The sequence below is a fragment of the Geotrypetes seraphini genome, chromosome 12, assembly GCF_902459505.1.
Source record: "Geotrypetes seraphini chromosome 12, aGeoSer1.1, whole genome shotgun sequence".
Lineage (NCBI taxonomy): Eukaryota > Metazoa > Chordata > Amphibia > Gymnophiona > Dermophiidae > Geotrypetes > Geotrypetes seraphini.
The window spans coordinates 31,378,944-31,523,122 of NC_047095.1; the positions used below are offsets into that span (position 1 = coordinate 31,378,944).

Consider the following 144,179-nt stretch of genomic DNA (forward strand, 5'->3'; position numbering starts at 1 on the left):
ATGAAGTTACAGGGAAATACTTTTAAAACCAATAGGAGGAAATATTTTTTCACTCAGAGAATAGTTAAGGTCTGGAACGCATTGCCAGAGGTTGTGGTAAGAGCGGATATCATAGCTGGTTTTAAGAAAGGTTTGGACAACTTCCTGGAGGAAAAGTCCATAGTCTGTTATTGAGAAAACCATGGAGGAAGCCACTGTTTGCCCTAGGTGAGTGGCCTGGAATGTTGCTACTCTTTGGGTTTTTGACTGGTGCTAGTGACTTGGATTGGCCACCTTGAGAATGGGTAAGAGACAGTTCTGCCTTCAGAAGAGATCTTCAGTTGGGGATCTTCTACTTTAATATTTTGAGATGGATCATGGGAGACACCAGGGCAAGGGGTAGAGAGTGGTAGCAGAGAGAAATTTTTGTGCCCGCCCAAAACTAACTAGCTATGCCAATGATATATATCCATACAATTTTATAAATGCCATATTTCCACATGTAGAGGACATGCCACATATATAGAAAATGATTTATGAAATTATATGCAGAGCGGTTAGAAGAGAAAATTATTCCTCAAAAATAAGGTTCTGCATTTCTAGATTCAAAAGGCCCTTCACAGCAAAGTGTGGGAACGGGCCGTGCACTGGGTGCGTAAACTTGAGCGCAATGCGGGAGCGTAGGAGACGCTTCTCAGGCTCGCGCGATGCCCTTTCCTGGACACACGCATGGCCCGTTGGAAAACCGAGAGCTCTCTCCTTAGGGATCGCCACTGACGGTGCCCTGCGCCCTTCCTCCAGGCGTCAACGAGGTCGAAATCAGCCGTAAGCATCGGTGTCTCCATAAGAGATGAGAGGCCAGCAGATGCTCAGCAACCAACAAGTGACACCCCGCCCCCTCCTTTCTCTAACCCAATCCCCCTCCATCCCTCCCCTACCTTCAAACTTGCCTTTGAGGTCTCCGACCATTCACGCGGGTTGCCTAGAGCCAGCCCCGAAGCTATCCTTCTCCTATGCCCCGCCCCCTCTGACGTAACTTCTGTCCCTCTGCCGCGTCCCGCCCTGCCTCAAACAGTGAGCCGCGTCAGAGGGGGCGGGGCTCTCGAGAAGGAAAGCTTCGGGGCCGGTCCTAGGCAACCTGTATGAATTGCTGCTGCCGCCTCCACCGCCGCCCTGGAAGACAAAGTTTGAAGGTAGGAGAGGGCGGGGGGAGTGTCGAATGCGGGCGAGATGCCGAACCGCGAGAGAAGTAGGCAGAGATTCCGGACCGCTGCAGGGAGAGGAGGAGAGGGGGTGTCACGAGTCCTCGAACGCTTTGGAAGAGGGGTGCTTGGTGGGGGAGGGCAGTGAAGCGCGTGCGACTCGGTGTTTTTTTTTTTTGCAGGGATGAGGCCCTGTCCGCGTGGGAAAAGCCTACCTGCCCTGCTCTCTTCCGCTCACCTGTTAAAACTGCTCTCGGCTCAGACGCCCTATTTGGCAGATTTAACGTTGAAAACGACTATGCACGCTAAGGATAATCTTGTTTTAAAACAAATAATATATTTAAAAAAATCAGTCAGTCGAGCCTGTCTTGCCCCCAAAAATCGATTATGCATGGCGAGAAGTGCTGGTGTGCAATAAACCTGTGATTTAGGTGCACCAAAGTCTAGTTGACTCTTACATTTCCTATATAGTTCATGGTCCTATGCTTCCTCCACGAAGATTTTTTTTCCCCAGCTTTAATACGTATACTGCACCTTTAAAATATATGCTGCATTGTATGCACTCCGTTTTGAGTCTGGACTGGTAGCTTCCTTTTCAGTCCTAGGAGCGGATATCTTAATAATAGGTAAGTTTTTATTTAGAGAGCGCCAGCCGAGATGATGTGATGAAGGAGTTAAGGGTCAACCTTATGAGGAATTTTCAGTCTCGTTACCTTGCTAACTGGTTGTTTGATGTAGCTAAATGTAAAAGGCAAGTTGCAGACATGGAAGAAATTGATATGAAATGGAGAAAAAAATTATTTCTAGGTAGATAACATTTTTCTGATATAATTTAGTGATTTTCATAGGATTGATTGAACAATTGTATTTAACTCATTCATTGTATGTATATATTTGGTCTTTTTCTTCTGTAATGCTATTAACAAATTTGTAAGTTTTATGTTTGGGGTTTTTTTTTTTTTCTTTTTAGCACATGGGTTACAAATCAGGTACTCAATTACCTGATCTGTCCTAGCAGCTGGGGCAATGGAGGATTAAGTGATTTGCCCAGGGTCATAAGGAGCAGCACAGGGTTTAAACCCACAACTTGAAGGTGCTTAGGCTGTAGCTCTAACCGCTATGCCACACTCTTAGGTGTATCTCTTCACAAAGATACTTAATACAACTCAATAAATAATATGACTTGAAGTACTGTGCCTTTAAGGATTTGATTCCTGGATCTGGTTCCTGCTCAAACAAAATAGGGTTGGGGGTCAGACACAACATTTGTAGCTGAATTCCTCCTCCCCATGGCACAACTAATACCTGTTGATAGTGGTTGCACATGTGGGATCTACTTCAGTTAGATAGGGCAGATGTACTAAAAAAAAAAAAAAATCCTGTATATATAGAATGGAAGTAATTGTGGACCAGTAAAAAGACTTTTCCTTATAATGACTTAACACAATGGCAGAGGGCTTAAAACCAGTGTGGTGGGACTCCTTATTCATTTGCCCTGAGCACCAACCAGGCCAAATTGTGACTAAATTGAGGAAAAGAATATGATGAAGCTGCTGGATTTACAAAAATCATTTAGATTCTTTTTCTCTTTCTTCTGAAAATAACACAATGCTAAGTTTCAGTGCTATGGGTCTTAGTCACCTTGGACACCTGCCATAGCAACACATGGTAGGAAAAGCTGCTTGGGAACAGGAGAGTTCTGGAAAGTGGCACTCACCATCTGTTACAGGCAGATCAGGGTTTATGTTGCTAGTGCCCAACTTAACATTTCCTTTCCTCCCTCCCCCAAATCCCCAAAGGAGGGAAGGGGGGAGGATTGCATCAACATATGAAGCATAGGCCACAGTAAACACTGCAGGCGTTTTTAGTGCATCTGGCCCCAGGAGCATATATTTACCTAAGAGAATGAGACCGTGTGGGTCTGCACCAATTCAGAAAGAGCTATTGATGCACTAAAATGTTTGCATGCAAAAAGCAGGAGGGATGCCGACTCCCTCCTTCCTCCCTTGCTTTGCTATTGTAGCTCACTCCATTTTGTCTAAACCATCTTGCCATTTGTGTTACCCAGACTGCAAGTCTGCCCAGTACTGCCCTCGTGTTCTAAACTAATTGGAGTTTCTGTTGAAGTCTTCTCCAGCCTATTCTAAACTGAAATTCCATGTACGGGACACAGACCGTGCAAGTCTACCCATTACCAGCAAATGAATGGTATAAAGTAGTATAAAATCAGTGTTCTCCCCAGCGCTTTTCAGCCGAGCGCTCCGCCCAGCAAATTTTGATTACCGCCCTGCAGTCATCTGCCGAATCCTGCTGCCACCACTGCGTAACGCGCAGCCTGAAGAGCCGCCGAAAGACTCCCGCCGGACTTTAAGCAAAAAAAAACCCAGCAAGCGACTTGAACCCAGCTTCCCTCCGAAACCGGAAGTTACGTGGGGGGGGGGGAGGGAAGAGAAGCCGGCACGGACCATTAGAGCCCCGGAGCATGCGGGAGATAGGCCAGCCACGGAGGGAAGCTTACTTGCTCTTGCTTACGTCGGGCCTTTCTCGCTGTCGGGTCCTGCCTACTTTCTGTTTCCGCGAAGGCAGGACCCGGCAACGAGAAAGGCCTGACGTAAGCAAGAGCAGCAAGTTGTAAGCTTACCTCTGTCGCTGACCTTTGGGAGATAGGTCAGCGACGAAGGGAAACTTGCAACTTGCCTTTGTCTGTAGCAAATCTGCCGGGTGTGTGAGACGGGGGGGGGGGGGGGGGAATGGGAGGAGAAATGCTGCTGTACCCAATTAGAGGGGGAGGGGGAAGAGAAATGCGTGCTTCTGCTGTACCCAATTGGGGGGGGGGTTAAGAGAAATGCTGATGATGCTGCTGTACCCAATAGGGGGAGGGGGAAGAGTCATGCTGCTGCACCCAATTAGGGGGGAGGGTGAAGAGAAATGCCGCTTCTGCTGTACCAAATTGGGGGAAGGAAAGAAATGCTGATAATACTGCTGTACCCAATGGGGGGAGGGGAAGATAAATGCTGCACCCAATTGGGGAGAGAGAGAGAAGGAGGGAGAAGGAAGATCAGGAAAAGGAGGAAAGAGATGCAAAGACCATGGGAGGGAGGGAAAGGAGATACCATACCATGGAGTGGAAGAGAGAGATGTCAGTGCATATGGGGGGGGGGGGGAAGCAGGGCCGGATTAAATGATAGGCCCAGTAGGCACTGGCCTAGGGCCTGAAATGGTCATGGGGGGCCCGCCAGTGCTGTGCTTTGGGGCCTCACCCTTGCTGGATTCGCTGGCAGCAGCCTCATCATCATCCCAGGCGCCCCCCACAAACCCGATCCGACCCTCCTATCTCTCCCTCCTTCCCTCATCAGTGACTTGCCAGAGGGCATCACGGCAGGAGAAAGCCCTGAAGCAGCCTGCTTAGAGTAGAGCAGTGCTGTTTAGAGTCTCATGATGGGAGGGAGGGAGAGATAGGAGGGTCGTGGGGTGGGGAGAGTAGCAGTCTGCCCCGGGTGCTCGGCCTGGCATCATGAACTTCTTCGGCTTGCAACAGCATTTACAATTCACTGCTGTTGCCAGCTTCAGGCCTTCCTCTCTGCCAGGTCCTGCCTACTTCTGTTTCTATGAAGGCAGGACCCGACATAGAAGAAGGCTCGAAGCTGGCAACAGCAGAGAATTGTGAATGCTGCTGCCTGAAGAAGTTCATGACGCCAGGCCTTGGGTGATAGAAGGAGGAAAGGGAGCAGAGGGGGAGATACTTGCTGCACTCAACTGGAGGGAGAAAGAAGATGAGGGAGGGAATGAAACGAGATGCCAGAGATTGGAGGGAAGGAGGAAAGTATGCCAGACCAAGGGGAAAGGAAGGAGAAGATGTCAGAGCATGGAGGGGGAGGAAGAGATGGAAGAAAAGGAAAGAAGTGAGATGCCAGAGAATCAGGGAAGGAAAGATACCAGACTGTGGGGTGTGAACGAAAGAAAGGAGAAGAGAGAGTTGCCAGAGCATAGGGGACGGGGTGTTGATAGAGAGAGAAAAATGGAGAGGTGGCAGAGCTGAAATCAATCAAAGGAGAAGAGAAGGGGCACAGGATAGACAGTTTATTGAAGGAGCATAAAAAGAGGGAAGATGCCATATGGAACGGGGAGAGGGCGGACAGTGGATGGAAGGGGCTGATGCTGCATGGAAGACAGAGCAGACATGTTGGCTAGAAAGAAGAGTGAAGACAAGATGATTAAAGCAGAAACGACAAAAGGTAGAAAAAAAATTTTGTTGCTTTACGTAGAATCAAGTAGTATTGTATCTATTGATTAAAGTTTATAAATAGGAAATGGAAATAAGGCAGTTTTTTTTGGACTAAACCCCTTTCCTCAGGTCAGGACAGGATACCATAACAGCAGGGGTGCCCAAATGGTCGAGCGCGATCGACCAGTAGATCGCAAAGGCAATGTGAGTCAATCGCATTGCCTTGGCAATCCTTTTCTTCCTGCCTCCCTGAGCCAGGCCAGGCGCGTACAAGCGCTGGACTCACAAGACTTCACTTCCGACGTCAATTCTGACGTCAGAGAGGAAGTTCTGGGCCAGCCAATCGCTGCCTGGCTGGCCTGGAACTTCCTCTCCAACGTAAGAATTGACATCAGAGGTGAAGTCTTGTGAGTCCGGCGCTTGTACATTCCTGGTCTGGCTCGTGGAAGCAGGGAGAAATTGGCATGGTAGCTTAGGGGGTAGGGAAAGAATCGGGGAAGTGGAGAAATTGGCGCGCTGGCTTGGGGGGGGCAGGGGGAGAGAGAAAGAAAGAGAGACAGAAAGAAAAGGGGATGGGCAGAAAGAAAAAATATTGGATTTATAATCAGAAGAAGGAAGTGCAAACAGAGACTCATGAAATCACCAGACAAAAAGGTAGGAAAAATGATTTTATTTTCAGTTTAGTGATCAAAATGTGTCTGTTTTAAGAATTTATATCTGCTGTCTATATTTTGCACTATTTTACTAAACTGTAATAGTGTTTTTTACTAAACTGTAATAGCGTTTTTTAGCGCAGGGAGCCTATGAGCATTGAGAGCAGCGCAGGGCATTCAGTGCATCTCCCTGCTCTAAAAACCAGTATTGCGATTTAGTAAAAAGGGAGGGGGTATATTTGTCTATTTTTGTATAGTTGTTCCTGAGGTGACATTGCATAGAATCGTCTGCCTTGACCTCTTTGAAAACCCACAGAATATAAATGATAATTAATATTTTCTCTGCATACATTGTGCTTTGTGTTTTCAAAATTTTTTTATTGTTGGTAGATCATTTTGACTAGGTCATTTTAAAAGTAGCTCGCAAGCCCAAAAAGTGTGGGCACCCGTGCTGTAGAGCCATTTCTTGTATGACTGGATGAGCTATATTTATCTTTTTTTTTTAGTTGTTTAAATTCATGCAGAAATAAATGGCTAGATTGAACCTAATGACTTCATTAATGCCTTTCCCTTTTTTAAACCTCTATACCATTTGAAAGAGGGCAAATACTTCTTAAATTTAATAAAAATATTCTGGCACAAGTGTCAAACCTTAAAAAAGGAAGTCATATTGAGCATTGGAAAATAATAATAATAATTAACTAATAAAAATAGTATACATTTAGGGCTCCTTTTACTAAGTTACGATAGTGGTTTTAGTGTGCGCTTAGCGCACGGAGGAATTGCCATGCGCGCTAGATGCTGACGCCAGCATTGAGTTGGCGCTAGTTTCCCATGTAGTGCAGGGGTTTGCGCGCGCTAAAAATGCTAGGGCACCTTAGTAAAAGAGGGGGTTAATTTTCCCCACCACCAAATTTCCCCATTCCGCCCCACCGGCTACGTTTTCATGCCACCCGGCTGGAAAAAATTTCTGGGGAGAACACTGTAAAATACACTGAAACGGGGGTGGAAAGCCATTTTTGTGTCACCCTTTGACAACCTATAGCGATGCCTATGCTCTTCTGTTAGCAGGGTTTGGCTAGTGACTCTTACCTATAAGTTCAGTGGTACCTCAGAATCCGAACGCCCCAGAACTCGAACGCTTTGGAATCCAAACTTTTTTTGGTAGTAAATTTTGCCTCAGAATCCGAACTCTGCTTTGGAATCCAAACACCCTGCACATTGTATGTGTGTGTTTCTGCTTCAGAATGCTGCTTTGGAATATTTGTTAATATTTTATCTTAAAATCCAGTGTATTTACTGTTAAAATTTGAGTTTGTGGGACCCAGGAACGGATTAATCCAGTTTCTATTATTTTCAATGGGAAAAATTGTCTTGGAACGCGAATGCTTTGGAACTAGAATGGGGTTCTGGAACAGATTAAGTTTGGATTCCAAGGTATCACTGTACATTACTTCTAAAACACTCTAGGGCCCTACAGTAGTGTGATGAACACAGGTTCATCACACTGTGCTTTAGCTGTATCTCTGATGCACAATAGCACAAAAAATAGGAAGTGGAATGAAAAGCATGTATTAGTATTTTTTTCCAGAGAAACCTCCACAGGGCTCTTTTTGAGAGGGTACTCGGGATGGGGTATTAACACCTTTTTCCTTTGTTCAATAAAAATGACCTATGATCCACAAGTGTTAATAAAAGAAGTATTAATAAGAGCTTGGTTTCTGCACAATCAGTGCTCCCTTTTCATGTATTCTGTGGCTGGTTGCAGTTGACTCAGGCTCCTCAGTGATCACCTCACTCCTAAATAATGGCCTGGTATTTCAGTACCAGCACCTTTTTTTGCTAGAAATATGCACTGATTGTCCATCATACAATGCATGGAAAAAATTTATGTACAGTATATCAAATTTATGTATTTATTTGATTCATTTATATTTCACCTAAAAAACAAGCAGATTTTGTGCACTTTTCAAAATACATGAGGGCACATAGTGATTCCTATAATATGAATTTCTGGATGGTTAAAAAATTCTGACAAGCAGATGTGGATGTCATTTCACAGTACTAGGATACAACTACTACCATGTTTCCCCAAAAATAAGATGGTGTCTTATATTTATTTGGGACCCAAAAAAGGCACTAGGTCTTATTTTCGGGGTATGCACGTGATCATCTCTTCCTCCTTCTCTTTCACCCCAATTCTTCCTCTTTCCTTTCTCTCCCCCACACGTGCAGAATCTTTCCTCCCCTCCTCCTCCTCCCCCTGTGCAGCAGATGTTTGCCCAGTTTCTATCCTTCCTTCCCTCCCTACCATCCCTCATGCAGCCTTGCCCAGCTTCTATCCTTCCCTCCCTCCCATCCGTTGTGCAGCAGAACCCTTGAGCACCCACGGCGCAGCCAAACCCCTGCTGACCATCCATCGTTCCTGCTGACCGCAAGCAAGCCCTACCTTCAACTGAAGCAGCATCGGGCCAGCAGCACTCTAAACAGGCTGTTTGACCTTGTCCATTGGAGATTTTGTCTGCTGCATTACTGAGTTACTGAGTAACGCGGTGGAGTGAAATCCCCGATGTACAAGGCCAAGCAGCCTGTTTAGAGTGCTGCTGACCCAACGCTGCTTTGGTTGAAGGTAGGGCTCACTCGCGGTTGGCGGGGAGGGAAGGATGGAGGGTCAGCAGAGGTTCGACTGTGCGGTGAGGTGGGGGGGTTGAAGAGTTGCCGGTGAATCCTGGGGCTGGGGCTTATTTTTGGGGTAGGGCTTATATTAAGACCAGGGCCGGATTTTCCTATAGGTTAACTATGCTTCAGCCTAGGGCCTCAAGATCAAGAGGGGCCTACATTCAAATTGTTAGCAAAATTAAAATTACACTATTCTAAAAGCAGTGAACACTGAACCGAAAATAAGGAGAAATTCTACACATATGACTAATAAACAAACATAAAAATGTATTGGTTAAGATCAACGCGTTCGGCTCATTGGGTCTGTTCGTTTGTATATACTAGATTACCAAAGTATAGTTCATACGTTCACTGATTGCTATGGCAAATATTGACGTGCCTTATGCTACTAAGCTCTGGTTTGTTCTTGCATAAATAAAGTGCAGATTGGTGTAGATGGGAACAGACAAACAAACAGACCTATTGATATAAACACATGTTAATGTTATTAGAAAAGATTCTTATTTTAGGATTGCGTACACGATCGTTTGATTCTCGCCTTTTGAGTTCAGTAGGTTCAATACTTTAGTGAAGTGTTTATAGACTATTGAAAAATTTTTTTGTGACAATATCTTCATTTCACGGAATTCTAAGTAAGTTCTTAACATATATTTTAATTTGCATATTTTAAAATGTATATTACGTGCTTTATTTTATATTTTCATGATTATATCATAATAAAATCCTAGAGCGCGCATGCGCTGTTGAAATATTGTGAGTCCTGGTGGCGTGAGGTGTGCTTCTGTGCCTGCGCCAGCGATTCATCAAAATTCAGCCGGGGGTGGGGAATCCGAATTGCACATGTGCTCCAGCTCCGGATCGGATCCCGCTGCTCCTCTCTCCCCCCCTCCCCATCCCTTTCCCGGTCCGGAGGGGAATCGAATTATTATGAAATAAATTTATCTGAATTGAATTTGGTTTAATCTTCAATGTATTGAATATATTTAATTTAATTTGATAGAAAATATGATAATTTTTATTGCATATTTTATTTTTGTAGTCAAAGATTTTCATTATTTGAATTTTGTTTCTTTGTAAATGTTGTGTTATGTTTGATTAGTTATTGTTACAAGTACTATATATGGCGCTGAGAATAAATGTCCAAATAAGTGTTCTCGATTTTTTTTTTTTTTTATTATTATTATACGTGTCACATTTTTTATAAAGGTTAGTACCAATAACAACATGTTTCATTTAACATATTGATATATATCACAGTAATGATGTATTTTATTATCTCTCATGTAATTTACAAACTTAAAAATGGGAGGTGAAAGGGCCTCATAAGTGGAATAGCCTAGGGCCTCTTTTCATCTAAATCCGGCCCTGATTAAGACCTACCCCGAAAATGATGCTAGGCTTATTTTTGGTGTAGGTCTTATTTTCAGGGAAACACGGTATTGTTAGGAAGTTCCGAGTTTGCATACTTCTTCTGTTCACAGTGATATAGCTTATCTTGTTTTTATTCTTTCCAACTCAATAAAGTCCCTTCTTTTTCTATGGTAAAATGAGTTCCCAGATTTTCTAGCATAGAAGCTTACTTAGTGAAACAGTAGCTAGGGAATTCCATCTTGTTGCTCATTCTCTACTCTAAAACCGTCAAACTACCACCACAAGCCCAAAACTACCTCTTTCAAATGCCCCACCACCCAACAAACTATCACACTGCAAATAAGAGAAAAGTTTGAACAAATTAATCATGCAGTGACTAGGTATACAAATAAAACTCAGCAGATGTCAAGTTAGCTACCCTGGGGGAAGAGAGCGAATAAAACTCAAATATGCATAATTATCAGAATAATGAAAAGATGGCATAACTTTATTTAGTACTACAAATGCAGCCATCTTGCTTGATCAATTGAGGCAGCCCATGACCAGTAGTGCATCTCTTAGTCCCCAAAGTGATGATAGTTTTGGTCTTGGCATTCCTTGGCAAATCAGTGGATGGTGGAATAGGGAAGGAAGATGGGATTTCTACACAGAATCTAATGATGGGTTAATCTAAATTTTATTGCAGATCCTCATACATATGCAAATGGGACTGACATGCCCCATGTTTCAATGGAAAAACTGCTTGTCTTAAGAGTCAAAAACTTTATCTAAAAAAAATAAAATGTATGAGAAATACCTTAAACCAAAAGTGGAACTCGGATCCATGTGAACCACAAGGATTTTTTTTTAAAACAAAATTGAAAAAAGCATATCGTATATCTACTATAGAGCCACATCAAAAGAATTAACATAAAATTAATTAAAAGACACACACTTCCTCTTTTACAATTCCGCAGTACTGGCTGCCGTGCGTCAACAGCCCCGAAGCCCTTTAAATCTCTATGGGCTTCAGGGCCACTAGTGTGGCTTTGTAAAAAAGGCAGACAATAATGCAAACATATGAAATTAATAAAACCTAGACTGCACTTGACTATACAAAAATTTTATATATAAAAATTAATGAAACATGTTTACAAATTGCTAAACCATGCAGAAAAAAGGACATCCATATAATTTGTCAAAATTGCATAATAAAACAATAAGTACAAAAATGTATGTGAATCAAAAAAATACACTGCTCACATGAAAATAAAATAATATATTATCAATCTGATAATATGAACATACACATGACAAAATATTAAAAATAATATCTACCGATGGTCTTTTATACACAGTCTGGTTATGCCTTCTTAGACTAGAAATTACAAGTCCCTTTATGAGGATTCATATTGTATTCCTTTCATTGCCATGAGATTAAACAGAATTGGGTAGGCATTGTGGATTCACTCTTTTTAAAAAAAAAAAAAAGTGTTCATCAACACACTTGTATAACATTTTAAATAGTGCTGCCCGATTTACGATTCAAATCGATTCACCAACTCTTTTTGGGTGAATCGATTTGAATCGATTCAAAACCTCCCAAAAATTGGCCTCCCAATTCACCATCTGACCCTCGCCCCCTAAAGCAGGATTGGCAACGCTGCCTCTTGCTGGCCGGCGCTGCCACTCCTGCTTTAAAGGGCGAGGGGGTATGGTCAGTCGGGAAGTGCTGCAGTGGACCGCTTCCCCCCTGGCCTCCCATGCCTCCCTTTACCTGATTGCAGCAGAAAGCAGCCTGCAGAAAGGATCGCGGGTACTTTAGCGATATACTTTAGCGATATTTGCAGGTTGCCATAGGCCTCTGGAGCTGTCGTCCCTCTGCCGCGATCCTGCTTCTGACGTCAGAGGAGGGGCAGGACTGCGGCAGAAGGATGACAGCTCCTGAGGCCTATGGCAACCTGCAAGGATCGCTAAAGTACCCGCGATCCTTTCTGCAGGATGCTTTCTGCTGCAATCAGGTAAAGGGAGGCCAGAGGGGAACACACAGGCCTTCAGGGTGGGGGGAGGTGCAGGCCTTCAGGGTGGGGGGAGGTGCTAGCCTTCAGGGTGGGGGAAGGTGCAGGCCTTCGGGGGAGGGGGGAAGTGCAGGCCTTCGGGGCGGGGACAGACCTTCGAGGGGGGGAGGTGCAGTCCTTCGGGGGGGGACAGACCTTCAGGGGAGGGGGTTCTGGTGTAGAAGTACTTCAGAGGGAGAGAGGGAAGGGGGGTTCAAAGATACATGCATATGCCGGACTTTGAGGGGAAGAAATAATGGGTCTAAAAACAGAGGAGTGGGAGAGAAATGGTGGATAATGGGATTTAGGGAGGGAAGAAACGGAAAGGGAGAGAAGTTGGACACAAGAGATGGTGTGGAGGGGGGATAGAGATACTGGATAGGAGGGTAGTTGGGAAGAGAAAGGGAGATATGTGGGACTGATCTAGCATGATTCGAGGAAAGAAAAGGAAAGTATCAAGCAAGAATAAATTTCACCTTCTCTTGCAAGCCAAAGCTGTAGAAAATGCTTTTCCAAATATTTGGTTTGGTTGTAGAATGGATCCTGGGGTTGATGTCTATATATACTGCTGTATATGTAAAAGTCAATATTTTAATGTTAGATGCATAGGAGCTATTTTATTTCCAGACCTTCCATAACATCCAATTATTTGTATGCCTGCTAGTGTAATGCTAAATCTGCAATGTTTTTCTATTTTAGGAGATGCTTACGTAGGAGGCTTATTCTCTAGCTAGCAGCAGCAGTTCAGAGCTTTAGACTGCTGGTCAGATATTCTGGCTTGTTGCTATGGGAGATTGGAAGACTATTATAGTTCCAGAGCTGTCATCAGGTAATAATTGTTTCTTCACGTTAATAGATGTTAACATAATTCCCATTGAATTGTATAACAAAATAGCAATAGAATTGTGAACATCATCTAACCTGCCCTTTTCTAATGCAGTACTATAAAGCCCACCCAGTCTCGGGTTTTACCTTAACATTTTCCTATATAAGGATCTGTTTATCAAAGGCTGTCTTCCATTAATCAAGTAATATTGCATGGCACTAAGATGGAACAGATCTCCTGATCCCAGAAGTTCTGAACCCTTGTGTGTTCAATGATCTTCAGTCCTCCATTAGTTCCTTTTTAGTGAAAGGACTTGAATATCAAGGGACCCCATTTAGGATGTGGGCAGCCACTGAGCCATGGTCCTTTTAGGAAAAAACACAACCCACAGAACTATGTTACAGCAAGTTTTATTTAACACAAGGCTAAGAGCAAGTTAAGTGATGTATTGACCCCAGCAAAAATCCAAAATAAGAATCCCAATGGGACAAATACAAAGGCAATAGATAGATAAAACCTGCAGCAAGAATCTGACACCAGAATAGGAGCTGGACTAGAGGCTAGTATGTCATTGCTTATTTGCAAATTGGTCTCTGCCAGACCCTCCAATTCAGTAGCATAATTAAATCAAATAACTACTTCTGAAGTTTATGGGGAGACAGAAGAGATTACTTGGGGGGATGGATTTGAGTCCAGTGGGACGGGTTTGATTTCTGTCCCCACACAAGTCTCTAGATTGTATACCTTGTCATTGCTAATAACTTCCCTGAGACTTGCCTTTTCTTAAGCTATAGAGCCAATGAAGAATGCTTTTGAGCATATGAAGGCAGGGCTGTGTGTACTCAGAACTTTACTGAAATTTAGGAGAGTTGTTCTGTCCTGATGTGATGCGACATCGCCTACTCAGTAACTGTGTGAATAGAATTACCTCTATTACAGGTGAGCAACTCTGCTTACTGGAATACAGATGCAGTTTTGCAAACTGGCAGAATATGCATTCTAGACATTTTGATATTTACAGACTTTTCAACTAAGTCTTGTTCTGTTGATATAGTGTAAAAATAGATTTGTTTCTTTTGTAAAGAGTTTCTAAATAGAAAATCAGTATTTTTCATAGTGCTTTTAATAAAAAGCAGGTTTCAAGCAGTGTGTATCAAAAGAAATGACATCTTTTATAGAAAATGAGATGAGGCAGCAAATACAATCAATGTAAATAAATCCAGTAGGCATTGAAAATCCTTACTAACATGTACGTAGGTGCTTTGAAAAGATATCTTTCTTGTTCATAAGGCAACAATCGCTTCCCTTAATGGGAAATGATACACTAAGAAAAAATAAACGAGCTTTAATGTTTAAAGTAGCTTTTATGCTGCCTGAAATGTAGCAGATATTTTTAAATTAAAGAAATTTCTAGGGCAATGTGTCTAGTAGTCCTGAATGCTAGGGTTATGCATCTGACCCCACAAGTTGCTTGCAGAATTTGCCTCCTTCCCAGCAGACATGTCCTGCCCCCTCAGTTTTTCTTCTGCAAGCAAGTTGCTCAGATGTGCTTCTGATCTGCTCTGCTGTTTTATTCTTTTCAGGTTTTATCCTGTCTTTTTAAGTTGGAGGCTCGGTTTTTAAGCCCAAGCCCAGATGTTTCCTCTTGTTAGGACCTCTGTCTGGGAGAAGATTCAGAGTTGTGTGGCGGATGTCTGCTGCTAGCAGGATCAGCCCTTAGGATCACCTAAGCTAGCCTGCTATAATAATTCTGGAGTTTGGGGCTGTCCCTGAGTAGCTGCTTGCATACCTGATTTTATCAGGAGCTTGAGTACAGGCTGCATGGCTCCTTCCCGGCTTGGCTGAGATTAATAGCACGCTGGCTGCATGGTCCTCCCCACTCCCCAAATCACACAGTTTCAGGTAGTTGAGGTTCAGTTTGACATTGGTTTGACTGGCAGCCCAAAGACCAAGTTCATACAGCGAATTGGTGAAGCAGAGTTCTTCTCATTTGTTCCAGCTGCACTTCTGAGCTGAGGCAGGCAGACACCACATGGCATAATGAGTAAAGCTATTATAGCCTATGGGGAAATTCAGGGGGGTCTGGAAAAATGAAATTTGAAAGTTTTCTGGGGCCAAAGCCAGGGTTCCCCTCCTCCAAAACCCTGTAGTTTTAGAACTTCAGGAAAGCCTCCCCAGGCCATTTTTGGTGCAAATTCGCATTCAAGTAGCCAGGCAGTGCTCTCACACACAGGAAGGCCACAGAGCTGGGGACTAACAGGAAGCTTACAATGCCTGTCCTCACTGGAAGGATCAAACACCATAATGTGGTCTTGCTACAGCTCTATTCACTTCTCCTGTCCTAGCTGTCCTTCTCCTCTCCACCACCTCAAAAACTGATGAGTCCTCATTTTGTCATCTGAAGAGGAAAGGTTCTAGGAAACTCCTTTTTTTTTTTTTCCCCTTAGGAACATTCTCACCTGACTTGTAGTAATTATACATCAAGCCTTCTTTAATAGTGATGTAGCCATGGGCATAACTAATGGTCAGACTGGATGGACCGTTCAGGTTTTTATCTGCCATCATTTCCTATGTTACTATGAGTTTACGAGACATGGTGGATTTTAGGCATTGTGGCTATTGATACTGTTTTTCAATTTCCCTCATTGGACTGTGCCACAATAGAACTATATCGGCCCCTGTCCTACAAGTTGAAGATCCCTGGTAGAGCAAGGGAAAGCTGATATTCCCTGGACCATAATTCTCCCAGGTGTTGCTTCTTAGGTGAAATCTGCTCAAGGCAGCCTGTATAGTTCAGGGCAGGATTGAACTAGTCGGAGTTTCCTTATGAGAGTTTTCCTTTGGGATCCTTGGAAGAGGAGGCATAGGCTAGTAAGCCTCTTAGCGAGTCTGGATAGAGAGCAGTTTTCCTTCTTTAAAAAGAACGATTCTTAAACTATTCAGAAAGATGAACTTTGTTTTGGGTATTCTTTCTGGGTCTGACCCAAAAGAAGGTTTTGATGATCTGCAAAGCTCAAAATTTTAGTTCTGAGGTTTTTTAAAAAAATTTTATGTTCAACAGTTTTTATTGATGACTTCACAAAATATTACAAGGAGCAGAATATAACAAGATAGCCCTTGTCATCCTTTTGTACATTATTCTGCATGAACTCCCCCCCCCCCCCAAACCAAAGAACAGTGAGCAATTATGTTGATGATAGCAGAAATATACATCAAGACAAAAATGTAACTGTGAAATCTGTGTATAAGAGCACCAACCAGAAATACCACCAAAGAGCTTGACAGGACATTACAAAATACAGAACCCAATCCAACCCAGACAGGGAGGTTTGTGATTCATACCGAACCCCCCACCCCCCAACTCAGTACTGTCACATATCAAAATCAACATCAGTCTGAGTTTTTAACCTAGGTTTTTAGCGTTGACATAGGGACACTGGAAAACAGAAGACAGCATCAGTACCCTATATGAGGAATGAAGATAGCTTTAAGGATGTCTTTATTTTTAATTTCCCAGCAAAGGGACAGCAGTGCTCTTGTCTGAGGTGGCAAAATTTAAAGGAAAGTAACAGATAAGTTTACATTTCTCTATCTCCCTCAGGCCAGATTTGGTGATGGTTTTTGACAAGGAGGCATTCATAAGTAAAGATTTTGTTAAATACTGATCAGTTTCTCCAGTTTGTAATATGATGAAGGCAGCATGTGGGTATTTAATCAACAAGAAAATTAAATTTCTTCCTATTGATTTGGCACAGCATTGTTCTTCTAGCAAGAATATTCCTACTCTAGCTTTTCATAAAGGAGAACATGGCTTGGCCTAGAGAAAAGGATTTGTTTTTGATTAACACATTCAAACCACTTTTTAAATCATACTTACCTAATTGAAGACCTGATTTAGTAAGACTTTATTTTCCCATGTCGTGTCTACTGGTGGCATAGGAGGAGGAAATTCAATAAATCCCATTCTAAGGGCTCCTTTTACTAAGCTGTGCTAGCCATTGAGCTGGCGTTAGTTTTTCCGCGTAGCGCGAGGGTTAGCGCGTGCTAATCTGCAGCTAAAAACGCTACCGCTGCTTAGTAAAAGGAGCCCTAAATGTCCTAATTTTTTTTTTTTTTTTTTTATTATGGCCTATCTTAACTACTTTTTCCACTTTAGATATCAAGCATCACTCGGAGCCAAGAATGTCTCCTTCCAGTTTACTTATGCGACAAGGGCTGCATTCTGTGCTGCTGTCCTATTCCCAGAACACTTGTAACCTTTTCAGTGCCTTCTGCACAGAGGAGAACATTGAGCAGTGCATAATGTATCTTAACCAGGTGAGCTCTCAAATTCTGTACCGAACAAAATATGACAACCATACTCTTCTTTCTCTCCTGTCCTGTTTGAAAGGGTCCAGAGAAGGGCGACTAAAATGGTTAAGGGGCTGGAGGAGTTGCCATATAGTGAAAGATTAGAGAAACTAGGCCATTTATCCCTCGAACAGAGGAGATTGAGAGGGGACATGGTCAAAATGTTCAAAGTACTGAAGGGAATAGACTTAGTAGATAAGGACAGGTTGTTCACCCTCTCCAAGGTAGGGAGAACAAGAGGGCACTCTCTAAAGTTAAAAGGGCATAGATTCCGTACAAACATAAGGAAGTTCTTCTTCACCCAGAGAGTGGTGGAGAGCTGGAACGCTCTTCCGGAGGCTGTTGTAGGGGAAAACACCCTCCAGGGATTCAGGACAAAGTTAGACAAGTTCCTGCTGAACCAGAACGTACGCAGGTAGGGCTAGTCTCAATTAGGGCGCTGGTCTTTGACCAAGGGCCACCGTGTGAGCGGACTGCTGGGCACGATGGACCACTGGTCTGACCCAACAGTGGCAATTCTTATGTTCTTATGACTTTCAAAATTCAACTCTAATCTGGTGAAAGGAAGCAATATTCTTGCTCCCTAAATGAAAACTATTTTAAATACTATGGTTTTTAAATACTCAATAACATTTAGTAGCCATGTACAGTATTATAGATTTTATAATACATTGGTGCGAATAAATTTCTTGGGTGCATTTGTACCTAGAGATATCTCTGTTATGAAGACTACTTTTCCTCTTGTCCTAAGGCCAGGTAGTATGTACAAGCTTTTGATCTTTCTAATATGCTCTATATTGGTAGACATTTCTGTGCTGGTTGCTTCATTTATACTTTTTTCAATGGAGCCCAACAGTCTTGTTTATGGGTTATCTATTAGAATGTCTCTTCCACTATTTACTGCCTTTGTTTGGCTTCAGAGACTTTTTCATAAAGCCTTTTGGAGAGTTTTTTTTGAACGAACTGAACTGGTGCCAGTTTCTGAAGTGGCAGTTTATTTTTAAAATACCATCAACTTATTTAGATTTTGATGTTGATATTTGTAACAGGATTGGAAAACAAATGGCAGTGTCTTTAGGTGTGCAACTGTATAACTGCACCATGTTGGGCAGATTTTTGACTACTGTAATACCTTTATTATTGGGCCTTCCATGTAAGGTAATGCACTATAGAAGGCGCAAAATGCAGTCACAAGGGTTCTAACTAGTTCCCCTCGCTCTTATCACTCCTATTTTAAAAGATTTACATTGACTTCCTGTGTTTTATTGAATACAGTTAAGTTCTTTTGATTTTTAAAGCATTGAATGATGTACATTTAGCATTTGCCTTTGCTTTAAAAATCTATTAACCAACTCATGCACCAATAAACTGTTGCTCAATGTGCCTATCTCTAGACAGATTTGTTTGGAGACCTACTGCTCAACAATGTGTTTTGGTTGAATGAGCTTGGCTTTGGAATAGATTACCCTTTACTTTGAAAATCACGACTGCTATTCTACAGTTTAGAAAACAGTTAAAGCTTCACCTTTTTGCTCAAGCCTATAACATTGGGACTTAATGTACATTGATGATACCTGTTTATCCTTAACTCCTGCAGTGTGTTGTTTTTTGTCGGTATGCTTTTTATGTATGTGTCTATTGTACGCCGCCTAGAGCCATGGGATAATGTGCTTAAGAATTTTTTTAAAAATAAATAAAATAATGTGTTTCTGCTCTGTTGATTGGAGTATAGATAAGATCCTCCTTGAACCGCTATGTAATGGCAGAATAGAAATCACTAATGTAATGTAATAAATGATTCTCCCTAAAGAACAAACAGAAAAACTTAGATGCCCCTAATTCCAACATAGGCCCATCTGTATTGGTGGTATCGATTGCCACAGGCTATGAAGTTGCTTCAAACATTGAAAATGTAACCAGAACACATTGCTGTACTTCTGAAATTTGAGCACCGGTAGAGGCCATGGATGCAAAGCACCGTCTGAAAACATCACTTGGTGCCTGTAGTGTTTCCTTTTAATTAGTACCGTATTTCCCCATATATAGGCTGCAGGAAATGCCGATTTAGGTTTTAAAACTCTTAGATAATCAGCCCCATGTTACTAGCTGCGGCTTATCTAAGAATTTTAAAACCTAAATCGATCTATACATCCTGCTCCTCCCCCCTCGGTAAATACCACTACCAGCTGCCTCCTGCCATGTCGCAGCTGTGGTGCAGGGCAAGAGCAATCTTTTCAGCATCCAGCCAGCCCCACGCTGCTTCCTCAATGCCAGCTTCAGTTCTCATGGGACTTGCCGTTCAGTGGGTCACATGGCATTTACAGTTCATGTAACTTCATTTGCCCGTTACATATTGGGGGAACCTCAGTGAACACTTTCAACCCAATGGTCTCAAGCTACCAACTCCCTAGCCCCAAAAATTCAAGTGACCTCAGATATTTGACAGTCCCTTCAGTGGTGGTTATCCCCAGCCAACCTTTCCAGAGGCCTTCTATTCCACATTCCACCACATAAAAAAATATTAAAATATGCTTCCATACTTGGTTGGGGAGCCCACCTCGATAGCTTTTGCACTCAAGGCAGCTGGAGTCCTCACGAGAAAACTTTCTACATCAATCTCGTTGAGCGAGCAATCCACAATGCTCTACGCACATTCCAAGATCACCTCCTTAATCAAGTAGTACTCATTTGGTCAGACAACCAAGTAGCCATGTACTAAATCAACAAACAAGGGGGAACAATGCAGATTTGGTCTTGGACACACAACATATTTCTGAAAACAGCCTTCCTAGCAGGAGTTCAAAATTCTTTAGCGGGCAGGTTGAGCAGATTTCTACAACCTCACGAGTAGTCTCTCAGTTCAACTGTTGTATGTCAGATCTTCAAGCTTTGGGGGATTCCAGTGGCAGACCTCGTTGCTTTACCCCCCACAATTGCAAAATTCCAGTTTTCTGTTTCAGAATCTATTTTCCTAGTTGTTTAGAGACTGATGCATTACTCCTCAAATGGCGAAACATGTTCCTTTATGCTTTCCCTCCAATACCTCTACTTGGGAAGACTCTACTTAAACTTTGCCATGAGCTGGCCACTATGATTCTTATAACACTCAGTGGCCATGACCACCATGGTTCCCTCTCTTCCTCCACATTTTCTTTTTCCTCATCACTCTCTACATAGTGGTTCATACCTTCTTTTTGTCATCCTCATTTCACTAATATATCTGAAAAAAAATTTGTCTCCCTTTTTTTCTATTTCTGATCATTTGCTCTTCCGCTTGCGTTTACACCAGACATATCTCTCTTGTCTTCTTTAAGTTTCATCTGATATTCCTTTCTGTACTCCTTGAGTTGTGTGGTTTTTTTTTTTTTTTTAATATTTCACGAACGCCAACTCTTTTGCCTTTATTTTTCTACCACTAGTTTGGAGAACCACATTGGTTTCCTTTTTCTTATTTTTATTTTCCTTGCATAAATGTCGGTTACTCTTTTTATTGCACCTTTCAGCTTGGACCAGTTTTTCTACTTCCTTTATGTTTTCACATTCAATCAGCTCTATCTTCAGCTACAGCTCTTAAGTACTCCCCCCATGCTACTAAAGTCTGCATGTTTGAAATCCAGGACTTTAAGGTTTGTGTGACCATCCTCCATTTTGGCTGTTATGTCAAACCAAATAGTATGATGATCGCTACTTCCCAAGTGGGCCCACAGTCAGATATTAGAGACACTTTCCCCATTTGTAGCATCAGATCCAGTATCGCTTTTTCTCTCATCTGTTCTGTCATCATTTGTCTGAGCAAAGCTGTTTGATGGGCATCCGCTATCTCTTTTTTACGATTCTGCAGATATAATTTTGCAATCATCATTCAGCAGGTTTAGAAGGATTGGTACATATTCAACTGATGGAATATCTTGATCAGTTTTCTCTTCTGCATGAAACTCAATCTGGCTTTAGACCTTTGTTTAACACTGAGACAGTAATTGCAGCCATTTTGGATAATTTACGTCTCCTACTCAGTAAGGGCCTTAATGCCCTGATTTAAATTTGATACGAGTTCTGCCTTTGATTTAGTGGACCACGGGAAATTGTTACATTGCTTAGATGCAATTGGTATCAGAGGAGAGGTGTTGGACTGGTTTCGAAGTTTTCTTATGTCTCGCACCTATCAAGTACGTTTTAACTATGATCTTTCTGGTACTTGGAGTAATCCATCTGGTGTTCTGCAGGGGTCACCATTATCCCCATTGCTTTTTAATGTCTATATGTCATCATTAGGTGAGCAACTGCCCCAATTGAGGATAAAAGTATTTAGTTACGCAGATGATTTTACGATCATTATTCTATTCGCTACCTCTCTCTGAAGTCATCCCTAAAGCAATAGATATATTAAATTTGATGGAGCAATGGATGACTGATTTTATTTAGACTGAAACTTAATTCAGAAAAACCCCAAAATATTTTGTAGCTTCATCACACCCATTTGATACTAAAACATCATTGTGTATCAAACTTAGTTATCCTAGTCAGTCTACTATGAAGGTTTTAGGTGTAATATTGGACCAGGGTTTAACTATGAAGAACCAGGTGGACTCTTTGAAAGCTTCGGTCCATTAGAGCATATTTTGACGTTTCATCATTTAGAATTTTGGTACAATCCCTTATATTAAGTCAACTAGATTACTGTAATATTGCCTATTTAGCAATTTCTCAGAAGAATATGCAGCGATTACGATTGGTGCAAAACACGGCAGTCAGGTTGATTTTGGGGCTGAAGAAATTCGATCATGTAACACCTTCTTATTGACTTCTGCATTGGCTGCCAATGGAGGCGCATGTGAAATTTAAGTTTGGCTGTTTTGTTTTAAGGTTTTATTTGGGTTAGCTCCAAAATATATAACTGACCTTATTTTATTTTATTTTTTTCAACCAATAGAAGCTCACAGTTGAATTTTGTTTCCCCACCAGTTAGAGGATGTAAACTTAAAAAATATTATCAACATCTTTTTTCGTATCAGGCAGCATTATGGGTTAAAGATTTGGAAAAATAGTTTTTGCTTACTAATACTTATGAGGCATTTAGGAGACACCTAAAAACATATTTGTTCTTGAAGCACTCAGTAGGTAATTTGCAAAATCTTATACAATAACTGATCTTTAAGGTTTTTAGTACTAGGTTTTAACTTTAAGTTTTACTCAATTTGTAGTATTTTTAACTATTGTAAACCGCATAGAACTTTACAGTCCTGCGGTATATAAACTTTTTTTTATTTTTTTATTATTATAATATGCCCCAGCAACAGTACCTCTCCTTCCCCAGCTTTTAGATATCTGCAACAAGATCTTCATCAATTTGCTGCTCTTGAGTTGGAGGTCTGTAGACAATCACCTACATAGAAGTTCATCTTCTCTTTTCAGAGCTATCCATATTACCGCTTCATTTGCCTTCTGCCACATTTCGACAGTGATATAAATGGATATAAATGTTGAAAACTTTTGATTTGAAGAAAATATGGGAGTTTTATAACCAGTAATTATAATCTGAGTATTTTGGGTTGCACCACAGAATAATGAAAGGAGTACACCAGACCCGCTGAGGTCTTTCTCCTGTATGTAATTTAAAAATGTTGGATTGTGATTTTTGAATATTTATATTGCATTTTTTGGGCTTGTATGGTGGAGACTTGTATATTGCTTACAGTACCTTTTTATAAAGCTTCATGGTGACAAATATGATAGTCTAAGCTGCTTTTTTTCTCTCGCTCTCTCCTAGGAGATGACTACTCTAGGTTTTCCTCCATTATATGATGAACTCAAAAGTAAAAACTGTAGGCAAGAATTGAATGTAGTATCAGTTATGAACTGTATGAATGAATTGCTTCAACTTCACCATAAGAATCTTCAAGCACGGGAAAATGCAGAGCTACAGAGCTTAAAACAAAGCAGTGACATGGAGCACCTGCAGACCAGCAATTGTAAACTAAAGGTAGATAAGAGCAACCTATTATTTCATATTTAAAAGTTTTGACCCAGTCCTGCGGTGCAGCTCCTTCATCTGATTTTTTTTTTTTTTTTTTTTTGCCTCCCCCACAATTTCTCAGGCAAGGCAATATATTCAAGAGTTATGCCAGTGTTTCTGATGTGGAGAATGGAAGAACTGAAACTTAGCATGCCCCATCTTGAATTTCAAAGGGGGGGGGTGCAGAATTGTAAGATGCAACAAGAGCCTAAGGGACTTATGTTCTGTAAATTTGGCTGTTAAGTTTTATGCTATGTCTGAAGTTTTACTAAACAGCAATACATACTAATTGCCTGCAGCATAACTGCAAAATAAATTCTAAGAAACATGGTTGGTGGTGTAAACTGCCAAGAGATATTGATATTTGAATTTTGAGCTAGCCTAAAAGTTTAGTGGAAAAATAATGGAATTTTCTGCTGCAATGTGTCCTGAGTCCTATCTATAGGTAATATTTCCCTGCTCGCTGTAGTGCCCCTTTCAGTTTTTTCTTTTGTATGAGAGAGAGAGAAGCGTCTTTCTTTCTCCTTGTCTTAGTCCGACTTTGGTCTCTCTTAGAAAATGACACAGGGACCGTTTACTGTGGTAAACCGTGGTCACCGCAGTAAATCCGTAGGAATGGGGACATTTGCAACTGTTTTACTGCAGGAATGGGGACAAGTCCTTTCACCGCCTTGCAGGAACGGGAACAAGACCTTTTACCGCCCCGTGGGAGCGGTGAAAAGTCTTGCTCCTGTGGTAAAAAAAAATTGCACCCGTGTCAGATTCGGCATCTCCTCCCCAGCTTCTCTTGCGCCTATTTTACCTTCAGGAGCCAGCCATGCCATGATGAAGACACAAGGCCTAAGACCAATGTGATTTGAAGAATAAAAATACCAGATGATAAAAGGTAGAAAAAAAAATTATTTTATATTTTGTGATTAGAATATTTCAGTTTTGAAATATGTATCCTGTTAGAGCTGGTATTAGATATAACTGGGGACCGCAAAGCCCAGGCTGTGCTTCTTTAGCTTCCAGCTGGCTTAGAGCTCTCTCTCTCTGACCAGGAGGCAGTTGCTCTCCCCTAACACTATTCCTGCCATGTGTGACTGAAGTATTCTGTTAGCTTAATTTTTCTATGTAGCATTCTGTAGTAATTTGTTTTGTTCAGTTTTCACAATAGTGGAGGGGATATTTGTGAAAGGAAGGGAAGACAGGGGTTTTGTTAATTCTTGCTTTGTATTATTTGTGTTTATAAAATTACAATTACAGTATACAGAATATTGTCTCTCTTTATACTTTAATAAAATAAGTTCAGTATAAAATTATAACTATTCGAGGTTTGTGCGGATGGGATCTGACAGTTTGCAAGGCAGGAATGGGGACTGAGCTCACGGGGATGAGGCGGGAACGGTGATAAATTTTTTCCCCATGTCATTCTCTAGTCTCTCCCTCTTGGGAGCAACCAGGTTTTCATTGGTTTCTCAAAACAGATAAGGCTGGAACAAAATTATCTAAATGAACAATTTATGCCATAATAATGGTTCATTGAATAACATGTCTTTCTACTTCTCCTTAGGATCAACTTGAAACCTCTAAAAGGGAGTTTGCTACCCTCCAGGAAAGAGACAGACAACTGCAATGCAAGAGCAAAAATTTGCAACAGTTGCTCAAGAATGAGAAGGATGAGGTATGTCTGTCCTCTTGTTCTCTTCGGTAAGGCCTTTAAAAACCGTTGCTTATGCCTAAAAAGTATAGAAAATACCTATTATTTCTATAAAACTTTGCTTTTGTGACCCAGGATAGTCAAATTTTGCAATTTACCTATTTAAAATGTAAAAACGCCAAATTTTCATCTTTTCGTTCTTATAAAGTCATAAAAAGCAACATATAAATCACATTTAATCTGTGTTTATATTGAAGTTATACAAGGTTTAGAAGTGAGTAGGTTTTTTAGATTTGTGATTGTTGTAACTCGCTTTCACAAATCAGCCCTCAGATGTAGTCTCCCATCATGTTCTCATTATATTGTCCTTGGTAACAGCGTTCAAAAGTCCAGTATAGCCTGATGGAAGCACTCACCTTTCATCTTTTGAGTATGCTCCCAAGTTATTCTTGAAAGTCTCAAGATGAGATTCAAGGACATGGACTTTGTGAGACATCCTACAGCCCATTTTATGTTAATTCTTCACCAGATTATCAACGAATTCCATATAGTTTTCGGCCTTGTGATTGCCCAGGAAGTCCTTAACTACTGCAACAAAGCTGTTCAAGCTGCTTTCTCCTTCCTAGTTAGCCTCTTAGGAAATTCCTTGCACTCCAGGATCATCTTTATCTATGGTCCAGAGAAGACACCAGCTTTGACCTTTGCCTCAGGCAGATTTAGGGAAGATGTCTTGAAGGTACTTGAAAGCTGCCGACTCCTTATCTAGAGCTCTGACAAATTGTTTCTTTAGGTCCAATTTGATGCACAGTTGTAGCATCTGCATCTTCTGGGGGTCCACTAGTGGTTCCCATTTGACATTGTTTCTCCCCACAGAACTTGGTCTACTGTGGCCAGCCTCATTGGAAATGCACCTTTGTGTCCCTGCTGTTTCAAAGGCAGAGATAGCAGGGAAACTTGGCAAAATCACCTTGGAGACCCATTAGGAATGCCACCATTTTGAAGTCTCCAATGACCTCCCAGCCGTACTCATCATACTTCAAGGCGCCTAGTAAGGTATTAATGCTGTTGTAATCCTCTTTGAGGTGCACTGAGTGAGCCAGTGGAAGAGACAGGTACTTGTTCCCATTATGGAGCAACACAGTGTTGATGCTCCTGGATGAGCTGTCAACGAAGAGATGCTACTCTCTTTCAAGTTATAGGCGATTCCAGTTGCCTCAAACAGACTGGTCACATTGTGGCAGAAGCAGAGCCCATCTTGATAGGTGAAGGTGGAAAAAGCTTGGTGATGCTTCCTCTGATCTGTGGCTTGCACACTTTCATCCATCAAATTCCACTGCTTTAGCTTAGACATCAAAAGGGCCCCTAAGTTCATTCAACTTGGAATCAATCTAGAATGTTCTGCTAAAAAAGGTGCATTTCAAAATATCAGTGTCCTGGTCACAAAAGCAAAGTTTGAGTGGAATAATGGCCATTTTCTCTACTTTTGTGGAATAGGCAATTAAGAAATAGTACCCAGGGAACAAAAAAAGTAAAATAAAATTTTGTTACATAGTGCTTTTTGTAAGTAACACTACTGCCTGTAGAAGTGAGACATGGGTGGAACTGTGGTGATAATTGTTTCATTTAAGATATTGCATTTCTATGAACCATTTTCCTAATTAGAATAGTAAAGAATGAGAGCCAGGGTATATGTGTCTTTCTTTTATTTCCATCAGTTAATTAAAATAGTAGCCCTTTAGCACAGTGAGCTCTTTTAACATACCAGTCCAGTGGAATTATACCACACTTATTTGTGCAGATTTCTCTTCCTTTGAAATATTCTAAATATGTAGAAATTCAAGGAAGCGACACGCGATTGTTTTATTAGTGTATGCCTGATTTCTAATGTCAGATTTTTGCTTTGTTAATCCGTTAGTATGTTATGTATATAATACCACAGCTTCTATACTAGTTAAAATAGAAGAATCCATTGCAAATAAAGTATAGCCATGTAAATTTGCTTTTTTTAGGTTCAAAAACTGCAAAATATCATAGCAAGTCGTACTATTCAGTATACTCATGATATGAAGAGAAAAGAACGAGAATATAATAAACTGAAGGAGCGTTTACATCAACTTGTGATGGACAAGAAGGATAAAAGAATAAGTAAGGACATTGGCAGAAACATTGAGACGCTACAGTTATCTGAAAATAGATACTGAGGCTGCTTAAAAATCAGTTGTGTTGTAGTACAGACTAGGGATGGGCACCTAGAAATTTGTTTTTTTTGTTTCAAACAAATGTTGATTGCATGTTCTTTTCCTGATGGTGTGTGCATGCACAAACTATTCTGCATAAACAACTCAACAGGAAAAAATGCACACTGAGTGGAAGAGATTCTATAAATAGTGATCAAAATTATGCACTGGGAAAAAAAAATCAGCACTATTCTATAAAGGGTGCATGGCTAATTCCCACGTCTGAGTTTAGGCACCAGACATAACACCTGCAGGGATCTGGTTTAAATACTGGTGCATAAGTTAGGCACGGACTTCTGGTGGAGCCACGATGCTGAAAGGAGGTAAGTGAACTCACTCTGTTCCTCTCATGCTGAGCCCTTGTGCTAAGTGCTGCTAGCAGGAAACAAAAAGCAGTGGTGGTAGAGGAAAACTTCGGGGATAGCCTCCAGTTCATTCACGTATTGAAAGGAAAAGAGGACTCCGTCCCCTAGAGAGATGTATTCCACCAAGGTTGTGAAGCAGGGTTCTGGAATGGAAGTGAACTGGGCCTTTGATGGGGGTGGAATCTGCTCAACCTCTGACAGACAAAAGTGGCCCTACAGTGCAAGGGGGAGAAGATGCCTGTGAAGATGTTCTGAACTCAGGAACACTAAACTAGACAGTGGACCTGGTGGTTACCAAAGTAGAAAGCAAATTAGAGGTGCTACAAGATAGAATAGAGCAGATAGAAGACTGGCTGCATCTGGTGGAAGTGCAACAGGAGAAGATATGCAGCACTTTACATTTTGACATTTATAGATAGATTGTAAGCTCTTCTGAGATGGGACCAACTTGGACAGACAGACATGAAATACAGTATAGGCTTTTTTCACTACGAGAAAAATTCTGGGTGGGCATATAAACATGACATTGGGCAAAGCTGATTAGATAAAAAGGAATGGGGAAGAAATCAGGGAAGTTAAAATGTTATGAAGCTCTTTGTGCCCAAATGCATAAGATTTATGGAACGTGCTATGCCCAAATGAAAAAATTTACATTCTGTTCAAGTAGACATCAGTCCTATTTGAGAATTAACTATATTTCCATAGAATGGAAAAATATTGGGCTATGGAAAGATGTTACCATACATCCTATCTGCCGTCATTTACTATGTTTCTATTATATTAGACGAAGCACCTATTACAGGGATGCTGGGTTGCTGGGAGGTAGAGGGTTAAGAATATCCTGGTGGGCAGTTTTGTACATTGGCCAAAAATTCAGCAAAGTTTGGTGGACAAATGGCGAGAGTATTTCTCTAAATGACACTGGAGGTGTGTCCACAGGAACATGGGTTCTTTCCCTGTATAGGGCCCCCAAGAAGTGTGATATTGGTAAACTGTTAGCAGACCATTAGCAAGAGGGACAGGGATGTCCAATGCCCCCTCTTCTAGTTGCTATTGCTATTGAGGCCCTGGCTATGAGGATCAGGAACTCGGAGCATATTACCCCAATAGAGGTAAAGGGGGGTAAAACAACATTCTTCTCTATGCAGATAGATTGGACATAATTATTAATGTATCGACATGTTCTCTTCTGCAATTGCTCTCCGAACTCAATTACTTTGGGAGAGTCTCTGGCTTTAAAGTAAACATAGAGAAGCCCAAAGCCCTCCTGTTTCAGGTCAAACCATCAGACATCTCTGACTTCCCATTTAAAGTTATGGAAAAATGATTACAATATTTAGGGAATATGTGTAACTCATGAATTAGAAGACCTTCATAATCTAAAAAGTGATTACCTTACTGCCCAGATCTGAAAAATATTTAGATGTCTGGAAGCTTCTGGTGATGACTTAGTGGGGAGGGTGGCTACCATTCAGATGATAAGTTCTGTCTAAATTTGTATTCCTATTTGCACAGCTACCCATAAAAATCACAAAACAGCAGTTTCTTAATTGGGAAAAAATGCTTAGAGATGGCTGGGGAGGAGACCTAAAATTTGGTGGGCTAGACTTCAGTGTGCTAGGGACCAAGTTGGGATGGGGGTCCCTAATTTAAAGAAAGATAACACAGCAGTACTTGGAGCAATAATGGAGCACTATTTGGATCATAGTTAGGTGCACTGAGTTAGGATTGAGAGAGAATGTCTGTCCCCTTTGTCAGTGCTTGAAATGGAAACATAAATTAGACAGTATTCTGAAATGGAATAGTAAATCCTTCAGGCATATGTTTTAACCCCCTTACTCCTGTTATGGGAGGGGGTTATAGACTCCTCCATTCAGCCAAATTGAGGACTTTCATCCATGGTGCACAGGGTATTTTTTACTTCTTGGCATAATAGACTAAATTAAATTGGATTCTCTTTCTGTATATATTTCTTCACAAAAGAGTTATTAGCTCAGGCTCAACTGCAAGACTTAACTGGAAAATTCTGTTTTTCCGGTATTTTTAGGGCAGATACTTCCTTTTGAAATTGGACTCTAAAATAAATTTTCATAGGGATCCCACTAAAATTGAAGTCGTCCTTTTTAAATTGCCAGAGAGGGAAGAAGTTTCTTTTTAAAATATACATGGAGTTGGGCTCTATGCATTCCCCTCTAGAAGTTTGAGGAGGATCTGCTTGGGAGGCATCATCGGAGCTGAAAATTGGAAAGGGTATATGTGAGTATATTAATAAAGGGATCCCCCCCACTAATTACAAACAAGTGCAATTCCAGCTGTTGGATAGATCCTATTGGACACCTGTTAGGAGTCTCAGGATGGGGAGCTGTAATACAGGCAGTAATAGAAGAACTGTGATATAACGGTTGCTTTGGAACACACACGGTGAAGCTGTCCTTATCGAGGAAAATATTGGGTCAGAGTTTGAGCTAGGGTACATCAGTGGACAGATGAAGCTTAAAGTAATAGTAAAAACAACTTGTATCCTTTGATTAATTCCAGGCTGGGTTTCCTCGGCTGTACCCCCTAAGAGTTCAGGTCACCTCTTGGTTTTGGTTTCAAAAATGGATACAGGGAAAAGGGGGGAGGCAGAATTGTGAGAAGCTGTTCCATAAGATGGTTGAACTGCCCTTGTCAATGGTATTGGCATCAGATTGGTTGAAGGAGGATTGGTACATCCTACAAGGGGAAAGCACACCTACTTGGTAAATAGAAATGTTGTTTATTAGATTGTATATGGAAACCTTCACTTTGCAATTGTTTTTCAACGTTCCCATTCTTGCTTCTATATTGGGGATTTTTATTTTTATTTTTTTTAAATAACAGCTTTCATTGAGATACACCTCAAGCATAACATATACATATAGAATACAGCAGCAAGAAAATAAAGTGCAAGCAACCGCACTCCAAATAACACCCAAAGTGTAATCAAGAACAAATACAAATGTAATCCCCCCAATCTAACAATAACAAACTACAAAACCCACCTATACGCAGTCAAATTCCCCCCCTCACCCACCCCCCAGGGACAAAACACCATCCTCACAACACCCAATTAGGTCGAGAAGCATCCAAAACCAGAAAAGAAAAACCCAGAAATGGAATAGGGATATAAATAGAGGTTCCCCCTAGTCGCCGCCATCCCAGGCCAGCCCCATGGTCGACTCAGTGCCCCAATCCGCCCCTGCCACTGATCCCCACAGAAGCCCGAAATCTGCGCCAAATGTGTGCATAGCTATGAAGTTTACCATGGCGTAGGGCTGTTAAGTGGTAAAGAAGTTGCCAATTAAGCAAGCGATGCTCTACCATGGCCCACGTGGGAGGGAGCACCTGGTTCCAAAGGGAGGCAATAGCTAATCTAGCAGCAGTGAAGGCCAACTTATAAAACATAGAATCACCTCAAGCTAAATCCAATTGATGCCAGAACAACAAGGCATGTCGCCAATCCACCGGAATGGGGATATCCAGAATCCGAGACACCCGAGCAAAAATCCCAATCCAGAACCCAGACACCCGCCCACACTGCCACCACATATGGAAATAGGTACCCACCTCTCCACAGCCCCTCCAGCAAAGAGCACTTGCACCTCCCTGCCAGCGAGCCACTACCTGAGGGGTATAGTACCAACGAAAGAGAACCTTGTACCCATTTTCAATCAACAAGGCCGCTATACCCGCCGAAGAAATCTCTGACCAGATATCCCCCCAGGTGTCCCAGGATACATCAGAGCCCCAATCACCCTCCCAAGCCCTCATGTAGGAATGTGGGGTCCCCCGACAATTGAGGCATCTATATATAGCAGAAAGAGCTCCCTTCCTGAGCACCGGTCCTAACAACAGTTCAAAGGGAGTCTTACCCCCCCCCCCTCAGATCCCTCAAAATACCCGAGGCTCTGATATAGGAAACAAATCTCTGACCCCAAAGCCAAACCTGCCCCGGAGCTCTGTAAAGGGTCGAATACGGCCCAGAACCGGATACCACAATTGACCCACACACACTAAGCCCCTAGTTTCCCAATCAGCAAATACTCCACCACCTCGTCCCGGTGGGAAATCTGGATTATATCTTAACGGGGCCTACTCAGCAATAAACTACCCCGGGTCTGATTCCAAACCCTCAAAGAAGTTCCCACTGAGGACAGACCACCCTCCAGCCGCACCCTGCCAGGTAACCAAGGCCGATGTAACAAAGGCACCCCACCACTTAAACTTTGCTCTATCTCCACCCACCGTTTCGCCTGTCACTCTAAAAGGGCGCGCAGCTGAGCAGCCTGATAGTATTTTACTACGTTGGGGACCCCCAACCCGCCATCACTCCTACCCATACATAAAACCGTCCTACTCACCCGAGGTCTCCTACCAGCCCAAATAAAGTGAGAGATTTGCCGTTGAACTCCCTCCAACGTATTCCTATCTACCCAGAGCGGCAGCACTTGAAACAAAAATAAAAGACGAGGCATAATCATCATTTTCACAACTGCCACCCTACCCAACCACGAGAAATACTGATCTTTCCAACTAAGCAAATCCTGTCGAATATGTCGAAAGAGCGGGGGAAAATTAAGATCATAGATATCCACTCCCGGAGGTCCGAAATAGACCCCGAGGTAGCGGAGAGAATGCTGAACCCACCGGAACGAAAACCGGTTTCGGAGATAAGTCACTCGATCATCGGACATGTTAATGTTAAGGAGCTCAGATTTTCCAACATTGACACGAAATCCCGACACCTTACCATAAGCATCCAACTCCCGTAAGATAGCCTGCAGGAAACCCTCAGGGTCCTCCACCGTAAACAAGAGATCATACGCAAACAAAGCCAACTTATAATCCCCCCCCCGGCACCGCAACCCCCTTGATATCCCGATTCAGCCGCACCCTCTGTGCCAGGGGTTCTATCGTCAAGGCGAAGAGAAGAGGTGAGAGAGGACACCCCTGACGCGTCCCCCTTGCGAGCGAAAAAGTCTCCGAGTAACCCCCATTTACCTTTATACATCCAATAGGGCAAGTATAAAGGATCTGGATCCAATCCCGCATGCGCGGACCCAAGCCTACAGCTTCTAGAACCCTGAACAAGAAAGGCCAGGAGACTCTATCGAACGCCTTCTCAGCGTCGACAGACAGGAACACCGTTTCCCTCACTCCCCCCCTTGCCCTTTCAAACAAGTTGTAAACCCGACGAGTATTGTCACCCACCTGTCTTCCCGTCACAAAACCCGACTGATCCGGGTGTATCAGCCGAGGAATCCAACTCATCAATCTGTCAGCCAAGATCCGCGTAAACCCCCAACAACGAGATCGGCCTATATGAAGCACACTGCAGGGGATCCTTCCCCTCCTTGGCCAACACCGTCACACCCGCTAATCTCATAAAGTAGGGGAGGGCACTATTCTCCTGCAGGGAATTAAGAAAACGCAACAAAGGAGGCAGCAAAAGATCCTGAAAGCGTTTATAATATCGAACAGTAAAACCATCCAACCCTGGCGACTTGCCAAGGGGCATAGAACGCAGCGCTCCACGAGCCTCAACCAACGTGAGAGGACGGTCCAACTGTGCCACATCATCAAGCGCAATCCGGGTCAACTCCGCTGAAGCCAAATAAGCGTCCAGGTCAGGTAAGGACCCAGAAGTTTCCGGTGCATAGAGATGGGAGTAATACTCCACGAAACGTGCCCGAATAGCATCCTCATTCCGCAACAACTCACCAGAGGCTGCCCTTAGTGAAAGAATCTGATTGCGCGTCTGCCGTACTTTCAGACGATGGGCAACCAGTCGACTAGCTTTATTAGAAAATTTAAAATAGCGTTGTTTGAGAAGCTGTAAATTATGGTGTAAACGCTCCAGGTCAAGAGCCTGAAGATCCCGGCGTGCTTGAAACAAACGTTCCCGTAATGCAACATCCCAAGGGCTACGCTTGTGCAAGCCCTCCAATCTACCAATCAAAATCAGCAAAGCCGCCGCCTCTTCCCATCGTTTACGTTGCCGGGCTGAGGCCAGGGCTATCACTCTGCCCCTAAGGGTAGCCTTTAACCCCTCCCAAACCGCTTCCAACGAAGCACCACAATCTACATTCACATCTAAATAGTCCTGTATCCACCCTTCAATCTGCACTCCCACCTCCGGATCATCCAGAAGACTATCGTTAAAACGCCAGAATTTGCGTCCCGAGCTACCACCCTCACCCAGAAACCGCAACCAAACTGGGGCATGATCCGACCATGTCAAAGACTCAATCCCCGCTGATTCCACCCTCCGAAGCAGTTCCCGCTCCACAAAAACATAATCAATTCTAGAATACGAGGAATGGATACCCGAAAAATAAGTATAATCTTTCACCGATGGATGGAGCCTCCGCCAACAATCCACCACATTCAGAGTAGCTAAGGCCTCCCTCAACAGTTTACGATCCCGCCTCCTATATTGATCCGCCCTCCCTGAGTTATCTAGATGAGGGGTTACTGTGAGATTGAAATCCCCACCTAGAACTAGGGCACCCCCCTTAAACTTGAGAATTCTAGGCACTAACTCTCGAAAGAAGACCCCCCTGACCCTCATTGGGAGCATAAACATTAACCAGGGAGTACAAGACCCCCTCAATCATAGCCTCCAACATTATATATCTACCTTGAGGATCCCGCGCCACCCTCTGCACTTCACAACGAATCCCCTTACGAATAAGAATACCCACCCCACCCCTCTTAGAAGTGCCTACCCTGGAAGCCCAGAAGACCTGCGGAAACCTAGAATCCCTAACTAGAGATTCATGGGACTGGAGTAGATGTGTCTCCTGGACGAAACATACATCAGCCCGCAAGCGAAGCAGCTCCCTATAGAAAGCTCGTCTCTTAGTGGGGGAATTCAGATCCCTGATATTATAAGAGACCAACCGGAATCCCTCCATAATCCAAATATAGGAATGGCAATGCAACCCCACCCCCTGTCAACTTGTCCCCACATCTCCCGCAACCCCCTCCCCCAAAGTGAGAGTCCACAGATCTCCCACCAGCATACAAGGAAGTGATCCATCTCCATGGCCCCTTTCACAAACCCCACAACACAACACTAACTGTCAAATACAGTTCCCACAACAAACCCCAGAATTCAATCCGCCACCCCCCAGGCCCCCCCGCACCACACTTCTCACCCCCCCTCCCCCATAGTACAGCAGTCCCCCACAGAACACCAATACATCACTCCAACTACCCCCTTCCCACCCTCCCCCAGAACCAGTCCATGGGCAACCCCCACACAGTTCCTTTCCAAAACTCAAACCCAGGTACCCAGCTCCAAGGAGGGGTCCATACACACCCCCCCTGCAGGTAGGGAAGTATTGAAAAAAAACCCAAAAAAACTGGAACAATACAAGCACAGTCAGTCAGCCCTCAGGGGGGGGTACTGGATGTAGAAGCAGTAGCTGGAAGAGGGTGTCCCCCTCCACGACCGCCCCTCCTGGGGATTTTTATTTATTTATTTGTTAGTATATTGAACTACTCTATTTCCAGATTCTGTTGTAATATGGAATTCTTTTTTTTTTTTTTTTTGGGGGGGGGGGGCAGGAATGGAAGAGAGGGTGATGGGAGATGTGCCAGGTATAGAAGTGTAAGCAGAAAGTTATGATTTTGTATACTACTCTCAGGATTATTATATTATAGAGAGGTGGGGCTAAATTTGTATTGATTATTGTGAGCTTGCCAGGACAGATAGGGACATAAGAAATGCCTCTGCTGGGTCAGACCAGAGGTCCATCGCGCCCTGCAGTCCGCTCACGCGGCAGCCCATCAGGTCCAGGACCTGTACAGTAATTCTCTAGCTATACTCTTCAATCCCCTTTTCCTTCAGGAAATCATCTAATCCCTTTTTGAAACCCAATAGCGTACTTTGTCCTATCACACCCTCTGGAAGTGCATTCCAGGTGTCCACCACCCTTTGGGTGAAGAAGAACTTCCTAGTATTGGTTCTGAATCTGTCCTCTTAATATTTCCGAATGCCCTCTCGTTCTTGTAGTTTTAGAGAGTTTGAAGAATCTGTCCCTATCCACTTTCTCTATGCCCTTCATGATCTTGTACGTCTCTCATGTCCCCTCTAAGCCTTCGCTTCTCCAGGGAAAAGAGCCCCAGTTTCTCTAACCTTTCAGCATATGAAAGGTTTTCAATACCTTTTATCAATCGCGTCGCTCTTTTCTGAACCCTCTCGAGTATTGCCATATCCTTCTTAAGGTACGGCGACCAATACTGGACGTAGTACTCCAGATGCGGGCGCACCATCGCCCGATATAACGGCACGATAACATCCTTCATTCTGGTTGTAATACCTTTCTTGATAATACCTAGCATTCTGTTTGCCTTCTTTGAGGCCGCTGCGCACTGTGCTGACAGCTTCATCGTCTTATCCACCAGTACCCCTAAGTCCTTCTCTAGGCTACTTTCACCCATTACCAGCCCTCCCATCGTATAGCTGCACATCGGGTTTCTGTTTCCTATATGCAAGACTTTACATTTCTCTACATTAAAGTTCATCTGCCATTTATTCCCCCACTCTCCCAGTTTGTTCAGGTCCCTTTGTAAATCTTCACAGTCCTCTTTAGTCCTAACCCCACTAAGCGAATTTTATAGTCTCATACTTCATCCCTGTTTCTAGGTCATTAATAAATACATTGAACAGCAGCGGTCCAAGTACCGACCTCTGCGGAACACCACTCGTGACCCTTTTCCAGTCTGAGTAGTGGCCCTTCACGCCTACCCTTTGCTTCCTACCCGCCAACCAATTTTTGATCTATCTATGTACATGGTTCTTCAGCTTTCGTAGTAGGCGTTCATGGGGGTACCATGTCTAAGGCTTTTTGGAAATCCAAGTATACGATGTCTATGGGGGCTCCTATATCCATTTGTTTGTTAATTCCTTTGAAGAAGTGCAATAAGTTCATTAGGCATGATCTTCCCTTGCAGAAGCCATGTTGGCTTGTTTTCATCAGTTTATTTCTTTCTAGATGCTCTTCGATGCTGTCTTATCAGTGCTTCTGCCATCTTCCCCAGGACCAATGTCAGACTTACCAGTCTGTAGTTCCCCGAATCACCTCTCGATCCTTTTTTTAAAGATGGGTGTAACATTTGCTATCTTCAAATCCACCCCTGTTTTCAGGGATAGATTGCAAACCTGCTGTAGTGATTCCGCTATTTCTTCTTTTAGTTCTTTCAAAACCCTAGGGTGGATTCCGGCCGGGCCCGGAGATTTGTTTTTAATCTATCTATCTGCTTGAGTATGTCTTCGAGGCTTACCTCTATGGATGTTAATTTTTCTGAATGTAACCCGCTTTGACAATTAATAGGCGTTATATAAATAAATCAGTCTATACCATTGTTTGCTTAAGATTGTTGATAGGGAATTGTTTTGGTGTTTTTCCCTTTGGAAAAACTCAATAAAAATGTGAATGCTTAAAAAAAAAAAAATTAGGCACACTGAAGCAATATTCTATAACTACACGTGCAGCTTTTCAGAATGCCCCTGACACACCCATTGCCATGTTGCTGTTTGAGTTACACACTAGTAGAGTTAGGCCACCATGTCTTATAGTGCACAACTAAATGTGTTCACAAATTTTAATGTTTGTTTATTAAACCTCTTTATATGCTGCTTAAACTACAAATACACTTCTCCCTCCGGATTTGCGGGGGATAGGGGCAAAGCCGGACCGCGAATGGCAAAAAAACCGCGAATATCTGGCTCTGACCCACCCCCGTCTCCCTCCCACCTTCCCGAGCTTTCGGGGCAGGAGCGATCTTCCTATGCTCCTACCCCGTGCAGATCGCCATTAGGAAATGGCTGCTGTGAGTTCCCGTAGTCTCTCGAAACTACGACAGGAACTCCCTACAGCTATTTCCTAATGGCGATCTGCACGGGGCAGGAGCGTAGGAAGATCGCTCCTGCCCGGAAAGCCCGCTAGACTACCAGGTAAGGCCGGGATGCCAGGGGGAAGACTTAACGATGGGTTTTCTTTTTTTCTTTTTTCCCCCTCCCTAAAAAATCGCGAATATGTGAACCACGATTACCGAAACTGCGAATGGGGAGGGGGAAGTGTAAGATCAAAGTGCCAATTCAGTATAGGTAGAAGATCATTTTATCTGAAAGCTTAGGGACCAGGCCTTTTTTGATTTTTGGAATGGTAATAATGTTAATCTAAAAAAGACAGACTATAAGATCATAAAATTGCAAGCAAATATTAAGCACTTCAAGCACTTCAAAGAGCCTTCAGTTGGTCATATGCCTACACAGGCTGACATGTTCCTGCCTCAAATTTTCATGTACGACAGATATAAAATATAATATAGGAGTGCACATCCCAACAATCTTCATAGTCTTTTATTTTACATATTGTGTTTGGAAAGAATGAACACAACTGAGGAAAGAGTCACACTATTCACAAAAAGCTCCTTTTACAAAGCTGCTACCACAGCTTTGAAAAAGGGTTGAAAGAGTGCCATGGTGATCTGTCACCTGCTATTCAGAGCGGAATTACTATTTACAATTCATTGCTCATATTAGTGTTTATCAAGGCTTGCATATTTAATAAAGCCTATGATACTTAGCTTTTGAAATCCGGCTGTTATTGTATTGCTGGCAGCACACAGCTATATTGGAAAGCTGTAAAAATGGCTGAGCTGATGTTCACAAATCGTGGCCGAGTCGCAAATCTCTTGTTTCGCTTGACAGAGTGTCTCCGTTTCACTCTGTTAAGAGCTTCATCAGGAGATTTACTGTTGTTCAACCTTAATGCTGTTTCCTTTTAGCGATCACTATTTAAAAAATCACTGCCAACTTTAATTTATGTGTGCCCGCAACATTGGTACATGCAAGACCAGTTACCCTGTCCTTTGTGTTCTTAAAACTAGATGGTGTTTGTTCGAACATCAGCTGTTGTCAGTGTTTTTCTTATGAATATAGCGCCAGTAGAGAGCTGTATCATCAGCATTGTAAATTTGTTCAGGACCAAGGTTTCCATCATGTATCCTCTTTGAAAATTCACCAACCTCATAATAGGCAGAAGCTTTTTCACCACAAATGTTGAGCAATTTAACACTATGGTGGTGCTTAAATTTCTGCAGCCAACCTTCTGAATAGTCACACTCACCATCAACGTTCAGTTCTTGATAGTATTTTTTGGCTTGCTTCATTAGCATCAAATAAGCACATGATCTAAATCTTCGGGTTTTTTGCCCTGTGCAATGTTTTTCTGGTTTTCATTCATTTCTGTTCATCATTCTCACTGTAAAAACTTTTATCTTTCTTTAAGTCATATATTGTTGTTGTTCCATACCGTATTGTTCAGACACACCTTGATCAAGCTTCTTCAATACCTCAACTCTGCTATTGGCAAGAGATAAACACTTCTTTTTCTGCTTCTCACTGCCACCCTGAGTGGAATCTGCAGCTCTTTTTTGCCACCTTCCCACCCTCTGACCTGAATTGTGCAGGTATCATGAGAAAAGCATGCACCTGCGTTAGTTTCAGCGTGTGTCACATCGGGGAAATTGACTAACATAGTAACATAGTAGATGACGGCAGATAAAGACCCGAATGGTCCATCCAGTCTGCCCAATTTTTTTTTCTTCTTAGCTATTTCTGGGCAAGAATCCAAAGCTCTACCCAGTACTGTGCTTGGGTTCCAACTGCCGAAATCTCCATTAAAACCTACTCCAGCCCATCTACACTCTTCCAGCCATTGAAGCCCTCCCCAGCCCATCCGCCACCAAACGGCCCTATACAGACACAGACCGTGCAAGTCTGCCCAGTACTGGTCTTAGTTCAATTTTTAATATTATTTTCTGATTCTAGATCCTCTGTGTTCATCCCACTCTTCTTTGAACTTAGTCACAGTTTTACTCTCCACCACCTCTCTCGGGAGCGCATTCCAGGCATCCACCACCCTCTCCGTAAAATAGAATTTCCTAACATTACCTTTGAATCTACCACTCCTCAACCTCAAATTATGTCCTCTGGTTTTATCATTTTCCTTTCTCTGGAGAAGATTTTGTTCTATGTTAATACCCTTCAAGTATTTGAATGTCTGAATCATATCTCCCCTGTCCCTCCTTTCCTCTAGGGTATACATATTCAGTGCTTCCAGTCTCTCCTCATACGTCTTCTGGCGCAAGCCTCCTATCATTTTCGTCGCCCTCCTCTGGACCGCTTCAAGTCTTCTTACGTCTTTCGCCAGATACGGTCTCCAAAACTGAACACAATACTCCAAGTGGGGCCTTACCAATGACCTGTACAGGGACATCAATACCTTCTTCCTTCTACTGGCTACCCCTCTCTTTATACAGCCCAGCATCCTTCTGGCAGCAGCAATCATTTGTCACACCTTTAGATCTTTGGACACTATCATCCCAAGGTTCCTCTCCCCGTCCGTGCGTATCAGCTTCTCTCCTCCCAGCATATACGGTTCCTTACGATTATTAATCCCCCAGATGCATTACTCTGCATTTCTTTGCATTAAATTTTAGTTGCCAGGCATTAGACCATTCCTCTAACTTTTGCAGATCCTTTGACTACTTCCGGTTTGTGTCGAATTTTGGTTTTGGGGTTTTCTGAACTTCAGATAAAGGATCTTGTACCTGTAATTAGTTGGTTAGCATTCAGTTTTTGATAGCTAAGGTCTTGTTACTAATTTGCCCGTGCATCTTGAGCACATGCACAAATTTGGACTCGTATCTGGGTGCCATATGTAGAATCCAGGGGCTAATGTGCACTGTCACTGTCAAGCAACATTTATTGAAATGAATGCCCATCTCTAGTACAGAAATTTAGCGTTTCTTTAGCTTGATAAGTTTATCTAGTATTTCTGACTATTCCCAATTCTGAAATCGCTATCAATCTGTTTTCCTGTTGGACTATAAAGAAAATGAGAAATAGGAACTCTTCATAAGAATAGAAATAAAATGGTCTTAAAAGAGGAATTAATAGTGGGTTCAACTATACTTTTACATTCATTAAAATCCCCATGTTGAAGGGGATGATTGATTGTGGTATAATCTGAGAAAACATTAACTCTGTAACACCTTTACAGAAGCTCATGTAAACTGCTCTGAATTGATTCCCCAGTCATTTGCAGTGGTATAGAAGCTTTCAATAAACAAGAGTGACATGCCATCGTTTTTTTTCCTTTCTCACACCTCATCTCCATTTAAATATGGAAGGCATTAAATGCTTGGATCGGGTTAGTAATATGCCCTAAAAGAACTTATGTGAAACTTTTCCTCTGATTGAGAAGTGTGCTATACTTGGTAAACTAAGGGCTCCTTTTACAAAGCTGCGCTAGGGCCTTAACGCGCGGAATAGCACGTGCTAAATTGCTGCATACGCTAGCGGCTCCTTTTGAGCGGGCAGTAGATTTTCAGCTAGTGCGCGCTAAAGCCGCTAGCGCACCTTCGTAAAAGGAGCCCTAAAAGTAGAAGCGTTGCAACACTATGGAGCTTTTTTTTCTTCCAGAATATGTTTTTGCCTCTTTAGATCTGTTAGTCACTCTAAACCAGGGGTCTCAAAGTCCCTCCTCGAGGGCCACAATCCATTCGGGTTTTCAAGATTTCCCCAATGAACATGCATGAGATCTATGTGCATACACTGCTTTCAATGCATATTCATTGAGGAAATCCTGAAAACCCAACTGGATTGCGGCCCTCGAGGAGGGACTTTGAGATCCCTGCTCTAAAAGGAATTTCTTTTTTTTTTTTTTTTTGTACTAGCAAATATTTACTAAGGAGAGAGGAACAAAGCTGATTCTGTAATAGTGAGCACTCTTTTGTAATTCATTTGGTGAAATCTTTCTAAATATGTTTTCATCTAGCCATCGACATTCTGAACTATGTCAGCAGAGCTGATGGGAAGAGGGGTGGCTGGAGAACTGGTAAAACAGATGCCAAGTAAGAGTACAAAATTTCTAAAACCAATTCAAGAATCTTTTGAATTTGAAAATAACTATTGATGGATTTTCTTTTAGGAATGAAGAGGCGATGTATAAGGCTTTGCTGGGTGACTATGAGCAACGCCAAAAAGAGTTAATACTGGAGAATGCTGAGCTCAAGAAAGTCCTCCAACAGATGAAGAAAGAAATGATGTCCATCTTGACACCCCAGAAAACTAACCAGAAAGGCAAAGATGAATCTGACACAGTAAATGGGGAGACTGCAGAAAATCTAGTTAGTCATCAAGTTGTGGGTAATATCCAAAACAAACAAAAAAAAGGATTGTATTGACTGCCAGTTGTATGAAAACATAAACTACTTTTAAAGCTATTGCTGTAGTCATTTAAATTAAATAATTTAAGCAGTGTTGGAACCAATTTTGCATAACTTCAGTCTACAATAGGACATTGCCTCCTATTCCATAACTTTTTTTTATTTTTAACTCATTAAGGAATGTCATGAGGAACTTGGAGCCAAAAGATATCCTTTAAAGAATGAAAAAGGATCCAAATGAAGAGAAAAAAATAAGAAGCAATATAAGCACTGGCAGGTTACATGCAAAACATTGATAACGAAGGCTAAAAGATAATATGAAGAGAAACTTGCCAAAGGGGCAAAAACTCACAGTAACTACTTTTTAAGGTAAAATCAGAAGCAGAAAGCCTGTGAGGGAATCTGTGTCACAATTATATCATCAAAGAACGAAAGGGGCACTCAGGGAAAATAAGGCCATATCGGAGAGATTGATTGAATTCTTTGCTTTGGTTTTTACAGAAGATGTAAGAGATCTACCTGAACTGTAAATGGTTTTCAAGGGTGATGATACAGAGGACTTTAAAGAAATCTTGATTAATCTGAAAGACATATTAAGCCAAGTCGTCAAGTCAGTGATAAATCACCTGGACCAGATGGTATACATTCTGGAGTACTGAAAGAACTCAAACATGAAATTGCTGATTTGCTGTTAATGATCTGTAACTTGTTGCTAAAATTGGTTTTGTTTTGTTTTGTTTTTAAAAGGGTTCCAGGGGTAATCCTGGAAATTAGACTAGTAAGCCTGATTCCGTGTGGGACAAAATAGTGGAAACTTATTTATATATTTATAGATATATAATAAAATATAATATATTTAAAAATATAATATTAAAAAGTGTGTACTTCATGTGAAAAACTTAGGACACCCCATGAAATACTCAGTTCTTTCTTAAGAAATGTTCACATATCAATGTTCTTTTTTTTATTTATCTCTGGAAAAGAAAGTGATGTAATTGCAGGTAAACCACAAAAATTTTCCTTGATTTACTCATGAAACAAAAGATATCTACAAAAATGTATATTCTAACTGAGGAATAAATTGGGACACCCTAATAGTTAATGTTTAGCTGAAATAACTGCAGTGAGATGGAGGATCTACCAGTCTCTGACATTAGTCTGAGGAAAGTTTGGCCCACTCCTCAATGTTGAATTCTTTCAACTGTGAGATGTTTGAGGGGTTCTTGCATGTACAGCCTATTTCAAATCACCCCACAGCATCTCAATGGGATTAAGATCAGGGCTTTGACTCAGCCCCTCCGGGACTCTCCATTTCTTAGTTTTCAACCAGTCCTTGGTGGATTTACTGATATGTTTTGGGTCATTGTCGTGTTGCAGGGTCCAGTTCAGCTTCAGCTTTAATTTTCTTACAGATGGTCTTGCATGTTCCTCAAGCAACCTCTGATACAAGGTAGAATTCATGGTGGATTCTATGATGGTGAGCTGGCCTAGTCCTGCTGCAGTAAAGCATCCCCAAACCATGACACTTTCACCTCCATGCTTCACAGTTGGTGTGAGGTTCTTTTCCTGGAATGCTGTACTTGATGTATGCCAAACTTTTCCTTTTTTTCAAGTGTCTAAATAATTCAATTTTAGACTCATCTGGCCATAGAACACTATTCCAGAAGTCCTTGTGTTTGTCTACGCTCTCTCTGGCAAACTTCAGTCTGGCCCTGATGTTTCTCTTAGAGAGCAAAGGTTTCCTCATTGCACACCTCCCATGCAAATTAAACTTGTGCAGTTTATTTCAGATTGAAGAGGCATGAACTTTCACATCAACAGTAGCAAGAGCATGTTGTAGGTCCCATGATGACATTTTAGTGTTTTGGGTGACTTCTTTTAGCATCTTGTGGTCTGCTCTGGGGGTCAGCTTGTTTGGACAGCCAGACCTGGACATGTTGGCAGTTGTTTGGAAAGTCCTCCGCTTGTACACTATTTTCTGGACTGCGGAATGGCTAATGTCAAATTCTTTCGATATCTTTTGAAATCCCTAACCAGACTTATAAGCTGCTATAATCTTCTTTCTGAAGGCCTCAGACAGCTCTTTTGATCTCACCATGGTGTTCACTCTCACCACAGCAGTTATGAGCACACCGAACTAAATGTTTGAGGTTAAAGTAGGTCAAACCTCCTTCAAAATTCTGAGTAACAATGTTCTAATCATTTGCACCTGATGTGTTACACCTGTGTGTGATTTGAGCCATTTTAAGTAGGAAGATATGCGTGGGTGTCCTAATTTATTCCTCGGAATACACATTTTTGTGGTTATCTTGTGTTTCATGAGTAAATAAAGGAAAATTGTTGTTTACCTGCAATTACATCATTTTATTTTCCAGAGATAAAAAAGATTTGACAATGATATATGAACATTTCTTAAGAAAGAACTGAATATTTCATGGGGTGTCCTAATTTTTTCACATAGTTTCATCCAAGGGAGGTCTTGTCTTACAATTTGCTTCACTTTGAAGGTGTGAATAAACGTGGGTAAGTCAGTTGATGTAGTATATCTAGATTTTCAGAAAATTTTTGATAAAGTTCCTCATGAGAGACTCCTGAGAGAATTAGAGTCGTGGGATAGGAGGCATTGTTCTTTTGTGGATTAGGAATTGGTTGCTTGGACAGAAAATAGAGGGTATGGTTAAATGGCCATTTTTTTCAATGGATGAGGGTAAATAGTGGAGTGCCGCAGGGATCAATACTGGGACTGGGGTTGACATTTATAAATGATCTGGAAATTGTAATAATAATAATAATAACAGCTTATATACCGCAATACCGTGAAGGTCTATGCGGTTTACAAAAGATTAAGCAAAGGTACAAATTGACTGACTTCAAGAGGGGAAGAAGAAAGAGAAGTAATTAGACAGGAAATTCATTGTTGAGGAAAAAAGTGATCAAAAGGACAGTAGGTCGCTATTGAGAGGAAAGAGATAAGTGGATTAGTTGTCAAGATGTTTTAGGAACTGAGGTATATTTAGGAATAAGTGAGGTAATTAAATTTGGAGATGACACAAAACTATTCAAAGTCATTAAAGCACACGAGGAATATTTTAAAAAATGCAGGAAGACCTTAAGAAATTGGTAAACTGGGCATCCAAATGTCAGATGACATTTTATGTGGACAAATGCAAAGTGAGGTATATCGAGGAAAAATAATCCAAATCATAGTTACCAGATGCAAGATCCACCTTAGGATCTGGGTGTCATTGTAGACCCTAATCTGAAATCTTCTGCCCAGTGTGTGGCTATGGAAAAAAAAAAAGGCAAACAGGATGCTCAGAATTATTAGGAAAACGATGGTAAATAAAACTAAGAATTTTATTATGCCTCTATATCGCTCCATGATGCGTCCTTACCTTGGATATTGTGCATAGTTCTGGTTACTTTATCTCAAAAAAGAAATAGCATAATTATCTTAGGACAAACAGGCAGCATATCCTCACAGGGCGATGTCATCCACAGAGCCTGGCATGGATAGGCTGAAAATGGTCTATCACTTTAAATTTTAAGAGCTTTATGACTACCCGCACTGCGCATGTGCTACTGCCCGAAGAGGCTTGCGGTACCTCCAGTTTTTCGTGTTCCACGGAGTGAAGCAGTACTGTTTGACTAGACTAGGATGCGTTGCCTTCCCGCTTTCACGTTTTATTCTTTATTTCTTAGTTAATATTGTTTTTATTTTTTTTACTCAGTTTTTTCTCAGTGAGTTTTTCTCTTTTGCCGTCTCCTTTATTCTGGTCATGTTGACACTTTTGACGGGCTTTAAGCAGTGCTGCTATTCTCAGCAGTCTAATTGCTTCACCGACCCTTATAGTTGGTGTTTTATAGTTTTTAGACCCTGAGCACAGAGTCCTATTTCTGCTCATTCCATCAAGTCCGTTGCCTTCAACATTCATCTCAGCACATGTTGTAGGTCTCTACAGCATATAGTTAGTCAAAGCAGACCTCAAAATGACGCCACCGCTCCCCAGATTTGCATGTTGTCTCTTCTTCAGGGTGTACATTCGCATTGTGGTCACCCATTCTGAGACAATCTGCTGCACTGCTAGTACCAGCTGTGAAGTCTATAGTACTGGATGAAAGACCATAAACTAAAGCTGAACCAAGACAAAACTAAATTCCTACTTCTCAAAAAAAACAACAACCCCTAAACCCCGACCATAAACCTTGAAAATAAATTCCATCACAAACTACTGGGAATAGTGATAGACAAAGGCAACTCCAAATCAACAACACAGTCCAGAAAGCCTTCGCAGTCATGCGCAGCTTAAGACAAATCTGAAAATACTTCGACAATTCAGATGCCTGATCCAGTCCCTAGTTCTAAGTCTCCTTTATTATAACATCCTATACATGTCATGCCCTGCCAACATGATAAAACAATTACAAACAGTGCAAAATACAGCCCTCAGACTGATATACTCGTTGAAAAAAATATGACCACATTACCACTGGCTCCCTGTACAAGTACATATACTCTACAAATTCTACTGCACGGTATTCAAAGCCCTGAATGGCGATGGACCAACCTATCTAAACAATCACCTAACCAGAAACACACATTTAGACCAAGGAGAACACAGGCACCCTTCACTCGCCCCCACAATCAAAAGCATACAACGTAAGAAAATGTATGACTGCCTACTAGCCTCTCAAGCAACGAAACTAGACCACCACATCTCTAACCTGCTGATCACAACGTCCAACTACAAACCTTCAGGAGAGAATTAAAAAACAAGTTATCCAGGAAATTTGTCAAGTCAAACTAACCTTTTTAATATATCCCCAGTCCCTAATGCTTCTTTAATTATCTTTCCATAGCAAAGCAGCAGATGAATCCAGACTAGTGGTATAGCTCACATCGACCAGCAGGTGGAGATAGAGAACTGATTAACAGTTGGCCTTAAAGCCTGGTGTTCTTTCTGTTGATTCAGTTTTTGCTCTATCTCCCAGCAGGGACTGAGCTAGCCCACTAGCTCTTGGATTCTAGCTGCTACCGGAGATTTTGGTGTTCGGTTGGACTGCCTCTGTTGAGACTCAGTCTCTTCAGTAGGACAGGGGTGCCTGGCTGATTGGTGCCGGCTTTAGGAGTTACACCTGGGCCCTCCCAGGTCCCTGCTCCACCCTCCCCTCCGGGTGATTGAGGGGTTCTTGGTCCTGCAGGGGTCTGCTGTCTCCATTCCAGTAAAAAAAAAAAAAAAAAAAAAAAACAGTCGACTTCCTGTCTAGTGCTGGGCTTTACAGACGTTGTATTTTGCCTTCAGTACACTTACCAGCTGTATCCTGGCGTCTGAGAGCGCGGGACCGAAGTGGTGAGTGTTTTCCCTGCCTCGGGGCTTGAGTAGCGCGTTCCCGACTGTAGTGGTGGTTGGGGGGCGGAGTCGGGAGTCGGCGGCGTTTGCCGCGTGTGAAAAAAAAAGAAAGCAGCCGCGCTGAAACCGCGGCATGGCAACGGAGGCCGGTCAGAGGTGTTCGCGCTGTGGAGCGCGCAGGACACCGTCGGGCCTTTGCTCGGCCGAGTGTGAGCTGGCTCTGGCTGAAGGGGCTTTGTTGCAGGCGTGTGAAATAGCGATTTCCCGGGTCGCAGAGGCACGGGACACTTCCCCGGCTCGCAAAGGTGAGTCAGAGCGGCGAGGCTCTTCCGGAGCAGGGGGAAGTTCAGCGGCAGTGGGGGAGGCGGGAGCAATGGCGGAAGTCGCGGCCCCGCTCCCCGGCCCGGAGCAGGGCGTTTCGGCGGCCCTTCAGTGGGGTTCTTTTTCGCCGGAATTTGTAATGTTGATGCACAGGGCGTTTTTGTTACAGGGGGCGCAGTCCGCCCCGCCGGTGCCAGTGATCAAGGTGTCCCTTCCGGTGCCCTCAACGTCGGCGGTGGTGCCTGAGGAGACAGGCAAACCTGCTGAGGGCACGGTGGGGTCGCCAGCAAGGGCGCTGAGCGCAAAGAAGCGCAGGCTCGTGGCCGTGGAGGCCGAGGATACTCTGCCTAAATCCCCTTTGTCTCTTCCAGACTCGTTGGAGGAGGGGGAGGTCCTGGATTGGGATGCAGGGGATCCCCCGGGTCAAGAAGGGGATGACCCGGCCGCGCTTAGGTTATTTCATAGGGAAGAATTGTCTTCCTTGATATCAAAGGCTTTACAGGGGCTGAATATTTCTCAGGCTGATACGGTCGTAGCAGGTAATCCCCTGATGGCGGGCACACGGAGACCTCCGAAGTCTTTTCCGGTGCATGAAGCCATGCAGGAGCTGATCTCGGCGCAATGGGATACGCCGGAAGCCAGTTTAAGGGTGGCAAAGGCCATGCGGCTTTTGTATCCGGTTGACCCGGCTGAACTGGATAAGTTTAGATTGCCCCGGGTGGATGCTTTGGTGGCCGCGGTAACCAAACGGACTACCTTACCGGTGGAGGGGGGAGTGACGTTGAAGGATGCGCAGGATAGGAAGATTGAATCTTCCTTAAAGATGTCCTTTGAGGTCGCGGCACTGACCTTACAGGCCGCCATATGCAGTTCTTATGCGGCACGAGCTTGTCTGCAGTGGTCGCAAGTGGTGTCAGATAATTTAACGGAGTCTGGTGGTCCTGTCCATGCGGAGCTGGCAGATTTGGAGTCCGGCTTGGCTTATTTGGCAGACTCTTTATATGATATTGTTAGGGCGTCGGCGAAGCAGATGTCTCTTTCAGTGGTATCTCGCAGATCCCTATGGCTACGGCATTGGGCGGCCGATGCTGCTTCCAAGCTTCGGCTGGTACGGCTCCCGTTTAAAGGAGGTTTCTTGTTTGGAGATGAGTTAGATAAACTGGTGAAAGATTTTGGGGATACCAAAACTCAGCGTTTACCGGAGGATAGGGCTAGGCCCCCGGTAAGGCCCTCAGCAGCGAGACCGCGCTTCAGGGATGTGCGGAGATCCAGGTCTGGTAAGCCTTTCTTCAGATCGGCTGCTGCTGCGTCCTCTGCTTCGAAACCACGGTTTCAGCAGAGGGGGTCCTTTCGTATGACGAGACCCTCGTCGGGGCAGTCCACACGTACCCCAGCCTCTCGCACTCCACAATGACGGGGGCGTGGCTCCCTCCGCCTTTCCCTTAGGGGGCCGGCTTTCGGAGTTCCGGGCGGAGTGGGCCACGATCACGTCAGATCAGTGGGTGTTGGACATTGTCCAAGAAGGGTACAAGTTAGAGTTCGCCTCGCCCGTCGTAGATTCTTTCTTGGTGTCCCCGTGCAATGGGGCGGCCAAGGGAGCCGCGGTCCGGTTGACTCTGCAGGGGCTGCTCGAGCTAGGGGCAGTGGTACCGGTGCCCCCGGAAGAGGTGGGCACCGGTATATATTCCCTTTACTTCATTGTGCCAAAGAAGGGGGGGTCCTTCAGGCCGGTGCTGGATCTCAAAAGAGTCAACAGATTTCTCAGTGTTCGCCATTTCCGGATGGAGACAGTGCGCTCGGTTATTGCGGCTGTGCGACCGGGAGAGTTCCTCACGTCCCTCGACCTCAAGGAGGCATACCTCCACATTCCAATCTGGCCTCCGCATCAGCGGTATCTGCGGTTTGCGATTCTGGGCCAGCATTATCAGTTTCGGGCAATGCCCTTTGGCTTGGCAACGGCACCCCGCACCTTTTCCAAGGTCATGGTGGTGGTAGCCGCCTTCCTCCGCAGGGAGGGATTCGGGTACACCCTTACCTAGACGACTGGTTAATCCGCGCCTCGTCCAGACAGGAGAGTGCGGCGGTTACTCAGCGAGTGATTTCTCTCCTACAGTCGTTGGGGTGGATTGTCAACTTTCCCAAAAGTTTTCTGTCCCCATCGCAGTCGTTGGTGCATCTGGGGGTGCAGTTCGACACGGCTCTGGGGAAGGTGTTTCTACCCCGAGACCGGGGGGAGAAATTACAGGCTCAAATTCGCCTACTTCTCGGGACGGCCAGACCGCGAGCGTGGGATTATGTACAGGTGCTGGGTTCCATGGTGGCGACTCTGGAGGTGGTCCCCTGGGCGCGGCACCACATGAGGCCCTTGCAACAGTCTCTGCTCTCCCGCTGGTCTCCAGCTTCTCTGAACTACAATGTGCGTCTCCCATGGAGTCGTCGAGCAGCTCACAGCATGCAGTGGTGGCTCCACGAGTTGCATCTGTGGAAGGGCATGCCGTTGGCCACGCCGGACTGGATAGTGGTCACCACGGATGCCAGTCTGCAGGGTTGGGGGGCCCAATGCCTGCAGGCGTCAGTGCAGGGGAGGTGGTCCGTCCAGGAGGCCCAGTGGCCCATCAATTTGTTGGAGTTAAAGGCGGTCAGGCTGGCGCTGCTAGCTTTTCAGTCACTACTTCAGGACAAGCCGACCAGAGTCTTTTCGGACAGTGTCACGGCGGTCGCCTATGTCAATCGCCAAGGGGGCACCCGGAGTCCGCAGTTAGCAGAAGAGGCAAGAGAGTTGTTTCGTTGGGCGGAGAGGCATGTGCCGCTTCTGTCGGCGGCTTACATTGCAGGTCACGAAAACGTGCAAGCGGACTTTCTCAGCAGAAATCTTCTGGATCCGGGAGAGTGGGAGTTGTCTCCTCGAGCGTTCAGCCAGCTAGTCCGTCGGTGGGGCTTGCCGGAGATGGATCTCATGGCCTCGTCCCGCAATGCGAAGGTGCCTCGGTTCTTCAGCAGACGCAAGACAGAGGGTTCGGAAGGGGTAGACGCGTTAGCTCTCCCATGGCCTCCGAATTCCCTTCTGTATGTATTCCCGCCGTGGCCCATGATAGGGCGAGTGTTACAACGCATCTCTCGCTTCCGCGGCAGAGTCATCCTGGTGGCTCCGGATTGGCCACGTCGGCCGTGGTACGCAGATCTGATTCAGCTTGCGGTAGGCGAGCGGGTGACGTTCCAGGTAACGCCGGACTTACTGTCTCAGGGGCCCATATGGATAGAAGATCCGGCCCGCTTTGGTCTTACGGCCTGGCTATTGAGCGGTCGAGGCTAAAAAAGAAGGGCTATTCAGAGAGGGTGATCGCCACTCTGCTTAAAGCCAAGAAACTTTCGACGTCAGCCTCCTATGCGAGAGTCTGGAAGATTTTTGAGGCATGGTGCGGTCACCAGGGAGTGGCGCCCTTTAAGGCTTCTCTGCCGGCTATTCTTGCTTTCCTGCAGGAAGGCGTGGAGAAAGGGTTAGCCTACAACTCTTTAAAGGTTCAGGTGGCGGCCATTGCCTGTTACAGGGGCCGGGTGGATCGCTCGGCTCTCGCGTCGCAGCCGGACGTGGTCCGTTTCCTCAAGGGGGTGAACCATATCCGCCCGCCGGTAAAGCGTATTTGTCCAGCGTGGGATCTGAAACTTGTCCTTGGGAAGTTGCAGGGGGCACCTTTTGAGCCCCTATCAGCGGCCACGTTGAAAGATGTCACACTGAAAACAGTTTTTTTGGTGGCAATGGCTTCAGCAAGGCGAGTCTCGGAGTTGCAAGCGCTTTCGTGCAGGGAACCCTTTTTGCGTTTCTCGGAGACTGGGGTGACGGTGCGTACGGTGCCGTCCTTCCTGCCTAAGGTTATTTCGTCCTTTCATGTGAACCAGAGTCTGTTTCTGCCATCCTTCAGGAAGGAGGATTGGGGGAAGCGTTTTTTGTCGGTACGGCTTCTGGATGTCCGCCGTATGCTTCTCCATTATTTGGAGGTGACGAATGCTTTTCGCCGGTCGGACCATCTCTTTGTCGCGTTCGCGGGTAAAAACAAAGGGATGGCGGCATCTAAAGCGTCCATTGCGCGTTGGGTCAAGGAAGCTATTGCTTCGGCTTATGTGTTATCAGGGAAGAAGGTACCGGAGCACCTGCAGGCTCATTCCACTCGGGCTTTAGCTACATCTTGGGCGGAGTCCGGGGGGATGTCATTAGAGGAGATTTGCCGGGCGGCCACTTGGTCGTCAGGGAATACTTTTTCAAAGCATTATCGGTTAGATGTAGCAGCCCGTTCAGAGGCGAGTTTTGGCGCGGCAGTGCTGGCAGAGGCGGCATTGGCGTCCCACCCAGTTTGAGTTTGCTTTGCTACATCCCACTAGTCTGGATTCATCTGCTGCTTTGCTATGGAAGGTAAAATTATGGTCATACCTGTTAATTTTCTTTCCTTTAGAAGCAGCAGATGAATCCAGAGCCCCTCCCCATGGGCACGGACTGTGTGTAGGGATTTAGGGCATTAGGTTAGCCGGGGCTATGGTTGGTAAGTGTATGATTTCATGACTGAAAAAAAAAAAAAAAAAATAAATAAATAAATAAAAAAATAAAAAAATAAAAAACGCAAGATGCGAAAATCGAGAAAATATCAATGGGATTCAAATGAGAAGGGCACGTTTGTTACTGGAATGGAGTTTGTGGCTGCTCATTCTCCTTCGGGATGCTTGGGCAAAGTGCATAACTGAATCAACAGAAAGAACACCAGGCTTTAAGGCCAACTGTTAATCAGTTCTCTATCTCCACCTGCTGGTCGATGTGAGCTATACCACTAGTCTGGATTCATCTGCTGCTTCTAAAGGAAAGAAAATTAACAGGTATGACCATAATTTTACCATCTTGTAATCTCACTGGGTATGCCCAGATCAATTCTTTTGTAATCCGCCTAGAACCGAAAGTATTGGCGGAATAGAAGACACTAATGTAATGTAAGGTGGCATAAGTCTCAACAGCATTTATTCTCTTGATGTAGACCATACAGCAATGTCATCGCTCTCCAGCTTCGCAGCTTGTGTCTCTTCTACAGTATGTAACCTTAATGATGTCATCCTCTCTGAGACAACCTGCTGCGCCAATGGTACCAGATGTTCAACTTTTGGTATCTGCATGCTTCAAAGTGTCTTAAGTCTCAACAGCATCAAATTTTTATGATGCAGACTAAATAACGACACCACTGTTTCTTTAGCTTCATAGATTGTTTCTCCTCCATGATATGCATCCTTGTCATGGTCACCCACTTAAAGGCAACCTACTGCACTTTTGGTGCCAGATATTGAGTCACTAGTACTTATGCATGTTTCAAAACTCTGCATGAACTCTATCCGAAGGAGGTTCGGTACTGCATGCCGATGCAGTCATAGACTCCCTTGGTATTGATCCACTGTGCATGTCATTACAAGGCCTCAAGGTACCGGCGTTCATTGCACATCAGAGCATTTTTACAACTACTCATGGATTTTCTGTTTTTCTGTCAGAAGGCCAAGAGTATTTGGAACTGGACAATTGCTCGGAACTTATTTCTAAAACTCGTCTATGTTCAAGGAGCATCAAATACTCTTGCCGGCAAACTCGGCTAATTTCTTTGGCCACACGAGTGGACGCTCACCTCCTTGGTTTTGCATTACATATTCTCTCTTTTGGGAACTCATCACAGACCTATTCTTGTTTCCCCTCAGTCATACCCGACTTCAATCCTGTTCCAAACACTATGTCAAAGAACCAATACTTTCTAGAGATTTCCATCTCTTCTCATTAAGGAGTCAAAGATCTTTTACATCCCATTCTACAATGGTGCCATCTGACACTACTTTTCGGGATGGCCTTAACTGATGTGATCTTGTCACAGAAATCCCTTCTACAAAGCAGAAGAAAGACTCAGCATTCCCGCAGGGAGATCCTTTCGAATGAGTACGGCGTACAAAGGATCCTACAGCCATTTCCTACCTCAGCTATGGAACCGACTAACCACACTGATCAGGTCGCTAGACTCACTAATGACCTTCTGCAGAGCAGTAAAAACCTTCCTCTTCCGCCAATCGGGCCATTAAAAACTGCCTCCTCAATATACTTTTAGTACTCTTTGCTATGACCAGTCTGGTCTCTTGAATAAGTTTGTTGTTGTCTACTGTAACCTATTTGTTGTCATAACTAGTCTGTTCAAACGATTGTAAATGTCTACTTGTAACTCGTTCTGTGCTTCTGGGAGAACGGGATAGAAATCGAAATAAATAAATAAATTGCAGTGTTTCCAACAGAACTGTGCAGGGTTTTCAGTGTAGTATGTTCATCATCAAGATGCTTCATCCTTCCTCCATATCTTCAATGTTGGGAATTTTTTTTTCCACTTAACCAACTTGGCTCTTAAAACCACTTCAATCAGAGTTCACCTTACTGCTATCAGTGTTTTCCATGTGTATGTTACTACTACATCTCTGACTATTCCTCTTCTTGTTGGCAGATAATGAAGGCACTTGCCATCATCACACCATTTCTCAAACCGCCTCCACTGTTTTGGAATTTTAATCTGGTTCTCTCCACTGAAGCCTCCATTGAACCAATGTCCTTTGCTTATCTTAAATTTCTCATTTGGAGAGTGGTATTTTTATCTCCATCACTTCTGCATCGCAACTAAGTGAGTTTCAAGTCTTAGTGGCGGATCCACCTTTTACAGTTTGTTTTGGTTTTTTTTTACCATGAGGTGTTTCGCCACACTCATTTAAAGGTGGTCTCAGAATTTCATTTCAATAAATCCATCCTGTTACCTGGTTTCTTTCCAAAACCTCAAGCCTTGGTTTATTACTTACAAAGGTCTCAGTCTCGCAGAACATCTCTTCCATTATTTCATACTAACCAGTTGAGCTGCTCTATCACTAAAGAACTATTTTCACATGGCTTGCGGCCTGTATCTCCTTTTGCTACACTCAGGCTAGGCTGCAGCTTGGAGGTCCTGTAACAACATATAAGGTCCGAGCTATGTAGCTTCAGTTGCATTCTTGCGTTCAACTCCCATTGTTGAAATCTGCAAGGCATCTACTTGGTCCTCAGTTCACACATTCATCTCTCTCTACTGTTTGGAATTTTTTCCACATGGGATAGTTACTTTGGCCAAGCAGTGTTATAATATTTATTCTCTTAACTGGCCAACTGTCCCTCCATCCCATTGCAGTAAGCTAGGGAGTCCCATATGTGAGAATATGCTGCCTGCTTGTCCTAGGATAAAGCACAGTTTATTTACTGTAACAGGTGTTCGTGGACAGCAGACAGATATTTTCACATCCCACCTACCTCCCCTGTTTGGCTTTTTAGCTTGTTTACGGAACTGAGGTACCTCGAGCCTCTTCAGGCGTTGCAGGTAGTCGCAAAGCTCTTAAAATTTAAAGTGATAGTTCACTATTCAGATTATCCGTGCCGGGCTCTGTGGATGACGTCACCCATATGTGAGAATATCTGTCTGCTGTCCCCTGATAACACCTGTTACAGTAAGTAACTGTGCTTTAGAAAATATTTGAAGAGCAACCAGAATGATAAAGGAGATAGAACTTCTTCTCTTGTATGAAGAAAGACTAAAGAGGCTGGGGCTCTTTATCTTGGAAAAAGGACAGCTGAGGGGGGATATGATTGAAGTCTACAAAATCCTGAGCAAATCCTAAGTGAACTGATTTTTTTTTTTCACCATTTAAATAGTACAAAAGCCATGGGCTACTCAATGCTACATAGAAATACTTTTAAAGCAAATAGGAAGTTTTGTGTGTTTTTGTATATTTTTTTTTTTTTTTTTTTTTAATTCAAAGAATAGTTAAGCTCTGGAACCTGTTACCAGAGGATGCGATTACAATGGTTAGCGTAGCTAAGTTTTAAAAGAGGTTTGGCCAAGTTCTTGGAGGAAAAGTCCATAGTTTGCTATTGAAAGGTGGAGGGGGAGAGGACCACTGCTTGCCCTGGATCAGTAGCATGGAATGCTACTACTATTTGGGTTTCTGCCAGGTACTGTCATGTTGATGGGTCACTGTTGGAAACAGGAAAGTGAGCTAGATGGATCATTGGTCTGTCTAGTATGGCTGTTCTTATGTTTTAAAAAATTCTGTCTACAAATTCTGAGACTGTCAACTGACTTGCCTTTATCCACATGTTTGCCTCCCACCAAAAATGTAGAGGACTGAAGCATGACTACTTAGCCTAAATCCATGTTGCTTTGTTCCATTTCTTTTTTTTTTTTTCCCTAATGTTTTGGACTGGTACAGACACTAAGCTCACCAGTCTGTATTTTCCCAGATCACCTCTAAAATTTGATATTATATTGGCTACCCTCCAACAGGAGCATAGCAAGCTACAAATTTGCCCTGTGCGATAATGCCCCTTGTGCACTCCTACTACTACGATTAATTATGTCTATAGCGCTACCAGACATACGCAGTGCTGTACAGAGTCGCAAAGAAGACAGTCCCTGCTTGAAAGAGCTTACAGTCTAAACAGACAAAGAATGTCATGGATAAAGTTAAGGGGAAACAGTTAATCTGCTGGCTGGGTTGGAGGGCAGTGGGGAGAAGGATTATGGATTGAAGGCTATATCATAAAGGTAGGTTTTCAGTCTGCTTTTAAGCAAGGGAAGGGGCTTGGCGGGCAAACTTGGGTAATTTATTCCAGACATAAGGAATCCAATGGACAAAGTTTTTCCCTATTTCATTGCATCCTGTGCAACTTCACCAGTCACACATAGCTACAGCCCTGCCCTTCATTTTTCACATACCCTTCAATTAGTGATAGGTTGCAAATCGCTAACAGTAATTCTGCAGTTTCTTTTTTTTTTAGTTCTTTTCAGTACTTTGCTGCTCATACTGTCTAGTCCAGATTATTTTTGATGCCTTTTAGTCCACTTGTCTATTATGGTACATTTTTATTTTCAGAAATCTTTTATTATCCCAGGACAAGCAGGCATGATATTCTCACATGTGGGTGACGTCATCTACGGAGCCCCGGCGCGGACAGCTTTTCAAGCAAACTTGATTGAAGTTTCAAGTTTGCACACTGCACCACGCATGTGCATGCCTTCTCGCCCACTAGAGGGCGCATCCCACCTCGTGGTCCTCAGTTCAAATTTTTCCGCGGAGCAAGAAAGCCCTGTGGATCTGAGCTCCAGTGTTTTTGCCTTCTAGCTGCCGCGTTTAGTTTGTTTTTCCCTTCGAATTAGTTCGCGGTGCTGTTTTCCTTTCGTTTCTTTTCAAAAAAAAAAAAAAAGTCTTTCGTTTTTCGTCGGGCTCCGGGGGCTCCCGGAAGCCGTGGCCGCGGGACGTCGGTACGTTCCCGGCCTTCTTCTTCTTTTTCTTCGTGGATGTCCCGTCCTGTTACGGGATTCAAAAAGTGCAGCCGGTGTGAGAGGTTGCTTTCCATCACTGACCCTCACCGGTGGTGCATTGTCTGTCTTGGGCCCGAACATCCGACAGACTCGTGTGATCGCTGTGCTACCTTCCAAAACAGGGCCCTCCGTCGCCGTAAGGCAAGAATGGCCGAATTGTTCGCCGTCGACGCGCCGCCTAAGGCCTCGACGTCGGCCTCGGCTTCGGCCCCGGCCTTGACCTCGGCCTCGGCGTCCTCGGGGGCCTCGGCCTCGCCTCGGCCCTCCTCCTCGAAGGCGTCGTCAGTGAAGCAAGCTTCGGGTAAGTCCTCTGTTCCATCCCCTTCAGCAAAGAAGCCATCCTCGAGTCAGGCCAAGGCGGGTGGGTCGACCCCGGCCCCGCATCGGACCTCGACTCCGCACACCCCGAGGGAATACTCGAGACCGAGGTCGCCCTCCAGGGAGTGTGCCCCGGACTCGGAACTCCCCACCTTCGTGGGGATTCCGGCCTTCCAGGATCTCCTCCGAGCTCTGATCTCATCGGAGCTGTCGGGAGCCCTGGAAGTGTTGCAGCGTGCTGCGGTTCCGGCGGCCTCGACCTCGGCCTGGGCGCCTTCGGTCTCGGAGCCCCCGGCCTCGGCTCCCTCGGGAGCCCCGGCCTCGGCGACCTCGGTCTCGGGTACTGGGGCCCCGTCCACCTCGGTCTCGGCCCCGCCCCGGACCTCGACCTCGGGGGGAACCCCCTGAGCGGAGTGTAAGGCCCAAAGAAAAGTTGCGCAGAGTGCGCCGTCTTTCCTCCTCTTCCTCCGGGTCTTCCAGACACGCCTCGCCCTCGACGCGACCTCGGACGGGGCGTCGATCGAGGAAGTCTAAGCGGCCCCGAGGCTCGCCTCGGCGCGACCGTTCCTCGTCGTTCGGGGGCGAGGCGCTGCAGGTGTCGGAGTTGCGCCTCGACAACCCGAGGCTCCTCCGCTCACCCCATGGGAAGTCTTCCCGGGCCGCCTCGCCGAGGAAACGGGAGAGTGTCCCACGAACCCCGGGGTCCTCACCCAAGGGTTCTGCGAGGAGGATAACTTCCCCTTCCCCCTCGAGGGCCCTCGAGAGGGGATCCTGGGATTCGGGATCGGTTAGTGATCCTCATTATTCCCATGAGGCCTCTCCCCTCTCCTCGGTGGGGCGGTCGAGAACCCCGTCTCCCCAGGCTAGGCCGTCCTCATTTTCATCCTTCGTTCAGGACATGGCCCAAGCCCTGGGGATTGACCTGATGGTAGGCTCTCGGTATTCCAAAGAATTTTTGGAGGAACAGGACCTCCCCAATCTTCCTAGGGAGGTACCTAGACTCCCTCTCAACAGTGTCCTTCTGCAAACCTGGCTGCAGAACTTGTCAAACCCTCTTACAGTCACGTCTGTGCCTTCAAAAATGGAATCAAAGTATAGGACGATTCCCCCTAAAGGGTTCGATAAGGCGCAGCTCTCACACCAGTCTCTTCTGGTGGAGTCTGCTCTTAAAAAATCACAACCCTCACGGGTTTTTGCGGCGGTTCCACCAGGCAGGGAGGGGCGGACCCTGGACAAGTTTGGCCGTCGCCTCTATTCAAATTCCCTGATGGCCACCAGGGTTCTAAATTACGCCTTCACCTTTTCCTCCTATTTGCGGGGTATGGTGAAGGACCTTCCTCAATATCGAAACTCGTTACCGGACTCCCAAAGAGCAGGATTCGATAAATTTATGTCCAACCTGTCTCAATTGCGGTTGTACCTATTCCACGCAGTGTACGACGCCTTTGAGCTGGTTTCGAGGGTGTCGGCCCTCGCGGTGGCCATGCGCCGCTTGGCCTGGCTTCGCACCCTCGACATGGACCCAAACCTGCAGGAACGCCTGGCAGACTTGCCTTGTGTGGGGTCCGAGTTATTCGACGAGTCATTGGATGCGGCGACCAAACGCTTGTCGGAACAGGAGCGCTCTCTAGCATCCCTGGTCCGCCCCAAACCTAGACCCCCGCCGCAGAAACCCTTTCGGCCTCCGCCGCGCCGATACCCTCAGAAATCGACCCCAGCTTTCTCGAGACCGCCTCCGAGACGTCCGTCTCAGCGAGGCAGAGGGGGACAAACCCAAGCCCAGGCGCAGGGCCCTTCTAAGCCCGCGCCTTCCTTTTGACGGGCTGAGCGGACGGGGCGGGTTCCCCTCCGCACTTTCACAGGAACCCCTTCCTATCGGGGGCCGTCTTCGGTCCTTCCGGGAGGCATGGACCGGGATTACCTCAGACGCTTGGGTGCTCCGGATCGTCTCCGAGGGCTACTCGCTCAACTTTGTGTCCTCGCCGCCGGACAGTCCACCAAGTTTAGTCCCCTGCAACCGTTCGCAGCTACCGACCCTTATAACCGAAGCCAAAGCCCTCTTGAAGCTTCGGGCGGTCGAGCCGGTCCCCAAGGACCAGTGGGGTACGGGGTTTTACTCCCGCTACTTTTTGGTCCCAAAAAAGACCGGGGACCTGCGCCCCATACTGGACCTCAGGAAGCTCAACAAATTCCTGGCCCGGGAGAAGTTTCGAATGCTATCTCTCCCGGCTTTGTACCCCCTCTTGGGGGAAGGGGACTGGATGTGCTCCCTCGACCTGAAGGAAGCATACACCCATGTTCCGGTGCACCCCGCCTGTCGAAGATTCTTACGATTCCAGGTGGGGGACCTCCACCTCCAGTACAGGGTACTGCCCTTCGGCCTGGCCGCGTCCCCACGAGTATTCACGAAGTGCATGGTGGTGGTTGCAGCAGCCCTCAGGTCACGTGGACTCCATGTGTTCCCTTACCTGGACGATTGGCTCATCAAAGCCCCGACCAGGGAGGGGGTTATCTCAGCGACCCGACAGTCTATTGCCTTCCTGCAATCTCTCGGGTTCGAGATAAACTTTCCAAAGTCTCAGTTGAGGCCGTCGCAGTCTCTTCAATTCATAGGTGCGGTGCTGGACACGGTGCGCCTACGCTCCTACCTGCCGACCCAGCGGTTGGAAACCTTGGTACGGATGAGCCGCCAGGTCTCCCAACTATCGAGGGTGTCGGCCAAGCGCATGATGATGCTGCTGGGCCATATGGCCTCGACGGTACATGTCACGCCGTTTGCGAGGCTACATCTGAGGATCCCTCAGTGGACCCTCGCGTCCCAGTGGCGTCAGGAGTGCGACCCGGTGTCTCGCCTCATTTCGGTGACTCCGCCCTTGCGGAAATCGCTGCGTTGGTGGACAGACTCTTCAAATCTGTCCATGGGGCTATTGTTTCGCACTCCGCCTTTTCGCAAGGTCCTGACCACGGACTCCTCGGAGTACGCGTGGGGAGCCCATCTCGACGGTCTTCGCACGCAGGGCCTGTGGTCGACAGAAGACCGTCAGTGTCATATCAACGTGCTAGAGCTGCGAGCCATCTTCCTAGCACTTCGAGCCTTCGTTCACATATTGCAGGACCAGGTGGTCCTCGTCCGCACGGACAATCAGGTGGCAATGTATTATGTGAACAAGCAGGGAGGAACGGGGTCATGGCCCCTCTGCTCCGAAGCTCTTCGCCTCTGGGAGTGGGCGGCCTCCCGGAACATCTTCCTCCGGGCGGTCTACATCCAAGGAGAACGGAATTGCCTGGCGGACAAACTGAGTCGACTTCTGCAACCGCACGAGTGGACTCTACACTCAGCAGTTCTACGCGAGGTTTTCGCTCGCTGGGGAACGCCACAGGTGGATCTGTTTGCCTCTCCGGAGACACACAAACTACCACTATATTGTTCTCGGATGTACTCGCAGGACCGTCTGGAAGCGGATACCTTCCTACTCGACTGGGAAGGGAGGTTCCTGTATGCATTCCCTCCGTTCCCTCTGATCATGCGAACGTTGGTACACCTAAAATCGTCCACGGCCACGATGATTCTCATAGCACCTCGGTGGCCGCGTCAGCACTGGTTCTCCCTGCTGCTCCAGCTCAGTGCCAGGGAGCCTCTCCCCCTGCCTGTCTCTCCTTCTCTGCTGTCTCAGAGTCAAGGATCCATGTTACATCCCAATCTGCAGTCATTGCACCTGACAGCCTGGTTTCTTGTTCCCTGACTCCTCCGGACCTGTCTCAATCGGTGAAGGAGGTGTTGGAAGCCTCCCGCAAGATCTCGACGAGGCTTTGCTATGCGCAGAAATGGACCAGGTTTTCCACCTGGTGCTCGTCTTTTCACCTGGATCCGGTATCAGTTCCGGTATCCTCGGTTTTAGAATATTTGTTTCATTTGTCGCGCTCCGGCTTGAAAACCACTTCGGTGCGGGTTCATCTCAGTGCGATTTCTGCTTTCCACCAACCTCTGGAGGGACGCCCTCTGTCACTCCATCCCTTGGTGACACGCTTCATGAAAGGGTTACTCAGGGTTTGTCCCCCTCTTAAGCCTCCGTCTGTCGTGTGGAATTTGAATGTGGTTCTGGCTCAACTGATGAAACCCCCGTTTGAGCCACTCAACAAGTCCCTCTTGAAATTTCTGACTTGGAAGGCGGTGTTTCTAATTGCCCTCACCTCCGCCAGGCGGATTGGGGAGTTGCAAGCCTTGGTTGCGGACCCTCCTTTCACTGTCTTTCATCACGACAAGGTGGTTCTCCGCACCCATCCTAAGTTTTTACCTAAAGTTGTTTCTGACTTCCACCTCAATCAGTCCATTGTCCTTCCTGTGTTCTTCCCGAAGCCCCACTCCCATCCTGGCGAGACGGCGCTTCACACGCTTGACTGTAAGAGGGCGTTGGCATATTATCTTCAACGCACCAGGTCTCATCGGAAGGTTCCTCAATTGTTTTTGTCCTTCGATCCCAATCGATTAGGGCATCCAGTTTCCAAGCGCACTCTGTCTAACTGGTTGGCCGCTTGCATTTCCTTTTGCTACGCTCAGGCTGGCCTTCCTCCCCCGGGTCGAGTCACGGGGCACAAGGTCCGAGCGATGGCAGCTTCAATAGCTTTCCTCCGATCCACTCCGATGGAGGACATATGTAAGGCTGCCACTTGGTCTTCGGTTCATACATTCACCTCTCATTACTGCCTGGACACTTTATCCAGGAGTGACGGCCGGTTTGGCCAGTCAGTTTTGCAAAATCTGTTTTCCTAAATTGCCATCCTCCCACCTGCCCTTTTTTGGTTAGCTTGGAGGTCACCCACATGTGAGAATATCATGCCTGCTTGTCCTGGGATAAAGCACAGTTACTTACCGTAACAGGTGTTATCCAGGGACAGCAGGCATATATTCTCACAACCCGCCCGCCTCCCCGGGGATGGCTTCCTTGCTAGTTATGGAACTGAGGACCACGAGGTGGGATGCGCCCTCTAGTGGGCGAGAAGGCATGCACATGCGTGGTGCAGTGTGCAAACTTGAAACTTCAATCAAGTTTGCTTGAAAAGCTGTCCGCGCCGGGGCTCCGTAGATGACGTCACCCACATGTGAGAATATATGCCTGCTGTCCCTGGATAACACCTGTTACGGTAAGTAACTGTGCTTTTTATTCTCTGAATTATTATTTTTAAATACCATTTTTTGTCTTCATCTTTCTGGCTAAGGAAAGTGGTAAAGAATTTTTTTGTTTTCTTCACTGGAGCCTTGTCCTCCCTCAGTGCCCCTTTTACCCCTGATCTGTTGGTACAGTTCATGCCCCCCACCCCCAAAGTTTCTTGTTTTTAGTGTACCTTTTCAAACTTTGCCTCATCAGTGTTTTGTTTCTAACTTGCCAGTGCTAATTCTCTTTCCTGTTTTTTTTCATTTGGATCTGATTTCCATCTTTTGAAAGATGCTTTTTGGCTACATTTGCCTTTTTCATCTCATCTTTTAACCATACAGCAGTTTTTTTCCATCTTGCCTCTTTTTTTAATGCATGGGGATACATCTGATCTTTGCTTCCAAGATACTGTTAAATATTCACACTTGATAGAAACTCTTTACAGCATCTCCTGTTTAGATTATGATAAGATGGATAAAATTACAAAAACAATTTTCCTTTTGAAAGTAGTTATTTAGTATGTTGAGAGCATGTGGCCCCAACAGAGTTAGATACCAAATCTATGTTCCACTATAGAAAATATCTAAAATAGTCTATTCTTGAACCAGCCACTCCATGGAAGTCATTTTTTATCTATAAATTTGCATCCCTAGTGTTCCTGACATGATTACCCCAATATTGATTAGGAAAATGTAGTAACAAATTTGGCAACACAATAGTAGGTTAAATTCTATAATATCTATTAATAGGTCATTGTCATTCTCATTTTTTGGCCAGAACCATTGTGTTCTTTCTAAATATACAGAATACATTGGAATGCAAAGCAGGTGGAAGGACCATTGTTCTGGCCTAATTTCCAACTGTGTCTCAAGCTCAGGGGTGAAGTTCATCACTTTTTCCTGCTGCTTGGCCTGCTACAAGTAACACTGATATCCCCCACTGCACAAATGTGGTAGTTGCAGCTGGATATTAGGTCACTGGATAACTTTTGAGCTGTTCTGATATCACCTGGTTGAAATACTTCTGTCAAAGGGAGAGGAAATTCTTCTGTTCCAACACTTCCCAGTGATGGTTCTATCCAAATTTAGACATGATCTGTGCTGCCTGAAGTTGTCCATCAGTCCGTTACAGTGGTCATGAATGAGACTGCAGGGTAAATCTGAAATTATCCCCTTTATTCCTGGGGCTTGAAAACCAGACTCCAGGAGATAGATACATAGAAATGAAAGTAGGTAAAGACCATATGGCCTATCCATCTATCATCTCTTCCTTTCCCTTAGAGATCTTATTTACTTGTCCCAAACTTTCTTGAATTCAGACACTTGTCTCCCCTCTCGCTCACTCCCCAGAGACCATTCCATGAAGAAGTATTTCCTTTGGTTATTCCTGAGTTTGGCCCCTTTTTCCATTCATCTTATGCCCCTCATTCCAGAGCTGCTTTGTGATTGAAAGACCCACCTCTGCATGTATGCCACAGAAGAATTTTAATGTTTATTGCCACTCTCCCACCATTCTTACAAAGTACACATATTGAAATCTTTACGTCTGTCCCCACTCAATTTATACTGAAGACCACTAACCATCTTAGCTGCCCTCTAGACTGACTCCATCCTGTTTATATCTTCTTGAAGTTGCAGTCTCCAGAAATGTACATAGTACTCTAAATGAGATCTCAGAGACTTCACATAGAGAATGACACAGGGGCACCATTTGTACCTGTCCCTATGGTTAACCACAGAAAGCCATCCCTGTGTCATTTAAGGAGAGTGGGAAGAATCAGAGTATGAATGGGCACAGGTACTGACCCTTAAGCCTTGCATTGAAGAATGCTGGTGTAGGAGGACTCAGGTTGAGATAAGACATTAAAGAATGAAACTGGATGGTTTCCCACAGTTATCCATGGGGATAAATTATGTCCCCGTGTCATTCTCTTTTTTTTAATTTTTTTTTCCTTCTGGTCATTCCTCTCTTTAGTGAGCATAGTCTATTCTGGATGCAAGCTTCAGTATTTTAATCTAAGAGTTTAATCTTAAAAGTTTTTTCTTGCACAAAAGCTTCAAGTTTTTGTCTACAAGATGTAAAAACAGAAATCAACAAACCAAAAAGCTGTAATATATCATTAATCATGATCTCATTCCATACAATTCAGGGAATGAGATCATGTTTAATAGATTCCTACTCAGAATCTAAGTTAAATTCAGTCTGGATCAAAATAGGAACTCTTCTCCTTTTTCCTTCCTTAAGTATTCCATTAAATTTTTTAAATTGGTCCAATAAACCCATCTAAAGGGAAGCATCCAGTTGTATTAATTTTGACTTTTGTCAAAGCTTTGAAGTTTGTTGGGTTTGTTTATATACACAGATTTCATCAGACAATGAAGATGATGCTGGAGACTTCAGTCGGGAGAGCATATCGGAACTATCCTGTGCAACTGCAAGAGAACAACTTACTAACAGTATTCGACAACAGTGGAGAATGCTAAAAACCCATGTTGAGAAATTGGACAATCAGGGTAATTAAACAATGTACTCTTTTTATTAAAGGATATGCATTTTAAAAAATAATGCATCATGTACAGTAGCTGCCATGGTCTAGTATTCTAATGTAAGATACTTTTAAAATCATGAAGTAGTATAGTACAAAAAAATACATCTAGAAAGATTGGAACAGTCTACTTTTTATATTTTGGTCTTGACAGTTTGCTCATTTATTCAAGCTTTTATATTGGTTTTATTCTTTCCTACTTATGTCAAATGCCTGGGAATTTAATTTACGAGATTAATGGGATAGGACCATGTTTTGGTATTGGGGGAAAGGGTGAAACTAGTGAAAAGACAAATTAAAAATGGGTAGTATAGGCCAAGGTTTCCAGAGAAATTAATTCCCTTAAAGGAAAAAAAAAAAAAGGCCCAGTTCATTTTCTTTGAGATAAGCAGGTCAGCTTTTGTGGCCTAGGAACATTGAGTCTCAAACTCGCGGCCCGCCAGGTTCTTTTTTGTGGCCCGCAGTCTGTACTAGTGCTGCCCGCTCTTTGAAGCATCCTCCGGCTTTCCCCTGGCCTCCCGCTCTTACCTTCATATAATTACTGCAGCCTGCAGAGAGGGTTGTCGGTGCTGGAGATATCCTTGCAGACTGCCGTCGTCCTCAGCAGCATGTTCCCTCTGCCGCGATCCTGCCCCTGATGTCAGAGGAGGGGGGGGGGACTGCAGCAGAGGGAACGTGCTGTGGAGGCTGATGGGCAGCATGTAAGGAACTCTACAGCACTGGCGATACTCTCTGCAGGCTGCGGTAATTAGCTGAAACTAAGACCGGGAGGCCAGGGGGAAAGCTGGAGGATGCTGCAATGAAGGGGGGAACATGCAGGCCTTCGGGGGGGGGGAAGATTTATAAACTATAAAGTTTGACCTTATGCAAAATTGTCATTTCTTTATTAAGACATTAACTATTGTTTCTGTGGCCCTCCGAGTACCTACAAATCCAAAATGTGGCCCTGGAAAGGGTTTGAGTTTGAGACCACTGATATAGTGTAAAATAGCATTTAGGCATCTACACTGGGATGGGGATGTGCAAATTCCTGATCCTAAGGCTGAGAAGAGAGAGATGCTGGAGACCGAGAGAAGGCTTCATGAATGTATTCTCTAATAAATTGATTCTCTCCTGACCAGTAAGTGTAAGATTGAAATATAGTTGTCGAAGGTTTCAGCCTATAAAGGAAAGCATGACAGAGCACTTGCACATTCTTTGTCTTGCCTAGCTCTTGGCCTTATGGCAAAGAGAATAAGGATCATCCAAGCTGGGGAAACTTAAACAACAGCCCATGAGCGCAGTTGTAATCACTGAGCTACAGTCATAACTATAACTTCAGAGCCATGGACCTAGTAGGTTGTATCCTGTGGGGATGGAAAGCACCCAGATTTTGAGTTACCAATGGCTAAGATGGTAGATGGCAATTTTCCCTGTGTTACTTCTGGAAAGGTAAGGTGTGGGTGGTAAAGCCATGAACAAATGTCCTGATGGGGGATGAGAGGAGGTGGCATGGAAGAAGTGAATAAGACTGAGGAGATTTTTGGTAACTTAATTTCATTATTTATAATCCTGCTTTTTAAATCTAAAAGATTTACAGTGGAGTTAAACATTAAAACAAATGTAAAATGCAAATCAAAAGTTAAAAAAACAAAATAAGCTTGAACTATAAGTCAAAAAAAAGAACAGAACTAGAATAAACTGCTAATCTAAAAGTAAAATATTTAAAGAAAAAAAAATCAATTTAATGGCCCAATTGTCATCACTTTATCTAATATTCCCAGTCCTGGTTTAAGATGTTCATTAAATAAGCCCAATTAATAATTTCTCTTCATCTTTTATCTCCAAACCAGACTTAAATATTCTCTGAATAGCCAAGTTATCAACTTAGGATGGAATAACATAATCATCTGTGTGTCCATCACTGGGAAACAACAATCTTGAATTCTTATCTGGGAAAATTCCTTGGCAGCTGGTAAGCCAGGATATAATGATAGGACGAGCACAATGTCCTATCAAAGAGTACATTATTAATTTTCTGTTTGCTATACTGGGTCAATAGCATGAATAGCCTTAAAGGCCAAACACAGTTTTAAACTTAGCATGATCTTCCAATGGAAGCCAGTGCAAGTAGTCCAATAATGGAGTAGGCAGCCAAAGTAAAATCCATTCTTGATATCTGGTTAATGACATTTAATGGTTTCATGGTTTGGCAGGAATGAACCACACATGTTCTTACCTTATGCCACTGCTCCCTCAAAGTGGCCTTGATGATCTAGTGGCCTCTTTGGGGTGGGGGGGAGGGAATAACACACCCTACTTGTTTCTGCTCTGTGCATTTCTCCAATCCAAATGTGCAAATTGCTGCCCAGACTTTCTGCAGGAGATCCCAACAGCCATTTGGATTGGAGCAATGGTGTGGGGCAGGAATGAGTAGGGTTTGTTCCTACCCCATGAAGAAACTACTAGATCATCAAGACTTCACTAAGGTAGTTGAGGGAGGGCCTGCAAGTGGTTGAGCATGAAGGCAATTGCAGGCGAGGGGGAAAGTGGAAGAGGTTTCATTTTAGCTGAATGTTCAGCCAAAACCTAAACCCATTTTTCGGGTATGTTTCGATACCAGTTGACCTCTAAATAATATTTAGTCAATTTTAATCTGACAGATCTAACTCCTGATATTAAGTTTGCAATCATCCTGTAGTTACCTAGAAAACAGAATGCCATAAACCAGTGAAATCTTTAACATACAGTTATAACCAAGGGGTCTTTTACAAAAATGTGTTGATGTATTTCATAGAATTATAATGTGCAGCAAGCCTGAAATGAATGCTGAATCTAGAAGGGGATTTTCCCACAATTTTTTATTGCAGGTCATGCATTTGGATTAATATGCAGTATCTGCTCTTCGAGAGCACTTTCTACCTCCTGTTTAGAGGTGCTAAGTGCTCCCATGCTAACTGCATTAGTTAGTGCACGGTAAGTATAATGCACCAGCTGGTTAATGCTTCTACACCCACTCTCTAGCCATGTTATGCCCACTGAATGACAAATCCAGCAATGCTTGATTTAACTTATAGAAATAGGCAAAGCCCTTTAACATGATCACATGGTAGGTTGTTACTGTATATTAATCCTTTGTTAAAGGTTTAACACACTTTAGTAAAAGGGTCCCCAAGTCACACATGTCGAGTAAAGGATAGATTTCAAATTATTTTATTTTTTTGAACTTTCAATTAAAATGGGCTATTTTTTTTAATTCACTAGGTAGTTTTGAAAGGCTTTAAAATTTGCTTTTTAATAGTGTCGCTTGTACAAGTGGGGACGCTGAATCACAAAGATATGGTTTCAAGAAAAGACCATGAGCAGGAGATAGAAGAACTAAAGGAAGAAATTCACCAATGCAAAGAAATGATAAAAACTCAACAGCTGCTCTTACAGGTAGACTGGCATTCAACTGGATACAATTCCATGCTTGATTATTAAAACTTTTCTGTATATTGCTCCACTTACGGTAAGTTGCTGCTGGTTCCAAGATGATTATCCTCTACTTACAGGGCTATTTTAATCTTACTTTTTAATCAGCCACAGCATGATTAGAAGCCAGACAAATTCCAGGCTTCAGTTGCTTAGACCAGGGGTAGGCAATTCTGGTCCTTGAGAGCCACAACCCAGTGGGTTTTTCAAGATTTCCACAATGAATGTACATGAGTTTGATTTGCATACAATGGGAGCAGTCCAAGAAAATTAATCTCTTGCATATTTATTGTGGAAATCTTGAAAGCCCCACTGGGTTGTGTGCTCTCGAGGACTGGAATTGCCTACCCCTGGCTTAGACAATTTCATGTTCCTTATGCTTAGATTAGTGTTAACATCTTTTTAATTCTTCATATTACCTCCTTTCATTGCTTTGTTTGGAGACCTGACATTCTTTTTAAAGTCTTCAGAATCAGCCTTAGGGCTGTTCAGTTTTACAGTGAGCTACAAATCACTTCTGAAAGGTGGTGCTCTGAGGCCAGGATTGCTTCCTTTCTAATCTCTTGTTTTAGTGTTCTGTTTGCAGGAAGGAGAAATCACAACTCTGTGTACAGTACATACTTAGCTATAGCAAAGTAACCAAATATGCATATACACTACTCCCTCCGTATTCACTGTGATAGGGGATTAACAGAACCGCAAATACAGAAAAACCGCAAATAACTTTTTCATATGATGTTCGCTGTTTTCTATTAAAAACCATTGTGAATATGGTGAAACCGCGAATAACATGGTGGGAGACCTGGCCTGTTCCTGAAGGAGAGGCAAAACATGGTGAAGAAAGTACTGGGAATCAGCGATTTTCTCTGTAAATGCTTGGAATCATTGATTTCTCTATGCAAGCTGATATAATTTGGGGAGAGGAGACAGCAAGCTAAAAACCGTGAATAATCAAAACCGTGATTGCTGAAACCATGAATACGGAGGGAGAAGTGTAGTGAATTCTTTGTTAGCATAAATAACTTAGTTTATGTGTGCTGTACAGAGTACTTGAAAATGCTGTTGCAAATTTAGACTTTTCATATTTGTTTGATTTGAAAAGTACTGTAGTTATATTTTTAAATTGCTTGGTTCTTTTTTTTTTTTATTTAATCTTATTTAAAGCAACAATTTATAGGCCCTTGTGATGATGACACTGCCATGTTACTTCGGGACTGTTACTTACTGGAAGATAAAGAACGGCTCCAGGAAGAGTGGAAACTATTTAGAGAGCAAAGGAAAAACTTTGAAAAAGAGCGGAAAAACTTTACAGAGGCAGCTATTCGACTGGGGCATGAGGTAGGTGTTTTGTTGTTGTTGTTGTATTGGTAGTTAATTTACATAAGGGGTGGGTATTTGGCTTAAATATTTAATCAGATAATATACCGTATATACTCAAATATAGGGTGAGATTTTGGGGCCAAAAAATGGCCCAAAAATGGGGGTCTCGTCCTATATTTGGGTCATCAACTCAATCCCCTCCCAGACAATATGGCATGCCAGGTCAGGAAGGATGCCTCCCGTCTCCTGTCCCGGCCGACTAACTTTTTTTTAGTAAACTCCCCCCCCCCCCCCCCCAAGCTTACCTTTAGCACTATTTTTAATCCCTGGTGGTCCAGCGGTGTACAGGGCAGGAGCATTCTTTCCGCGCTCTGCCCCATGCTGAGCTTCTCCGTCCCCGGTTCCCTTTTTGCAGCCAAAAGCACACCTAACAGGGCCGAGATTTTCATGCTTCCTGTTAGGCCCCGCGCTACTCTCTGAATGACCACCGCCAATGAGTGAGGAAGTGTAAGTGAGCGCTTTCAGATTTTCATTTTTGCCAAAATGACAGGAAAAGTTGAACAGTGCTACTGCAATAAATTTTGTGTAAAGCTTGGTGATTCCCAAACATCTGCCTTCAGTACTAAAGACATATTCTATGAGGGTGTAGATGAGTTCTTAGGCTGAGTTGAGTCTGTGCAGAGGATATTTACGGAGCAGTAACATTCTTTGCTTCACACTTTTTCTGTGCATTGCAGATTGGTTGTCTTTACAGATTAGATGTCTCCACCAGAGGGGAAACTGGGGCTTCAGCAGTCAAAGCAGGGATTTGATTCCCTCCCATCTTAAGGACTGCTTTTGGATATCTTTCAAGTTCTAGGCTGTGTTGGTGAAGATGCTAAGGAAGGAAGAATTAGGTCTTACCTGTTAAATTTTCTTTTAGTCTCACCAGTCTAGTTAAAATTCATGTTCCTGATGCAAACTAGCATATTTTTGTAAATATTTCTCCTCAGTTGATTCTCTTTAATCAGAGTTCACTTTCTCCTGGTTTAAAACTGTTTTGGAATTATTTCATTATTGAATTTTTTAGTGGAGGCATAAGAAGGAATGAACGCCTTTTAGCCACTCAGATTTTAAAGGGACTCCACTGCTTTATTTACAAAATACTGACAGCTAGAGCAGCATAGCGTTCCAATAGGGCAGACCACAATCCAGTGTTCAATAATCCCCACCTGCTGGCCGATGGGCACAACATCTGTAAGTTTTGTCCACATTGCACTAGAATAAAATAAAAAGCTCAGTCTTAATACAACATGTACAGACCCTTTGCAGAGAGCCTAGTGAGTGAAGTAAGCTAAATCTTACATTAAATTGAATTAAGAAAAATAAGTGCATTGCGCACATTTCTTCCAGTAAATTAATCCAAAAAATGGGTAATAGGTGATGCACCACAATCCCGATTAAAGATATCCATATCATGCATGTGGACATCCAGTGTATAACTCCCTCTTCCCCATCTCTTCCTTCTCCCTCCCATCCTTAAGCACCCAAATGCCCATTTAAGGCTCTATACTGTGGTAGTAAAGATTAAGGCTCTATACCATTGTCTCAAACTTTTTTAGCTCTAGCACATTAAACAGCAAATGTTTTTGTGGCACGTTATAATTGAAATTATAAAATCAACAAAATATTAAATTTGAGTTATTTAAAGTTCTTTAAACTATGCATGGGTAATTAACAACAGTGAAACTAAAGTAGATAGAATAAAATTGCTAATTTATGCGATGGATGTGCTCGTTTCTGAGTGCAAATTAATTTGAAATGTGGCTCAGTAGTCGACAAGCAAACACATTTCATCATCCATCATCTGCAGTCGTTCTCTTTTTTTTTAAATTTAATTTGTCAGAGCTGAAAATCCAAGTTCGTAAAGATAAGAGATCCAAATAGTACCAAAGCCTTGATTGTTTTGTTGCTCAAGTTAGGATAACTACTGCATAAAACCTAAAACTACTTGCCATTAGTTTTCAAGGACGAAACACATCAAGGAACGATGCTTGTCTGGGTGGTTGTATCCTTATGCACACAGACGCTCATAACTGACAGACTTAAGTATGCGAAGTACATGTCATCTATTCTAATGTATATTTATGAAGGGAATTTTTAAAAATAAAATTCTGGAATCTCTCGTGGCACACCACTATGCTGTGGCACACAGTTTGAGAAACACTGATTTATACTGTGATAGTGAAGGCAAGGCAAAACCTACCATGGGTGGGCTGTCTCATTTTATATATCATTTTTTTAAAGCCCACTGAGTGTCAAAAACATCTTAAGTTTATGCCATACTTTTGTATAATTTTTGCAGGCATTCCATTGTTGGGTGGGGAAGCTGGAGGATACCCTTTTCAAAACTTAGTCACCTGTTAACCCAATTAATATCTTTTTAGAGGAAAGCTTTTGAAGAAGATCGAGCAGTTTGGCTGAAGCAACAGTTCTTGAATATGACTGCACTCTATGATCACAAAGCCTCAGAATATGGGAAGTTGCAAACTGCCTTCTCAGGAAGTGAGTTCAGAAAATTCAGAAGTTTGTTTAATCTTCTAGCTTACTTAGATCCTGCCTAAATGTTTATGGTGTCATGAGGTTGTTCCTTTCACTTCCCTGCACTGTCATTGATGTTTGGCGTGTCTTTGGCCACGGTCCAAAAAATTTGACTAAGAATGACTCTAAATCTGTATAAGTGTTACTATTACAAAATGATAGACCTCCTTTTGCTATGACCTATGCAAACACAGAGCTAGGCTTAAATGATTAGATACACTGATCACCAGACTGTACTAAAATGCCAAGTAGTTCTCCAATAACAAGTAAATGGACTTTTTTTGGAAGAGATAGCAAAGCTGGAGCAACATCTCTCAATGATGCTACCATAAAGTGCTGGCATATGGGTGTGACTAGCCTGACTAATTATGACTGGAGTTTAGTTTGTGGTTTCACTATGGTGAATTAATATTTTAGCAAAGAGTTTACTACTAAAATGAAATGGTTTGAAATAGCCTGAATGTCTTGTACAATCCTTCTGGAGGCTGAACACTAGGGTTCTTGCATCCTCTCCAGCCTTGGCTGCAGGGCTCACAAACAAATTTTGTCTCCTCCCTCTGAGAATACCTCCCTGGATACTTTCCATGATGCTCAGTTTGTTCCTGCAGCCTTGCTGCTGGGTTCTTGTCTCTTCTGCTCATGGTTTATTTTTGAATTTCTAGTCTTTTAATTTGTTCTGTAATGCGGGTATTGCCCAAGTGCTACAGATTCACTCTGTGGGAGTGATCCTTCGGCGGGAGATCACAGACTTTTACTTAAATATTGTCTGCTTCTGGAGGGTGCCCTGTTAGCAGAAACTACAGTAAGCCCCCTAGACTGCCCGCAGATTGGATCAGGTCTCAAGATCGGGAGCCATCTCACCCCATGTTTGTCCACTAAGGGGTAGAGCGCAGGCTGAGCAGTTCCATGGAGGTACACTGGGATCGGAACCGGACTGCGTATTTTCCCTAATTTCCCTGAGGGGTCCTGGTGGTCGTTAACTACGGTGACAGGGAAGATGAGGCGGTCAGATGACCTGAAAATCCAGTTTTATCAGCTCCTGAGATACTGATATCCTTGCTTGCACTGTGTATTGCTGGCTGCCATTGAATTGCATTGTAGCACATGTCTCAGTGATGTCTGTGTGCCCCTGAGTTTGGCGATTTTTTTTGGGAGGGGTTCTAAAATCGGGGTTTGGGTGATTTCCCTGCATGCCCTAGTCCCCTCCCCCCCCCCAACTTGAAAAATCATAAAATCATCATTTTTCTGGGTTCCCTGTGTTTGTCCCAGGCCGTTTTAGGGCAAAATCAGCACTCGCAGTGGCCATCTTGGATTTTCATTAAAGTTTTTAAAAGTGTATTTTTTGGACTTAGAAGCTTTGTTTTTGCTCCAAACTTCATGTATGGCCACCTCAGGACAGGATGGCATGGATTCATGCCATAAATGCGGCAGATGGCTGACAGATTTGCATCACATGCGCTGCTGCCCCTGAGGGGTGTGAACCAAACACAGATTCTGCACGACCCTCCGGAGAGGCCCTACCTTCCTCCGTTTCCACCAGAGACATGATTGCTGCATCCAGGACACCTAAATTGTCCACGGAGGGTGCTTCCGCAAAATGTAAGCGCAGTTCCGGGGAAAAGTTTCATGAATCTACTAAACATTCCAAATTTGAGTCCTACAGAGCGGCTCTTGCCGCCGATGGCTATTTTTCCCCGGAATTTGTGGATATGATCTATAAGGCTTTTTATAGGGGGGAGGAGGGGGAAGAGGCTATGCCTGTTTCTACACTCAGATTCCAGTGCCGCAGTCTTTTTCACCTTTGGATTCCAGCATGTCAATTTGTTCCGTTGCTGGAGCGACAGCAAGCAGGCAGCCTGTCCCCACCGTTGCTTCCGATTCAGTTTCTATGCCTTTAGTCCACGAACGTGACTGACTTAGCGGATCTTGGTTGTACCCAGAACACTGCCTGCCCAACCTTATTTCTGAGTTACTGCGGACACTGGTCCTTGATTCAAACCAAGTGGTTTAGATAGAATATTCAGTCATGAGTTCTAAGCCTCCATTATCCGCCTAATTTCCGAACAATGCGGATTCACAGAACTGCTCTTAGAGGTCTGGGAGTCCCCCCTAGGGTCCCCTGAAGTGCGCTAGGGCCATGGCAAAATTGTATCCCATGACATCGGAGTTTGGCAAGCGCTTGGTCCCGCCGAAGGTGGATTTGCCTCGGATGGATGGGTTGTCCTGAAGGATGTTAAGAACATAAGAGTGGATTTTGTTCTCAAGCATCTTTTTGTTTCTGCTGTGGCGGGAGTGTGAGCTGCAGTGGTCATTTCTTTTGTGGCCCGGGCATGTCACACCAAGCTCCGCCAGGATCATGAGGATGTTGTCCTTCGTGACCTTGACTTCCTGGTCTCTGGGGTAAATTATTTGGCAGACGCATTCTGAGATCTTGAAAGTTTTTGCTAAGCTGGGAACTTATTCAGTTTCCGCTTGGTGAATTCTATGGATTTGCCAGTGGTCAGGTGATTCTTCATCTAAGGCTACGCTGAGCAGGTTACCTTTTTAAAGGTTCGCTCTTGTTTGACCAAGGTTTGGATGACATGGCCAGTGTTCAGGACCATAAGCCTAAGGTGCTCCCTAGCTCTAAATCTTGTCCACTCAGGGGTGCAGGACGACCGAATTTTCATCCCTACCAGTGCACTTAACAGTTCGCCAGGACAGCATTTCGGAACTCCCTCCAGACCTCGCTTTGGAGGTGCAGTGCACCAATAGTCTTCCAACTCCCGTCCTTCTACCCCCCCAAGAGAAAATTAAGATGCTAGGTCTCTGGTGCGCCCTCCTCCCTTCCCCCCCCCCCCCCCCCGGATCAGGGGGTGGCTTTCAGCCTTCCTTCAGGAATGGCAGCAGATAACTTCAGACCTCAAGATGCTTAGGGAGGGCCTTCGACTGCAGTTTTTCCAACCTCCGCCAGACTTCTTCCTGTTTTTTCCTGTGGGAAATCCAGACAGAGCCAGCAAGGTAAGAGCCACAATGTGCAGGTTGTTACAGGAGATACTCTATATACTTCATCGTGCCAAAGAAAGACTCCAAAGATTGCAGACCTGTTCTAGACCTGAAGGCAGTGAACGCCTTCCTCCGGGTTCTGCGTTTCTGGATGGAAACGGTGCATTCTGTTATAGCAGCAGTGGCACCCAGGGAGTTTTTGGCTTTTTTGGATCTCATGGAAGTATACCTCCACAACCATATTTTTCTGGATTACAGAAGGTTCCTGAGATTTCATGTACTTGGGCTGGCCTTGGTACCCAGATCCTTCAGCAAAGTCATGGTAGTGATGGCAGCCCATTGGCGCTTGCTGCGTGTGCTAGTATATCTGTACCTCGACGACTGGCTGATCAGAGCTCCCTTGCTGGAGGAAGCCCACATGGCAGTTCTCTAGGTGGTGCATTTGCTGGAGAGTCTCAGCTGAGTGATCAATCTCATGAAGAGCTGTCTCATGCCGACGCAAGACTTGGAGTACCTTGGAATCCATTTCCACATGGGCCGGAATCCAGGAGGCTCAAGCTTCGGAGTGCCATTCAGGACATATTAGCAGGTCCAGCCCTGACAGCCTGGCAGTTTCTGCAAGTCTTAGGTATCATGGTGCCTATGGCTGTGATTCCATGGGCAAGAGCTTGCCTCCGTCTGATTCAGTTGTCCCTTCTGAATAGGTGGAATCCTCAGCGGTATGCACTGGAGGTGCAGTTGCGTTGGTTGGTGACGGCACGCAACAGCATGCTGTGGTGGTTGACCCCTGTTACTGTGAATAGAGGTCTTCCTCTGTGAGTCTTGGTCTGGGTGCCCCTGATAACAGACATGAGTCTCTCCGGTTGGGGAGCAGTTTGTAGATCTGTACTGGTCCAGGGCTGGTGGTCTGTGCTGGAGAGCAGATGGCTGATCATTCAACTGAAGCTGCGAGTGATCCGTCTGGCTATGCTGAGATTTTGACGGTGTTTCCATTGGGAGGCCGTCCGTGTGTTCTCTAACATTGCTACAGCTGTCGCTTATGTCAATCATCAGGGAAGCATTAGGAGTCCCCTGCTGAGCTTGGAAGCTCGAATGCTATTTTCCTGGGCGGAAAGGCATCTGGTGGCCTTGTCTGTGGCTCAGGTGACCGGAGTAGACAACGTTCAGGCAGACTTCCTGAGTCCTAAGATTCTAGACCTGGGGACTGTCGCTGTCCAGGCTAGCGTTAGAGTCTATTGTTCACTGGTGGGGCTGTCCCACCTTTGATCTTTGGCATCCTTGGGAAACCGGAGGGTGGACAGGTTCCACAATGACCAGTGGGAGAACTTATGTATGTCTTCCTCCATGGCCTATGATTGGGCATGTTCTGTGCTGGATGGCCTCTCACAAGGATCCGGTACTCTTAGTGGCCCCTGTCGGGCCCAGAAGACCTTGGTAGGCAGATCTCATGCAGTTAAGCTCAGAGAAGGGTCTGCGTCTTCTTTAACCACATAGGTGCTTCATGCAGGGCCCTCTAGTGCTTATAGATACGGACCGTTTTGGTCTTCTGGCCTGGCGATTAACCATGTGGCCTTGACAACTAAGGGGCTACTTAATTGTGGTCTTCACTATGTTCCTTTAGAGCATGAGATAATCAATGGTGTCGGCCTACACGAAAACCTGGAGGGGCTTTCCGGCTTGGTGTGCTGGGATTCAAGTGGATCCCGTGGCACATGTTCTGGACTTCCTGCAGGCTGGCCTCAGGAAGGGTCTGGCTGATTCTTCTCTCTGGGTCCAGATTGTGGGACTTTCGAGTTTGGGTCCCTCTTCTCTCAGGAGTTCTTTGGTGTCTTACCTGGACGTTATCCGCTTCTTGTGGGGGGGCGGGGAGGCTGATGTCTCCCTTGTGACTGGTGGAATCTAAGTCTGATTTTTCGCTCTGGCTTGTCCGCCCTATGAACCCCTTGATGGGATTTCTCGGAAAGACCTTGCTGTCAAGATGGTTTTCCTCATTGCGATTACCTCTGCACGGAGAGTTTCGGAGCTTCAGGCTTTGTCATGCAGAGATCCTTTTCTCCGCTTAACAGAGTCTGTAGTTAGTTGGAGGACAGTGCCTTCCTTTCTCCCAAAAATGGTTTCCTTGGTCCATGTCAACCAGGAAGTTCGGCTGTCCGTCTTTGTTCCATCTGGCTCTATGTCTGAGGACCATCCTTTATGGTCTATGGATGGGCAGCGTCTCCTTTTGCCTGGAGGCCACGATTGACTTCCATCTGTCGGACCATCTCTTTGTCTTGGTGGGCCCACGAGCTGGGGTCAGCCTGTGTCCAATACTCCCATCTCTAGATGGACCCATGTGACTATTTCCGCTGCTTCTGTGTCCAGGGGAGGGGGAGAGGGAAAAGCCTCCCCTTGGGGTGAAGGCTTCCTCCAACAGAGGTTTGGCTTCCTCATGGGCTGAATCTTTTGTGGTCTTGCCTGATGGGATTTGTAGGGCGGCCACTTGGGTTCTCTCTTCCTATCTTTCCCAGGTTTTAGTGATTTGATGTGGCGGCTAAGCGTGATACAGCTTTTGGTGCTTCTATTCTGACGGTGGGCTCTTCGGTGCCCCCCCTCCCACCCCCACCCGAGAGTTGGGACTGCTTTGATACATCCTTAGTGTTCAGCCTCCAGAGAGATTGTACAAGAATGAAAGATGAGGTTTCTGACCTCTGCTAATCTTTCTTCTTGTAAATCTCCTCTGGAGGCTGAACTCCCGCCTATCTATTTTGTCTGATTCGCAGGTCACGTGTTCAGTAACTGGTAAGCTGGATTTTTGTCTTTGACCTCTAAGCATCACGGGAGTGTCCTTTGATGTAAGGTTAAGGGATTAGAAGTGTTCCTGGGTGGTATCCTTTCTGATCCTCTGCCTGTGGCTCCTTTAGCACACAGTTATGCTGTTTTGCAGTTTATAAATGTTTCCATTTATTGTTTGACAAATTTGGCCTTGATGGCATTTGTTAGTTATATATTTGTTTATCATGAGCAGAATTGACTTGTAGCGGAGAGTCCCCGCACACTTCTCTCTTTTCTTGTGTTTCCTGTTTGTGCTAGATCTACCTGGCTTTGCTATCAAGTGAGCATCATGGGAAATATCCAGGGAGGAGACAAAATTTGTTTCTGAGCCCTGCAGCCAAGGCCTCCAGAGGAGATTTACAAGAAGGAAGATTAGCAGAGATAAGAAACCTAATTTTTCATTCATGAACCTATGGACAGTTCATTGTACCAAGATCATAAATTGCAAGTATTAATATGGAAATTGGAGAAAATGGTGATGGGATTAATACAAGGTAGGATTTTGACTACCTTATTTTTATTAAGATTTCCAAAATTTCTACAATTTAAATACAGTGGAACCTTGGTTTATGAGCATAATTCGTTCCAGAAGTATGCTCGTAAACCAAATTGCTCGTATATCAAAGCGAGTTTATCCATAGGAATGAATGGAAACTCGCTTGATACGTTCCCCTCCCCCTCGAGGCCACCGGCACTGCTCCGTTCCCCCCCCCCCCTCAAGGCCACAGGCGCTGCTCCATACCCCCTGCGATCTGGCCCCCTGCTCGCGTTGCCCCCCCCTGTGATCCTACATCCCACGCCAAGCACCCAAATAACATCCCTTACCCCGATTTGGCACCAACACACAGGAGGTGCCGGTGCCTGAAGATCCTCCCTCTGGGCTGGGCTGGATTGAGTATCGGAGATCCTCCCTCTTGGCTGGGCTGAGCTGGACTGGGCCTTGAGCATTTGCGCAGGATCTCGGAGAGAGCGAGACCAGAAGGCCTTGAGCATGCGCAAATGCTCAAGGCCCAGTCCAGCCCAGCCAAGAGGGAGGATCTCCGATGCTCAGTCCAGCCAAGCCCAGAGGGAGGATCTTCGGGAACCAGCATGTCCTGTGTGTTGGTGCTGGTGCCGGTGCCAAATCGGGGTAAGGGATGTTATTTGGGTGCTCGGCGGGGGATGCCGGATCGTTGGGGGGGGGGGGGCGCTCATAAATCGAGTCAGCCTCGGTTTCCGAGGCGCTGATTTTGCAAATGTTTTGCTCATCTTGCAAAACACTCGCAAACAGGTGCAATCATAAACCAAGGTTTGACTGTATAGACAAAGCCAAGAACATTAAATGAAAGAGGTCATAATGCTGAGAACTCGGTTAAAAAAAAAAAAAAAGCTAGAACCATTTACTGTCAAAAAATATTAGTCCTAATAGACCCTAGCTTTCATACGCTCAATGTTGAACTCTCCTACAAGCAAAAACTTCTCCAGTTGATGTTCAAAGTAACATACAAAAAGAAGGGCTAGATATAAACTGCCAATATACGGTATACAGAAACAGTAGCTCGAAAATTGATGCAAGAACTTCATATCACAACAGCAACATATAAATGCAGAAAGAGAAGAACAAAGCCAGAGGAAAAAAATTTAGCAACACGTCAAAGAGCTACTGTATTTCAAGCCTATCAAAATTTCATGCAATAAATCTTTGATGCAGTAAGGTTTAAAGGCCAAGAAAAGGTATCTGTATGTTCTTGTTTTAAACTGAATAAACAGTTGTTCACCTTGAATGGTTTGAGCCACATCTGGAATAATTTGTAAATTTTTTTTCCCCACAAAAATAAATCTTTATGAAGTATGCTATTAATATCAACATTTTATCCATACAAGAAACAAAGGTGACCACGAGTGGCAATCAAGGCAATATTGTCCTTTGTAGTTCCCAAAGAATTAGTCAATTGAAATGAATATCATGAATGTATGCCAATAAATGTTGGACAGAACCTCTTGCGCTGTGTGGGGTTTGATTGCAATTGTGAGCTATTCGTTATTGCTAAATAAATAATGACAATACTTCTAAAGTGATTATAAATCAGTTTCAATCACCCTTTTTTAAGGTCCTGACCAAGATAATCAAAAATCGAATCCTAGGCAGCCTCAGAAGATGGCTCATTGTGGCTATGTAGCAGGTGTTTCCAGGTGTGCATCTAAGTATCTCCCGGATACACTTGCAGAACTTTGCAGAAGTATGTCTCTCATTCCTGATGACAGGTACACACTAATTCTAGTATCTTATTTATGCCTATTGCAGGGGGGGCGGCAGCAGGCCGGGAGGAGGAATCGGCGGTGGGTCGGCTTGGGGGCAGGCAGGCTTTGGCGCAGCAAAGAGGGAGGAAGGACAAAGGCTGGAAGGCAGTGAGGGAGAGGGGGCACAAACACGAGATTAGGGAGGGAGGGAATAGAAAGGGACAATTGTTGGGCCTGAGTGTTTGAGTAAGAGGGAAAGAGATGGTGCACATGGGGAAAGGAAGAGGAAAATTGGGCATAGAGAGGAGTGAGGTAGAGATGCATGGGGAATAATAGAAGGATGAGAGGGAGAAATGTTGGATATAGTGGTGGAGTGGGAACAGAGAGATTGTGTGGCACAGTGGTTAAAGCTACACTTAATCCCCCCATTGCCCCAGGTACATTAAGTAGATTGTGAGCCTGCGGGGCAGACAGGGAAAAATGCTTTGAGTACCTGAATAAATTAATGTAAACCGTTCTGAGCTCCCCTGGGAGAATGGTATAGAAAATTGAATAAATAAATAAATAGACTGAAGGGGATGCAAGGGGGAGGGATATTGGGCATAGTGATGGAGGGAGAGATGTGGCATAGGAGGCAGAAAGAAATATTGGATGCACAGTCAGAAGGAAGTGCAACCAGAGACTCATGATATCAGCAGACAACAAAGGTAGGAAAAATAATTTTATTTTCAATTTAGTGATCAAAATGTGTCAGTTTTGAGAATTTATATCTGCTTTCAAAATTTTGCACTATATTTGTCTATTTTTGTATAGTTTGTTACTGAGGTGACATTGCATATTTTAAAATCCATGCAGACATCTTTGAAAAACCCCCAATATAAATGATGATTAACATTTTCTCTGCGTACAGTGTGCTTTGTGTTTTTTAAATTTTGTGGTTACCATTATGTATTAATAAGATTATATTGTGTGTATATGGAAAATGGATGGAAGAAATTGCATTACAGTTAGTATTAGTATTATTATGGGGGTGGAGTCGGGGGCAGAGTTTGGCAGGTCTGGGGGTGGAGTTTGGCCGGGGTACTCGGTTGGTGTTTGTTGGGCTTAGGGGATACTTGGCTTGAAAAGTTTGAGAAACACTGGTCTATTCCATAGGAGCCAGCTCTGTGAGAGCTGTGGGAGCTTGAGCAGTCCCAATGAACCAACTCCTTAACTGTGTCCAAGTGGAGGTAATTTCCATTGGGTTCAGCACCTTCAATAATTTTGACAGGCTGGCTCCTATGGTTCATGCAAAGCATTTGTTTAAAAGCAGACTCTAGGACAGACATGGGCAGCTCCTGTCCTCGAGGGCCAGAATCCAATCGGGTTTTCAGGATTTCCCCAATGAATATTCATGAGATCTTATTTGCATGCACTGCTTTCAGTGCATCTTCATTGGGGAAATCCAGAAAAACTCGATTGGATTCCGGCTCTTGAGGACCGGAGTTGCCCACCCCTGCTCTAGGTTCTCCAGTATCAACTGTCCACACTGATGTATCTGTCTTCAGTAAAACACGTTTTACTTTTATTTATATGGAAGTAATTATTTATTCTCTTTCAGCCCCTCAGGTAGCATGCCAAAAAGGAGAAGCACTCCTGACAGTAAAGCATGGAGTGGAAGCGAGTTCATCAGTTTCAACTGACACAGCACTTTCTCAAACTGTCAAATCTGCCATAAGCTCCTGTTATAGAAACATTGCACAAAAGATAAAGGCAGTTTGCCTTGATCTGTGTGGTTTTATATCCAGAAGATAAGTTTTTTTTTTTTTTGTTTACTCTGTCAGACAATTAGGAGGGGGGGATGGTAGTCTTAAAAATGTTTATCTAAAAAGTCAATATATGGTTACGGTTTGTTGATTTATAACCTGTTTGAGTCCTTCCTGCCCTCCTTTTCCCCGTCCCCCATTTTGTTTTTCCATATTTATGAAATATTGGTGTGCATTGTGCACAGTTGTAACTGTGATACTTTAGTAACAGACTTTGTTTCTGTGGCGAATGTATGATCTAGTCTAAATGAAAGCACTGGAGTTGAGATTGTATTGTTTTCTGAAACAAAGTAGCACTTGAAGAAGCAGATTGTACAGTAAATCTTTTGTCAGTTGAAAACTTTATCTACTTGAATGTATATTGTAGGTTAAAGCAGGGTTTTTATATTTTTAGAATGCTGTACATGATTTTATAAATCTACATTTTTTTCCCAATGTTGTATAAGAAATCTTTATGAAGATTTATACATTTATATTCATAAGCTGCTTTGATTCTGAAATATTTTGCAAACATCCATAATCGCAGTATTTTACAAGCCAACTTATATGAATTGTTCTATGATGACAGGGTTTAAATACAATTGCCGTCGCCAAAATTTATTTTAACTTGCAAAAATACACGTTGAAATAGAACTGGAAATAAACTTAAATGTACATTTTTAAGTGTTTGCAGTTCAGTTATTCACTGTTAACTCCGTTTCTACTGCCTATTTATTGCCCAAACTTGTGAAGTGCTTAGAGCAGTGCATCGCAGACTGTGTGCCTCCTGAGATTTCAGGTGTGCCGCGGCACACTGGGACGGAGGAGAGGCACTGGCGCCAGCTGAACGGTTACCGGACGTGCCTCTTGCGGAGAGAGGCATGTCCCGTAAGCACCAGCGCCTCTCCTCCTCTCTGGCCGCCTTTCTCTCTGGCGCAGGGCCCATTGGAAGGGTCTTTGCACATGCGCTGACATCAGCATGATGACCTCACAGATGCGCATGATATTACACCGACGTTGCACACTTCTGGGTGTCTCGAGCCAAGGACACTTAGGTTTAGTGCAGCGGTGTCCAACCTGTGGCCCTGTGAATATTTTGTGCGGCCCCGGTTGAGGGCGATGCAGTGTTTTCCTCCGCTGCCCCCGGGTGTTTACCGTCTTGCCGGCTCCCTCCTCTGTCTTGCCGCAGTCTTTGCGCGGCCCCAGCCAATGCGGCCCAGGAAAGCCGAAAGGTTGGACACCCCTGGTTTAGTGTGTCCTGGCTCTAAAAAGATTGCGAGATACTAGCTTAGAGTTGCAATCAAGTCAATGAGAGATGTGAATGATACCTGGTTCTAGTTCTGACTGCATCAGAATTAGTGGTTGCTTGTAGGACACTTCGGTCAAAAAGTGTTCTAATGGCGCATAGGTTCTTACCTTGCTGCGCTAATTACTATCCCTAGTAGTATGAGCGCTGTGGATGCATTGATGGTGTGCTGGAGTATGACAGACGAGTGCTGTGGTCTGTTTAGTCTGTGAAAGACGTTTTGAGGTCCTAACAGCTCAAGAGTTAGCATAGCTAGTATCCTGTAAATGCTGTCTTCATGAAGACAGCGATGTAGGAAGGATGCAGAAGGTCCCGAAAACAGGCTGGCAGGCATTCTGCAAACTCGTAAAGAAATGGAGACATAGGGGCGGACACAATGGTTCGAAAACAGGAGAAATTTAATAACAAATTAGTGAAAAAGGGATGCCTGATACGGCCATGTTTTCCCTAACAAGGGCTGCTTCAGAGGCTAAAACGTAGGGTTAAAAAAACAAAAACAATGCATAAATAAGCCTAAATCATTGTAAATCAAAATCCTATAAATAACGGGACACGATAATAATCGGCATTAAAATATGAATAAATATGGATAAATAACTAAATGTAACATGAAAAAAATTATCATAAAACCAGGCTATAAAAATTGTGCAAAGTAACATAACATACTGACCAACATTAGAATATGTGTGGGGACCCAAACAGATTACAGTAGGATACCTTATGGTGTATACAACTTACATCAATACAGGCGATGCGGCAGAGAACATGAATGAAAATAATTGGCATACATCAAGCAGTTGTTTTAAAACCAAGCTGCAAAAATGACCAAACCTAAAACCTCAGGGGGGGGGGGGTGTCCATGTTTATGGAACAGAAGTCCAAAATTTCAGAGCTAAATATAAAGTAATGCACATGCATGGCCCTTCCTGCATGCAACAGTTTTTTCCTCTGCTGACCAGATATGAAAACCAAAAAAACTCTGTGGAGTGACGATGTTCCTAAATGGACTTTATTTGAAAGTATCAAAGTTCCAAAGGTACACTAAAATCATCCACATAAAATAATTCCATCCACATAAAAGTAAATCATCCACATAAGAGCCTTAAAGGACCTAGTCCGCTAGGGATACAGGACCCAACACGGTCCGCGTTTCGACAAAAACTCTTCTTCAGGGGTCCTATAAAGGTGAGTACGTGGGAAACAATTGTGTGGTGAACGGGAAGTGAGACACTGCTTGCATTTGCAATGGAAAGCGGACTAGGTCCTTTAAGGCTCTTATGTGGATGATTTACTTTTATGTGGATGGAATTATTTTATGTGGATGATTTTAGTTTGGGAACATCGTCACTCCACAGAGTTTTTTTGGTTTTCTCTGGATTTTCTTCTTTGTGGATATTTTGGGGTCAATTCCTTTTGTTTTTTGACCAGATATGAAAAACCATCTTCAAAGAATGTTACCTCTTCCCTGTGTATTTAATTAACCCTTTATTTGCCATTGTTGCTCAGAAGCAACATGTTTCTATGGATATTAAGGGAGACCTGCATCTCCAAATGCCTGTTACTTGGCACCATTGCTCTCGTTCAACATCAAGTTAACATAAAGCAGCCATTTTCACCATCTGCCAATTAAAGGGTTAAAACCAGCATGCTCATTTTTGTTCCTGTGGGAAAATGTTAAGACAAATCTGATCACATGGACTAGAACTGAAAGTGGAGTTTAGTGCTGGCTCAACAGTATCGGGGAGAGAGAGGCCAGTTGAGTTGTGCTGAAGTAGCTCTGCTGTTATGATTGTGTATATTTGACGCCTTTGTTGGAAGAGTTTGTATATTGGTTGGCAACATTCTGACCCCTGATACAGATACTTGATGAAACGTGGTCTTGAAATAAAGTTCCTTTGATGTGAATGTGACTCCGCCTTCTTGTTCCTATCCGTGGCCTTCTACACTTCTTTTTTTATATTGCAGACAAATCTTTTCAGCCATGCCTTGAATGTGTATGAAAGATCCAAAACTCGATGCCTATTTATTTGATTTGATTTCTATCCCGTCCTCCCGAGAACTCAGAACAGGTTACAAGCTAACATTCACAGTAGGTTACATTGGACAGTATGCTACTGTATTGTATTGCTAAATGTAATGACAAGGCTGGGTAGTTCAGTAACTTAAGGACAGCTTGGGGTGGGGACATTCATAGGAAATTCCGAGGGAGGTATTAGGCTGACTGCAAGCATTGTGGTAGAATGTTTAAGCCCAAAAGGACCGTCCGATCACTTCTACGATCCCGGAGGAGAGAGTGTTCTATGTACAGAAAATCAGTTGACTTGGCATATTCCAGATAATCATCTGTGGAAGGTACAGCCCATGGAAGCAAAGAAATAGTGCTAGGCATCCTTAAAGGTGGCACAAACCTCCTTGGAGGCTTCCAATCCTAAAGAACAATCTTCAGCATATCTGCAATAGCCTGATGTCAAAACAAATATCAAATGTTCAATTTAATTTATAACTTTTTATTGAAGGAATCAAATAAGCATATAATAATATAATACAATAAGATATTCATTACAATTACATTCATAATACTAATATTTCATACATATTTCTATCATTACTCCAAAATATATTTCCATTACCTATTTCATACTACTATACATTTTCCCTATTCCCATCCCCCCTTCCCCATCCCCCTTCCCAACCCCCATTTTTATTTCGATTATAGCATTGTAATTAATGAATTAAGCAAATCTACAATTCAAGTATTCCATACATATTACTATTCTGCTTCTTGAGTTAATACTTTACTTTCTGAATATCATCTTTTTTGCAGGTTATTAGATTTGGTATAATCTTATGGTTTTTGCTGATGTATGGGATTTTTATGTTGTGTAAATCCTGAAATATGTATAATAATAATAATAACAGTTTATATACCGCAGGACCGTGAAGTTCTATGCGGTTTACAATGCTTAGAAATGTTACAGATTGAGTGAATAAACAGAGTTACAGATTGAATGAACAAACAAAGTACAGATTTAGCGACAGGTGATATGTGATATGATCGATTTCATCTTTATTAGAGCCCCCATCCCTTAACATTCTGATTCACTCTCTCATTACTACACGTCTAGACTATTGCAATGCCCTATATCAGGAAATTGCCCAAAAAGAGCTCTGAAGATTACAGGTAAAACTCCTATGAAAAGCCAAAAAATATAATGTCACCCTACTTTTAATTTCGGCTCACTATTTACCAATTACACACTGGCTGACATTCAGTCTTTTGCTCCTTACATTCAAAGTTAGGCAAGACCACACTCCAGTATTCATGGACAGACTAAACTTATTCCTTATGTTCCTACACGGACACTTCTCCTAATTGTTCCCTCCGCTCGTCACATGACCTACAATATGACTCGTAAAGCCATATTTTCTGTAGCAGCCCCTCCATTATGGAATGCCCTACCATCATATCTTCACCACAAAACCTCTAGTCAAATTCAAATCCAACCTCAAAGCCTTTCTATTCAAAGACGCATATGAGATGATATTGTAGGCTATTTTAGAACAACACATTCATTTTACAGCCTGAACACAGAATTGCCTATACCAGGGGTAGGCAATTCCGGTCCTTGAGAGCCGGAGCCAGGTCAGGTTTTCAGGATATTCACAATAAATATGCCTGAGATAGATTTGCATCTCAAGGAGGCAGTGCATGCAAATCCATCTCATACATATTCATTGTGGAGATCCTGAAAACCTGACCTGGCTCTGGCTCTCAAGGACCGGAATTACCTACCCCTGGCCTATACCAACTCCCACCCTCTTTCCTCATGTTATTTCCTCTTGTTTTCTTTCCTATCAATACACTATAGTTCCTCCCCTCTTCCCTCTATCATTTTGCCTTATTGTGTCCTAAAGCTTCTCTATATTTTTTCTTTTTTTTTCCTCTCTTTGTTTTGGTAAAGGGGATGGAACTCCTCTCGTATGAGGAAAGACTACAACTGTTAGGACTCTTCAGCTTGGAAAAGAGACGGGTGAGGGGAGACATGATTGAAGTCTACAAAATTCCGAGTGGAGTAGAACGGGTACAAGCAGATCGATTTTTTTACTGTCAAAAATTACAAAGACTTGGGGACACTCAATGAAGTTACAGGGAAATACTTTTAAAACCAATTGGAGGAAGTGTTTTCTTTCACTCGGAGAATAGTTAAGCTCTGCAACGCGTTGCCAGAGGTTGTGGTAAGAGCGGATAGCGTAGCTGGTTTTAAGAAAGGTTTAGACAAGTTCCTGGAGGAAAAGTCCATAGTCTGTTATTGAGAGAGACACGGAGGAAGTCACTGCTTGCTTGCCCTGTATCGGTAGCATGGAACATTGCTACACTTTGGGTTTTGGCCAGGTACTAGTGACCTGGATTGGCCAATGTGAGAACGGGCCATTGGGCTTAATGGACCATTGGTCTGACCCAGTAAGGCTATTCTTATGTTCTTTGTTTTCTTATTTGTATACCGTTCAGACCTTTTGATGCGTGATTAAAATAAACTTAAAACTTGATACCATTTTTTCTAGAGCCAGCCCTGTTGCTGCTGTTGCAGAGACTTTTCTGGCCTGGCCGTGGTATACTTATGATTGTCACTAAGATCCTGAGAGGCTAATCCAAGTATACTGTTGTTCTCAGTGTTTGGAAATCTTTTCTTCCATTTTATGGAATAGGTTTCGTGGATAAGGGAACCTTTTGGGTAAAGATTGATCAGAAAGCTTTCTTATCAAGCGGCTTTCTGGGACAAGGAACTGAAACCTTATGTTATTGAGTTCCATGTCTTACAATCATTTCCGAAAGCAACTGAAGACACACATTGTTTGCAAATCAATCAATTCTCTCTAGTTTGTATTATTTGTTAAATTTTGTAAAACCACACCGAACTTACCGGTTATGTGGTATAGAAATGGCTTGTTCTGTTCTGTAGTAGCTAAAGAATTGGAAGAGTGAGGTAAACAAAATGTGGCTAAGAAGGTATAAGGAGTGAATGTTTCCCTCCTTTCTTTATATCCGTCTTTGTATATATTCATCTCTTAAACGACACTTTATCCATCTGATGAAGTGGACCCTTGTCTTCAAAAACCATATCTCGATAAATTGATTATAAGACGCATCCAGACTTTTATCACTTTTGCTACCCCTCTTAAAGCTTTCAGACTAGTACTGGCCGATTTGTGTCGGTTGTAATGGAAGTTTATATAACCAGCACCTGTGTGGCTTTGTCTTCTCATGTCATGCTATGAGAGTTTTATTTAAACTACTTTGGTAAGATCACACTTTCTTTTCTGAATGAACAGATTTATTTAAAAATCAAAGGTTTGCATTATATTGCAATTTTTACAAAATAGCTTGTTGGTCAGATGCCTAAGAACATTGAAAATAAAATGGTAATCATCTGATGGTCTGTATGGCTTATTTAATGACATGCGGCCTCAGAATAGAGAGGGTATCTAGGTCTGTTCAGTGGTGCTTTGTGATGCACACTGTGGGGAATGACAGGAGCAGGCGGTGTGGGCATCAATTGTATCTGTCAGGTCTTCAGACTTCTCCAGCATTTTCTGCGTTTCAGCTAAGTCTATGGATTCATCTGTGTGGAAAGAACAGAACGAGTGAATGTTCAGCTGCTCAGTGAGGTTTTTATCGGACAATATTTCAACATCTGTACTGGCTCCCTGGGAAGGACTGCGTGAAGGGGGGAAACTCAATTTTGAAAGCAAGAAAGCTATATCGCTGAAGAGTTTGCACCCGTTCTAACTAATTCAGGATACTGATAGAGGGTTACAAGCAGTGTGACTGCATCACATCCACCCATAGAGAGCAAACATTCTTTGTCCTTCCCACTTTTTCTACCTATATGCTTAAACTGCACTTTCATCCCCTCCACCCTCTCATCCTGGCTGTCTATTAGATCTCTCTATTACTCTTTTATCTACCAAACGTTATCTAAAACCCATAATTTCACCCTATTCTTATCTCCTAAAGACCTCCACTTCCCTTTGGTAACTCTTTACCCAACGTTTATTACCTTAAAAATTCTATGTCATCGCTTATTCTATTCCTTCAAATTTTGAATGTAATTCTTGTTTTAGTTTGGATGTAATCCGCCTTGAACCGCAAGGTAATGGCGGAATAGAAATCACTAATGTAATGTAATGTTTCATTGTATTGTATTGACATTGTGAGCGTCGTATCCATTTTACCTGAATGTTCTAATCTAATGCATCCTTTTAAGGTGTTTCATTCGTATTATGCTGACATTGTATTATATCATCTCTCTATTACTTGAATGTTTTTGTGTAGTGCCTATTGTGATATATCATTAGTATTCTACTGACATTTATCATATTTCTGGTATATGAATGTTCTACTGTGCTTTACAAGCTGGGGCTCTTCAGCTTGGAGAAGAGAAGGCTCATGGGTGATATGATAGAGGTCTATATAATACAGAGTGGAGTTCAAAGGGTGGATATGAATCGCTTTATTTACTCTTTCCAAAAATGCTAGGACTAGGGGGCATGCGATGAAGCTACTAAGTAGTAGGTTTAAAATAAACCGGTGAAAATATTTCTTCACACGAAGTGTAAATTAAACTCTGGAATTTGTTGCCAGAGAATGTAGTGAAATCAGTTAAAAAAAAAAAGGTTTGGATCATTTCCATTATTGAGATGGTTTGGGAAAATCCACTACTTATTCCTAGGATAAGCAGCATAAAATCTGTTTTACTTCTTGGGATCTAGCTAGGTACTTGGGACCTGGGTTGGCCACTGTTGGAAACCAGATACTGGGCTTGATTGACCTTTGGCCTGTCACAGCATGGCAATTTTTATGTTTTTAGGTGAGCCAACTATAGGATAATCCCGCCTTTGTGACATCACTAATGAGGCTGGCTCTTAGGCAGTGGTGGAATGAGGCATTATAACATCACAATCTCAGCTATGGAATGGCTGACAGGGTTTCTGGGACCTGGGTTGGTCACTGTTGGAAACAGGATACTGGGCAATTCTTAAGTTCTTATTTATACAATACTTATGATATACTATAATTAGATTGTGAGCCCATTAGGAGCGAGAGGGAAAAACTCTCAGAGTAGTTGATCAATGTAAACCACTTATGATATATTGATCAGGTATTCTGAGAGTTTTTCCTATCTTTCCTGATGGGCTCACAATTTAACTGTGGGACCTGGAGCAAAGGAGGGTTAAGTGGCTTGCCCAGGGTCACAATGAGGGGCACTGGGATTGAAGCCACATCCTCAGGGTGCTGAGGCAGCAGTTCTAACCAGTAGGCCCTGCCTCCCTCCTATTTCCCTCCTATTATGTCATTATTATTGCCAGAATTGAATTTAACTATCTCTAGGTTCCGCTGAGGGGCACTGGGATTAAAGCCACATCCTCAGGGTGCTGAGGCAGCAGTTCTAACCAGTAGGCCCCGCCTCCCTCCTATTTCCCTCCTATTATGTCATTATTATTGCCAGAATTGAATTTAACTATCTCTAGGTTCTGCTCATTGATCACACTTTATGCTTACATTTGGTTATTTTAGTATTGCTATGCTATTAACAAAATATAAGTTGCTTATTAGAGAATGACACGGGGAAAAAATCTGTCCCCTTCATCGTCCCGTCCCTGACCCCGTCATCCCCTTCACCGCCCCGTCCCCGCAGCATCCACCCTTCTCACCACCCTTCAGCGGCCCAAGAATCTCCCTCCCCTTACTTCGCAGCGTAAAGAAACTTAAGGGAGGGAAGGTGCGCAGTCACCGATTGCGCACGCGGCCCCTTCCCTCCCTACCTCCGGCCAAATCTATCTCTCTCCCTCCCCTTTACCTTCATGGCGCTTTAGTAAAGAAACTGATGCCGGCGAAGCCTGCCTGTGCCGCCCTGCAGTCGCGTGTGTGCGGGCGGAAGCTTCGCCTCTGACAATTGTCATTTTATAAACACAAATAAAACAGAGTGAGGTACAACAAAATCCATCTCCCCTCCCTTTCACAAATATTCCTTCCACTATTGTGAAAACTGAACAAACCAAATTACTACAGAATGCTACATAGAAAAATCAAGCTAACGGAATACTTTACATTACATTAGTGATTTTTATTCCGCTTGTACCTTGCAGTTCAAAGCGGATTACATAAGAAGAGAACTGGACATTTCCAGGAGGGTACATGACATTGGAGAATACAGATTAAGGATATAGACTTAATAACAGAATGATGGTAAAGACTTAATAACATCGGAAGATAAGTCAGGTTACATTAGTCACACATGGCAAGAATAATGTTAGGGGAGTGCAACTAGGGCAACTGCCCCTGGTCAGAGAGAGAACCCTAAGCCCCCTGGAAGCTAAAGAAGCACAGCCTGGACTTTGAGGTCCCCAGTTATGTCTAATACCAGCTCTAGCAGGATACATATTTCAAATCTGAAATATTCGAATCATAAAATTAAAAATAAATTTATTTTTTTTGTCTGGTAATTTTATTCTTCAAATCACATTGGTCTCAGGCTTTGGTCTCATCTGTCTTCATCGTGGCATGGCTGGCTCCTGAAGGTAAAATAGGTGCAAGAGGAGCTGGGGAGAAGATACTGAGTCTGACACAGGTGCAATTTTTTTTACCACAGGAGTAAGACTTTTCACCGCTCCCACGGGGCGGTAAAAGGCCTTGTCCCCATTCCCGCGGTGAACCAGTTGCAAATGTCTCCATTCCTGTGGATTTACTGTGGGAACCCGTGGTTTACCGTGGTAAATGGTCCCTGTGTCATTCTCTATTGCTTATATCAAGCCATATCTGATATTCACTGCCTTGGATGAATCTCTTCATGTGGGTAGTTATTAAATCTCAATAAATAATGCTGCTAGAGGAACCCTATGTTACATGTTGATGATAAGAGGCTCAGATCATTCTGATTAAATTAAAATATGTAAGACATTCATATGTTTACTAGTGATAGCAAGACAGCAGAGGGCTAAAACAATTTACAGACACAAAAGACAAGGATATTTAACTCCTACTTTTCTGCTCACTGTTATGTTTCATAAGAGGCGTTAATCACAGTTCTATAGCAACCTAAGCATGTACAGATTTTTGTGTAACAAGTTAAATATTTAACATTTAAACAATAAATTGGTAGAATTCTGTGCCAGGCATGCTTGCAATCCCCCCAACAGGCAGACAGAGTTTTTTTACTTACTATCTTTCAGGCAGTGGAATCTCACAGACACAGGAGTGGTTTGGGTGGGTGAGCATCCTGTCGCGCAGCGTGAAACGGGATGAATGGAGTAGCAGTTGGACGTCTCTCCATCGGTGCCCACTGATTTCTCGAGTTTCACCAATTTCAGTTCCAGCGTACAATCTGTTAAAAAAAATATCTACTGTTAGTATTAGGCAACATTGAAAATAGTTCTGAATCTCTAAGCATGTCGGTGGTTTTAGGAACTAATGTTTGCACACTGATAGTGGATGCCAGTGGAATAGCTGTGTAATTCTCATTAAAGGAAACTGCTGGCTCAGGGCTTCTTTGTGCTGACATTTTTACTATAGAGTATATGAACCTAATAACTGCCAAACTCTGTCAGACCTATGGCCCATCTAACCCAGTCTCCTGTTTTCAACAGTGGCCAATCCAGGTCACAGTACCTGGCAGAAATCCAGATAGTAGCAACAGTCACTACATTATTGTAGTGTCAGAGAGAGAATAACCATTGGCTCAGTTGTGATGATGTGACACGTGTATACTATATGTACTCGTATTGCAAGACTACAATCTTGCAGTGTCAGAGCGAGAGAAGAGCCATCAGCTCAGTTGTGATGTGTGTACGGTATGTATTGCAAGACATTGCTTGTATATCAAGTTAAAATTTAATCAAATGTTTTGCTTGTCTTGCAAAACACTTGCAAACCAAGTTACTTGCAATCCAAGGTTTTACTGTACATTCCTTGTCTGTTAGAGAAAGTATGTAGTGACTGTTCTAAATGAGCGAGGTCTTGCAATATAAGTTCGTATAGTATTTTGTATTAAAGCTTTTGGGTTGTGGATCGAATTGTCTGCGTTTCCATTATTTCCTATGGGGAAATTTGCTTTGATATACGAGTGCTTTGGATTACAAGCATGCTTCTGGAACGAATTATGCTCGCAAACCAAGGTTTTACTTTATATGCTTCCTGCAAGACCACACACACAGAATTCCTGTTTGGAGTGAAAAGCTGTGAATGAATGTACAGTAGTGTGTAGCATAGTGTTTTCTCCAAGGAGAGTTGATTACTTGTGTTTGACAAACTCATTAGAAAAAAAAATTAACTCTGAAGGGGTCAACTTTGGAAAAGGATTTCTTTGCAAGTTTCAGCTAATCTGTACTTTCAGGTGATAGCATGGCAATAGGGAAACAATCCCGCTCATCCCACTTCCCGGTTCCCCTATCTCCGCCCAAGATACATCATGGAAATGTTTGTAAATTAAAAATGTCCATTTAATCTTAGAAACGAAAGGACACTAACACGTGTATTACAGGTGCTACAGTGTTTTCCACCACTCTAGAAAGAACTATTAACCCTACTAATAATACTAACCGTTAATATGACTTTGGAAGAAGGTGTGTGATAAGAAAGAAAAGCTCTCAGCTGCCTCACGGGAGGTTGGCAATGGAGGAACTGGTAGTGGGAAAGTAATGTCGTTAAATGATAAAGTCATCTGTGAAAGGAGAAAAGGGAAAAAAATCAGGAAGTATTTACCAGAAGATCTGCATTATATTTTAAGCAAAACTGAACATTATTAGCAGGAAAATGTTTACTTTGGGTGTTTGCACGATGATATTGCCTCTTTCTGGTGTCTGAACAGTCACATATACTGTGATTTCTTTGGAGGGATTTTTCCGGCACGTCTTGGAATATCCTGACGCTATAGTCATTCCTTCGATGAATCCAACAGCACTACAAGATATTTTTAAAATACAAACATTTATTCATCTTTGTTTTAATAGGCCTTCCTGTAATGAGTTTTGGGGTTCATAGACATAATCGCGGAAGACAAAGGCGCGCGCCGACAACTGAGCGCAAGACGGAAGCGTGCACCGAAGAAAATTACTGTTTTTAGGGGCTCCGATGGGGGTTTTTTGTTGGGGAGCCCCCCACTTTACTTAATACAGATTGCGGCAGCGTTGGGGGTTTGGGGGGTTGTAACCCCCCACATTTTACTGGAAACTTAACTTTTTCCCTAAAAACAGGGAAAAAGTGAAGTTTTCAGTAAAATGTGGGGGGGTTACAACCCCCCAAACCCCCCACAATGTGGCGCGATCTGTATTAAGTAAAGTGGGGGGGTTCCCCCCCACGCCCCCCCGTCGGAGCCCCTAAAAACAGTAATTTTCTTCGGCGTGCGCCTCCGCGCTGCGCTCAATTGTCTGCGCGCGCCTTTGTCCTGGCGCGCTTTTGACCTGACACCGAGTTTTGGTGTGTTTGGGGGCGGGAGTGTGTGTGTGTGTGTGTGGGGGGGGGGGGTTTAGAGATATTGGTCCGATAGATCTTCTGTGGGAACTAGAGTTGCGATACTAATGCTGTGATTCCTAGTGTTGCGATCACTCATTCACAGGTAATCTGGAATTTCCCCCTTTTATAACAGACCCACCCTCTCACTGTTTCTAGTCTGGTATTTACAGCACTGATCCTGAGGCACCCCCCACTGGCAAGACTGTAGGTGGAGGACTCCCACACAGAAGGTGCCTGGTAGAAGCCTATTCTATAAAGGCACCCACTTTCCTTTATAGAATACTAGTGTAACCATATATATATATACTAGTCTTATAGCCCGTTACATTAACGGGTGCCTTCCCCTCTTTCTACGCCACTGGCTACAGATACATGCATAACTTATTCTATAAGATAAATGTGATGAGCATCTCCCCAAGGAGGTCTCATGGTTTCTCCTCTGAATTCCTATGCAAGGGTTTCCACTCAGGGCTTCTCAGCACACTCCTCCCAGTTCTGGGTAGGACTCTTCCTTTTTTACTCCCCTTTGGCTCAGGCTGCTTCTTAATATACATCACTTGTTAGCTTTCCTAGCACAGGCCAAGCAACACCAAGCTAACACCAGTGATGAAGAGCCCTCCGTCTTCTACCATCCTCCTGCTAATCTAATCTAAGGCTTGGCTTCATATACCGAGTCATCATTCTAAGAAAGCTCTGCTCGGTCAAGGAGTCTGGACTCTATACAGGGCCCGGCACTGGCGCTAGATTAACTGAAGCAGATCCTTCGAGTCTATCCGCTCATGAGGCCCTGTTGGTACCGCCCCCTCTGGTGCAAACGTGCCAAAATGGATGGAGCCGACAGGACCTTCCCAAGCGCATGGACGTGAGGCTCTTCAGCAGAGGGGGCATGCTGCTGGAGGAAGAGGGTGGGAGACCCGCACTGTATACCCCCCATAAGTGGCTTGTGTACCCCTAGAGGTACGCATACCATGTGTTGAGAGACACTGCTCTAGTTCACCTGCAGGTAGCAAGGGCTTTGTATCACCCTTCCCAGGGTTCAGTGCTCCTTTCCTGGGCTGCCTGCTTGCTCAGATTCCCATGCTGTCTCCTCCTGCCCCTCAACCACAGACTGTCTGTTCACATTTCCTTGTGTCTTCCAGAAACACAAGTGTGAAGATTCTAGATAAGACTATGTCTTTATCTGTTTCTATGTATTTCCCTTGTAATCACTGGGATCTCTAGGAGATCTCTGGAAGCTGACCTCTCTTCTCCCCCTTTTCTCACACCCTGACAGGTCTTGCCTGTCACAATGTGTATGAGCCTCATCCAGGATCTTCCCCATGTTCTCCCATACAAATATGCAACTATTTGAGATGTATGTATTTACAGAATAGCATATTTCCACATACATGTGTATGCTTGTATTGTAAACTTTACACATGTAACACACCCAAAACTAAAAGTGCCTATTTTATGGAACCTCCCCTTGAGGTCCCTTATGGCCCACACAGAACCTTTTCCTCTGACCCACCCACAGCATCTTCTCTAGTGTTACTGGCATGCAAACATCGCTAGCTGCCCTCTAGAGGAGAAGCAGAAGTTTTTGAGGAAAACGTCCAAGTGCCGATTTATGCCATTGTTTTGGGATGCCTTTCTTTTTTGAAAATGAGCCCCAATGTGTTCTGAGCATCTTTTGGGTGAGATTGAAAACACATGTATGGTTCTACTTTTGCAAAGGCAATACATGCTTACTTTCATCTTAGCGCTTGGCATGTGCACCTGCTCCAAAGCCACACTCGCGCCATCCCTCCCCCTACCCATCCCTCTGTATCATCTTCGCTAGCATGAGCAACTTCTGTCTGTTGCTCGTGCCAGCCTGGGTCCCCTCTGAATCACTTCCAGGTCACAGGGCCAGGAAGTGACATCAGAGGGAATTCAAACGCTGGCGTGAGGAGCATACTGCTGAAGCCACTCGCGCTCGCAAAGATTTAGAGGTACAGGGGAGGAGGGAAGAAGAACACAAATGTGGAATGGGGGGAGGGAAGGAGCCAGGGGGGCGCAGAAGGAGTGGAGGCGTGGAGAGGCCTCTTACCATTACTATGCTAGTGCTGAGTGACAACCATTCTCTTGAACATATTCCTTTATAACATATCTGTTCCCATTCTGCATGCCACAAAATACTTATGTGTTTTCTGTGGCTTTATAGGTATTTTGCATTTAGTGGGCCTTTTGTAAAATACTTTGTTAATTCTATACATCCTGAATTGGACATCCCTTTTTCCAGTTAGACACCCTATGGCCCCTTTGCCTAATATTGTTCCTGTTATAATAGCTTAGAGCCCAGTTGATCTTTGGTTTTGCCTTCAAGTAGCACCAAAGCCTCCTCAGAGCTAAGTCTACATCCTCTTGAATTCTCTTACTGGTCTTCTCCCAACATGTCCCCAGGTGGCCCTTCTATGCAGTCAATATTACCCTTTTAATGAAATATTTTCTAATGTTACTGTTGCAGTCATTTATTCTTAGGGGAAGGGGAGAGGGAAGAAGGTCAGTTCTCACACAAGGCTTTAAAGCCTAAATGTAATTTGATGATAACTGCCTCTAGCGCAGACATGGGCAACTCGGGTCCTCAAGGGCCGGAATCCATTTGGGTTTTCAGGATTTCCCCAGTGAATATGCATTGAAAGCAGTGCATGCAAATAGATCTCATGCATATTCATTGGGGAAATCCTGAAAACATTGTAGACTTTACTCAAGCAATTAATAGAATACCAAAAGTGATTGTGGGTTCTGTTTGGAGGGAATGTTCTTGTAGAGTTTTACATAGGGCTTTTTTCCCCAAATTCAAGCTCTTCATGCGGGTTTGGTAAATTCCCCAATTTGTATCAAATATGATAAGGATCCTAGCACTTTATCTCATGCTTTTTGGTTGTGTCCTTTAATCAAGTCATTCTGGTCTGCCATCCTATTATATTTGGGTTCTTTATGGGATAGTCCTGTTGTTGGTTCTCCAAGGGGAGTAATTTTTGGTAAAGCTGCAGCTTGTGGGATATTTGGTCAAAGGAAATGTCTTTTATTTCAGAAGACATGTATGATTGGGCATAAATGTATTATGCAATTTTGGTTATTGAAAGAATCTCCAAGTTTCTGGCACTGGAGGAACCAGTTTCATCGTTTACTTTTGTTTGAGATTTGGGAGGTTAGGCAGTCATCTAGGAAAACTTGTCTTTTTATGGAAGTTTGGGATCCGTATATTCAAAACCTTTCACCAAGAGCAAGAAGTTTAATTCTCAATGATTTACGTTGAAGCTAAGGTTGTTTAAATTATATTCCAGTTCTTTATTTTTCTTTATTTTTGTCAGCTTTCATCGGGGGAGGGGGAATTGATTATGGGATGAAAGGGATAGAATTTTTTTTATAATATATGGATTAGAATTTTAACAATTGTGAATTATTTATTATTTGTTAAGAATATCTTTTTGTATAATTTATATGTATTTTTACTCTATTTCTATAATAAAATGTTTGAACATAAAGAAGGGGGGTGGGGAGGGGGGGAGGGAAGGGGGGAATGTATAGAAGTATGAGGTGGGTAATATGGAAATATATTTTGGAGGAATAATAAAAATATATATGAAATTAGTATTGTGAATATAATTAGTATTGTGATAAAGCTTAACCCCCCTCTTACCATCCCCTCCCTAACCCCAGATCCTACTTTTCCCTCTCTTGGAAACCTTCTCTGATCTAACGTTGTAACCCTTCTTCCATAACTCTTTTTGTAATCCGCTTTGAACCGAAAGGTAATGGCAGAATAGAAATCTGTAATGTAATAATTGTATTGAACATTTTATTGTATTATATTATTATATACTTATTTGATTCCTTCAATAAAATGTTATAAAGTAAAGCAGAGCTTATAGGAATGGGGCAGGGAAAGGGATAGTGACAAAATTCTTGGGGACAGGACAGGGAAACTGAGTTCCTGCAGGGACGGGGACAAATTTGTCTCCATTTCATTCTCTACTTAGCGCACAGATGGGGGAAATCTTACTTTTCTGTTGCTTTTCTCATTGAAGAAGGAAGCTTTGGCCACTCTAGCCCTATCTTCAAGGCTGGCCTCCCCTTGGCTTCTTCTCCAGTGCCTTGGTTGTCCACGACACCATACTCCATCTTAAAAGCAGCTCTGTAGCCTTTGCAGTCTGGACCCCAACTCAGAACTCCCTATATCACAAAGTAAGATGAATTTGATAGTGTTGACACATAAGATGACAGAAGTCAGTGACCTCAAGACATTCTTTTTTCTCCATTTTTTAATATAAAAATGAGTAGTTTTACCTTGAATTTGTGACCTCCCTTGAGCGAAGCTTTAGCACAGGCACTCCATGAGTCTGAATCTGAGATAGGTGTCATATAGGCTTCCAATTTCGGGATTCTGTGATTGTCTGCATAGTAGACAGTAAGTTGGCGACCTTCTTTTTTGTTGTCACTGCGTACAGTTCTAGCTTTAATGGAGAAAACTTGTAGTTTATCATCTCCCAAAATTCTCTGCTGCAATCAGAAGAAAAACAAAGATAAAATCTAGTAAGTCATACTTTTCCGTAACAAGATGTTATCAGAATTCAGGGTGTAGAGAACAGTGCACATACACATGTGGGGACGTAGTGCAAAAGTAACTTTAGAAAGAGGCCTTTAAGTCTCCATTATAAGAAAAGAGCTTAAGGAAATGAAATACAGTAGAAACTTATGATAACACTTTCCTTAGCTTTATCATGTTGATATAATACATAAAAGAACCAGTTTTCATAGCATGAACTTACTTGAAAGTTTTTGGATTTTTGAAATGTTCTTTTATTTAAGAAAATGATGTTATTTCTAATGGTAAACTGCTTGATTTTTCACAGTTACAACATAAATTTGGTCTTAATAACTGAAGCAGGCTATTCAGGATGGGTTCCCTGAATGGAAATTTCTTAATAATCAGTATAGTCTGGAATTTTTATGCTTTCAGGCGGATTTCTTGGGACACCAAGCCGCACAGTGATATAAATTGATATCTGAATATATGAATAAAAAAACCAAAGACTGGTCTTAGAGACATTTGGAGCATTGAGATTAAGCATCAAATTTCTGCATCTCAATGGCCACGAATTTGGTCTTGGAGAATGAGATGTACAGTGTCTGCATCTATGAGACAAACTTGGTTCTTTTTGTTACATAGAGCTTTTTGGACCCCTGTTAGATTACAAAAGTTAGATAGCTCTAGGTCTAATAGATGCTGGCATTGTAATCTCGAAGCAGAGACTTTAGATCATTTAATATTTTATTGTCCCTGTATCATGGCCTTTTGGAAATCAGTTTGGTCTCAAATTAATTGTTTACTTGAAAACCATGTAGCTTTATCATATGATACAATTCTGTTCGGGATGTCAATGAGAGCAAAAAGTCAAATTTCATCAAGTAATAACAAGCTTTTATTAATTATGACAAGGGTTGCCATGCAACATATTACTAGCAATTGGAAAAATTATAATAGGCTTAACTATACATTTTGGTGGAATTCGCTATGTCATATTTATAAAATGGAAAGATCAATTGTCATACAAAGAGGGAATTATAATAATTTAAAAAAGATTTGGGGGCCATTAACAAATTATTGTAATGAGTAGACATCATTTTCCAATGAAAGTGTATTTATATGTAGGGGGTGGGGGGAGGGTAGAAAGTTATTTTTAAGATCTTATTTATAGATAGTGATACCATATGTATATGATATTTTGAAGTAAATTACTTGTGGGAAGTATGGGTGGGGAAAGAATAAATTTATCTATGTAAAATCATAATTGAATGAATTTCAAGTGATATGTAAAAGTTTAATATGTTGTAATATTGTGCACTTGTTGTAAGATGCAAAATGAATAAAGAATTGGAAAAAAAGAAAATGATATGAATGAGAATTACCCTCCCTTATACAAAACCCACAAGAGGATTTTTTAGTGCCAGCCGGCGCACTTAATGTTCTGCGCTGCTTCAACGGTCATAGAATTCCTATGAGCGTCAGATCAGCGCAGAGCATTCAGCGTGCCTGCTGGCGTTAAAAACCACTTGAGAGAGATTTGCATATAATGGAGGTGACAGGCATGCAAATCTGCTCTATGCATATTCGTTAGGGCTATCCCAAAAACCCGACTGGCCTGGTGGTCCTCCAGGACAGGATTGGGAACCACTGGATTAGGGTACTTCAGCTTGAAGAAGAAATAAATAGAGAACTGTAAAATCATGAATGTAATAGAACAGATAAATATGGAATGGTTGTTTACCCATTTAAATAGGGCTGTGATTAGGGCACACTTTGTGACGCTGGCAGTTAACACTAAAGGAGTTTTTTGAAATCTATCAACCCAGAAAATGTTTGCGATCTGAAAATGGTATGAAGTTGAGTTTGGAGGGTAAGATGTTAGTCTCTCGTGTTAAAAAGATTGGGGCAACAATGCTGTCTGTAGCTGGCGCCAAGCTTTGGAATGCGCTGCCTGGTATTCTGCGATTCTGTGATGGGAGACTGAACTTTAAGAAAATGTAGAAAACACAATTATTTGTCAGCGCCTTCATGTGCTAATGCTATTTGCTGTTGAAGGGGTAGTAGGTACAAAGGATAAGCCCTTAGATAAGACATTTTTCTCCATTTGATTTAACTCTCGATGGGATATGTTGACAATAATTGAAGATTGAGATAAAATATGCAAATCATTGCCCATGGTTAATATCTGTTGTTTCGATTGTTTCTCCTGCCTCTGGGATGCCCCCTTCCTTTGCCTCTTTGACGGTTCATTTGTTGTTGGTCTAAAAAAATTACCATCGGATCCGTCGCTTCTGGAGGAATTCGAGAGGGAAGTAGTACTCGTATCCGACGATTTGTCTCTATTGGGATGTTGTACATCGACAAACATCCATCTATATACTTTATTGGTGGAATAATCATTGGCATCTCTATTCGCTTTTTTTAACTTATGTTTTTTAATTGAATCCCAGTAATTATTAATAGGTTTCAAAGCACATGTATTGCAGAAAAAGGAAAGGGTGAGGGGAAGGTTGCTAAGATTTCTTCCAAGCGGTTGGAGCACTTGGATTACTTCTCCAAGGCTTGCCTCTCATGAAAGCAGCGATCAAGATCAGTTAACTGGTACCAGTTGTGTCGTGAGAGTAGCAGGCTCCCGGGGCAGTGGCGTCCCCCCCTGTGTCCTCCTTCCCCACTTCTTTAAATCTTCACCAGCACAATTAGCTTTTTAGCCTGGTGCTCGTGCTGGCATTTGTTCTATCTTTGATGTCACTTCCTGGCCCCACAACCCGGAAGTGATTTCAGAGAGAAGCCAGGCCGGCACAAGTAGCAGGCTGGAAAAGTTGCTCACCCTGGGAGATTTAAAGAGGGGAGAGGGAGGTGAGGCACGAGAATGGCTTGGGGGAGTGGAGGGGTGCCAGTGCCCCCCATCAAGATGGCGCCTGGGGCTATCTGCCTCCTTGTATCCCCCATACTATGCCACTGACTGGTACTGAAGCTCTGATGAGTAAGAAATAGAGCTCAAAAAGTGTGAGCGTGAGAAAGCTTTCAAATGAGTGTGACACACTCCCAATGAGTGAGACTCGGCATCTCTGCATGTTCCATCCATGTGACTCTCTTATGTTTACATAATGTACCATTATATCACCCTTACAGAAAAGCACTCAGTGACTTTGCTGCTGCTTTCATGCATTAAATACTAGTTTTCTATACATTTACACCAGAAGCGTAACCAGACCTCAGTTTTTGGATGGGCCTGGGGTGAACTGGGTGAGCCTGACCATGCATTTCCACTCTTCCACCCCACCCTGCCAAAACAGTAAAAATAAATACTTTGTCAGAGATCCCTGGGTTCTGCCAGCTGAACAGTCCTTTCTGAAGTCCTGAGTAGGCTCATCCTCCCAGCAGTTAGTGGTGTGTTTCCATCTTCCAACCCCAGCACTCCCTCCCCTCCCCCCACCCTGGCACATGTTCAATTCAACCAGCATCCTTCACGCACACAGGTTCCAAGTAAACTGAGCATGCATGGAAGGGAGGGGGAGTCTTGGCATTGGCAGCTGGAAGTGTGTTGCTGACTGCCGAGAAAATGAATCTGCTTGGGATTCCAGGAAGGACTCTCCAGTTTGTGGTGCCTGGGGATCCCCGTCAGCTACAAAGTGTGTTGCCACTTGATGGGCCTAAAGAAAAACTTGGTGGGCCTGAAGAGAAACTGGGTGGCCCACCTATGGCTACACCACTGATTTACACACAGATGGTGCTTAACTGAAAGCACCCAGGTACAGAATTGCTCTTTAGGAGAGCAGGCTCTGTAACAATTATTGTGGAAGCCTGTAACTTCTTGACGTGAGTAAGAAGGAACAGGCTTCCTCCTGAGGAAGGCCATGTATTTCCTGGATTAGAGACAGGATGAGGTCTAGTCCACATGCCATTTATGCTCTAATACATCTGAAAGTGAAGATACAGCACTCAGCTGAAGATCAAACTCACCTGACGAGACGACCTAGTGGCACTGGTGGCAGTGGACGAGCTGCTGCTGCTACTTGATGAACTAGAAGAGCTGCTGCTTTGCTTGCCTTTCTGATAACAAGAAAAACAATTTGTCTTCCATCAAGCCTTACTCGAGAGCAAAACCTCTGCCCCTCTCGTACACTGACTCCAGCCCAAATGTGTTTGCTGGCAATACATGGCTGTGTTGATTTTAATTGAGTTAGGTCTATTTGAGTTTACATTGTGATCACATTTATTGGTTGGTTTACTGGTTGAGAGGAAGGTGACAGAGAGTAGTGACCAATGGAGATTGCTCTGAGTAAAGAGGTGTTACCAGTGGTGTACCTCAAGGTTCTGTTCTTGGGCCTGTTCTTTTTAACATTTTTATAAATGATATTGCTGAAGGGTTGTCGGGTAAGATTTGCCTCTTTGCGGATGATACCAAAATCTGCAATAGAGTAGACACGCCGGATGGTGTGAATAACATGAAGAAAGACTTGGCGAAGCTTAAAGAATGGTCTGAAATTTGGCAACTAAAATTTAATGCTAACAAATGCAAGGTCATGCATTTGGGCTGCAAAAACCAGAGGGAACGGAACAGTTTAGTGCAGGGTTGTCCAACCTGTGTCCCAAGGGCCGCATGCGGCCCCGTGAAGTATTTTGTGTGGCCCTGGTCGAGGGTGATGCAGTGTTTTCCTCTGCTGCCCTGGGTGTTTACCGTCTTGCCGGCTCCCTCATCTGTCTTGCTGCAGCGTTTGCACATTTGTGTGGCCCCAGAAACATTTTTTTTTTGGCCAATGAAGCCCAGGGAAGCCAAACGGTTGGACACCCCTGGTTTAGGGGATGAAGAACTTATGTGCACGACAGAGATGACTGAGAAGGTCAAAAAGGTGGAGGAGTAGTTCTCTAAGTAAAGATCAATATCCAAGCGACCGAAATGCAAGGGACCTGGGGAGAGGAAGAAGTGATATGGCTCGCTCTGAAAAGAGAAGATGGAACTTCTATCTACGTGGGTGTAGTCTACAGACCTCCGACTCAATCGCAGCAAATTGATAAGGATCTGATTGTGGATATCCAAAAGTTTGGAAGGAAAGAGGAGGTTCTGCTGTTGGGAGATTTCAACCTGGCGGATGCGGACTGGAATGTTCCGTCTGCGGAATCGGAAAGAAGTAGGGAGATTGTGGATGCCTTTCAAGAGGCTCTGCTCAGACAGATGGTGACGGGTGCTCACCTGGAAAGTAACGATCATCAAACGGTTTGGTTTGATATAACGGCTAAAGTGGAGAGCGGCCGCATGTTACTTAAAGTCCTAGATTTCAAACGTACGGACTTTAATGCAATGGGAGAGTACCTGAAGAAAGAGCTGTTAGGATAGGAGGACATAAGAGAAGTGGAAAGACAGTGGTCTAAGCTGAAAGGAGCGATAAAAATGGCTTCAGACCTTTATGTGAAGAAAATCAATAAAAACAAGAGAAAAAGGAAGCCGATATGGTTCTTCAAACTAGTGGCAGAGAAAATAAAGGCGAAAGAGTTGGCGTTCGTGAAATATTAAAAAACCCAAGAAGAGGAGTGCAGAAAGGACTACAGGGTGAAACTGAAAGAAGCCAAGAGAGAGATAAGTCTGGCGAAAGCACAGGCGGAAGAACAAATGGCTAAAAATGTAAAAAAGGGAGACAAAAATTTTTTCAGATATATTAGTGAAAGGAGGAAGATGAAAAATGGAATTGCTAAACTAAAAGATGCTGAGAATCGATATGTGGAGAGTGATGAGGAAAAGGCAAATGTGCTAAACAAATACAGTACTTCTGTTCTGTGTTCACAGAAGAAAATCCTGGAGAAGGACCGAGATTGTCTGGCAAAGTTACACGAGAAAATGGAGTAGATTCTGCGCTGTTCACGGAGGAGAGTGTTTATGAGCAACTTGAAAAACTGAAGGTGGACAAAGCGATGGGACCAGACGGGATCCATCCCAGGATACTAAGGGAGCTCAGAGAGGTTCTGGCGAGTCCTATTAAAGACTTGTTCAACAAATCTCTGGAGACGGGAGTGATTCCTGGGGATTTGAGGAGAGCGGATGTGGTCCCTATTCATAAATGTGGTCACAGGGATGAAGCAGGAAACTACAGGAGGGTGAGCCTCACTTCAGTTGTTGGAAAAATAATGGAAGTGCTGCTGAAAGAAAGGATAGTGTACTTCCTTGAATCTAATGGGTTACAGGATCCGAGGCAACATGGCTTTACAAAAGGTAAATCATGCCAAACGAACCTGATTGAATTTTTTGATTGGGTGACCAGTGATCTGGATCGAGGACATATGCTAGATGTAATTTACTTAGATTTCAGCAAAGCCTTTGATACAGTTCCTCATAGGAGGCTGTTGAACAAACTTGAAGGGCTGAAGTTAGGACCCAAAGAGGTGAACTGGGTCAGAAACTGGCTGTCGGACAGACGCCAGAGGGTGGTGGTTAATGGAAGTCGCTCGAAGGAAGGAAAGGTGAGTAGTGGAGTCCCTCAGGGATCGGTGCTGGGGCCAATCCTGTTCAATATCTGCAAAAGTTAAAGGAATGGTCTAATGCCTGGCAACTAAAATTCAATGCAAAGAAATGCAGAGTAATGCATTTGGGGATTAATAATCAGAAGGAACCGTATATGCTGGGAGGTGAGAAGCTGATATGAACGGACGGGGAGAAGGACCTTGGGGTGATAGTGTCCGAAGATCTAAAGGCAAAAAAACAGTGTGACAAGGCAGTGGCTGCTGCCTGAAGGATGCTGGACTGTATAAAGAGAGGCTTAGCCAGTAGAAGGAAGAAGGTGTTGATGCCCCTGTACTGGTAAGGCCCCACTTGGAGTATTGAGTTCAGTTTTGGAGACCGTATCTGGTGAAGGACGTAAGAAGACTTGAAGCAGTCCAGAGGTGGGAGACGAAGATGATAGGAGGCTTGAGCCAGAAGATGTATGAGGAGAGACTGGAAGCCCTGAATATGTATACCTAGAGGAAAGGAGGGACAGGGGAGATATGATTCAGACGTTCAAATACTTGAAGGGTATTAACGTAGAACAAAATCTTTTCCAGAGAAAGGAAAATGGTAAAAACCAGAGGACATAATTTGAGGTAGAGGGGTGGTAGATTCAAAGGCAATGTTAGGAAATTCTACTTTACGGAGAGGGTGGTGGATGCCTGGAATGCGCTCCCCAGAGAGGTGGTGGAGAGTAAAACTGTGACTGAGTTCATAGAAGTGTGGGATGAACACAGAGGATCTAGAATCAGAAAATAATGTTAAAAATTTAATTAAGGCCAGTTCTGGGCAGATTTGCACGGTCTGTGTCTGTATATGGCCATTTGGTGGAGGATGGGCTGGGGAGGGCTTCAATGGCTGGGAGGGTTTAGATGGGCTGGAGTAGGTTTTAACGGAGATTTCAGCAATAGGAACCCAAGCACAGTACCGGGTAGAGCTGTGGATTCTTGCCCAGAAATAGCTAAGAAGAATAAATTAAAAAAATTTAAATTGAATCAGGTTGGGCAGACTGGATGGACCATTCAGGTCTGCCGTCATCTACTATGTTACTATGTTACTATGACAGAAGAGCGGGACTTGGGTGTGATTGTATGTGATGATCTTAAGGTGGCCAAACAGGTTGAAAAGATGACGGTGAAAGCTAGAAAGATGCTAGGTTACATAGGGAGAGATATGGTCAGTAGGAAAAAGAAGGTATTGATGCCTCTGTATAAGACTCTGAATATTGTGTACAATTCTGGAGGCCGCACCTTCAAAAAGATATAAAAAGGATGGAGTCAGTCCAGAGGAAGGCTACTAAAATGGTGTGTGATCTTCATGATAAGGCATATGGGGACAGACTTAAAGATCTCAAACTGGGGCAAGAGAGGGGAGATATGATAGAGACGTTGAAATACCTATGTAATATAAATGTGCATGAGTTGAGTCTCTTCCATTTGAAAGGAAACTCTGCAATGAGAAGGCATAGGATGAAGTTAAGAGGCTCCAGAGTAATCTGAGGAAATACTTTTTTACAGAAAGGGTGGTAGATGCGTGGAACAGTCTCCCAGAAGAGGTGGTGGAAACAGAGACTGTCTGAATTCAAGAGGGCCTGGGATAGGCACCTAGGATCTCTTGGCGAGAGAAAGAGATAATGGTTACTGCGGATGGGCAGACTAGATGGGCCATTTGGTCTTTATCTGCTGTCATGTTTCTAATACATAGATTTTAATGATTTAACTTTTCAATTCAGATTTTACATGATTTTTTGTTTTTGTTTTCTGTTTTTTCTCTGATTGGTATTGTTTTTTTTTGTTGTATATGAAAGGGGTTGTTTGCCTTTTTTGTTCTATATAACTTTCCTCTTTATTTATCTGTGAATACTTTAAATAATGCTTGATAAAGGGGCTGTGAAAATGTTTAGAATTTGTCTCAAACGGCCAAAGGAGCATACCTCAGTATAAACTTCATGCGGATATTATTACCTTATAGTTATAAGGTCTGCTTTGTGCTCTCCATATTACTATGTAAGCAACCACATAATTGAATATATTCAGACCACTGGGTATTTTTTCATACTATGAAAATAAAAACCTGCTTGAGGTAGGCTGAACTGGTAGTTTAATGGCAAAGGATCGTCCATTTGACTCCTGGATTGAGCCATCTGCACCCTGGGTTAGCTGGGGCTGGAGGTGCTGCTAAAAAAGAGTTTATAGCAAGGGTGGGCAACCTTGGTCCTCAAGGACCCCAACCCAATTGGGTTTTCAGGATTTCCCCAATGAATAAGCGTGAGACCTATAAGAGGCCGCTGCAAAGTTCTCAGCCCAACCAAAAAGAGAATGATGTGGAGCCATGAAACTTACAAGTTATTCCACACTTTTCTTGACACTTTTCGTTTCATTTCATATCATTGAAACGAAAAGCGTCATGACAAGTGTGAAATAACTTGTTAAGTTTCATGGCTCCACATCATTCTCTTCTTGGTTGGGCTGAGAACTTTGCAGTGGCCTCTTGTATTTGCATATAATGGAGGTGGTGTATGCACATAATTCTCATGCATTAAGGAAATCCTGAAAACCCAACTGGGTTGTGGCCCTAGAGGACTGAGGTTGCTCACCCATGGTTTACAACATCTGGGGGAGAAGGAGTCCTGGTTATTGTTAAGAGTGATACTTAGGGGGGAATTCATCATAAGGCGCTACGCACATTCACACATGTTAACTGCTAAAGATGCCCATAGGAATATAATGGGCATCTTTAGCAGTTAGCTTAGTAGTTCCCAACCCTGTCCTGGAGGACCACCAGACCAGTCGGGTTTTCAGGATAGCCCTAATGAATATGCATGGAGCCAATTCGCATGCCTGGCACCTCTATTATATGCAGATCTCTCTCATGCATATTCATTAGGGCAATCCTGAAAACTCGACTGGCCTGGTGGTCCTCCAGGGCAGGGTTGGGAACCATTGAGTTAGCTTTTGATAAATGCTGTTGCGTACGCTTAGTGCCCTTTGACAAATTCTCCCTTTAGTGGTCATATTTAGAGCCTATGACGCAAAGTTCCTAACAGAACTCTGCTGCATGGCTGTTGGCCTCAGATTAGGAATAGTGGGACAGTGGGAGGGAGAGTATATTGGTACTAGATCCTCGGTATGTGTCGTGTTAGGATAAAACTTGTATTGAAAAATCTTGCACTGTAACTGTGGCAAACCTAACCTGTAAATTGCATATGATATACTGTATATATATTGGTATTAGATCCCTAGCATGAGCTGAGCTAGGATACGTTTATTATATACTGCCTACCAAGATTATCCAAGCAGTTTTACAATCAGGTACGTGAGCATTTTCCCTACCTGTCCCGGTGGGCTTACAAACTATCCAATGTACCTGGGGCTATGGAGGACTAAGTGACTTGTCCAGGGTCACTAGGAGCAGCATGGGGTTTGAACCCACAACCCCAGGGTGCTGAGGCTATAGCTCCAACCACTGCGCCACACACTCCTCCTTGTACTGTAACTATGGCAAATTGTAACCTGTATACTGTATATTATATATGTTTAACATGTTCTGAGCTCTTTGGGGAGAAAGAGATAGGAAATCCAGCGCAGGTTCCAAATGATCTAGAAAAAAAAAGTAGAAACTACGAAGCCAAAAAATAGAAGTTTCCAAGTTTATTAAAAAATTTGTTAATACCTCTTGTCATGATTCTAAGAGGTATCATAAAAAAGGGGTTATATATACAATTATAAACAGAGCACATACGTGACTAACTGATGTACAACAAACAAGAGGGTAGGGGGAGACCGCCATTAAATCAATAGGATGGTAAGACAATTAAGGGTAGAGCAATGGGAAATGGGAAGCCTGTCTGAAGTAGTCTAATAGAGAAGAGTTTTAAGTTTCAAAGGCGCCTTTAAATAGAAAGGATTTCAGTTTTGACTTGAAATGATCAAGTACATTACATTACATTAGTGATTTCTATTCCGCCATTACCTTGCGGTTCAAGGCGGATTACATCCAAACTAAAACAAGAATTACATTTCAACTTTGAAGTAATAGATTAAACGATGAGATAAAATTTTAAGGGAGAATTATGGGTTTTAGATAATGTTTGTTAACTAGAAAAATTAGAGAGTACTAAGGGTTTATAGAGTATTGGATGTTGGCTTAGGATGGTTGTGCTGGATAGGTTTAACGTGTTTTTTGAAGAGTATGGTTTTAATTTCTTTCTTGAAGGTTTTGTAATCTGTGGATGAAGATAACAGAGTGGTGAGTTGTTTGTCCCAACTTAGCTGCTTTGGAGGCTATTAGGTTGTCATAAAGTTTTTTTTGTTTGACATTTTTGGATGGTGGGTACAAGTATTTAACTTTGTGCATATAAGATTGGATAAAATCTACTACTTACTGCTGACTTTTGCAGTGGTCTAAAGCGATATCTAGACTCATACGATGCTTTCTGCAAACAGAAGAGAGTTAACTAAAGACAACAGCTTTATAAGACACAGAATAATGACTTGCGCTATTTCTGTTTAAAAGACTCACAAAGAAACAGGAGATATTTCCTTCCCAAAATAGGAAAGCAAAAACAACAGTGAAGGAATATTCTGCTTGGCCTAAAATATTTTATGTTTCCAGAGATTTATGCATTGTTTTAGGGTGTATTAATACCAATATTTTCAATCAGTGAAGTCTATGGTCTCCTTTTACTAAGCTGCGATAGCGTTTTTAGCGCACACAGAATTGCCACGTGCGCAAAACCCACGCTACGTGGCTAGAACTAACACCAGCTCAATGCTGGCGTAAGCGCCTGGCGTGTGCATCAATTCTGCGCGCGCTAAAAACGCTATCGCAGCTTAGTAAAAGGAGCCCTATAATACAGTTTTCTACATTTTTAGATTTAAAAACAATATTTTGCAGTATTTATAAGGCATTAGAGTTTTATGTTCAACTTTTATGTTGCTTTGACCATATTCATGTTATTTTGATTTTCATTTTAGACTCCTGAAGCAGGCCATTTCATCTGAAACACGATCGTTTCGAATCCCTTTACTAAATAAAGGAATTGAGCACTCCAGGTTTCTTTCTTTCGCTGTTATTTTTGCTTTCTGTTTAAAAGACAGTATTTATGAATCACAACTGAAGATCATTAGAAAACATGATCCCTCCCCCCCCCCCCTGGAACTGAGGAGGAGTAAGTTTAAGAGAAGAACTATTTTTTCTCCCATTTCATAGTTTTCAGCAAATCTCTTTACTTAAGATCAGAAAAAAAGGGAAACATGGAAGAAAATCAGTAATCAACATTCAGCCAGTAGTGGTCAGCATGTTTTTGAATGTGAGCTGATGCAGATTGTTGTACACCCTGATTCTAGGCGCTGGATACCGACCCTACAAATCCAGATATAAACAGAGAGCTGCATTTATCCACGTCTTGGTGATATTTTTACTGTTTTAACTTAGGGGCTGTGTTACAAAGCTGCAGTAGTGATTCTGCCACAGCAAATGCATCGAAGCCCATAGGGCTTTGTAAAGCGGGTCCTTTATGGAGTTAGTTTTCCAGCGAGTGGAGTGAAAATCACTGCTCTCTGGATAAATGCCAGCTCTTTCCAGATTCCATCCTCTGACTTGGATACTGCCAAGGCAGTCTGTTCAGAAATACAGTGGATCTATCTGGTTAAGTGAGGAGAGTATGGTGTAGTGGTTAGAGCTACAGCCTCATACCCTGCACTGCTCCTTGTGACCCTGGGCAAGTCACTTAATCCTCCACTGTCCTGGTATATTAGATAGATTGTGATCCCACTGGGTCAGATAGGGAAAATGCTTGAAGTACCTCTATGTAAACTGCTTCGAGTGTGGTTATATAACTACAAAAAGGTGGTGTATAAGTCCCAATCCGTTTTCCTTAAGTGACACTGAATATATGGGTTTGCCCCAGACAGTGTAATTAAACAGGGCAGGAGCTTCTACTTCCTGGTTCAATTCTTTAAAATATTGAGCCATTGGGTCCTCAGTATTTTTATGGAGTTTGTTTACTCTCAACTAGACAGTCTACGGGGGAGTACTAAGACATATCTCTGTCTTTACACATCCCCAAAATAATTTTGGGGAGTACTAAGACTGCACACTGATGGGAATAGATGGCTTGATTAGCCACAAACTGGCAGGAAAGCAGACCTTTAAAATAAGGTCAAGGGTCGTGGATTTGACATACAGTGGTGCCTCACACAACAAACTTAATTCGTTCCAGGAGCAAGTTTGTTATGCGAAAAGTTCGTTATGTGAAACGCGTTTTCCCATAACAATACATGTTAAAAAAAATAATTCATTCTGTAGCATAAAATATGCTAAGATGACATAAAAAAAGATAAATTTTTTGTTATTATTTTTATTTAGATACATCTAAAAACATAATTGTTTTTTAAAACAACACACATTTTTTAAATTTAAAGACAGACTAAGTAGAGTCTAATTTTGCAGTGAGAGAGGGCAGAGTCTCAGCGGCAAAAACTGGGACTTAACTGTTCATTTTTTTTTTCTAGCATCGGGGAAGCGGCGAGAGTAGCTCCGCCCCCCCCCCAACGCATCAGCAGTAGGCGCCGGGCCCCTGCGAGCCGACGGTCCGCCACTGCACAGGGAGCCAGGCGGAGAGAGGGCAGTTAAGCGCAGTGCCTGCGCGGAAGGATGCAGCTCGGGCGACTTCGTTGTGTGAAACGAAGTTCGTTGTAGGAAGCAAGACATGAAGTTCATTGTGCGCAGCGTTCGCTGTGCGAGGCGTTCGTTATGCGAGGCACCACTGTACTGCCTTTCTGTGGGTACATCCAAAATGTTTTACATATACAGTAAGACCATATATGCAGGTATTTTTTTTTTTTGTCCCGAGTAGACTCACAATCTATGTTCTGTATCTGGGGCAATGGAGGATTTAGCGACTTCTTGCCCAGAGTCACTAGGAGCTTCAGTGGGAATCCAACCCAGTAAACATTAGAGCAGGAGCCTCTAATGCCCAGTTACATCTTCTTAAATATTGGGCCCAGTGGAGTAGTAAGGGGGGAGGGCAGGAGAGGCGGACCGCTCTGGGCGCTGTCTTGGTGGGGGTGCTGACAGCTGTCTGCACCCCCCCCCATGCCATGCTCGCGCCCTCCTGTCCCCCTACCTATACCTCGAGGGGAGAAAAAAAGAGGGGGGAGGGGGCAGAAATGCTTTTGAGTCTCTTGGAAGAAATGAGAGGTTTTCACTTACCGGAAATCTCGTCCTTTCATGCCGATTGATAACCTTTTTGAACAAACATGTCTTATAGCTTCCTGATGTTAAAACACTTAGGGCTCCTTTTACTAAGGTGCGCTAGCGTTTTTAGCACATGCACATGGCGATACTCGAGAGGGTTCAGAGGAGAGCGACACGTCTGATAAAAGGGATGGAAAACCTTTCATACGCTGAGAGATTGGAAAAACTGGGACTTTTTTCCCTGGAGAAGAGGAGACTTAGAGGGGATATGATAGAGACTTACAAGATCATGAAGGGCATAGAGAGAGTAGAGAGGGACAGATTCTTCACACTTTCAAAAAATAAAAGAACAAGAGGGCATTCAGAAAAGTTGAAAGGGGACAGATTCAGAACGAATGCTAGGAAGTTCTTCTTTACCCAGCGGGTGGTGGACACCTGGAATGCGCTTCCAGAGGGCGTGATAGGGCAGAGTACGGTACTGGGGTTCAAGAGGGAATTGGACAACTTTCTGCTGGAAAAGGGAATAGAGGGGTATAGATAGAGGATTACTGCACAGGTCCTGGACCTGTTGGGCCGCCGCGTGAGCGGACTGCTGGGCACGATGGACCTCAGGTCTGACCCAGTAGAGGCATTTCTTATGTTCTTATGCACAAGAGTGCGCTAGCCGAAAAATTACCGCCTGCTTAAAAGGAGGTGGCGGCGGCTAGCATGCATGGCAATTTAGCGTGCGCTATTCTGCGCGTTAAGGCCCTAACACACCTTTGTAAAAGGAGCCCTTAATATCATGTTGTAAACTGCTGTATTTTAGCATTGATAATTTATTGGCGGTTAAGACAAATAAGAGGCTACAAGTTTTTACTTTTATGGTTTCCTGAAGCAGTGAACGAAACGTGTCACGTCGAAACCATCTTAGATAAGTGCTTTTTTCACTTTCAGAGCTTATTTAAGAAGTGAAGATTTCTACATTTTTTTAAAATTGAAAATTTGCATAATAATTAAAAATACGGAGGATCATGCAATGATTGGGTGATGAGGCGGTTGGTGGGGGGGGGGGGGGGTTCCACCTCCTTGAGCCCCTCCAGGTCTCTGAGCACAATCCTACCATTTAAAAAAAATTTATTGAGTTTGAGAATAAATAAATATTTGATGTTGTCTTCTAATACTTTAGGCTGGCATCTCCACAAGCTCTGAAATGAATTTCCCAAGCTATCTTCAGACCCAGGAGCCAACTTTTCAGAGTTCTTGGAGGCACTAAACCCAGGGATCCTTTTACTAAGGCGCGCTAGGGCTTTAACACGCAGAATAGCGCACGCTACATTGCCGTGCGTGCTAGACCTTAATGCCAGCATTGAGCTGGGGTTAGTTCTAGAAGTGTAGAGCGCGGTGATTTCCTGTGTGCGTTAAAAACGCTGGCGCATCTTAGTAAAAGGAGCCCCCGATGGAAATTGCTCCTCCCTGGACATTATCATGGAGTTTGCTCAATCGTGGGGGTGCTCAAGCCTCCAGAATTCACTCTAGAACCCTTCACTTTTTCATTAAATAGGTGCAGTTTGGAATCAAACTATTGACCTACTAGGTTAAACTTCAGACCCATTTTCCTGCCATTAAAACTGTCAAATTGATATCATGCTTAATATTATTTTCTGATGAGATCGCATGACATACTGCTTTTTTTTTTTTTTTTTTTACCTGCTCCCAGCTTTTTCTGGCAGTACCTCTAGATGAACCATATTTCTGAGAACGCCATGACTTTCCAGGACGAGCATTTGATTGACTGCTGCTGCTACTGCTACTGCCGCTGCTTCTGCCACTGCTGCTGCTTCTGCCACTGCTGCTGCTTTTGCCACTGCTGCTGCTGCTGCTGCTGCCGCCGCTGCTGCTTCTCCCACTGCTGCTGCTGCTGCTGCTTCTGCCACTGCTGCTGCTGCTGCTTCTGCCACTGCCACTGCTGCTGCTGCTGCTTCTGCTGCTGCCACTTCTGCCACTGCTGCTACTGCTACTGCCACCAATTTTTCTGCTTCTTCCGTCTTTGCTGCTGCTGCTGCTGCTGCTGTCACTGCTTTCATTTTGGTCTCTCTGTTTTGTGTCCTTGCTGGGATCTTGGTTTCCTTTGCTCCTCTCAGCACTGCTAGACTGACTGCTAGACTGACTGCTGGAGGAGCGACCCTTACGTTGACTCTCAGAAGAGGAGGAGGAAGATGAAGATGAGGAGGAACTGGATGAAGACTGAGGTCTTCTGGCTTTAATGACTTCTATAATCTCATCACGATGTTTGCCAGAAGCTTGTCTGCTTTCTTTTCTCTTGGATTTTCTATGTGAGCCTCCTCTTTCAATCTGCAAATCCAATTCAAACAATAACTGCCATTTATCTTTGCATTCTCTGGACATGAAACAGTATTTGACATCCTACAGGATTCTGCTTTAGTTTCTTAAATCACAATTGACAAGTTTCATACACTAAAAGAAGCATTTGAAATGTCACTGATATAAAAAGTAAGGGCCTAATATTCAAAAGGGTTTAACTGAGCAAAAGAGGCTTCTGCCCTGTTAAACCACAGTGAGTGGAATAATAGGGGATATTTAACAGCACATAACTGGCCAGTGCTGGGTGGTCTGTGAAGTTATCCTAGTACTAGCAATTTTCAGCCTCAGTATCTGTGTAGGACCTACTTAAATAAGTTCCAAGATGGCGTCGCGGATAGAGGCTTGAATAGGTCGCGCTACTTGTTCATTTTTAGTTTCATTTAATTTTGTTTACCTTTAGTTTCATTTAATTTCATTTAGATGGCCTTTGGCCGCCTTGATCGCTTTCGATCGCCTTCAACCGCCGCATCGTGGCAGAGAGCCTTCGGACGCCGCGGTGGAGAGCTGCTTGCCGCGACCAGGAACTGAGGCAGTGAGGCGGCGGAGAGCTGAGGCCAGGACGCCTCGAGAAACACCACTGTCAATCTCCGCCTAACATCAGCCCGCCCGGCATCCAACTGACCTTCAGCCCACCTGGCCCGTGCGCCCTGGTGGTAAGGAAGAATCGCCCACGTGCCGCGATTGAGAGCCGCACTCCGCAGCATAGAACCGAGGCAAGGGCGCAGCAGAGAGCCAAGACCAGGGCCGAGGCCACTGCAGGAGACCTGCAGCAGTGCCGCTTTCTCCACCAGCACCGCCGCCGCTCACAACAGCAGTGCTCCCCACCCGGATGCAGTGGTGGAGCAGAGAGACATGATCCGAGATTGGGATCTGAGCGACCTCGCTCCCAAGCGCTACGCTGAGGAGCTGAACGGGGAGTGCTGCGGAGGTCGCTGCTGCCTTTGTCGGCCTTCAGTGGCATTGAGCTTCATTGCGGGGCCATCGCGGGGAGGAGAGGGAAAGTGGGAGCCTGAACCCGTGGTCAGACAGTCCGCGGGAAACCTAGAGGATCGGCACTGATACCAGAGGGCAGGAGATTGAAGCAGGAGCCCAATCTTGCAAGCAAACAAATTGATTCCCCTTCCCCCGAACCAACAGGGAAACCTAAAAATCAACACCGATACCAGCGGGGAAACTTAAAAATCAGCACCAATACCAGCACCGATACCAGCGAATTGATCCGCTCATCCCCCGAACCAGAGGGGAAACTTAAAAATCAGCACCAATACCAGCGGGCAGGAGAGAGAGGCAGGAGCCCGACCCTGCAGGCAAGTGAATTGATCCGCCCATCCCCCGAACCAGCGGGGAAACTCAAAAACTAGCACCAACACCAGTGGGGAAACTTATAAATCAGCACCGATACCAGCGGAGGCAGGAGCCCAACCCTGCAGATAAAAGAATTGATCCGCCCATTCCCCGAACCAGCGGGGAAACTCAAGAACCAGCACCAATACCAGCGGGGAAACTTATAAATCAGCACAGATACCAGTGGGCAGCAGGAGAGAGAGGCAGGAGCCTGAGCCTAGTAGGTCAATAGTAGATAAGCGATCCGCCCCCCCCCTCCTCCCCGAACCAGCGGGAAACTTAAAATCACCTATCTGATTCACCGTTAATTAATTATCCTAGAAACGGGAAGTATCAGAAACACCAAATAGCCATTAGGACAAGAGGGAGTCAGTTTAACCTACAAGCATGCATCTCCTATTGCTCCTACTAATCTATTTAATATGCAATAACATTAAGGATGTTAAATCACTCTATCCACAGCTACACTTAACCCATTACCCTGCTTTACCCATTAGGTTTATAATCAACCAACAAGAAGATAGAGAAAATCAGATCAAGGTAATCTCAAGCAACGGAAGACTTCAACGTACCCCTAAAAAACAAAAGGATAAGGGAAGTAAAACCTATCAGAACAACTACACCCTCCAAACCTATCACATCTACTTCCGTTCCCTTTGCATATCTCAACACCAGATCTGTTAGGAACAAAGCATTCTTAATTAAAGATTGGATCATCAACAAGCAAATAGCCTGTCTCTTTCTAACGGAAACGTGGCTTCTGTCTGAAGCTGACCCAATAATAAATTATCTCATACCAGATAATTTTAAAATCCACATGCTAAATCACAAAGGAAGAAAAGGGGGAGGATTAGCAATTGTCGCCAAAGAAGGATTTGTAGTTGAACTTTTGGATTCCAAAATGACTGATCAATTAGTAATATTAGCATGCAAAATTAGCAATAAGGAACTAGAAGACTCCCTTTCTTGTATACTATTCTATGTTCCACCGAAAAGCTGGCCAAAAGCTAGAGAGGACTTCTGCGAATTCGTCCTACACAACTCAATCACTTCATCACATAACCTAATCGCAGGAGACATAAACTTACATCTAGATGAAATAGACAATCCAGAAGCAAAAGACTTTAAAAACTTTCTTTCTCTACTCAATTACAATCTCCCTTCACCCACTCAAACGCATGAAAAAGGCCATCGCCTAGATATGGTAGCGATGTCCATAAAGGAAATCACAAACCCTCCCATCTCTCTCTCAAACGGTACCTGGTGTTATGATATCTGGTCCGACCATTTCACATATTATTTCAATTTAATTTGGACCCAGCTAAAAACTAAGACACGCCCACGGACAAAAAGAGATCACCTCACAAGGGACCATATCAATCCAGAGGAATATTGGTCACAATATGATCTACAAGCAAAGATAGAAAAAAAGAAGGAGTTGACTTCTATGCTCACTGGATGAAAACTAGCAGGTCCATCTTAGATAAAATTGCCCCAATACGAAAGAGCAAAAGCTGCTCAAACAAATACAACAAATTGTTTGATGTCAAATTCCTAACAATGAAACAATCAGTAAGACGATTAAAGAGAATCTGGAAAAAAACGGGAAAACTGTCAGACCGAAACATCTGGAGATCCAACATAAAACTCTACAAACGACAGGTAAAAGAGAAGCTGAGGAGGATGGATGCGCAGGTTGTGTTCTCCTCAATCCTTCCAGTAAGGGGCAAGGGAAGAGCCAGAGAGAACCGGATCCAGAAGGCAAACGACTGGCTGCAAGGATGGTGCAAGGAGATGAACTTCGGGTTCCTGAACCACGGAGAGGCACTACAAGGACTACAGGGACCAGATGGGCTGCACCTGTCCAGCAGAGGGAAGAAAGTCTTTGGACACCGATTAGCCCGCCTACTCCATAGGGCTTTAAACTAGGTAAGTTGGAGGAGGGTATGGGCACTAATAACACTAATAACACTAAAAACCTAACTAACGAAGTAAGCTGCAAATACCATTTAGGGTCTGAGGTAAACACACATAGCAATCATGGGTCGGGATCTGAGGCGCTAACAAATAGTTCTAAGTATGGATCTGGGGGGGTGCTCACATTTCCATGTTCAGGGGGGATACTCACATTTTCGGGTCCGGGGTAAGTTCACACTGTGTTTCAGGGTCTAAGGAGAATACACACATTGCAAACAATACCAAAGGAGCCGATGGAGCTCAATCGGGAATATCACTAGATAGCCATAACAAACCTAAGATTTGGAAGGCTATGTACGTCAATGCCCACAGTCTGGGCAACAAGATTCTGGAATTGGAGATGGAAATGAGGGACGCCGACCTAGATGTGGTGGCGATACCGAAACCTGGCTCATGGACTCCCACAGGTGGGACATGGTCATACCGGGTTACAATTTGTTCCACCGAGACAGGGAGGGCAAAATGGGAGGAGGGGTAGCACTATATGCCAAAGATGACATCAAAGTTACCAGAATCACAGACGTTAGGTACACAGGGGAATCCCTTTGGGTAAATTTGGCCAGGGGAAAGGACAAATGCCTGTACCTTGGCATAGTATACAGACCTCCAAGACAACAGGAAGACTGTGATATGGAATTAATCAAGGACATAGAGAATATCACCTTGCGTGGGGACACAGTATTGTTGGGTGACTTCAATATGCCTGATGTGAATTGGAACACAATTTCCTCTGCGACCAGCAGCAGCAGGAGGCTATTAAACTCTATAAAGGGAGCAAGACTCAAGCAAATGGTTTTGGAGCCAACTAGGGAACAGGCAATTCTAGACCTAGTACTTACCAACGGAGAAAGTGTCACAGAGGTCTCAGTGGGAGACACGCTGGCGTCCAGTGACCACAACATGGTATGGTTTAACCTCAGAAAAGGTTTCACCAAATCCAACACATTAACCAAGGTCCTCAGCTTCAAGGACACCAACTTCGAGAACATGGGGGAATTCATCCATCAGTCGCTGCAAAACCAAGCAGAGACAGATAATGTAGAGGAAATGTGGTCAACACTGAAAGTTACTATACACGAAGCAACAAGCCGATTTATAAAATCAGTAAGTAAACGACGAAGAAATAACAAACCGCAGTGGTTCTCTAAGGAGATCTCCAACCTCATAAAAGAGAAGAAAAGAGCATTCATCTCCTTCAAACATTCAGGGAAGCAGGACTCCAGGGAAGGCTATCTGGCCAAGTCAAGAGCCGTCAAAACGGCAGTCAGGGAGGCCAAATTGCAGATGGAGGAGAATCTAGCAAAGACCATCAAAAAGGGCGATAAAGCATTCTTTAGGTATATTAGTGATAGGAAAGGGAACACAGGAGGAATAGTACGCCTTATGAAACCAGACGGGAACTATTTAGAATCAGACTCCGAGAAGGCTAAACTATTAAATGAATACTTTTGCTCAGTCTTCACCCATGAGGTGCCGGGATCCGGCCCTCAGCTACCAACAGGGGATAGCTCGATAGACCCGTTTTTCAACTTCGAGTTTATGCCCAGTAGTGTCTACAGTGAACTATCCAAACTCAAGGTTGACAAAGCTATGGGGCCAGACAACATACACCCCAGAGTACTCAGGGAGTTAAGAGACACCTTGGCGAAACCACTATCAACACTCTTCAATCTCTCCCTTAGCAAGGGAAGAGTCCCGCTAGACTGGAAAACGGCTAATGTCATTCCACTCCACAAAAAAGGATGCAGGACGGAAGCCACGAACTACAGACCAGTGAGTCTCACATCAATGGTGAGCAAACTAATGGAAACTCTAATCAAACATCAATTGGATACGGTCCTGAACGAGGGGAATCTGCGAGATCCCCGTCAATATGGGTTCACAAAGGGGAGGTCTTGTCAATCCAACCTGATCAGCTTCTTTGACTGGGTGACGAAGAAGCTGGATATTGGGGAGTCCCTGGACGTCGTGTACTTAGATTTCAGCAAAGCATTCGATAGCGTACCACACTGCAGGTTGTTGAGCAAGATGAACTCTATAGGTTTGGGTGATACCTTGACTACATGGGTGGGGGACTGGCTAGGAGGTAGACTTCAGAGGGTGGTGGTGAATGGCTCCCCCTCAGAAATGACAGAGGTGATCAGTGGAGTACCGCAAGGCTCGGTCTTGGGCCCAATCTTATTCAACATCTTCATAAGGGACTTGGCTGAGGGGCTTCAGGGTAAATTAACGTTATTCGCCGATGACGCCAAATTATGCAATATAGAAGACAAGAACACAACAGGACCTGACATCAAATCCAAGACCGATAGTATGGCACATGACCTCCTCTTACTGGAGAATTGGTCCAGGACCTGGCAACTAAATTTCAACGCCAAAAAATGCAAAGTCATGCACCTTGACAACAAAAATCCATGTAAGACTTACAGTCTTAATGGTGAGATCCTAGAGAGAACTGTAGCGGAACGTGACTTAGGGGTAATCATCATTGAGGACATGAAGACTGCTACTCAAGTGGAGAAAGCTTTATCTAAGGCCAGACAAATCATGGGTTGCATACGCAGGAGTTTCGTTAGCCATAAGCCCGAAGTCATAATGCCATTATATAGGTCCATGGTGAGACCCCATCTGGAATATTGTGTGCAGTTCTGGAGACCACATTACCGCAAAGATGTGCTGAGACTTGAGTCGGTCCAGCGAATGGCCACACGGATGGTAACAGGGCTCAGGGAGCTCCCGTATGAGGAATGGCTGAATAAATTGCAGCTCTACTCCCTAGAACACAGGGAGAGAGGGGACATGATCGAAACATTCAAATACCTCACGCGCCGTATCGAGGTAGGGGAGGATATCTTCTTCTTCAAGGAACCCACATCAATACGAGGGCATCCGTGGAAAATCAGGGGAGGGACATTGCATGGCGACACCAGGAAATACTTCTTCACCGAGAGGGTGGTAGATCGATGGAATAGTCTTCCGATACAGGTAATTGAGGCCAGCAGTGTGCCTGATTTTAAAGCTAAATGGGATCGAAAGGTGGGATCTCTTCACTAAGGGAGGTAGGGGAGGGTCATTGGTGTGGGCAGACTTGGTGGGCCTTGGCCCTTATCTGCCGTCACTTTCTATGTTTCTATGATACTTGGCACTCCCCCAGAAGTACATGCGGCAATTGCAACTAGTTTAAAATACAGTGGCTAGACTACTTTGTGGACTGAAGAAGTTTGATCACATGACACCTTCCTATCGACTTTTACACTAGCTACCGATGGAGGCACGTGTGAAATTCAAGTTTGGTTGTTTTTGCTTCAAGGTACTTTATGGCTTAGCCCCTAAATACATAACAGACCTTTTCTCTTTCACAACCAACAGACACAGCGTAGCTCACACCTGAACTTCGTTTCTCCACCGGTTAGAGGTTGTAAATTTAAAAGTCATCAACATCTTCTCGCACATCAAGCAGCATTATGGGGTAAAGACCTTGAACAATTGCTTGTGCCTACCACCTATGGAGAATTCAGGAAACGCCTGAAAACACATCTATTCCTGAAATACTTAGGAAACCAACCTATTCAATCCTTAACCAATCCTTAACAAACGACCATAAGAACCACCAATCGCTAAGTCTGGACTTTGTTTATTCATTCCATCTGTAACTTTGTTTATTCAGGGGAGGGACATTGCATGGCGACACCAGGAAATACTTCTTCACCGAGAGGGTGGTGGATCGATGGAATGGTCTTCCGATACAGGTGATTGAGGCCAGCAGTGATTTTCAAGCTAAATGGGATCGAATGGTGGGTTCTCTTCGCAAAGGGAGGTAGGGGAGGGTCATTGGTGCGGGCAGACTTGATGGGCCTTGGCCCTTATCTGCCGTCACTTTCTATGTTTCTATGTTTCTATGTATTCACTCAATCTGTAACATTTCTAATCTTTGTAAACCGCATAGAACTTCACGGTCCTGCGGTATATAAACTGTTATTATTATTATTATTATTAAACAACAGCCCTAAATTTGGCCCATTTAACTATGCAAGTCTGACACTGAATATCGGCTGTAACTGGATAATTTCCACCAGCTGGTAAATATTAAGTAAGCTCTAGAAGGATGAGAGTCTGAAGGTGGCAAAATGAAACGGTCTTGGGTGAATTTCTTCACAAAGGTGGTAAATAAATCTTGATGAATAAATAAAAATATTTGTTTTGCTACTATCAAGATATTTTTTTTTTAAAAAACGATAAGATGTCTGAAAAAAGCATAAACTGGCTCATGGACATCTTACTAGTCAAAACATCCATGTGGACATTCTCAAAACTGACTTTCCAGATGTCTTTCTGGTTGATTTGTCCCTGGTACATCTAAATCTTAAGGGTGAGTGTTAGAGGCGTGTTTTGGGTGAGTTTAGGAGGGCTTAGGACTTGGATGTCCTTCAGGGATAATCAAACCTTTAACAAAATGTCCAGGGTTTTTTTTTTTTTTAGATGTTTGGAGCTAGACCTGTTTAAAAATGAATAAAGGTCAATATGTTGCATTAAGGCATGACTCCCCCCCCCTTACTCCCTCCCAGGTGCTTAAAAGCTTTCAGCCCAACCAACCAACTTCCTATATTCTGAGTGTTATTTTGCCACTGTAGCTGAAAAGAATGTTAACTTATTTCATTAAGTGCCAATTTGCAGAAACAAAATTCTATGCTTTGACATTGTTTCAGATCATTGATTGAACCATAACCGCATCATTCTCTTTTGGTTTGGGCTGAGAACCTTTCAGAACCCCCTTATACAGCTTCAAATGGGCACACAGACATCTGAACCCAGCATAGCAGAAGGGCCACTCTAGGGGGTACTGCAGTGAATGTCACATTTAGAAGTCCAAGATACACATGTCACTATAAACTGCTTATATTGTATAGTGAACCCTCCAAAACCCACTCAAAACCTCCTGTACCTACATAAAGATGACACCTGTAGACATAAGGACTATTGTTGTAGTGTACAGGTAGGTACATTAAGTTTTAGGTGGGTTCTGGAGGGCTCACTATACAATACAATTCACCATTCTCTGCAGTACTCCCTTGCATGCCCCTCTGCTCTGCTCAGATGTCTGTGGAGCCAGTTTGCTAAGAATGCTGGCTGTTTGGAGGTATCAATAGCTTGTTTTTCTGCGTTTATTATTTGAACATCTATATATTCGAAAATGGCCAAAAAAGATAAACATACTTTTTTTTTTTTTTTTTAAGTTTTGAAAATGTTTACTGTTCTTTTTTTTTTTTTTTCAAATTCTTTATTCATTTTTCATCTTACAACAAGTACACAATATTATATCATTTAAAACTTTTACACCTCACTTGAATTTCTTTCTATTGTCATCGTAAGTACACAAATTTATTCCCTCCCCACCCACCCTTCCTACAAAAAATTCAATCAAAAATATCATATAAAAATTGTATTCTTATCTATTGATTAAACCTTCAATAGAACTTTATACCATTCCCCCCTCCCCCTATGTATAAATATATTGTCAGTGGAAAATGATGTCTAATCATTACAATAATTTGTCAATGGCCCTCAAATCTTTTTAAAATTATTATAATTCCCTTTTTGTATGGCAATTGTTCTTTCCATTATGTAAATGTGGCACAATGAATTCCACCAGAATGTATAGCTAAGATTATTGTAATTTTTCCAGTTACTAGTGATATGTTGCATGGCGACTCCTGTCATAATCAATAGAAATTTATTATTGCTTGATGAAATTTGATTTTTTGTTCTCATTGACATACCGAACATTATTGTATCATATGATAGTGCTACATGGTTTTCTAATAAAGAATTTATTTGAGACCAAATTGATTTCCAAAAGGCCATGATACAGGGACAATAAAATACCAAATGATCTAGGGTCCCTGCTTCGAGATTACAATGCCAGCATCTATTAGCCTTAGAGCTATCTAACTTTTGTAATCGAACTGGTGTCCAAAGTGCTCTATGTAACAAAATGAACCAAGTTTGTCTCATAGAAACGGACACTGTGCATCTCATTCTCCAAGACTAAATTTGTGGCCATTGAGACGCAGAAATTTAAGATAAGATTCAGATTTTAATTTTCAGGATTTCCTCAATGAATATGCATGAGATCTATTTGCATGCACTGCTTTCAATGCATATTCATTGGGGAAATCCTGAAAGCCTGATTGGTTTCCGGCCCTCGAGGACCAGAGTTGCCCATGCCCTAGGAATTGCTCCCAGCACACTATCCTTGTGTGCCGGGTTGTCTGATACCCCTTTTGGTCCTCTTAATCACTTCCTTTTTTTGTTTTCCCTCCTTTTATGGCCCTGTGGATTTTGGTATCTGTTTTTCATGCCCTAGACCAACATGCATTTGCTCTGTAACATGAAATATGCTATTTGGTAATGTGTTGGGCCTTAAAGGATAAAGGTGACCTAGAAATAAACTAAACTAAATACATTTCCTGAAAACTCAGTTTTAAAACCTCTTTTGACTAGATTGTAAACTCTAGTAAGTAGGGGCTGACTCTTACAAGTATCTATACAGTACTTCAAAAGATCCTAGTACTATAGAAATGCTAAGTGGTACCTTCAAGTTATTTTCTAATCCCAGGATCTTCTTCAGCTTGGTTTGGAAGACAAACTCTTCCGACTCCTCTCCCTCATGCGCCTCTTCAGCGGCCAGGCCAATGTCTTTGGTGTCTGCTTTTTTCCCCACCTGCAACTCCAGCTCCAAATGTTTGATAGGTTCCTGTGTGGCATCTGTAGGTGACAGAGAAATATTGCACCATGTACACTTCTCCATTAATGCTCATTTAGGTAAATACAGAACTTGGCTACTAGTACTTTACCTGGCTTTAAGATCACTTTAGCTTTATGGTTTCCAATGATCATGTTCAAAATTGACCCACTATTAAGTCCAGTTGATGTACCTTCAACACAGATTATTATGGCAGCAGAAGTTGCATTAATGATATAGTGAAAATCACCGGACTTTCTTCTTTTTGCATAATGCTCTTCCTCGGGGTATTTCTTAGATATTATTTCCTCGGAGGCGCTTTCCTGCAGTAAATTAAATCAGACTACACATTTAGAAACATTAAAATATGATTTTGAAAACTTTTTATTTTGAATTATTATCAATAGTAACTCGATTTGATGATTGTAACATGTTGTACCTTGGGTCACCTAAGATCAAACTTAGGTCACTCCAGCAGCTAATGAATTCAGCAGCCAGATTAATATCTGGTACTCCTAGGTTTGGACATATTAGGCCAGTTCTAGAAAAAATTATACTAGCTTCCATTTCCTCAGCGAATATACCACATCATCCCAATGGATTAATGTAGGGATGCTGCAAGAAGAAGTAAGAACTCCAACTTGATAAGTTTGCTATGTAGATGCTAATTTGATCGATGTACATTTGGTTTGTCTTTATAATATGTATGTTATTTTGTACATCGCTTTGATTTTAAGCAGTTTATTATTATTTTTTTTCCAGTTTTCTATACTGTTTACCCAGGGGAGCTCAGAATGGTTTACTTTAATTTATTCAGGTACCCAAGCATTTTTCCCTGTCTGTCCCAACAGGCTCACAATCTATCTAATGTACCTGGGGCAATGGGGGGATTAAATGACTTGCCCAGGGTCACAAGGAGCACTGTGGGGTTGAAACCATAACCTCAGGTTGCTGAGGCTGTAGCTTTAACCACTGCGCCACACAAATCTTTTAAATAAATAAATAGTACAGCATGTGTAGCACTATGGTTCCTTCAGTGCCCACGATCCTTCAATAAGAAAAGAAAAAATATCAACATTTCAAGAGCCTTTCAACATCCCATCCTCCTCCCCTCTCAATCCTTCCTCACGTAACATATCATCCAAACATAACTATTATCATTGTTCCAAAATGATATGTGTCAATGATTACTATAATGCAGGGGTAGGGAACTCCGGTCCTCGAGAGCCGTATTCCAGTCGGGTTTTCAGGATTTCCCCAATGAATATGCATGAGATCTATGTGCATGCACTGCTTTCAATGCATATTCATTGAGGAAATCCTGAAGACCCGACTGGAATACGGCTCTCGAGGACCGGAGTTCCCTACCCCTGCTATAATGGAACTATTGTGTTTCATGCTTACAGTCATTTAGGCATGGTATAACTCAGAGGTCTCAAAGTCCCTCCTTGAGGGCCGCAATCCAGTCGGATTTTCAGGATTTCCCCAATGAATATGCATGAGGTCTATGTGCATGCACTGCTTTCAATGCATATTCATTGGGGAAATCCTGAAAACCCGACTGGATTGCGGCCCTCAAGGAGGGACTTTGAGATCCCTGGTATAACTGAATAATGTCTAGTGTTGCTGTAGAAAGGATAACTTGAAAAATAATGCAGAAGAAATTGAACACATTATATAATGGCATAATAAAATGGCACTGCTCTGTATGAAAGGGTTTTTCACTGTTCTTTAGGTGTCGGAATGAAGCACGGTACCTCATGAACGAGGTGCTAATCATGGACACTAACAAAATAGGAGTTAAGCTGCTTAATAACCATGAAATTCTAGCTCAATACCAGCTTTGACAAAAAAGGGCTAGACCAGACATGGGCAACTCCGGTCCTCGAGGGCCGGAATCCAATCGGGTTTTCAGGATATCCCCAATGAATATGCATGAGATCTATTTGCATGCACTGCTTTCAATGCATATTCATTGGGGGAAATCCTGAAAACCCGACTGGATTCCGGCTCTCGACTGGAGTTGCCCACCCCATTGAGAGTGCATGCTGAATTGGGATATGGTTTATGTAGAAGAAGCTACGTAGATAAGTATCTGTTCTTTCATGGCTATGTTTGAATACATAATTTTCCCCAATGAAAGACTTTACTAAGAACTAGATCAGGGATGCCCACACTTTATGGGCTTGCGAGCTACTTTTATAATGACTAAGTCAAAATGATCTATCAACAATAAAATTTTTAAAAAACACAAAGCACACTGAAAGGCAGAGAAAATGTTAATTATTCATATTCCGGGTTTTTTCAAAAAGGTCACGGCAGATGACTCTATGCAATGTCACCTCAGTAACAAAATACAAAAATAGACAAATACACCCCCTCCCTTTTTACTAAACCACAATAGTAGGTTTTAGCACAGGGAGTTACGCTGAATGCCTCGTGCTGCTCTCAATGCTCATAGGCTCCCTGTGCTAAAAAACGATATTGTGGTTTAGTAAAAGGGAGCCATAGTGCAAAATATAGACAGCAGATATAAATTCTCAAAACTGACACATTTTGATCACTAAATTGAAAATAAAATCATTTTTCCTACCTTTGCTGTTTGGTGATTTCATAAGTCTCTGGTTACACTTTCTTCTTCTGACTGTGCATCCAATCTTTCTTCCTTTCTTTCAGCCTCCTGTATGTTTCCTCTCCTCCAGACCTCATTCTCTCCTCCAACTTTTTCTTTCTGTCTCCCTGTTCCCCCTTCTTTCTGTCTCCCTGTTCCCCCTTCTTTCTGTCTCCCTGTCTGCCCCCTTTCTTTCTTTCTCCGTGCCCTCCCCCAAGCCACTCGGTTTGCTGCCACCGCCATCGGGGAACAGCCCCCAACCCACCGCCGTCCCAAGCTTTCCCTGCAGAAGTGTCGCGCTGACCAGCATTCCGCTCCCTGACGTCAATTCTGATGTAGGAGAGGAAGTTCCGGGCCAACAAGGCATTTCTCCTCATTCCATCCAGCCTGAGTCCCATCTCTCCTTGATCCAGCATTTCCCTTCTGTATCTGTCAGAATTACCATTCCACCTATTTTCCAGCATCACCCTTCTTTGTGTCCATCTCACCTATATCCCTACCTCACCACTTTTTAAGAATCTTCATTTGTCTCTGTCTTTGTCTTTACCCCATGTTCACCATTTGCTCTTTCAATGTCTTTATCTCCCCCCCCCACACACACACTTTTTCAGCATTACTTCTATGTCTCTATTTCACCTCCTCTTCATGTCCCCTTTGTATCTCTATCCTTATTCAGTAGGTCCTGCTTACCCTTTCTCTTCTTTGTGTCACTATCTCCATTTTCAGCTTTCCCCCCTTTTCCTTTGTTACTGCACCCGGTAGCCAGAATCTTTCCACCCTCCCTCCACTCCGGCCCAGCTCAGTATGAAATATTTCCTTTTGTTTCCCTCCCCTCTCTCTTTCTCTCTCTCTTGTCCTCCCTCACCCACGAGTCCTGCATCTGGCCCTCTCCCTTCTACCTGCACCTGGCAACACCCCCCTGCTCCGCGGCTCTCTTCAGCAACTCGTCAGCAGCGGTGATCAAGACAAGCTGCCGACATCGAGGCCTTCCCTCTACGAGTCCCGCCTTTGTGGAAAAAGGAAGTTGAAACAAGCGGGACTCGCGGAGGGTAGGCCCCGACGTCAGAAGCTTGTGTCGATCGCTGCTGCTGAGTTGCCAAAGAGAGCCGCGGAGCAGGGGGTGTGGCTGGAAGCAGGTAGAAGGGAGAGGGCTGCTGGAAGAGGTAGAAATTCCGGAGTATGACACCGACCCGGGCCAGGATGATTTCTTTTTCAGGCTGTTGCTGCTGCCGCCGCCACGCCACCACGCCCCCTCCCCCAGCCCCCCGAAATGACAAAAACAGCCTAATGCCCGGCGTCGGCGTCTTTGACGTCGGGGAGAGGAAGGCTGATAGGCCCGGTAGATCGGGACGGCAACACGAGTCTATCACAGAGCCCGGGATGGGCTCTGCGATCGACTCAGGTTGCCTTCCTGAGCTACCGGTCGATCGCGATCGACGCGTTGGGCACCCCTGGACTAGATTCACAAACCCGCCCGATCGGGACCGATCCATGTCCAATCCGGGCAGGTCCGATGGATTCTTCAACCTCCAATATGCAGATGGGAGCGATTGGAGGAATGCCCCCATCTGCTGGCACGGATCGCTGGTGTGCGATCCCGACGCATGTGCAGACCATCTGTAGATGGTCTGCGCATACCCGTCCGAGCTGCAACTTTTTTTTTTTTTTTTAAACTTTTTAGCCCAGCGAGCCCATGGTTTCAACTCACTTTAAACTCGTGGGTTAAAACTATGGGCTCCCAGTGCAGGGAAGGGCAGGAGAGATTCGGGGCGGCAGGCAGGAGAGATCTGGGGATGAACAGGGCGGCAGTTTGGGAGAGAGCAGGGCAGCGATTCTGGGCAGAGCAGGCAGGAGAGATAGGAGAAGAGCATCGGGGCTGCAGGCAGGAGACATTCGGGGCAGTAGAGCGCAGGGCGTGCAGAGAGCAGGGCTTCAATTAAGCTGGAGAGTCGGAAAGACATTTGCAACTGGTCTACAGCAGTCGCTTCTTGGGTCGATCGGCTTAAAAAAATTTAATTGGTGAATTGCATCCCTGTCTACTTTGCATGCGTTTCCCCTCATTTGCATGCACGGATTGAAAGCGGATTGCAGGAGAGGTTAGTGAATAGGGGCCGGAGGGAAATCTGGTCACAAAGGGATCGCAAACCAATCAGTACACAATCGGTTTGCTTTGTGAATGTAGCCCTATAAACCTTTGAACTGAAGGTGAATTTGTATCCATCGTTTGTAAGCATTTGGACATTTTCTTTCATCTGTTTTAGTGGAGTGTCTTTCTCACTCTGGCCTTTGTATCAGATTGACATTTGGCTGTTGGGCAGAGTATTTCTGAGGTCCTTTTCTATATTTTTTGGTTTAACTTATATTGTCATGCATACTCAATCGGTCTAGCCACTTTTTCGAAGAAGCTGCTGTTGAGATTGGATTTTGTGATGATCGTGGAGTCCCGCAAAGCTGGTCTGTCCTCTTGTCATTAGTATTTGATATTAAGAACATAACCTCCCCCCCTCCCCCCCCCCCCGCCACACATAGGACAAACTTTACTGGGCCAGAGGACTTAAACCCTACTTCACCCACCAAGCTAAGTCCAACGTAATAATAACCCTGGTATTATCAATATTTGACTACTGTTAACGCGATCCTGATGGGCATTCCAAAGCACATGATTAAGCAGATTCAAATGGTACAAAATGCAGCAGTGAGATTTCTGATGGGAAAATCGAGGCTGACGAGTGCCACCCCACTACTGAGAGAACTACACTGGCTCCCGATCGACAACAGGGTGACATTCAAGATCTCGTTGCTGGCACACAAAATTGTTCATCTCTCAGAGCCACAATATCCAGCGGACGGACTACATCACCACACATTAGCACACGCACTACGCTCGTAAAATGCATATAATGGAAGTAACAGGTATGCAAATCTCTCTCATGCATATTCATTAGGGATATCCTGAAAACCCGACTGGCTGGTGGTCCCCCAGGACAGGATTGGGAACCATTGATCTACAGTATAGGATAAACACAGTAGGGACTGGGGATAAAATAATCTTAGCACAGATAACTAGATTTATCAGGAAGTTAGTACTTCCAAGATGAACAAAGATCACGATGCAGACACTAAGCGCAAATTGAAATAGTAGTGTTATGCACACAGTACATGATACTAAATATAGATGTATATATTTATATGTGTTTATAAGAAGGTATAATATGAATAAATATATGATATATTTTATTTAGGTATATACAAGTAGGTATGTATAAGCAGGTAGATTGATTATATATTATAGGCAGAAATAAGAAAGAGGATTGATTATGGTTTAAGAGGGTTGTGTTGAGAACCAACTCATTTATTTATTCATTCAATTTTCTATACCATTCTCCCAGGAGAACTCAGAATGGTTTACATGAATTTATTCCCTGTCTTTCCTGGTGGGCTCACAATCTATCTAGCAGAAAATGCTAACTCTGTATTGCAACACCGTTACAAAAGCATTAGCGAACCTGGGAGGCGCTTTCTTCTAGTGGCCTTAGGAATCACAAAAAAACTAATTCTTCGCCACTGGATTGGCATCACGCGACCTACAGTCCAACAGTGGCGAGCTAATATGTCTCTGATGGCTGGCTGGGAGCGGCAGCATCGCCGGGGAGCTACGAGTTGGAAATCTGTAACCTATCTGGATTGTTGGAGTTCTTTTTAGTGCTGGTTGGAGTCCTGGGGTACGCAGGGTGGGGGGAAGGGGGGTTGTTTTTTTCAATCAAAAACTGGATTTGCATGGGAGATGTTTTGCTGTTGATTTGCTTATTTTCTGTTTGCTATTTGTATGAACCCTTGTATTATGTACTTTGCTGTCTTTTTCGCTTGGTTGCATTCTGTATATTCTCTTGTGCATTGATCCTTTAATACAAATATTTAAAAAAAAAAACAAAAAACAAAAGCACAAGTATTAAAACCATCCCAGGAAGCGCAAACTCTGTATTGTAACACCATTACAAAGCTCATATAAACCGCTCTGAATTGACTCTCCCAGTCATTAGCAGTAGTATGAGCGTTCACCTCACTGGCAAAAAACCTTCTTTAAATGATCACTGTCTTCTAAGTTAAACAAGTATAACACAGTTCAGTGCCTATTCCATTTAAAGGAGGTTTTTTACCAGTGAGGTGAATGCTCCACCACCGCTATTCCACCATTGTGGAGGTGGGAGGTCCTTTGTCTGAGGCTTTTTCCTCCGTTTGAAAATTGATATTGGCCTATACTGTGTCATTAATACACCATCAGACATAGAGCTATGGTAGTATGCAACATTTTCATATGGGCAATGCCAAATAAAATAAAAAAAATGACAGTAGTAAATCCAAAATGGTACAGGCACAGGCTATCACCCTCAAGAGAGAAAAAAGCCTCAGAAGCAAACCCTCCCATCACACAATGGTGGCTTAAGGAGGTCAGGCAAAAACCTAATTGGCATAAAAATAACTTCCCTTGGAATGAATAAAGGCTCCGTGCAATGCAAATTTCAGGTAGAAAAGAAGTTAACTTATCTTTACGATCGGTACCCCAATGGTGGCCAGCGTTTCACAAAACTGCTGCCTCAGGGTGTAGCCAACCTGATCGAACCTTCAACATGTCATGCATGGAGATGCGAATCAACGTTGATGGTGGCAGGATCCACCAAGTTTTAAGATAAGTATTGCCTTTCAATTAGAATTAGAAGTTTTTTTCTTTACACGATTTACAAGGTTTTTTGTGTTAATACAGGTTGGCTTTAGAGCCAACATTATAAGTATATTGAACATAAGAACATAAGAATTGCCGCTGCTGGGTCAGACCAGTAGTCCATCATGCCCAGCCGTCCACCCACGCGGCGGCCCTCTGGTCAAAGACCAGCGCCCTAACTGAGACTTGCCCTATTGGTTTTGGGGTTGTTGTTTTTTTGTAAAAATATATTATTTTAAAAACTGCTGTTGTAATCTATTTTGTTTATCATTTGTTGTTTTTCATCATTTATTATTATTTGAAAATTCTAATAAAAATTTATTGAAAACAAAAAAAAAGAATACAAGGTTTAAAAAAAAATATTTATAGGTATTATCATCATAAAATGAGTTAAAGAATTAAAAATAAAGATATAATAGGGAATGGTAGGACCTGGTGGACATAAATGATTATAAAAATATACAAGATAACTTGAAATGATATCAACTATAATAAAACGCTAAGCGCGCATGCGCACTCCTATCTGCGTGTTCCATGATCCGTATGTCCGTGGCAAGCAGGAGTACGCATACACGCTTAGGGTTCTATTAGCTTGGGAGGAAAAACGGCACCACACTCGCGGACCCCAAGATAAGTTATTTTTAAGTTCAAAGCTGTGGTGGCGGCTCCTCTCACGAGCCACACCTGCGTTGGAGAAGGCTTCCGACGCAGGTGAGGATCATGAGAGGAGCCGCCACGGCAGCTTTAAATTTAAAAATACCTCCGGCAAAGAACTAAGGGAGTCATGGCTCCCGAGGCCCCAATTATAACGGTCGGCGACAGAACGTCGGGCATTGCTCGCGATCCTGGCCTCTCCTCACACCCACTAGCCCACAAAACAGCTTCCCACGCACCCGCACACCCTCTAACCTGGTTACAGCCCTGGCTTCTCACCCTGCCGAGCATGCACCGAAGGGTACACGAACGCGCTGCCCCTGCGTGACAAGGGGCGGGCTCTGTCATACCTGGAAGGCTATTATTAGGCCACACCCTCAAAATTTAGCACCACAGTTTTAAGAACGGAGAAGTGAAATCTGTCATTTTCCTGCTTACCCACTGTACTTTTGGTATCCCCAAAACGATCAGGTTGTACTGTTAAAGTTTCAGGAAAACAGCAGCAGAAGAACTAAAAAGCCTACCTCGGGTGAGGGAGGAGGAAGGTTTCCAGATAAGAAGGCAAAGTTTCTCAAGTTAGGTATTTAGGAGTATGTATTACCTTACAATTTATTTATTTTGTTTAAAAACTTATACACCGCTTTAAACCAAAGCAGTATACAATTTGTGACAGATTTTTCATGGGTTTTTTTTGGTTGTTGTTGTTCAATATTTTTATTGTGCACAGGGAAGTGGGGGGGAGGGAGGGAAATGCTGCTGCTTCACAGAGAAGTGGGGTGGGGGGAATGCTGCTGCTACGGCTGCTGCACAGGGAAGTGGGGGGGAGAGAGACAGATAGAAAGAAAGATAGACAGACAGCGGGAGGGAGGGAGAAAGAAAGAAAGATAAACAGCGGGAGGGAGACAGAAAGAAAGGAAGAAAGACACAGGGGCAGGGAGAGAGACAGAAAGAAAGACAGACATACATATATTCTAGCACCCGTTAATTTAATGGGCTTACAGACTAATATACATCATAAGAGGTTCCAAAGACTGATGTTTGTATAGTTATGATATGCCCACCACAAGTTTGATTGCTCAAAGAGGGAATAAGAAGAACACCAATAGAAATGTATAGAAAATGTGAATGTTAGGAATTGATGACAACAATTTTTTTGTTATCACAACAATTAAAACTTGTTTAGAAATTCATTACTAAAATTGTTTATTTTTATCACCTGGATACCCCCATTTTTTATTTTTTTTTGCTATAAATGATTCAAGATCTCTCAGTGGCAGGCTCTGGCCTCCCTGCTAACTACACATCCTCATTTCTCCATTGCTTTGAGCTCATTCAAACTCATTTAACACATAAACAGGATGCCTGGGTGGCTGGGAGATGTTTGTGGATTCTATGTATCTGGGTTACTCCCTGCTACGGATAGCCAGCAGGCAGTGACAAACATCACCCAAACACACCAACTGCCTCTTTTATAAAGGTGGATACATTCAGAGCACAGTTACCGTTGTCCTTAGAGCTGGCGACAATCCTTTAGCCTCAAAAGGTTTACTGAGAATACTTTTCTGAGCAGATCTGGACACAGCTGGAATCTTCTTTACTCCATGTGGCTCGTCCACACTTTTTCTTACAGCCATCACGTCAATGCTGTAAAGACATGCATATAATACTAATCAGAAATAATTAATCGTTGCACTTGTGATATTTCCTTGTTCTCTTTTCCATCTTTAAAAAGTTGTATATATGAAAGATTTCTTGAAAGGACTTAATCCAGGGGTGTCAAAGTCCCTCCTCAAGGGCCGCAATCCAGTCGGGTTTTCAGGATTTCCCCAATGAATATGCATGAAACCTATTTGCATGCACTGCTTTCATTGTATGCTAATAGATCTCATGCATATTCATTGGGGAAATCATGAAAACCTGACTGGATTGCGGCCCTCGACCCCTGACTTAATCCTTCCAAGTAGGAAAATGGAATAAGAATGATTTGATAATGACATCTGCTTTCTATCAAGCTTTTAGAAGATCATTGACAACCTATCTGTTTCTTAAATTTGTACAATGATACTTGCTATTTTTTAGGAAATTATGATTTTATTAACTATGAATTCTGATGTATTAGCGCTGTGTTTTCAGTTTTTCTTGTTTTAAACCATATTGAACTGCGAGGTATTGCGGTATACAAATAAAGTTATTATTATTATAGTTTACAGATTCTGTAACATTGTCTTTTTGTTATCTAATGCTGGCCATTTGCTCTTAGGATTTTCCTAGCCTCATTGTAAATTAGCCTAGTTTGCAGACTTTAGTGGCTGAAAACTATAATGCAAAATCACATACGACTCCACCAATTTCACTTCAACGAAGCCATTGTGACATCACTGATGAGGTTGGCTTTTAGACAATGGTGGAATGAGGCATTATGACATCACAATATCAGCTCTGGAATGTTGTTACTCTATGGGTTTCTACCAGGTACTTGTGACCTGGGTTGACCACTGGAAACAGGACACTGAGCTAGATGGACCTTCGGTTTCTCCCAGTATGGCAACGCTTATGGTCTTATGTTCTAACCATCCAGTGTCATTCTTTAGTATCTCTCTTCTTTTTTTTTTTTTATGGTATATTTTTATTTTCCAAAACTCACACAATACAAGATACAAAAAGAAATGTAAACAAATAATATAATAGCAGCAAAGCCCAGTCCCCCAATAAAATCCCTCTCCCCCCCACCATGGGGCCCCCTCTGGTATTAGTGAAAGTACACAAACCATAATGGCAAGTATCTAATAAGTATCTAATAAGAAAGTCCAATCCAGCAGTCCAACAGAAAAGAAAAAGACAATTGTGTCCAGCTCAAGTTCACATAGGTAATGAAGGCGAGGTCTCTCTCCATTGTAGATAACGGGAACGATGATGAATTGTGTCACCATGTCATTCTCTAATCAAAAGCACTGTAAAGGTAGCACTCAACTGCTTTCATTGCTTAGACTTCTCAAGGGCTTAATAAACCACTTAATAAACACCATCATTGGAAATAACTATTGTGTGTGATGTGTGAAAAAGCAATCAAACTAAAATATGATTTTTAAATGTGCTATAGTACAACAGTGTTTTTGTGCTTCCAGAGAATAGCTAGGCATATCAGTAACACATAATATATAACACTTATCTTCAGTGATCAATCTATGACAGCTGCTGTGGTTTTCAAGGGCAACGGCATCTCAAATTGAATAATATTTCACACCGCAAAGACCAGTGCCATGCTGTCAGGGCTTTCATGGGATTCACCCCACCCCCTAAAGGCCCAGAGGGCACTGCTCTGAATATGATTAGTTGAGCAAGATGTTGCTCAGCCGATCAAATTCAGATCAGTACTTTTGATGGCAATAATAGTATTAAGCAGGATATTAGGAGGGCCCATAATCCAACATGTATAAGATACCCCTTGCCTAGGAAACCTGAAAAGATACCAGTATACTGTATATATAAATAAAAGATGAAGCTGAAGAATATAGAAATGCTTTAGAGTTACAGTAAAAAAAGAATATTGCTTGGTTAGATGTTTGACCCAGCTACATCCTATTCTATTAACAGAACAGATGAAGTGCCTAAGGTCACTGTGCCCTAAAATAAGTTTATCAGAGCAAAACCAATAGCTTGTGATAACTAGGTCATTATTGTTGCTAGGGAAAATTACTAATGAAAGAAATCATGCAATCAAAACTAACCAAAAGAACATTGCTGGATCCTAATGAAGCAATTGGAATTCAATTGAAAGAAGTACCAACTACGTATGTTTAATTATTTCCTTAAGTAATGTCATAAACCCAATAAAATGGTCAGTCACTTGTAATTCGGGGAGATTCTTGTTTGGTATCCTACCTGCTAGTAGGGCGCCAAGAACTCCCAAGGCCTTGAAATGTTTATACTATAATTTTTGTGCCTGGTAATTAATTCCTTGGCCTCCTCCAGGGATGGAAGAAAGAGCTGAGGGGTATGAAACCTGTTCATGTAGTTATTCAGAGCGCTGGGATTTGTTTTTGTTTTACTTTGTTTGATGTAGTTTGACTGGTTGAGCAGGCTGCCTACTCAACAAATCAAACTGCATCAAACAAAGAGTAAAACAAAAAAAGCAGGGCATTAGAGCTGGAGTGTTGTTATGCCCTGACGCAGCCCTGACCAGCGAAACAGGAACTCCCTGTTGGTGTATTGGTGTGTGGAAGAAACAAGCAGCAGCATTGTGCCTGAATGAAAATACAGATAAGTTTTTCCTGCTTAGTTTCAACAGTGCTTGGTGTTAGTATATTGTAATGTTTGCTTTTTTATTTTAATCCTGTGAATGAAACACCTGTATAGACATTGTGAATGAAACACCTATATGGACATTGTGATAGAACTGCAGTAAATACTGCTGTGGAGTTTTTTTGAGCCCATGAAGCATTAGCTGAGGCTTTTGTTTCTCCACATATTTATATGCTATGTTTAGCTTAGTGCAAAATACTGTGTTTCTCTCTCACCCTATATTGTACTACATAGTGGGCAATGGAAGGAGGGGGCTGCTAGACCGCGTGATTGGTGACCGCACGTGTTTCCTCACTTAACTGCGGAGACAAGGCCATTCACCGCTCCACGAGGGGGGGAGGGCGGGGGGACAGGGATCGTGTTCGTGGAGATGGAATGGAGACGGGGACAAATTTTTTCCCCATGTCATTCTTTAAACGCAGCTACTTTATCCTATAGCAAAACATAAATAGAAATTTTTCTACCTTTATCTTTTCTGGTTTCTGCTTTCCTCATCTTCTCATCACTCTCGTCCTTCCATCCACTGTCTGCTTTCTCTCTCTCTGCCCCTTCTATATGGCATCTTCTCTCCTTCTCTCCCCTTCCAAAACTGTCTGCCTTCACCTTCCATCTCACCCTCCACTTCCATTGTTCTGGCATCCATCTTATTCCCTTCCCTCCCTTCACCAATGGTCTGGAATTTCACGCTCTCCTTTCCTTTCTTTCCCTTTCCTTTTCTTCCCTCATCTTCCTTCTCAATTTATTTTCTGCATCTGTCTAAATTAAATTCTTACTCCTCATTCCTCAATTTCCCTTTTCATTGCGTCTACCTACAGCTTGCCACCTCTTTCCCTCACCCCCTCCAGTATTTCACTAATGTTATGCTTTTTTATTTATCCCCTCCTTCTATCATATGCTCTCTTTCTTTTCCCCTTCCATCCAGCATCTCCTCCTCTGTCCACTTTCATCCAGGGTCTGCCCCCTCTCTGCACTTCCATTGTCTACTCCTCTCTTTCTCCTCCTCATTTCCTTCCTGCATCTGCTCCCCTCTTTCTCTCTCTCCTCCTCACTTCCATCCAGAATCTGCTCCCTTCTCTTTCCCATCCCTACTTTCATCATGCATAAGCTTCCCCTCCCCACTAACATCCAATGTCTGTCCTTTCTCTCTCTCCATCCACCCCCCTTACATCAGCATCTGACCCTTCTCTCTCCCTTCACAACACTTCCATCAGCATCTGCCCCTTTTCTCTCCCTCCAACCTAATGACCTTCTTCCTTTTGTCTCTCTATCCCTCTCCCTGCACACTAATTCCATCAGCATCTGCCCCCTTTCCCTTCATCACCCTTCCATACCAGTCTCCTGCTCCCTGCTCCCTCCCTTCACCCCAATGCCATTGAGTATCTTGCCCCTCACCTCCCCATTGCTGTAGTATGCTTTCCTAAACCAGCAGCAGCGGCTGTAAATTTAAACACAGTCATCACAGGACCTTGCTGTACCTCCCCGTGGCTGCCAGCTCTGCTCTGGAACAAGGAAGTGATGTCAGAAGGGTAGCCATGGGTAGATGCAGGACTGATTTTAAAGTTTACAGCCGCTGCTGCTGGTTCAGGAAAGCAGCAGCAGCAGAGTAGGGTGGGAGGTTCTGGACTCGGTGTGCACCCTCCTAGAGTGTGCACCCGGGGTGGACCACTCCTCCCAACCCGCCCTTGTTATGCCACTGTGCGCGAGTTAAGACTAATACAGATTTAGCCCAAGAATTTAATCCACTGAACATTCCCAAAGGAGAAAGAATTCAATAGAAACAAAACCATGCGGGAAGAAATTCATACCATGAAACAGTATGGAATTGAATGTTTTCTTCGTTCTTAAATTTCACATCTAAACTCTCATTTTGTAAAATGTTATATAGACTGCTTCTGTAAAACCCCAAGAGCTTTTGTCCAATTGTAAATTGCCTTCAATCTTTATAGGCACAGAGCGATCCACAAATCCCAGATTAGATTAGATTTTCAACCACAGAAACTAAGAAGACCTGAAGGGCATATTGCTTAGGTTGGCATTAATCTCTGGAGGTCTGCATTTAAAATCTGAATATTAGAATTATAATGAAAAATAGGTTAAGCCTGCTACCTTGTTGACAGGATCTCAGTGTTTTGCTGTAAGGCCACAGTCTCGACTTTAACATTCTTTTCTTTCATGTCTGCTTTAGTTGTGAATGTCAGTGGAGCATTTACACATCCATCAGCTTCCATTTCGATCCCAGTCTGGATGAGCCCTGTATCGATTTTCACCCATGCCTTGGTATACTTGGATATGCTTGTAAGAAAAAAATCAGATATAAATGTCTTCTCTTGCTTGCTAACACCTCTAAATCAAATTCATAAAACACTGGAATATTTTGCTCATTCTTTGTTCAGCAATAAGGCAGAAAGCAATCAATACTGTCATTCAGGGACTACACATTAGGAGATACCAGAAAAAGAGGACATGCCCTGTGATACTATTATCCATCCCCCCCCCCTTTCTGTCGTACCCTTTTCTTCCTTGCATTACCTGTTAGAACTGTAAGTTGCTCAGACAACTTTTTTTGATGTGCAGGATAACAAATATCGAATAAACTTGGATTCCATCGTTATAATAGACATTCGAAAGTCAATGTGACAGTATGAACAGCCATCCCAGTAAATTATAATATACTGGTGTTTAAGCCTGTTACATTAACGGGTGCTAGAATATATGCCTGTCTGTCTTTCTTTCTTTATGTCTTTCTCCCTGCTCCTGTCTCTTTCTTACTTTCTTTCTGTCTCTCTCCCTCCTGCTATTTTTCTCTCTCTCTCTCTGGCACCATTTGTCTGTCTGTCTTTCTTTATGTCTGTCTCTCTAGTCCCCTGTCTGTCTTTATTTCTGTCTGTCTCTCTCCCAGGCCTCCTTTGTCTGTCTGTATTTCTTTCTGTCTCTCTCCCCCCCTTCCCCCCCACTTTCCTTTGCAGAAGCAGCAGCGGTATTTCCCTTCCCCTCCAGGTCCCTGCTGAAGCAGTAGCAGCATTTTCCCCCACCCCCATTCCCTTCTCTTACCATGAGCTGTCCTGCTCCGTTCGGCCCCTCCAGCTTCCCTTCCCGCGGGCTGGCCTGCTGCTTTTTTCTAAGTTTCAAAGTACCGGCGGCTGATCCTCCTGTAAAGAGCAGCCTGCGATGGTGTCCGGCTTTAGCGAACCTCGCAGACCACTCTCCAACTCGGTAGCACGTTACCTTTTACGCGACCCCTTGCGTCAGAGGGAACGTGCTACCGAGGCTGGAGAGCGTTCTGCTCTTTACAGGAAGATCAGAATCAGCAGCAGCGGCGGCGGCGAGTTAGGACGGGAGGTGTGTTCCCTGCTGAGGACGCGGGCAGGAAGAGAGCTTGCCTGGCTTCCATGGTAAGTGAGGGCGGGAGGAGGGGAGTGGCCAAAATGTTCCCTGCCGCCGGATTGGCGGCCACGGATCAGAAATCACAACGGCAGGGATCACGAAATTTCAAGAGCGCATGCACGCTCTAGGGTTTTATTATATAGGATAAGGCATTATGTCAGGGGTGTCCAACCTTTTGGCTTCCCTGGGCCACACTGGGCAAATAAATTTTTTCTGGGGCTGCACAAACACGCAAATACTTCATGGGGGCGCATGTTGGACACCCCTGCATTATATGAACTCATTAAGGCCCCCCTTTTTTTTACAAAACTGTAGCATGGTTTTTAGCGTCGGCCGTGGTGGTAACAGTTCAGATGTTCACAGAATTCCTATGAGTGTCGGAACTGTTGCTGCCGTAGCCGGCGCACTAAAAACTACTCTATGGTTTTGTTAAGGGGGGTAACTGCTGTATTTTATCCCCCCATTGCACAGCATGAAAGGCTACCTACAATAATGGTAGTGCATGGCCTTAGTGTGTTTTGTGAAAGGGGAGAGGAAGGAATGCAATGAAAAATTCTAGGAGTCTGGAAATCACAGAAGATCATTCAATGTGATGAGGGCATGGGAGACACGAGGGTTCTACAGCAGAAACTGTGTGGCTGAATTCTGGAAATGCTTGATTGGGGAAACAAGAATCCAGCAGACCTGCCAGTTCAATCTAAAGTATATTAATGTACTGTCTAAGAGTCCGAAAAGTTCAAATGTGAACCGAATTCTTGAAACCTACACGCCTTCTCAAAGAAATTGCACGTGAGAAGCCAAGGAAATCTGAATCAATAGGTAATTATCCAGAAAGAGGATAAGGAACAGAAGAACATGAGGGAAACAATGGTTAGACTTTAGAAAAGTGGAATTTTAGGAGAGGTGTATACAACCAAGATGAAGTAATACAACCAAGTATACAACCAAGATGAAGTGTGGGAAGTAAAACGCTACAGTGGTAGTGAAAATGCTCTGTAAACCTCTAACAAGAAATGAGGGTAGTTCATGGATAGACACAGATATAAAAGGAGAAGAGCACCCAAAACCAACAAATAACTGTTTCCTAAGAGTTAGGGTGTGCTACAAATTATGGATAAGACCCAGTAAGGCTTTATCATACGGCATCATGTACAGCAGTAGTTTCTCAAACCTGTCCTGGGGGGACCTCCGGCCAGTCAGGATTTCAGGATATCCCTAATGAGTACGCATCACTCAGATTCTTAAAACCAGCTATTAAATATTTAATACAAACAAGTACTATCTGAATCAATTCAATTTTAATCTTATCTCCCACAGTTCATTTCATTACAGTACTTTTACAACTTACCATGACTTAATTTATTAATAAATATCAGAATAATATCAGTGAACCTAATCCCCATCACTTACACTCACACTCACTTCCCAACTTTCACACACATACTACAGTCATTGTGATTACTTTTATCCAAAACTGGATCTTGGTTGGTTCATGAGTTCATTAGTCCATGATCATCTAGTCAGAGAGGCTTCAAAATGAGAGCACATGAAAATCACAGTTTCTGAAACACAATCGACAGGCCTCTCTGTCCTCATGATGGTCCTGTTCTTCAATTCATAAAGCATTCATCTCAACACAAGACTGTGTTTCACCACCTGGTGTCTTCAGGAGCTGTGTTTGCAAGGCTCACCAACATCACAACTTCACCAGTACACTAAGCATGACTCGAGCAGGGACCCAGGGTTCGGCACAAGCCGGGATCAGCTGACAAGCAGGAAATGGTGTCAGGTCAAAAGCGCGCCGGGACAAAAGCGCGCGCAGACAATTGAGCGCAGCGCAGAAGCGCGCGCCGCAGAAAATTACTGTTTTTAGGGCTCCGACGGGGGGGGGGCATGGGGGGGAACCCCCCCACTTTACTTAATAGAGATCGCGCCACGTTGTGGGGGCGTTGTGGGGGGTTTGGGGGGTTGTAACCCCCCACATTTTACTGAAAACTTCACTTTTTCCCTGTTTTTAGGGAAAAAGTTAAGTTTACAGTAAAATATGGAGGGTTACAACCCCCCAAACCCCCCACAACACCAGCGCGATCTCTATTAAGTAAACTGGGGGGCTCCCCAACAAAACCCCACCGTCGGAGCCCCTAAAAACTGTAATTTTCTTCGGCGCGCGCCTCCGTCTTGCGCTCAGTTGTTGGCACGCGCCTTTGTCTTTCGCGGGGTTGTCTATGAACCGCAGGAAACACACCGCATGAGAGAGATACCTCCATTATAGGCAAATCTCTGTCATACGTAGTCATCAAGGATATTCTGAAAACATCATGACAGGCTTCCAGTAATCTAATTTTGATAATAGATTGATTGACCTTGCCCATTCCTAGAGGAAAGGTCCCTTTCCTGAAATTCTGCAAAGCTCTCAAGAAGAGGAATCCAGTGTTTTAAAGAAGTATGGAGAAGCAACAAGGATACTGTCCCACTCTCAACTGAGGTTCCTCTAGCTTCTCCCATGTTTGTAGTGGAAAAGACATTTGCCTTTTCACACAGACAGAATGGACTTGTCTTCCATAGTTTGGGGAGGGGGGAGCTGCTTCTTTCACTAGATAGGTAAAGCTTAGTTCTGTACAGATTCTTTGATGACCAAGGGTATCTGGTGGAGTTCTAAGGAGGTTCTGCTCATTTGCTTACAGCTTTAGTTGCAGCTGTCTAAATTAGACTGTAAGCTCTTCTGAGCAGGGACCGTCTATTGTATGTTAAAATGTACAGTGCTATGTATGCCTCTCCAAGGTAGGGAGAACGAGAGGGCACTCTCTAAAATTGAAAGGGGATAGATTCCGTACGAACATAAGGAAATTCTTCTTCACCCAGAGAGTGGCAGAAAACTGGAACGCTCTTCCGGAGTCTGTCATAGGGGAGAATACCCTCCAGGGATTCAAGACAAAGTTAGACAAGTT

General features: G+C 43.5%; 2 protein-coding genes across 5 annotated transcripts; one reads left to right on the forward strand and one right to left on the reverse strand.

Annotated features, from left to right (window-relative positions):
* The first annotated feature begins 1,017 nt into the window (after positions 1 to 1,017).
* On the forward strand, positions 1,018 to 82,769 carry SSX2IP (SSX family member 2 interacting protein). Of its 4 annotated transcripts, none has more exons than XM_033916655.1 (14): positions 1,018 to 1,172; positions 12,845 to 12,974; positions 17,128 to 17,288; positions 23,089 to 23,301; positions 24,890 to 25,000; positions 26,986 to 27,121; positions 41,456 to 41,531; positions 41,609 to 41,825; positions 64,750 to 64,900; positions 68,213 to 68,349; positions 69,550 to 69,723; positions 72,132 to 72,249; positions 80,172 to 80,325; positions 81,902 to 82,769. In XM_033916655.1, exons 2-14 carry the CDS (start codon positions 12,932 to 12,934, stop codon positions 81,981 to 81,983), a joined length of 1,773 nt encoding a protein of 590 aa, XP_033772546.1. In that variant the 5' UTR covers positions 1,018 to 1,172; positions 12,845 to 12,931; the 3' UTR covers positions 81,984 to 82,769. The 4 variants fall into 4 exon arrangements, with proteins under 4 accessions (XP_033772546.1, XP_033772549.1, XP_033772550.1 ...); XM_033916658.1 differs by having other exon boundaries at positions 41,609 to 41,822; XM_033916659.1 differs by having other exon boundaries at positions 41,609 to 41,807.
* Positions 82,770 to 87,906: 5,137 nt separating this feature from the next.
* Positions 87,907 to 114,918, reverse strand: LOC117346043 (vitellogenin-A2-like). The gene is made up of 9 exons (XM_033915268.1): positions 114,823 to 114,918; positions 110,318 to 110,368; positions 103,419 to 103,508; positions 99,215 to 99,427; positions 98,931 to 99,100; positions 94,210 to 94,348; positions 93,989 to 94,109; positions 92,613 to 92,774; positions 87,907 to 89,012 (listed from the first exon to the last, which is right to left on the reverse strand). Exons 4-9 carry the CDS (start codon positions 99,287 to 99,289, stop codon positions 88,876 to 88,878), a joined length of 804 nt encoding a protein of 267 aa, XP_033771159.1. The 5' UTR covers positions 99,290 to 99,427; positions 103,419 to 103,508; positions 110,318 to 110,368; positions 114,823 to 114,918; the 3' UTR covers positions 87,907 to 88,875.
* Positions 114,919 to 144,179: the final 29,261 nt, after the last annotated feature.

Excerpts from the sequence above, each read along its gene's own strand:
- LOC117346043 (XM_033915268.1), bottom strand. The coding sequence starts at position 99,289 with ATGACACCTATCTCAGATTCAGACTCATGGAGTGCCTGTGCTAAAGCT. Across the intron at positions 99,101-99,214 it reads AGGGAGGTCACAAATTCAAG|GGAGTTCTGAGTTGGGGTCC; the intron begins GTAAAACTACTC and ends TTTGTGATATAG. Across the intron at positions 92,775-93,988 it reads CTTCCAAAGTCATATTAACG|ATTGTACGCTGGAACTGAAA; the intron begins GTTAGTATTATT and ends TTTTTTTAACAG.
- SSX2IP (XM_033916655.1), top strand. The coding sequence starts at position 12,932 with ATGGGAGATTGGAAGACTATTATAGTTCCAGAGCTGTCATCAG. Across the intron at positions 64,901-68,212 it reads TGAGAAATTGGACAATCAGG|TGTCGCTTGTACAAGTGGGG; the intron begins GTAATTAAACAA and ends GCTTTTTAATAG. Across the intron at positions 68,350-69,549 it reads CTCAACAGCTGCTCTTACAG|CAACAATTTATAGGCCCTTG; the intron begins GTAGACTGGCAT and ends TCTTATTTAAAG.